Source organism: Protopterus annectens, chromosome 4.part1, assembly GCF_019279795.1.
Source record: "Protopterus annectens isolate FY-2018-M chromosome 4.part1, PAN1.0, whole genome shotgun sequence".
Classification (NCBI taxonomy): Eukaryota; Metazoa; Chordata; order Ceratodontiformes; family Protopteridae; genus Protopterus; species Protopterus annectens.
The window spans coordinates 764876185-765019325 of record NC_056734.1 but is presented as its reverse complement, the minus strand read 5'-3'; the positions used below and the strand labels follow the sequence as shown (position 1 = coordinate 765019325).

At 39.3% G+C, this 143141-nt stretch overlaps 1 protein-coding gene across 1 annotated transcript; it reads right to left on the bottom strand.

Moving 5' to 3' along the window:
• Nucleotides 1-24219: 24219 nt before the first annotated feature.
• LOC122801412 (extracellular calcium-sensing receptor-like) lies at nt 24220-105922 on the bottom strand. The gene is made up of 6 exons (XM_044070927.1): nt 105665-105922; nt 70256-71083; nt 64350-64563; nt 51852-51865; nt 25334-25457; nt 24220-25166 (listed from the first exon to the last, which is right to left on the bottom strand). The coding sequence occupies exons 1-6, from the start codon at nt 105920-105922 to the stop codon at nt 24253-24255; spliced, it is 2352 nt and encodes a 783-aa protein (XP_043926862.1). The 3' UTR covers nt 24220-24252.
• Between the last annotated feature and the right edge of the window lie 37219 nt (nt 105923-143141).

Sequence of the window (143141 nt, the reverse complement as noted above, 5' to 3'; positions counted from 1 at the left end):
CAACTGCAAGCTGTGGACAGATAAGGCTCTAAGATCAATAGGGATCAGGCTGACGACCTGGAAGTTGAATGGAGAGAAAGTACAACAGTTCAAGGAATTAGTCAGGGCTCTAGCACCCCAAGAACAGGAGGAAATAGGTGGAGTTGAAGAAGAATGGCAGTACCTAAAAACAGCATGTGTTAGGATTACAGAAAAGATATGTGGCTGAGCCAGGTATGGAAATAAGATACATAAGGAAAGCTGGTGGTGGAATGCAGACGTCCAGGAAGTCATCAAAAGAAAAAAAGGAGTGCAAGAAGTGGGAGGCAGAAAAGGCTGACCAGGCTAGGGAGGATTACTGGTTGGCTAACAAAGAAGCTAAGAAAGAAGTTGCAATAGCAAAGAATAGGGCATTGGAGGCACTGTATCTACTTCTGGAAAGTGACTCAATAAGGGGCACAAGGAAACTATATCAGGTTGCAAGGCAAAGACAGAAAGATAAAGAAGATAGTCAGACACCCTTCATAAGGGATGCCAGCAACAACCTGCTCACCAGCCCGGAGGACATCAGAGGCAGATGGAAGGAGTATGGTACAGAAACTTGGGCAGTAAAGGCAGAGCAGTTGAAGAAGCCAGAGGTGATGGAAATGAAGTGCCTGAGAAAAGGTGATAGGATATACACTGTGGGACAAACGAAGAAATGAGGACATAAGAGCAGAAGCCAAAGTCGCTCCAATTGCAGAAAAGATCAAAGTGAACAGATTACGGTGGTTTGGACATGTGTCAAAAAGTAGAAGACAATCTGGTGAGGAAGATTTGGGGCAGACAGGAAAAAGGTAAGAGGAAGCGAGGACATCCAGCAAAGAAGTAGATGGATTGTGTGAAAGAAGATCTGCGACAGTCAGGCATGAGTGTTGAAGAAGGCAGGAGTGTGGCACTGAATCGAGAGAGTTGGCGACAGTAACATGATACCCCGACCTCATGTAGAAAAATGGGAAAAGGGGGGCTGATGATGATGATGATGAATGGACAAAAAGTAAGCTATAGGAGGTTACAGTCAGATACTTATATACATTGAATTGTCAGGTGTTATGTAACTGTGGAACTTCATGGAGTAGATCTTTTATAGCTAGTTATGAGAAAAGACTAGGTATTTATTAAATAAGTTAGTTGGGGTCTTGACAGTTACATATCCAGGAACTGGTTAGGTAGGACTTTAGTAGATTTTTAAAGTTAGATTTGTTATTTTGTATTCATTTGCAAGAACATATATATATATATATATATATATATATATATATATATATATATATATTTAAAACGAAAAAAATAATGGTACCAACTGCAGTCCAAGTGTACTTTCTTACAAAATGTCTTTACTTTGTTAGCGCTTTCATGCAGACACTTTCCGCACTTCTTCAGACAAAGTTACAAACTTGTGTTACAGTTTAAATAGTCACACACACAATTAATTCATTAAGTAATTAAAAACAATTGATTTTGTACGAATCAGATTTCACAATTTCAACATACACAATCCTAAAATCCATTTAAGGGAATCAATGTTCAAAAGGTTTTTATGAACAATACTACCATTCTATACAAATTCCAACACCATGTTATAAATTTAAAGTGAATAAAATGTTTATTCTTAAAAATAATTTTTTATTTTGTTTAGTTTTTTTACTTTTTTTACTCTTTTATATATTGTGTATATATGTAAATATTATAAATAACCAACTTGGTATTTCCTGATATTTTTTAAAAAATAAAACAGGTTCAATTATTAGTTACACAATTTGTGCGACAACTAAATGTTTGATCTACCTTGTAATGGCCTTAAGTTTTAGAAGACATTTAATCGAGCAGGTCTCATTGAGACCCGGGTAGACTTGGGCATTAGTTTTAAGTTGCCATAATAGTTCTTGTTCCTCTAGCAACAAGTTCCAAGGGCCCCCTCTCTGATCTTTTTTAATATGCTGGACAACAAGAAATAGAAATTTGTGGTCGGTGTTCGTTACAATATGTCTTGCTAGAGCGTTAAAGGTGTTGTTCTTAGTGATAGCATATAAATGCTCATATATGCGTTGTCTCAATGGCCGCTCAGTTTTGCCAAAATAGAACGCATTACATGATTGACATATTGCTACATAGACTACACCTTCTGTTTGGCAATTGTATTTACCATTAATGTAGTACCTTTCTCCTTTAATGCTAAATGTGGAACCAGTTTGAATATATTTACAGTAGTGGCAGTAGCCACATTTGAACATCCCTTTTGTTATTACATGCTGTTGTAGGGGTCGTTCCAATAAAGTTTTAAGAGATGGTGTTCTTTTAAACACAATTCTTGGTTTCAGACCACAACTTTCACTACATTGTGTGTCCTGTGTAATTAATTCCCAATTTATGTTTAAAATGTTTTTAAATTCAAACATATGTTCATTGAATTGGGTAATCATACAGGTTCTATAATTAATAATGTCTTGGTTGGCAACCACCATACTTGGTTGCTCATCAATGGATAGACTACCTGTATCGTGTGTTAACGTCACTGAATTGTGGTGAGTTAATAATGGTGAAAGTAAACCATTTTGACGTTTTAATTTTATTTCATTAATCAAGTTGTTAATAAGTTTACTTGGGTACCCTCTATTAAGGAACATCTGTTTAAGTAATTCACATTTCTTGTTAAGCAAATAATCTTCTGAGCACATACGAGTAGCCCTCACCAATTGTCCTTTCACAATACCTCTTTTCTGTGTATATGGATGGTTGCTAGTAAAATGTAATAGTGAATTACTATACAGTTTTTTTCTATAAATACTAGTAACAAAACACTTTTTAACAGAATCTTTACAAATTGAAATATCCAGAAAGTTGATTGATTCATTTTCTGAAACAAAAGAAAATTCCAAAAAAGAAGTAAAAGAATTCATGTTGTACATCAATGTATTAATTTGTTCTTCACTTCCTTTTACGATCATAAAAATGTCGTCCTGGTATCGCGTGTACCATACGACTATTTGCTTAAATGTAGTGTCATTGAACAAATGAGTTCGTTCCCAGAACGCCATGACGGAATTGGTGAATGTACCGCCACAGGGGGAGCCCATTGCTACCCCTGTTTTTTGAAAGTAAATCTTGTCTTTAAACAAAAAATAGTTATTATTCAACACCAGTTCTAATAATGCAATGATCAAATCAATCTCTAAACCATTAATATGTTTGAGCAAAAGCAGGTCCCTGACCCATTCAAGACCTATGTCTTGTGGGATAACTGTATACAAATTTGTAACATCGGCTGTTAACAACTTGTAGTCATCATGGAACGGAATTGAGTTAAGGTTTTTTAAGACATGCCATGAATCGATACAAATCTGTGCTTCCGTTTTTAGGATACTTTTTAGTTTGTTATCGACCCATTTGGCGCAGGCATATGTTATCGATTGCCTGCCGTCAATAATGGGTCTAAAAGTTGGATTAGACAAACCTTTATGAAGTTTAGGAACTCCAAACATTATAGGAATACGGGGGGCTACCATGTCTAAATAATGGTATAGGTCTGAGGTGAGGCTCCCATCTATAAACATGTCATTTAGAATGTTCTTAATTTTATAAAAAGCTTGATTAAGCTCGTTTCTAGATATAACTTCATAATTAACAGAAGCTAACATAGATTGCATACGTCTTTCGTACTCTACCTCATACATTAGGACTGCTCCCCCGCCTTTGTCGGGTTTCATAACCCTTATCTGATGACTTTTCACTGTTTGTATCATTTGTTTTAGATGCATGTCGCCTTCCTGAAAGTTTTTATATTTATTATACAATCCCCTGAAATGCATTTCAGAAACTTTTTCAAATGCTGCTATATTACTGTTAAGTGGAGGGTTGTATGTGCTAGGCACCCTTTCATCGTTTAGAATAACAGAATTGCCCCTAAACATAGTGTTTAGATTCAATTTTCTAGTGTAGAGTTTAAGGTCACATAGTACACGTGCTAAGTTTAAATTACTAGGCAAAGCAAAGTTAAAGCCTTTTGCTAAAATGTCAATGAATTCGTTTTCAGGTGAAAAGGCAGTGTAATTGTAAACCTTAAAGTCTCTACTGGTGTTATAAACAATTATTGGCATACCATGTGAAAAGTCTATCATTTCTTGCGGCGGTTGTAAAATCTCCTGTTCTGGGTCTTCTTGTTGTTCTTGAATGAGTTGAATTTCCGATAATTCCGCTGTTGTTGAAAACCCGAAGACGAACCGGAATTATCTCCATTGACGTCATTTCGATTCCGTTGTTGTTGTTTTTCATGGATTCTTTCGCTTCTTCTAGGTCCCGAAAGTGTTTCTCCATTATATGATTGGGAGTCCGCTAAAAGTGGAGGAAACTCGTCAAAAGTCAGTGTCCAAACTTTGGTCATTGTTGTTGTTAGAATTAAAGTTTGAGTTTGAACGTGACGCCGCTTGGGACTGTACCATTGTGTTGTGCAAAAGAGGAGGGTCGGGATATGCCAAATTCTTGTTATAAGCTAATTTATCCCTATGAAGTTTGCGCTTCTTTGTTTCATTAATTTTGTTCAACAATGAATTAATACTGATGAATATACGCCCAAAGTCATATTCATAACTGTGGAAATCTCTATCGTCCTTGATCTCCTTTTCCAGTATCTCGAGTTGTGTCTTCAAATCGACCATTTGATTGTTATATACCCCAATAAGCAGTTCTAAGAAATTAAGTCCTTGCTGGTTAAAGAACTGAATTAACTGCTTATGGAAGTCAGAATCTTTTATGACTCCTGAAGGGTACTTCCACTGCCTGAGTCCCTTCGGTACAATACCATGATTTATGCATTCACGAAAGTATATTGTTTCCACTTGTAATTTCTTATATTTTAAAAGAACCGTGTCAAATTCTTTTAGTCTGGAAACAATATTATTGCCACTAGTAAGTTCATTTTGTTCAACATTACTAATTTGAGAATTGTTATTATGGAACATATTGTCGGGGGCTTTTATAAAGTCGATTAACAAAGGTGTTTTGTTAGTGGACATGCGAGTTCTTGAGCTTGGTAGAACATTGCCTTCATTTAGGTTAGATTCATACCTTATCGGTTGAGCGTTAGGTATGTTGTCCGTTGAGTTGAAGGATACATTCGGTTGCTCTGCAACGTTGTCATCTGGTGTAGACCTCAAAATAAATGGGGTCTGTTGGAAACTGACTCCTGTTCTCGGCCGAACTGCCGGTGTTGCCTCAGGAAACTGGGTATTGAATTGGGTTGCCAAATCGTCCACGCGTTGTGTGAGACATTGTATTAAAGCCGTTAGGTTACCAACTGCTCTGTTATCTTCGTTAATGGGCGACCCAGAGTCGGTGTTGGATAAGAACATTGTCAAGGGCTGCGATGGTTGGATGCCGCTGTTGTTAGCCATAAACTCCAAACAAAGAAATAAAACTGATAAAACGAAAAAAATATTTAATTATTTTTAAGAATAAACATTTTATTCACTTTAAATTTATAACATGGTGTTGGAATTTGTATAGAATGGTAGTATTGTTCATAAAAACCTTTTGAACATTGATTCCCTTAAATGGATTTTAGGATTGTGTATGTTGAAATTGTGAAATCTGATTCGTACAAAATCAATTGTTTTTAATTACTTAATGAATTAATTGTGTGTGTGACTATTTAAACTGTAACACAAGTTTGTAACTTTGTCTGAAGAAGTGCGGAAAGTGTCTGCATGAAAGCGCTAACAAAGTAAAGACATTTTGTAAGAACGTACACTTGGACTGCAGTTGGTACCGTTATTTTTTTCGTTTTATCAGTTTTATTTCTTTGTTTGGAGTTTATATATATATTTATTTATTTTTTTGCATATGCTGCCCAGACAGCTGCAGTTTATGCATCTAATCATATTGCTAAGGTTTACTACACAAGTGAGGGCAGTCTGGTACAATGCTAGTTCTGTATGCAAACACACACACACACACACACACACACACACACACACACACACACACACACACACACACACACACACTCATAAATGCACTTTATGAACTTAAAAGTAACTCTGAAATAATAATTGTGAAGACAGAGAATGATGGGAAACTTATTAATATTGTTGTTTCAGAATACAACAATGAAATGTTTATCTTATTAGGTCCTAAGAATTTCCATGCAAAATTGACTGAGGTGACTTTTATGAATGATTATGCAGTGGTGGAGTCAAGTCAAGTTTAACTGGACTTGATATTGTTAATAACCCAAGAACTGAAACAGTTTTTGATATAAAAAACACAGAGGAATGAAATGAATCAATATCTGTAGTGGGGTGGGTGTTATGAAACTCAACTCAGACCATCTCTTCATGTAAAATGTTGTTTAAAAGATTGCCATTACTTATTTTTGATTATGTAGATTTAATTTCAAAAACTAAGATTTATTTTTAAGTGAAAACAATGTATTCATGACAATGGGTGTTAACTCTTTAAGTACTGATTTACATACTGATATACCATAAACTTTAGGCATAACATGGTTTAGCTTCATAGGTGTATACTAAGCTAATGACCACTAGGACCTTTTAAGCCTAGCTGTGCAACCCAAATTTATCCCACTAATTGTATACTTTAGACATTTATATAGGGGTGATTGTTGGTTATGATAAGATTTACTGACTGCCTGTTTTCATCAAAGATGTGAATACCAGACCATGGATGAATTTTCATTTTTCCATCTTATGGTCCAAGTTACAGTTAAATGGGGGTAAGGGAGGGACTTTGTTTCACATGGATGGGGATTTTACAGAGAAAGGGAATTTTCTGAGATACATACCTGTCTCTCCAAAATGTCTTGTTTATGTAGTTCTGATGTTGTTTGTTTTGCAGATATGCAAAAGGTTCATCAGATGGGGTTCCAGAGATGCCTTGTATGCCAGTCATAGATCATCTCTAGGTAGTCTACAGGAGACCAAGTATAGTGACAGGGCTTTGAAGTGATCCTCATAGCACATTGCATTTATGGCTTGTATTCTTTTTATATGGAACCTTTGAGAACTTTCCAGTTGCTGAATGAGTCTGGTCAAGTACGTACCAAAGGGGGCATTATACTCAATGATGGCCCTAATGATAGGCAAGTATAGTGGTACAATGGCTTCCTTGCACCTAGATGCCATGCTCTTATTTATAAGTTGAGCAACTTAGAAGGATTTCCTTCTGCCTTGGATACATGTTTCTCAAAGACCAGGTTACTGCCTTCATGTGTTCCCAGATTAGTGGTTCAACTCTTAGGGATGTTTAATTGATGAAGTAGTTTCATGAAGTGGCTAACTTCCCCAAAGGTACCACAATGCATTTCTTAGCATTCTGTTTTAATCTGTGACTTTGGCACTAGTCGTTTGTCTGTTTTAGACACTTTTGTAAAATGCTAATGGCATGGAGGGATTCTATGACTGCCCCGAGTTTGTAATCATCTACAAACTTGGTAAGCCAGGGGCATTTGACATTGGACTTGACTTCCAAGACATAGATGGGCCAAGCACAGAGCCTTGAAGGACTCCACTGGTGACTGGTCTCTTTGAAGAAATGGCTTCACCAATCCTAACTTCCTGAGTCCCATCTGTGAGCCAGCTGGCCATCCAGTGTGTGTTATATAAGTCTTTATGTCTAATTCTGTAAGTTTCATAACAATACCCAAGTGGGGTGTTGTATCAAACGCCTTAGCCAGGTCAAGGTAAGCAGTACGCTCTGTTTTACTCTCATCCATTGCCTTGGTGACCTTCTCAAAGAAGTTCACCTGGTTCAGCAGGCATGACCTTCCTTTGGCAAAGTCAAACTGAAAAGGATTCAACGTCTGAAGGTCTCATATATCATTGTTGATCATTTCCATGAGTATTCTTTTCATGGCTGGCATGTAAGAGTAGTCAGACTGATGGGTCTGTGGTTTCCAGGATCTGTTGATGGTATTTCCTTATAAAGAGTGAAGACCATTGCAGTCCTTCATTTTTGTGGCATGAAGCCCATTTTAAGACTATAGTTAGACAGTAACTCCAGTGGCCCCAATAGGTCATATTTTAGACTATTCAGGAGGTATCCCAGGCTATTAGCAGGACCCAATGAGACTGTATTCTTGGGCATAGCAAGCACAGCCAGGACATGCTCTCTATTTATAGTTGGAGGGGTTGTGTTTGAAGGTGTTTCTTAGGAGATGGCTTGGGGGGGGTGAGTTGGGGTTAAAGTTCGAAAATGAATTTGTTAGCCAGCAGATTAACTATATAACCAGACTCAGTGAATGAGGCACCATTAACCACCAGTTCAGGACACTGCTGTGTAATGCCTTTCAGGTGTCTGACACAAATGAAGAAGGCCTTATAGTTGCATTTTGAATGGGAGGCTATCTTGACCTCAAAATTGGCTTTATTGGACTTTATTAGTCTTATCTGCCTTTTTATGTTATTGAGAGAGATCTTATCTTTATGGGAGTTACACTTTCTAATCTTAGCCATGGATGCCAACCACCAGAGTGGTTTGTTTTTTGGAGTTAGTTTTGGGCTTACTTCTAGTAGGTACAGCAGCCTCTAAGCAGCCATTGACATGGATGTACAGAGCTTTTGTGAACAATTATGCAAAGACTGCTGTGTTCTCTGGGTTTGGAGGGGCATTAAATTTTGACAAACTATTGCTTAATAAAAGGTAGCTTGACTTGGAATAGTTCCTGTTACTGGGTTTACTGGGGTTACCAAGCTGATTTTGATTTTGAAGGAAACAGCTTTATAATCAGACATTACCAAAGAGGATGCAACATTGAGGATGGTGCAATATTCTTCCATATTTGTGAGAATGAGATCCAGTATGTTGGAATCTGTAGTGGGCATATGCAATAACTAGTTAAGGAAGTTTGTGTTTAAGAAGTTCAGGAATCTCTGTGACTGCAGATTTGGGGCTGTGCAGGATTCCCAGTCTATACAAAAGTAATTAATGTTCCAAAGATTAAAGTGCTAGGTTGGATGGTGAGTGTCCCCAGTAGGTTTAAGTGTGTGCTATGAGTTCCATGGGACATAGAGAGTGACTTATAACTTGCTAGGATATGGTATAGGATTTTATCTATGGTGACCAGCACATGGAGAAACTCCATTGCATCATCCTGTTTAATCAACCTATAGGTATGCTGATTATTGATGTATTTCAAGACACCTCCACCTTTAGTCCTTGTTTGTGCAGCTAGTGGTCTAAAAGTGTGGAAGACACTGAAACCTTGCACTGCTGGGATACTCTCTGCAGCTTTAAACCAAGTCTCGGTAACTGCAACACATGTCTATAGTCTCCAGGGTGAGGAGGGCTTGGAGGAGTTTAGTTTTTTGTTTAGGCTCCTGACATTAAGCAGTAACACCTTGGGGCTCAGCTGAGTTGATTTTGATGTTGGTAGGTTTGTCAATTTGGCATTACTTAAAAAGGCTGTATGGGGGAGGATAAAGTTTTAATCAATATTTGAATGTCAAGAAGGGGCTGGTGCAAACCACCCCTGGCAAATCAACACAGTTTGTTAACCATGTCTTCCCATGCTGACAAATATTGAATCCCCTTAGAATGACATCACTAACTCAGCTAATTGTTAAAATCAATCATCTTTTGTTGGCACTGTGGTATCATCCTTGGTGAAGGTAATATGCTGCTCAATGCTAGGGTAATGTGCTGCTCAATGCTAGGGTAATGTGCTGCTCAATGCTAGGGTAATGTGCTGCTCAATGCTAGGGTAATATGCTGCTCAATGCTGGGGTAATGTGCTGCTCAGTGCTAGGGTAATGTGTTGCTCAATGCTAGGGTAATGTGCTGCTCAATGCTAGGGTAATGTGCTGCTCAATGCTAGGGTAATGTGCTGCTCAGTGCTAGGGTAATATGCTGCTCAATGCTAGGGTAATGTGCTGCTCAATGCTAGGGTAATGTGCTGCTCAGTGCTAGGGTAATATGCTGCTCAATGCTAGGGTAATGTGCTGCTCAATGCTAGGGTAATATGCTGCTCAAGGTTAGGCTCATAGCAACCTGAGACACATAGTGAGAAAGATCTATAATGTATCTCTTTATATAGTTCAGGGAGGTACATCTCAAGTCATTTAATCTGCATAGACTATGCTTGAATCATACTGGTGACTGTGGTGTAGTTACCCGAGTGTGAGTGAGATAGGCAACTGAACATTATCTTCTCCTTGTTCAGCCTGGTTAGAGGGGCATCGGTATGTCTTACAATAGAGTCCCCAGTGAGGAGAGTCCTGGGAAGTGTGTTTGCTTGCCCCATGGGCTTTGTATTTGGGGGTCTACTGATTGAGGCTGTATGTATGTTAGGTGTTGCTTTTGTTGAGTGATGTTTGGGTTTGCTGAGGATAATCTAAGCTGATGTTTGTTCTGGGTGGTCTTTTTTCTTTAGTAAGATTGCATTTAAGTGCATCGGCATATGTTGGTCTATGTGCGTGTTGTGTGCTCAGTGTGTGGTTTTGACAACCTGATGTGTGCTTTTGTACAAGAGTTTAGCCTTAAGTGATATTGTGCATATACATCTTTCACATACGATACCTGCTATTTTAAGGATTAAGTGATTGCCAGTAAACATGAGACAATTGCTACATCTGGGTGGGATGGGGCATTTGAGGCTGACTAGACTATAAAATACTAAATTTAACAGTATTGTAGGTCAATGTACAAAATAGCTGCTTGAAGCTTGTTGCTGGGGGGGGGGGTGGAGGCAGACTAGGCTATAGTACACTAAATTTAACAGTATTGCCACTCAATGTGCAAAATAGCTGTTCTAAGCTTGTTAGTGTGCAAGGTATTTGTGGTATACTTACTGCTTTACAGTTTACCATTTCATGGTCAGTTCAAGAGGGAAAATTTGCTTCTAGATGATTGCATCTGTATAGGGCACTGGTATCGTGAGCAGCTCCTTGCAAATGCATTGAATTTATACCAGCACTCGCAATATAGAAAACTGACTACTGAGCCTTCTGGCCATTAAAATGACTACACTTAGAGTCCATTTGTGTGCTTCTCAACTCCAATAGTATGAGCAAACACCTACTGCCACTAGATTAATAATCCAAGTCTTCCTAATATAAAAGCACAGTACAGGGTGTCAGAAGTGCTACCACAAACAAACTTAAACTTAAGGAAAGGCACAAGGAAAGGTAATAACTAATTCAAGATATCAAAAGACGCAAATAAAAGTGTGATGATTCAATATAAGTACTTTGCTTTGTTGAAATGAGCCAAGAGCAACTCAATTTATACAGTCACTAAAAACAAGGTAAGCTGATTAATAAGCCCTCCAGCCAATAAAACAACTGCATGCAGAACTCTCTAGTGTATTTCCCCAACCTATATAGACCAGGCTATCAGCCACTGACACTAGATGGAAAGTCCTCAGTCCTCTTTGTATAAAAACAAATAAAAGAACTTGCTAAAGTGCAAAAATGTATTACATTATAAAAAATTTAAAAAACAAAGAACTAGTGGTATTAAAACTTTGTTGATGAGCTCTATCACAATAATTTCCAAAAATCATAAACCCAGATAGTGTTGCAAGTCAACAAGATTTTATTCATCACAGACAATCTATCTTCAGTAACAAAAAATCAGAAACAGCAAAAAAACAACAAGGACCAAGACAGCTAGAACCATAAATTTAATAATTGTAAAGCATAAAAGATAAGCGCTTTTGGACAATTCCTACATCAGATCAAAGAAGAAAGTGTGTCTAACTGTTAACCGATGAAGGAATTGTCTGAAAGTGCTTATCTTTTATGCTTTACAATTAAATTTATGGTTTTAGTTGTCTTGGTTCTTGTTGGTTTTTTGCTGCTTACATTTGTGATTTGTCTGAACCAAGGTGGACTTTTATCCTTTGTTTGCTGGGTTTTCTCCACAAAAAATCAGAAATAGGATTGCTTATCTGTGACGAATAAAGGCTTGTTGCTTTGGGACACTATTATGACTGAGCTCATCAATGAAGTTTTAAGACCACTAGTTTCTTTGTTTTTTATTTTTCTCCTCAACACTCATAGTGATGAGGTTGGAACTAGACAGATTCCTGTGCTTGTTCATTTTTTAACATTTTTTTAACACTACATTATCTAACAGCTAACTAGATCATGAATTCAGAGCAAGTAAATTAGTAGAACAGGTAATGAGAGGCAATTTTTTTTTTCAAAATAAACAGAAGGGAAGGCAAAGAAGTAATTAAAGATATTAATAATGGTGTAGAAAGTAGAACTGGAGGAGCTTGCAAAGCTCAATTTACAGTAAGAGCTGGCAGGCCTTCAGTCTTATCAGAAAAGACAAGGCCAAAGACATACTCTGTGTACTTAAATATCACTCAATAAACAAACTAACCAATGGGGGGATGTGAAATGAGTTGCAAAAAATAGAGGGACATCTTCCATTTTTGTTAAGAAAAAAAAAGTTAAATAAATAGCATTTTGAAATTGCAGCCTTAGTTCAGGTGACCGGTACACTGTCTTCTCAAAAAACTCATCATAGTGAGTTTGTGTTTTCTGGAGCAAGTGTAGGGAAAATCTTAAACAAAGCAATTAGCATTAAAGGACATTTTATAAGCATATACATGAATTTTGTCTGCCTTGCTAAATTTACTTTTTTATTTAGCATTTTGTATAGACGGAAACACTAGAAAGATGGCAAGTTAAATTAAAGAATTCTTTCTATGCCTTAAAGAAGAAAACAGATTCCAATGCCTTACTTAGGTGCAGTAAGGTATCAGGGTTTTTAAAGACCTGTTTTTTTATGAATTATTCTATGTTGAGTTATGTTTTAGAGAACGGTGTTCAGACAAACTTGAATACCAGGAATACTACAGGCAGGTTTTATTACCCGACCTGGAATAAATGACATGGCTAATTACAAAATTGAAAAAAAAACAGTTTTAGCCTAGATAATCCTAACAAACAATGTAGGCAACATATTTATTTATGAGCATCTCATTGTTTTTGTCATTTTTTTTTTAGTAAGTTGTGAATATTTCAGTTTTTACATCATTTTTTTTTTATTTATTTATTGTTTCTTGACCAGGTTAGTCCACTATGCCAATAGCCCTGACCTGAGTGAATAACTGAGGTAGAATGGCCTTTTTTCATACTGAGTAGGGGGAACTTTTAACAGGACACTGGAGAATTTCTCCTATTCTTTTCAATAAGTGCCGTGGTATCTTTTTGTATCCACTTGAGCTAATAACAACTCAGACAGATGGGGCATTGGTTTAATGTCTCCTTTGAAGAAAGGCATACACAGGAATGCAGAAGCCCCCCTTATATTATATTACAGCGTGAGTACTGAAACAGTAGTCCAGCTACTTGGGGTGGGAATAGCACCCACATGTAAGTTATGTAACCTCATGTAAGTTATTTATGTGTTCGTTCTTGATTTAACTGTCCTATTTATTTGATAGATTTCATGTTGCTGGGTCTCTTGATGCTCATGTGCCTAAATGAAGCATCGTTTAACAAAGTTTTCTTGAAATGCTAACAAGGCTGAAGTTCCTGCACAGAAGAGAATACAAGTGCTCATTTTCTTATCACATGTGATACACCTGAATTGCTTCTTAAGAAACAACTTTTTCAGTACATTTTGTTTTCCTTTGTGTTGATTTTAATATCCTTTGTTTATTTTAAAAATAAAATACAATTCTTATTAATACATCTCTGATGCTGTGATTGTCCTCAAAGTACTTGTATAAATGTACACGCACACACACACACACACACACACACACACACACACACACACACACACACACACACACACACACACACACACGCACGCTCACACACGCACACACGCACACACACACACACACACACACACACACACACACACACACACACACACACACACACACACAAACACACACACAGGCATACATAGACAGACATTGCACATAAGCACATATGAGTGTTCAAATCACACCGGGTCTATATTAGAACATCAAAAGTTTAATGGTTCTAATCACTAAAGGTTGACCTTTAATGATCGAACCATTAAAATTTTGAATGTTCAGAAAAAATAAATAAAAAAAAAAAGAAAATCTAAAGGGTGTAGCCAGGGGGGCAAGCCCCCCTGTGCCCCCACATCCCCTGCTACTTAAATATACCAACTCCGAGACCACACTACATTGAAGTAAATGGAAATCTCCCCTTATGGAGATTTCCGTTTACCTGTTCGACATTCTGCACTTTCGCTATTCTTGTGTCGACAATGTTGGATTTGACATTGTCGGCTTTCGAGAATACAATAGGTAACCAATCAAACCACATTGGGGCACTGATTGATTCATATGCAACACACACACACACACATACACACACACACACACACACACACACACACACACACACACACACACACACACACACACACACACACACACACACACACACACACACACACACACACACACACACACACGCATACACATTTTCTTTCACAACATGCTTTTCGATAGTTTTGGAGTTCGATCGTACCCATTCTCCACTCTTGTAGGTCTGTCCAACAGACCCACACACATGTACATGTACAGAAACACACATGAACAGATGTGTGCATATGCAAACAATCACAGAGGAGCAAAGAGATATTTATAGTAAAAGCAACAGAGCTCAAGAAATCTTTAGCACATTTTCAGAGTCTGTCCTTGGAAGTGTTCTTCCAGTGTAAAACCATTTAACAAACATATAGCTGACCTTATGAGTTTATTAATGGCAAAGCCAAAACAAGTAATGGAAATAAAATTGAACTATTACTGAAATGTTCCTCTGCTACTTTGTGTATTTTATCAGTGAAGTGCCTGTTAATGAAAACTATTGACTAATTTGAAAATAATCTGTTGTTCTGTTTCCATAATGAGGTGTTAAATGATTAAATGCAACTCATCCAGGTAAAAAGTAAAGTGACACAAGCTAAACTATTATGCAACCATTATATGTACGAGTAGCAAATTTGGACTGTTAGGGTCAGCCAAAAATGCATTTTAATTTCATATTTGCTTTAAACAATAATTCCAGTTTGATCTTTGTAATGTCTGTATACTTAAACAGAAAAGCAAGGCTTCTTTGATTGGTTAGCAACACTTTGTATGTAAGTATTCTGTATAAGGAAAGAGATGTGATATTGCTTGTATTTAAAATTTAAAAAGGACCGGCTTCAAATATTATATTAATTCAGAAGCACAGGCTGTTGGTGCTGTGTTTCTTTTTTCAGATGTTAAATGCTAAGTTCATTTTGATTTCAGACTTTCTTTCCTTGATAGAATCTTAACTTCTGAAGGATTAGGATGATAAAAAAACATTTATTTTATTGGACTATTCATTGCAGTAGCTTTGATTCAAATTAAAGGCCATTACTTAAATACCTGATTAGATACTATGTAGGTAAATTGTTCATTACATAGGTAACTTTTATTTTTTTTCCTAAAGACATATCAGTGTTTGCTCTTGCCCCTGCTCTCCATCATATTTCTGCTGTGTTCTTCAACCCAGGGGATCTTGGTTTGTCTACCCACTAATATAAATAAACATCACTTACTCTCCCATCCCCACCTTATCACATTGACTTTTTAATGGCAGCAGTAACTGTTATTCTGAGGTGGCATGGTATTTCTGTCAGGAAGGCATTTGTTAATTAACAAGCATTACAATAACCTATCTATCTGCATGTAGACTGATTTGAGTAAACTGGAACATCTGGCTGGTTGTAGACAATAGGGTATTAAGACATATTATGACTGTAAGCAGATCAAAATGTCTACTGGGAATAGAGGGTAGAAAAAGAGAAAGGTGTGAGTATACTGACCCAAGTAAGAACTGATGGTATGGTTAAGGTACCTATGTGTGGAAGAGGGTGGGGGACATTTACAGTGTGCATATTGAAGCAAAGAGACAGAGTGGAGTAAGATATGAGGTAACTCCAGAAGACATCATAGAAGCTGGACTGGTGGCAAGAAAAAGTAGAGGGCAAGAAGATAGGAGACAGACATGAGCCAAGACAGTTAAAAGGAAATCAAGGAGAATTTGGTGGGGGCGGGGGGCAAAAAAGTAAGGGCAGGGAGGTTTGGGCAGGTAGACAAGACCTGACAGAAAAAAGACATCAGGCAGGGAACAGATAGATAAGAACACGCAAGAATCAGTTCCGATAAAGCAGTTAAGAGGCAGATGAGTGAGGGTCAGATACAGGACAGAGGATGAGAGTGGAGGTGTAGTGCAAGAAAAGGATGCTCACTATGGAGACAGAGAAGAAAAGGAGAGGAAAATGGCAAGGGAAGGATACTGGAGAAATGAGAGAGAGAAAGAGAGAGAGATCCAACAGTAAATGCATGTGGATGGTCTTGTAGCAGTAATACAGGAAGTATGGGAAAAGGGAATGGAGTATGACTTAGTATGATGCTGCAGGAATGGGAAGTGGTACAAGTAGAAGGTCTAGTAGTGTGCAGCAGGAAGATATAAAGGAAAGTAGATTCAGTGTGGGGGCAGGAAAGAAACTTTTGTGATTGGAATCATAGTCACCAAAGGGATTAACAACCTTTGCAAGGGAGACAGGAGAAAACCGTTTACAGTGAATTTGGGTCTCTGGGCTTCAGATTGATAAGACATGGGAGGAGGTAATAAAGATGGTCACCAAGGGAAAAGGTGGCTGAATGCTTTGTTATCTATGACATTTGTGAGGACAAATATCAAGTGATAACAGTCCTGACCTGGAAAGTAGCAAATAGATGTTTAAATAATGGACTGGAGTTAACATTCTGAGAAGTGCTAGCTATACCACTAGGCAACACTCTGAGGAAAGAGGTAATTAGGGAATTCAATAACTGACTGTACCAGCCAACTAGAGAAAAGGACATCTAGCTAGTAGAGGGATGAGTGGATACTTTGCAGTAGCCATCAGCTATTTGTCAGAGTCAGAATCCATAGTAGCCCAGAATAGATGGAGATAGTCAAAGCTGGCTGGAACTGTGTGTCTCTGCAATCATAGTTTTAAGCTAAGTTGCAAGGGGGATAGGATGTCATGAAGGCAGAAGAGGAGGTACTCAGGAAGGGTTCATAATCATACATTGACAACGAAATATCTGATTGCAAATATAGCAAAACCATTTCACTGAAAGCCACTCTCGGCACACATTAAAATAAGACCTCTCTTGCACCTCCCCTTGTGGAGGAGAACCTAACCCCCTTCTGCTGTACATATCATAACGACACAGTCCACAAATCACTGGAGAAAAGTATATATGTAATATACTCTTAAAAGTAGCTTTCAGAAAAATAGTGTTGCAGTATTGTCAATGACACTCCACTCTCCAGATGGATCCCTGTCCTTTGATATAGCAGTTGTAGTCAAACAATCCTTCTATACCAAACAATCAGAAAGAGTATTTTGTGTAAAACCAGTTAAGTTATTGTTCCCCTGTACTCTGCCCTGGTTACACCCATTATGAAACATAATGCATCATTGGTATGTATCTCACTAGAAACAGCAACAATTTGAAACCCCACAGAGGTTACTAATAATAAGGATCATAGATCTTGGGCATCAGAAAGCTTAGTTATCAGGAAAGATTGGAGACATTATCCCTAAACTTCATATCATACCATAACCTTGGTGCCCTACTATTAGAGATCTCCTCTTTCTTGACATGTCAAATAGTGTAGCCAACAGCAGAACAAAAGATCTCAATTTACATCAGGTAATAAACAAAACTAAATGAACATATAAATTCATTACCTGGTACCTTTCCTTTGCTCTAAAATAGAGTCTCACTGCATGCCAAGCAATGTGACTTCATGCACGGCTGTCCTAAAATGCACACTGAGATTTAAAGACCTTGCCATCCTTGAAAAGGTTGGCAGAACCTGAGGGTGGGTATTGGCAAGGTATGCATGGGCTCTGGTTGAATAACCTTGTATTTCCTATGATTCTTCTAATAACCACAGGTGATTGCCTGTCTGGCTCCCCTCATATAGTAGGCAAGAGAAAAATGACATGGAACACAGCAGAGCAACAAACAAGGCTTGGTAGTCTAACAGCTCAATACAAAAAACATGAAAAAGAAAATGTGGAGCTTCTAGCAGTGAGTTAGGAGAAAAGAGTGAGCCTTGGTATTACTTCTGGAGTAAAGCCAAGAATAAGAGTGGTAGGAGAAGAAGATGCCATCATTGCTATTGCTTAGGAACTACTGAGAGGGAAGAGATGGAAGTATCAATCCGTATAACAATCAGCATTGTTACTCCTTAAAGGAAGGTAAGAAACAAGCCAGGGTCAGAAACTAAAGTAAGCTGTTATGCAAATTAGGAAGAGAAAGGATAATGCAGTGCTGGTGTAGCTGTACAATGTATTGCTCCCCAGCACACAGACAGTGCTGGAGAATGACAGACTGGGGAAAGGCATAAAGGAGTGGTGTAAGAGAAGTTGGAGGCCTGTGCTCACTACAGAATCTGTACCAGCCAGGAGCAGACTAAGGGATCTCAAACATTAAAAGTGAAGATAAATCAGAGGCCAGTTGAACTATGAGGAGTTCAACTAGCTGATATAGAAGTGCACCAGAAAATACATTATTTTGGATGTGTTTCTAACCAAGGTGGATAAAGTCAATAATGTCCAGCTGAAGTTAAGATTTAAAAGTGATGATGTCACTGTGCAGCTTAGAGTGGGTAGTAGTACAGTAACACATCAAGGACAAAAATGTTCTAGTGTTTCAGGAGGGTGGATTTTACTGAGTTGGAGAGTTGTCCAGAATCAGTTTGTCTCTCAAGGTTCTCAGTAATCTTGAAAGTGTGCTAGCAGATTCAGTGACGGAGCTTTCTAATGGATCACTGGATAGCAGCGTAAAAGTGACCAAGGACTGGACAAGTAACACTCGTGTCAGAAGTGTATTTTGCTTGTTGCTCCTTGCCCATAACATACAAAAGAGTATTTACCTGAATCTATTCATTTTCTTTATCTAGTTTAGCTACAATTGGAAAAAGTAAAAACCTCCACCTCCTTGACCACCACACAACTTACTTTGCAAATTCATCTGGTTCTGGTCAATTGCATTTGGCCATATTCAATAAAAATTCACATTTCTGCATCTGAACGGCATATATTTAGTAAACAACTTATTTTTTTAATTTTTTTTTTATTTTTGGTGTAACCAACTATTTTCTATTAAAAAAAATCTTACCCTGAGCTTGATGGCATTCACCCAACCCACTATCATTTTTTTCTAGTCTGAAATGACTTATTTGTGGTATTTATTTCTAAAAATGATTCCAGTTACACATTCATCTTTGTAGACTGCATAAACAACATCAGGATGCACTAGAATTTGAAGTAAAACAGCAATTTTAATGGCATCACAACAGGAACAATATTAACAGTCTCATCTCTCATCACAAACTCTACTCAGACTGGCAAATCAGATTTAGTGTATTATGGGATGCATCATCTTTTAAAGTTACAGTACTGTTACACATACCTAAAGTATATACACATAAGTAGAAGCTATATGATGTCTCTTATTGTTACAGATCGAGAGATTGATTCAGGATGAAATAACTGTAGCACTGTTTGTTTCTGGAAGATAATCTGCTTCCTTTTCATAAGCAATTTTTGGGGGTCCGCTTATTCCTTTTCATTCAGATAGTTTTTCTCCTTCTTCTTAACTTGCTTGAATTAATCCCCTTCAGAACCCCACATTACTTCATGGGGTTATCATCTAGTTTCCTCACTGGATACTTTTTTTGACAGTCCCTATTCATTTATAGCTTCAAGTACATTGTTATTATCGATATAGGACTAGAGCAGGCTACGTTCATTTAACTTTGGCATATGCTACACTGTACATGAAGAGCTAATGTTCACCATTCTATTGGCCTTCACTTCCATATGTAGATAGATAGATAGATAGATAGATAGATAGATAGATAGATAGATAGATAGGATGATAGATAGATAGATAGATAGATAGATAGATAGATAGATAGATAGATAGATAGATAAGATGATACATAGATACATAGGTAGATAGATAGATAGATAGATAGATAGATAGATAGATAGATAGATAGATAGATTAATGTGTGGATAAGACATAATGATAAATTTGAAGCATAAAAAGATAATTTCTGATAATCAGTTTTACTTGAGAGAGTGCTGTCATCATCTGAGTTTACAGCCTCAAAAGATTCTTTAATATTTGCTTACGGATGACAGAGTTGAATGATTTGGGTTCTCCTGGATTTCTGCAACAAGCGTTTTTTTCCCAGGCTATATCTAAAATGTGGAATGTCTCACTGACCATCTTTAGAATAAAAATATAAATAAGTATCTTTTCTGTCTAACAACTGGACAAGGTAGAATTGATAAGGGGGAACTGAAATCATGCCAGTAGACAATGCAGGTATAACATGTTGCTATATGACTCAATACATAACCCTGAATAGCTGTGTATAATAAAGGCATAAGGAAAACTTGTGCTTCAGAGAAAGCAGATGAGGCAGACCAGAAGTTAAATCATTAAAGTATCCACCTCATGTATTTCCAAATGCATTGTATTTTACAGCAGTACACCATATAGTATTATATTCTAAAAGTATAGTTTTCATATTGGCATAATAGTATAGGAATGTCCCTTATAACTGTGTTGCTGCACTAATATTGCATTGCTTATTTTTTCCTATTTAAATTTGAATCACTCTAATGTTAAGGGCACCCATCACAGGATTTTTACCAAAACTTTCTTTATATATATATATATATATATCTATATCTATATATATATATATATATATATATATATATATATATTGGTGCTATAGTTACACATAGCCAGAAGTCATATATTATTTATTGTACTTTCATGTTCTACCACAAATCGGAGTATTTTTTTTTTCTGAAAGGTTTATAATGGATAAATGGAAATGCAGCAACACTGTCTGGAACCAGACAAAAAGCACCTCCTTTATTAATGTTATCCTTAAAAGGGCTCTGTTGTTGAAAGTTAGTGCCCCCTTCAAGAGCTGTTGTTGTTTTCTTCTAAACTTATTTCTGTGCGTGTGTGTGTGTGTGTGTGTGTGTGTGTGTGTGTGTGTGTGTGTGTGTGTGTGTGTGCGTGTGTGCGTGTGTGGTGTGTGTGTGTGTGTGTGTGTGTGTGTGTGTGTGTGTGTGTGTGTGTATAAATGAGCATGCATGAGTGCTCTAGTACTCTAAGGTCTGTTTTCCCATATTTTGCATTCCTCTTTTGCTTTGCTCCTAGCTAATTTCCAATAAGGTCATTTATATCTAACTGACAAAATCATCCATATCCCATCTCTGTACAGGTACTCCCATAATCCTAAGGATTCAGTCCATCTCCCCATAGCCACTGGTAGCATATGGCCATCTAACATTCCTGTCTTCTTCCTTCCCCAGATCTAGATTCCTAAGAATGAAGTCACATAGCAGCTGTTTTTTATCATTTTCACTGCCTTATGGACCCATGTAGGTCTTGTCTGTGGAAGTTGCTAGCATTCTCCTTAATTCCATTATCAGCCCTTCCAAAGAGGAACCCTTCTGTGGTAGGACAACATGACAACTACAGAGTGATACAGCAGGTGAGGCTACATCCAGTGTCATCTTTGCAGAGACCCACAGTGGTACAACTCTTCTCTTTCCTAACAGTGTCTGGGGCAGTGTTGGTGGCCTTTGTGATTTATGGGCAAATGATATATCTTCCAAATTTTGTCCATCTCCATGAAACCATCGAGGTGTCTGTTAATGCACTGAGTCCAATGTTTCACAGAAGCATGCAGTGCTCTGCCTACACAGCACATGACCACTCAAGTCACTTCTTATTTCTGACATTGTAACTGTTCTCTTATTAGCAAAGGTAGACTGATGACTTCTTTAAATTTATTTATATATTTATTTATTTTATTTTATTTCATCATGTAGACTTTTGTCTACTTCTTTCACATTAATTCCTCTTTCACTCAAAAATTTTGCTGACTCGTCATGATTTAAACTTTCAACTGCGGGGAAAGGGAAGGGGTGGAGGGGTAACCTTATGAAGTATAAAAAAATTGTACATGCTGAAAATAAGAAGTTCTATAAGTTCCTTACTTCTTTTAATTTTGCCAAAACCTAACATTACATCCAGCAGAAGTGGCTTCATTAGTAATGTTTTGACAGGTATGGTACATAATATATTAGTTTGCCTTAAAATAATACCGGCATACATAAAGATAAATAAAGTCGTACACATTACTTTGCTACTTTTACAGTTCAGTATGCTTTTCACATTCATCTTGGGAAGTATGTACCTTTTTAGTCAAGTAATTTTTTATCATTCTGTCTGTAATGATAAAATATACATTGTCATTTTTAAATGAAGAAACTCAATGTGAAAATTTTAAGGCTGATTTCTATATATTTGGTAAACTTATGCTGAATACTTTACTGAGCAGGAAACTGCTCAGCCACAGTCCTGCATAACTTCACAATAAATTCGCCAGGAAGACACAGATTATACAACTGTATTAGGTTTATTATACAAGCATATGTTTCACATAGAAATGAGTAATGTTTTCTTTAAGGTACTACAGAGTTCTCAGTTTCTGTTTTTCCTTCTTCATTTGTTCTAATGTTACTATACACTACAGAACTTTGCATTTTTTTTCAATTTTTCTTCTAAGCAATTATTTTCCAATGTGCTTATGAGGAGCTTGCATTAAATTTTAAGAAGGACAACCAGGACTTTACACTTAGTAAAATATTAATTGGACATTCTATCTTCAACTGTCCATGTATGTAGCTTTTGAGGCAGCTTTTGACAGTCAGGCATATGTGTATATTAAACAAATTAAACTGTTAACATAAGATATTTTTATTCAGTGCAGTCGCCAGCCCCTTCACCACGGCCCAGCTTAAACAACATAAAAAAGAAAATGCATTTACTTTTACTTAAGATGTGTCATGAAGAGTCGCATGGCATCCCTTACAAAGCAGTATAAGCTTGCAGCATCATTGTGTACAATTCACACATCATCTGATGTATGTAGAATCACATTTCATTTCAACCATGCAGGTAACACTCACCATACACCTAATGATCACCTTGTAATCCATCAAGGGAACAAAGCTTATCAGCAGGGATTAACAGTAAATTTCTCATCTCTTTACAAAATGAGTAACAGGAATAAATATATGATACTTAACATGAAACCATAAGATGATTTTATGATATGCACCAGTGTAAATGAGAAACAAATGAATACACCAATGTTTATTTTGTGCAGTATTATTCAGAGATGCTGCATCTGAGGATTTAATGTTACAAAATGAAAAAGGGTATCAGAGAGACAAGCAATAAGGCAAAAGTTAAAGAGATCAAAAATGCATAAAAATCTACCGAAAGTACAGGAAATTAACAACCACTATATACACCTGGTAGTTTCCAAGAACAGTAGAACAAAGCAATTTTGAACTTGTGGGCAGAAAGAAGTAAAAGAAAATAAAGCAAAAATGTGCTGAGTGCAACAAAGTGAGAAAAGGGAGAGCAGGTTGTGCAGCACAGCATTATGGGAACCAGGTCAAAGAAGGAGTAATAGACGTGCTAAAGACAATAAGGTTTGTTGTAACAATGAGGACCTGTGTTAATGATAATAAATCTAGTGATCAGAGGTTTGATCAAATAATTATAACTGTGAATATCTGTCAGAAAGCAAATAGTGCACTGTTATGATATTTCAGCAATGCTGGTATATATATTTAGTACCTAAATGTAGTATCATATCCTGTGGCCAATAAGATGGCTTGTCTGGAACTGATCAAATGCCAGGTGCCTGAAATCTGAAAAGACAACACACAAAGAAAACATGACAGTATCTAGTCTGCCAGGTGAAGAGTGTAATGCATTTACCAGTAGCCACGTACATAAGTGCTTTTAGTGATACTGCTTCCAGGAACTTATAATGCATAATATACTAAGCATTCTTAAATTAGATGGAGATCATAATGAATATGAAAAGACACATACCTCTGCTAATTAAATCCTTTATGTGAGATACTAATCAGTCTAATGTCTTATTGTGTATCACATTTGCTGTATGTTGAAGTCATTCTACAAATGACATCAGGAAACTAGCACAAAATAAGTCAAAATTAAATAAATATGCGCAGTAAGAAATTAAGGTTCTTAATCAAACCAAATGACAAGTTGATTAATTTTTTTGATTATCATAAATGCTTTTAATTTTTCAACTCAACTCAAATTTTTAAAGACATTCTACTGGCCTTAAAGTAATATCTGGTGTTTTTTTCTGGTCTTAGTAGAATAATACGACATTTTGGTCCAAAGATGCAGACAAGAAGTCCAAAACTTGATGAAAGTATTGAGAATATTTCAACAGCTACTGTGTACTTTCCAGACGAACTTATATAGGCAGGTATGAAAGCTAGCCAAACAGTACAAAATATAATCATGCTAAATGTTATATATTTTGCCTCATTGAAGTTGTTTGGTAGTTTTCGAGCAAAAAAAGCTAAAACAAAGCACACACTAGCTAAGAACCCTATGTACCCCAAAACAGACCAAAAAGCTACAACTGAGCCAGCGTTGCATTCTAAGATTATTTTTGTACTTTGATTAGAGGTATTTTTTGAAGAATAGGGAGGCCTAAATACTAACCACATTATGCAAATTACAACTTGAACAAAACTGGTTGAAGCAATCATCATTCTCTGCTGATGTGGTCTAACGTTTCTCAAGACTTTGCTTCCTGGCTGTGCAGTTCTAAACACTGTTATCACCACCACTGTTTTACTAAGGATGCAAGAGATACAAACTGAAAAGCTGATTGCAAAGATTGTATGCCTTGACACACAACTCCAAGTTGTTGGGTGACCCAAAAACAAAACAGAGCTCAAAAAACAAGGTATTAATGAAAACAAAATGTAGAAGCTCATCTTAGAATTGTTTGCTTTAACCACTGGCGTGTTTTGAAATAAGAAGAAAATTGTTGTCACCGCTGCAGTAAGTCCAGCTCCAAATAATGATAATAGTATAATTAAAATTCCCATTAGCTCTTCAAATGAGAGATACTCAATTGTTTTGGGAATGCAGTGATTCCTTTCTTTGTTATTCCAGTAGTCATGGGGACATTTTATACATTCTAATGAATCTGTAAGAAAACAATGGAGCTGTTATTAAAATAACACTGGTACTCAAAACCAAAAATATCAACAAATGAGATAATTTATTTCACAGTACTGATTTCTTCTAAGCTCCTTATATTTCTCTTAGACTGTTAGTAGAGGAAAAGTATATTTTATGTCTGAACATATATACCTGTTTCATTACTAATTTCACCATCAGCACAAGATAAACAGTCAAAGCAGCAAATGTGCTTCCCACTGCGCATTCCTTTCCGTGTACCTGGATGACAACTTTCACTGCACACTGATCTGGGAACCTAAAACAGAAATAAAAAGTTCATTGCCACATTTCAGTTGTTCACTGTAGTGATACTTGCAAATAAATATATTTTGTCTTAGGTGTTTATTAAGATTTGTTTTTACAACCAATGCAAGGCAGGTTTGACTCAAACAAATACATGAATACCACTAATCATTTACATATATCTAAAAACCACAAGCAAATGAGCACTTCTAAATAAAACTGTTAAAGTAAAACTGAAAAAACTGAAAAAAATAAATCAATAAAATAAAAGAACTCGTACATCTCTCTCAATCCAATCACACCCTGCTATAGAACATAGGTTCATAGGTTCATAGATAATACTAGGCTAGCTGCCTTGTGGGCCATTTTAAGTCTAACCAATTTCTGCTCAAAATAACCTATCCTCTTTGGTTACCGACTGGCTTTACAATGATTGATAATTACATGCATCTGCCCATTAGTAATACAGACGGGCAGTCCTAGAGTAAATTTTCTGTTTTTCATGAGTAGATCTAAAGTTGCACTTGAAAATGTGTATGTGGATGGGGAGTCTATTCCACAGCAGCAGTATCCTCTGCGAAATATACCCATCCTTCCAAACCATTATATTGCTGCTGCAGAAGAGGCTTAAATCCCTAGACCAAATGTTTCTGATACCATTTGACTTGCTGATGTGCAGAAAATCCATCAGTAATGGGTCTGAGGATGCCTTGTATGCCAGACCCAGGTCACCTCTTAGCAGTCTGTAGAATACCGAGTATAGTGACAGGACTTTGAGACGGTCCATGTAGGACATATTGTTTAGGCCTTGTATCTTTTTAGTAAGGTATCCCTGTGAGCATTCCAGATTTTGAATGTATCTGGATAGATACATGTCAAAACGGGCATTATATTCAATGACCGGCTTAATGAGGGCTGAGCACAGTGGGACAGTGATATCACTAAATCTAAATATAATTCCTTTGTTTATAAGCTGTGCAATATAGAAGGACTTTTTTATATCAATAGATGGGTCTACTTTTGTTTCTTGATAGCTCATTATTTTGACAAACAAAAGTCCAACCCCATTTACCCGAAAGTGCACTTAAATGAAAGTGCACTTTCGAGAATACCGGTTCACTGAACCGGTAATATAAAACAAAAAGAAAGACTGCAGGATGGAAGCATGCTACAGTGGGGATAAGGGAATATACATCTTTCCCCTCTGTAGTGCAATCTCGGAGTTAGTATATATAAAGTAGTGGGGGTGTGGGAGGCACAACCCCCACATGGGGGGTGCAGGGGATCTTGCCACCCTGCAAAACTGCCTTTCCAGTGTTTTATTTTTTTTTATGTTACCAGTTTGGTGAACTGGATTCACAAAAGTGCACTTTCGTTTAAGTACACTTTCGTATATTTGGAATCATACTTTTGTTTTTCGAAAGAATGAGCTTTCAACAAACAAAAGTAGACCCCAATAGACAGACACATGTTGTTCAGAACTTAATACACTGTCCACATAAGTTCCCAAATATTGAGCAGCTGGGTCAACTCATAGTGGTATTGCCAATGTGGTAGTTCCCTGGGGTAGATGACTTCCAAAGGATACAATAATGTATTTTTTAACATTCAGTTTTGGACCATGATTTGGACACCAGTTATTTATTTGAAACAAGCTTTCCTGTTGGATGGCTAAGTCTTTTGGGGATTCAATGACTGCTCCTAACTTACAGTCATCTGTAAATTTAGTCAGCCAGAACCCTTTGGCATTGACCTTTACTTAAGAAAAGTAGATAGCAAATAGGAGAGGTTCCAGCACAGAGCCCTGGGGGACTCCACTGCTGACTGGCCTCTTTGTGGAGATAACTTCCCCTGTTTTGATTATCTGTGTCCTATCTTTAAGATATTTTGCAATCCAGTAAGTGTCATAAGGGTTTAATCCCAGTTTACGTAGCTTTTCTACTATGCTTGAGTTGGGATTTGTGTCAAAAACTTGGGCCGTGTTGAAGTATGCAGTGTGTACCATTTGGTTTCATCCATTGTTTTGGTGACCTTTACAAAAAATCTAGCAGGTTTGAGTATGCATGACCTGTCCTTGATGAATCCAGGTTGAGACAGGTCCATTGTTTGAAGTTTCCCTATGTTTTCATTGATTAATTCAGTGATAAGTCTTTCCATGGCTTTGTATATGAAGCTGATCAGACTTATGGGTCTGTAACTGCTTGAGTCTGTGAAAGGTCTTCCTTTATGCAAGTGACTGTAGTAATTCCCCATTCTGTCGGTATAAAACCTGTAAGGAGGCTGAGATTTAATGGTAATGTTAAAGTTATGGCTAAATTGTGCTACATGCTTTTAAGATGTATCCAGAGATATTGCCAGGACCCATAGATTAAGTATTTTTAGCTTTTGATAGGACCTTTAGGACTTGGTTTTGTGTGACAGCTGGTGGCATGCCAGTTTCAGGTATATCTTGAGGGACAGACAAATGGAAGAGGGGTAAAGTTAGAGCTACATTTATTGACTAGTAGGTTACCTATATTTTCAGCTTCAGTGTAGGTCACACAGTTCACAATCAGCTCAGTGCATTGCTGCATTATGCCTTTAAGTCTATGAACATAGCTAAAAAATGCCTTGTGATTGTCTTTGGCTTGGGTAGCTATTTTAGCCTCAAACTTGGCTTTGGTGAATTTTATTACGCTCTTGAGTTGGTTTTTTTTTTTTTTTTTTTAGTGACAAGAGCTGTAACATTCTGAGAATTACAATTTTTACTTTTGGTCAAAATTCTTTTCATTTTGTTATAAAGTTTGTTAATATTATGGTTCCACCATGTAGGTTTGTTTCTGGGGTTTGCGCTACACATATTCCTATGGGGTACAGCTGCATCTATGTACCTCTTTACGTTTTGGTATAGTGTGGTGGTGTATATTTCTGAATATTCAGTGGAGAAAACTGTGTTTGGTGGGAATCTTAAGCTTGTAAATGTATCATGTAGGAGTAGGTAGGTTGTCTTAAAGAAATTTATGAAGGTACCTTGGGCGGAGAATATCTCTGGTTTTAGTTTTATTTTGAAGGAGATTACTTTATGTTCAGACTTAACAAATGGTAAAGATATGCAAGGGATGGTACAAGATGGTCCCATATCAATAAGGACAAAATCCAAAATGTTATTCCCCCATTGGGTACTCTGACTTATTGTTCTAGGTCATTTGCATTGACAATGCCCAGGAATCTCTGTGCTTGTACACTTGTGGTGGTATAGGTTTCCCAGTCTATAGTTGGATAGCTTAACTCACCTAGGAACATGGCATTGGGTTTAATATCAAGTGATTTTACTTCCTGTAGATAGGCTTTGTGGTTTTCTTTTGTCTTAGAGGGAGTTTTATAGCTAGGTAATATATGGTACGTGACCTTTCTGATGGTTATTTGGACATGAAGAAGTTCTAGTGCATCATGCTGCTTTACCAGCCTTGATGTTAGTCTCTTCTGAAAGTAGACTGATACACCTCCACCTATTTTCTCATCCTGTATACTAGCTGGTCTAACCATGTGGAAGGTGTTATAGCTCTGCACAGCCAGAGTGATCCCCACTATTTTAAACCGTGTCTCAGTCATTACACAAATGTTAGTGTACTCAGGGGTGAGAAGGGCTTGTAGGGATTACAGCTTCTTGTTTAAGCTCCTAGCAATGATCAGTAACACCTTCATATTTTCCTTTACTTGTTTCATTATTTTGGTAGGATTATCAAGTTGCCATTGTCTAAAAATGGCAATATGGAGGTGGACAATCTCTCGAAGGAACAGCTGCAAGCCATCACTACTGAAGCATCATGGTCTGTCAATCATATTCTCACAGGCTGACAAATATTGGACCCACTTTTATTTACACAAAAAACTAAGCCAATTATTGAAGTCAATTATTTTTTGCTCATATTGTGAAGGCTGCGGTGGTGCAGCGGTTAGTATTGTCGCCCTACAGCAGAAGCTCTCCCGTTCGATTCTTGGCTGGAGCACCTTCTGTGTGGAGTCTGCATGTCCTCCCTGCAGCTGAGTGACATTAAAGACATGCAGGTAGGTGTGTGTGTGAATGGGTGTGCCTTCTTTGAAGGTTGGGCATTGGGTTGGCACCTTGGCACTGTAAATATCCACTGCCAATCATTAGTTGCCCAGAGTTCTGCCATGCTGATCCTTAACTGGGAAAAGCTGAAAGACATTACTTTTATTTTTTGCTCATATTGTGGCATCATTATGGGAGAAAGTTGATTGTTGCTCACTGCTAAGCTCATACTTGGCTTGGACATCTAGTCTGAAAGCTCTGTTATGCCTCTCTTCATATAACCCAAGGAGGTACACTTCAAGCTATTGATACTGGCATGAACAATGACAGAATCATACTGGTCCTTGCTGTTCAAGGACTTGAGTGGATGCATGATCTGATGGATCCTGGCACCAGACAAGCAACTAACCATCACTCTTTCATTGCTCATCCTGGTGAGAGGCACATCTGCATGTCTTAAATTGGAACCACTTATAACAAGAATGCTTGGTTGGGTCAATGTCTGCCTTATGGGCTCAATATCTGTGACTTTTGGACTTCTTGTGCTATGTGAAAAAATAGGTTTAATATGCTGAGTGTGTTTTGTGCATACCTCCCAACCATGCCGAATTACTCATTTTTTACCAAGTTTTGGGGTTCAAATGAAGGAGTGCCATGATTCCTGAGTTACACCCCTTCATTCCCGATTTTTTCTTTTTTAATTTTTGCGCTGTTGGAAAAAGGCTAACATTCAGAGGATGACTGGATGTCATCACATGCACAATGACTAACATTCAGAGGATGTGTGTGCGTGAAAATGCCCCCATTTAAAGGCTCAAACCCTTTACCTTGGGTACAGGGTAAAAAGAGCCTAACATCCCTAGCCACCACCACTTGTAAGCTCTGCCCAGGTTTTTTATGCTAAGAGGTTGAGAGTTATGGTGAGAAGTGAGGATTGAATTTGTATTCCCCCATTATTGCTTTGTTTGTCTAGGTTTTTTTGTGTTAAGCGGTTGAGAGTTATGGTGAGATGAGAAGTAAGAAATGAATTCACTAAATGATAGCCATTAAGTTTAAGTCTTCCTATTTTTCAAGAAGCTGCTGATTTGGCATAGTGGTATGTTGCTCTGACTGTCGTGCATAGGGTCCTGGGTTCAAAACTTGCCAGTGAAATGCATGGTGGTGACACAACATTTTATTCTAGCAAATTTACAAAAATCATACAAGCAATGTTTAAAATGTGTCCCTGGTAAGTCCCTTGCCACCACCACTTGTGAGCTTTGTCCAGATTTTTTGTGCTAAGAGTTTAGAGCTATGGTGAGAAGTGAGAACTGAATTTGTATTCCCCCATTATTAGCTTTGCTTGTCCAGGTTTTCTTTGCTAAGAGTTGAGCGCTATGGTGAGAACGGAATTTGTATTCCCCCATTATTGGCTTTGTTTGTCCAGTTTTTTTGTGCTAAGAGGTTGAAAGCTATGGTGATAAGTGAGAACTGAATTTGTATCCCCCTATTATTGGCTTTGTTTGTCCAGGTTTTTTGTGCTAAGAGGTTGAGAGTTATGGTGAGATGAGAAGTGAGAAATTAATTCACTAAATGATAGCCATTAAGTTTCAGTCTTCCTATTTTTCAGGAAGCTGCTGATTTTGCATAGTGGTATGTTGCTCTAACTGTAATGCATAGGGTCCTGGGTTCAAGTCCTGCCAGTAAAGTGCATGGTGGTAACACATTTTATTCTAGCAACTTTCCAAAATTATACAAGCAATGTTTAAAATGTGTCCTTGGTAAGTCCCTAGCCACCACCACTTGTGACCTTTGTCCAGGTTTTTTTGTGCTAAGAGTTGAGAGCTTTGGTGAAAAGTGAGAACTGAATTTGTATTCCCCCATTATTGGCTTTGTTTGTCTAGTTTTTTGTGCTAAGAGGTTGAAAGCTATGGTGAGAAATAAGAACTGAATTTGTATTCCTCCATTATTGGCTTTGTCCAGGTTTTTTCTGCTAAGAGGTTGACAGCTATGGTGAGAAGTGAGAAATTAATTCACTAAATGATAGCCATTAAGTTTCAGTCTTCCTATTTTTCAGGAAGCTGCTGATTTGGCATAGTGGTATGTTGCTCTGACTGTTGTGCATAGGGTCTGGGGCTCAAGACTTGCCAGTGAAATGCATGGTGGTCATACCTCTCAACTGTATAGATTTCTGCAGAATGTCCAGATTTTTGCCTCATATTTTTGGTCAGTTTTTCATAGAATTGTAGTTTTTCCTGGCAAATCATTAAAGGTTGAGGTCAGAAAATAATGACAGACATTTGAGTTTAGTTTCAGATTTCTTACCCTTCAAAAAATATGTTAATGCAAACCTTATATTATATCAACTTTTTCTAAGTTTGTAAGAAGACAGTAAATGTAACCCTATTTTTGGGCCTTTGTCCCCCCATTATTTAGGGCTATGTCCAGATTTCTTGCTCTAAGAGGTTGAGAGGTATGATGGTGGTAACACAACATTTTATTCTAGCAACTTTACAAAATTATACAAGCAATGTTTAAAATGTGCCCCTGGTAAGTCCCTAGAACCACCACTTGTGAACTTTGTCCAGGTTTTTGTGCTGAGAGTTGAGAGTTATGGTGAGAAATGAGAACTGAATTTGTTTTCCCCCATTATTGGCTTTGTCTAGGTTTTTTGTGCTAAGAGGTTGAGAGCTATGGTGAGAAGTGAGAAATGAATTCACTAAATGATAGTCATTAAGTTTCAGTCTTCCTTTCAGGCTGCTGCTGATTTGGCATAGTGGTATGTTGCTCTGACTATAGTGCATAGGGTCTTGGGTTCAAGACTTGCCAGTGAAATGCATGGTGGTAGTACAATATTTTATTCTAGCAACTTTACAAAATTATACAAGCAATGTTTAAAATGTGTCCCTGGTTTTTGACGTCCCCCCCCAAAAAGGAAATTGAAAATAAGTGTGAGAAGCTGTGCAAGATGCCTATGGCTTACACTATTGTCATTCTATTTATAGTGTGGGTGTGGAAGTAGACTTTTATGATGGAAATGTTCTGAATTGGGCAATTTTGTCATTATTGGTTCATGCATTTTATTTCATTGCCTACAGTACAACCTATTGGAAAAATGTTCAAATAGTAAATTTAAAATGTGCTCTGTCTAACAATTGTGCTGTATTAAACGAGGAATATAATTTAATGAAGTCAGGAAGGTGTATCAAAGAAAATAATACATTTTTGTTTCTTGTTTTGTGTGCAAGGAGACAATGATTTGAAAACACCCCAAAGGTAATATTCATCCAACACTGGCCAGATGCATTTTCTTTGGATGTGGTGTGGGTTTCAGTGCTGTTTCAATGCATGTAAGTTTCAAGGGCAGAGAAGTTTTAATGCCAAGTCTATTTGCATTGTGAGACAGTATTGCTTTGTTTAGCAGATACCTATTCATGTTTGTGTATTGTGCTATAAAATGTAAAAATAAAATCTAAATAATCATTGTAGAAGTAAAGCAGTATGCACACATTAGTGTTTATGATAAATGGGGTGAAACAGCCAGGTAATGGGACATTGGAATGGCTGCAGGGAGACTCTGGTGCCATATTTTTGTTGTCTGTTCTTCAGTTTGTGTTTGAAAGTTGGCATCCCACAATTCTATTGGAATGGGTGGGGTTACGTAATTATGTATGCAAATTAGATTTGTACCTATTTTTCATGGGCCTTGTCCAGATTTTTGATGTTTCCAGGTTGAGAGGTATGGTTTTGTGCCCATATTATATTTTGGAGGTCTTTAAGGTTTAGGTAGGTCAGTCTTTAGAACCTCAGCATATGATGAATTGTGTATTGTGATGGCCTTGAAGAGGTCTGATGTGTGGTGTACTGCTGATTATTTTGGTGTCTGAGTTACTGTGTGTAATATTTTTGACACCAAAGATATTATATATGTACATCTCTCACACACTGTGTTATGCTTTTTGAGTAATAGATGATTGTCAGACAGCATAAGACAGTTTGTACACTGTCTCAAGATACCCATCTCAGTCAGACTGGCTAGAGAAGTTAGGGGGAAATGCCAGTCCATGATACCAACATGAATGACACTGGGACAGGGGTAACAACTGCTTGGAGTTCTGTTTGAGAATAACATTTGGGTGAACTTGCTACTAATTACTTAAATTTCATTATAAAACAACTAGCTTGAAATTTTCTTCTGCCACCAGCAAGAACCAGTAAAGAAATTATTGTAAAAAACTCATCAGTTTGACACTAGGATTAGAGCAAGCAGTATCAGTGCACTCATTTAAGCAATTTTATTAAAGGTATTTTAGCCTGGTGAGTAGTTTAAGGGAAGAGACTTTGCAAAATAATACTTATGTGGTTATTGTCAACCGCCAACAAATGGGGAGAGAGAGAGAGAGAGAGAGGGAAGAAATTATGTTGCAAATTATCATAAAGGACAGGCAACAACAGATACACTATTTAAGAATCCAACTACAACAGGGTGTGCAGCAGAAAAAAATGTAGACCCTTAGCTCTGAGCTAACTGGCCTAAATAGTCTATATAAATACATGGGTCTAAATACTCTGTAATGTCTTGCAGAAATTAAAATAACTTCTTCTAAGAAATTTCACTCAGGGTTTCTAAACTCTAGATGACTCAGAATGAGTAACAACCAACTCAATAATTAACAGACAAGAAAACTGATGTACTTACAATGTACCACATAGCTGTACAGAGCATACAGCCTTCTTTGAGAAGATGGGTGACATGCTCAAGATAGTTCCTTCTACTGAATTTGTTGTATATAAGTCATCAACTGTCCTGTGGAAAATGAGGGAGATTCTTACAACAGAATGACTGGACTTGCCTCCCATCTCTAAACCTGAGTGTGGGGATGCTCATGGACTTTTGTCCAAGTCATAGATTGTCCATAATGTGTACCTTGTTAAACACAAGGAGTCTCAGAAATGTGTTTTGTACCAGAGTAGATTACATCTATGGTCAGTGACTGACTGTGTTCATATCATCACACCTGAGACTATATGTTCTGTATACTGAGAAGAGAAGAGAAGAGAAGAGAAGAGAAGTAAACAATTATCAACTGACTGCCACTTGGTCATAAATAGGATTCATCAGATGGGAGCATCAGCTAGCCAGACTGGAGGTTGGAGCAGTGATGGTTTCTTCCAAGCATCTGGTAGAGACTTCTATGTAAGATGAACTCAGCTCTGCTGCTGAAAAAAATTAAATAATGGCCCATGTGAAGATGGGGACATTAAGTCCAAATGGACCATGTTCGAGACCTTAGTCAGTAAAGTAGCAGTAAGAAGATGTGGCTATGACATAGTCTGAATGACCCCAGGTCCTACTGCTGGGCCTCAACAGCAAGGGAAGATGTCATATGGAAGAAGACAGCCTTACATTCAGGGATTATAGACAACTGTCCTAGTTCCACTAAGAAGTGCTGGAAGACCAATAAGGATGAAATTGCAATCTGCATAAGTAAAAGTAATAATATGAGAGGAGTTTTGAAGAGGCCATGAAAATTGGCTACCAGGTAGATTCACAGATGTACAGGTGAAATAGTCAGTACCTCAGGAGAGGAAGGTAGGACTTTGATCATGTTATGCAAACCACAGACATTGAAGTACTGACCAGTACTGAGAAAACTGTTGAGAAGTAGCTAGGACATTTGACAGATTTCTTAACACAATATAAAAACTTACCTCGTAACGGGCAGTCCGCGTAGTATCTGGATAGATGGAGTTCATTACTGGAACTGATGTCATTGACATGGTGCAGGTAAGGTGGGAACCATAACTTTAGACTGGCACACTAAGGCATTAGTTCCCCATCTCTAAGAAAGAAGATTAGAGTATATATACCAACACGAGAGAAATTCCATATCTCAGCATTCCAGGAAAATCTTTTGCAGGAATACTAGAGTGAAGACTCTGGTCAATGGATGTACAAATGATTCAGAAGCAACAGTTTGGATTGTCTTCAGGCCATGGGTCATGGACCAGCCATTTAGCTGTATGTAGCTGTGATGGCATCACTGGCATTTCTATAGCCTAGACTAATTCAGACTTGTAGAAAACTTGTATCTGCATTTCTTGGCATGTGTTGTGGATGGGCAAGTGGAGACCTGAAGGTGCCATGGACTCTGTCATGCGAATGCAGAGAGATCTGTGTGTGCAATGTGGCACTGTCAAAAGTTTTCAGCTTGGACACTGGGCTCTACAACTGTAATCCTTTTTATCAGATTTGTTCATGATTTTCATAGACAGGTTATGAATATGCTGACTGTATAGTGTGTAGACATAGAGGTGGTGCTTCTTCTGTTTGCACATGATGTTGTCCTTTCAGCCCCATGTAAACAAGTCCTCTGAATTACTCTGACTTACTGTAGAGATTGAAGTGGCTGTGTTTAAACTGAGTACCACTAAATCTCAGCATCAAAAGCCAGTGGAAAGTCATCTTCAAGTGGGATAGCAAAGCTGCCCTTTGCTGCAGGTGTTTGAAGAATTTCAGAGTCGATTTCATGAGAGGTAGTGAAGAAGACAGTAAGACAGATAAGGGACTCGGAACAATGCCTTCACTGCTGAAGTTACTCATTCAGTCTGTAATGGGGAGAAAGAGTTGAGTTCTTGAAGAAATATCTAATTTACCACATCAGCCTTTGTCCCCAGCCTCATATATTAAACAGTTATTGTCACAATTGTACCAACTAAACAGCCAAGTCAATCTTGGGTCTCCTCAGAAAAGTATATTTAGGTGTGTCTGAGCAATTTATTCCAAGAAAAGAAATTACTGATCATAACCATGAAGAAAATGGGTTATTGCTTATAAACTCCATGCTTAATTTTGTTCTGAGCTCTTTTTTACTGCTTTATAAGTAGTTTTTTTTTAGATCTAGAAGAAAAAAATTTATGGATTCTTGTAGTTGAGAAAATAATCCATAGAATGAAAAAGATAAATATGAACAAGGAAAGGCTTAATTAATAATACCACTATTGAAATTTAGATAAAAATCAGGGGGATGCATACGTGGAAGGAAACCCACAGTACAGTATGTTATAGGGGAGAAGAAGAGTAACAACACTGATGAAACCTTGCAGTGTCAATATTGTGCAACTGGAAAGTAATCAGGCAATGTCAGATAATAAACAGGCCTAGTGAAATAAAACAGAAATAGGCTTTATCAACAGAAAGTGAAAAATTACTATCTGCTGGATGGGCAGCTGTGGAGACTTATGTGTATCATGAGAAGCTTTATTAACACGTCCATGTGGACACAAAGACAGTGTGAGAATTCTGAATGATGTAAACTAAAATGATGCGAAGATCGGGATGAAAGGGTATAAAGTTCACAGGAGGTTGAGGAGCTGCTCTTTTAAGAGTATGCATTCCCAATGCATTACTCAAGCAGAAAGCAAATGTTTGATCTTGCTCTGCTGAGAGACACAAATTATTGCAAACTGGCATTCTGTCATTTTGGAGAAGAGAACAGAAGGAAAATTTTGACTTAAGGAGCAGAACCAAGTACTGCATTGCCATTGGCAAGTCATATGCAAGAAGGGCTGCTAAGACTTTATAGGATAATTAGGCAGCCATGGTTCTCTTTTTTTTTTTTTTTTTTTCCAAAACAGGTTTATTGTTTTAACATATAAGAGAAATATCATAACAATTTTATACAAGTAATTAAAAATAGGTATTATTCTAATATTCAACAAAACAACTAAAGTATTTACAAAGACATCCACTACAATCAGATCAATTAATTAAACTAAAATACCATGCTATTGAAATTAAAATTTTTTTAACAAATTTTGTAAATTATCCCATACAATAAAATAAGATGTTTTTCTGTTTGTTCTAGTCCTAATTGTTAAACAGGAACACAACAAACCCACAGCGTTAGCAGGTGCTATAAATCCCAGTCATGTAGTCCAAACAGGCAATAAACAGTGAAGGATTAAACAAACTCTATTTATTCAACGAACGATGTAAAAAAGATAGATAAGCGCCATGCTTCATCAGATCTCAGGCAAACCAACAGAAAATTACCAATTAATATTTAAAGAGGCAACACTCTAATATCAAATAATTCATTCTTTGAATGCACTTTCCGAACCTTAATTAAAACAACAACAATTCTATTAAAAACTAATAAAAACCTTGTGTAGGCATTAAATCATGCACATAAAAATTCATATAGAGGCAAAGGAGAAATGTTAAGTGATATGAAGAACAAATAAGAATGTATACTCTTTATGTTGTTTCTTACATACATACTGTTCAACACCTATATCATATATATATATGCATATATATATTCATATCACAACTTTATGTTAGAGAGAGATAAAATATAATTTTATATCTTATGTATTCATTTTAACACTGGTACTGATTTTAATATATATATATTTGTCATATATTTGTCATGTATTCCTATGAATTTTTATGTGCATGATTTAATGCCTACACAAGGTTTTTATTAGTTTTTAATAGAATTGTTGTTGTTTTAATTAAGGTTCGGAAAGTGCATTCAAAGAATGAATTATTTGATATTAGAGTGTTGCCTCTTTAAATATTAATTGATTTTATACTGTCAATTAACTCTCAGAGCATTTAATGATGGTAATTTTCTGTTGGTTTGCCTGAGATCTGATGAAGCAGCAATGCGAAAGCGCTTATCTGGAGTTTACATGTTCGTTTTTGAATAAATAGAGTTTGTTTAATCCTTCACTGTTTATTGCCTGTTTGGACTACATGACTGGGATTTATAGCACCTGCTAACGCTGTGGGTTTGTTGTGTTCCTGTTTAACAATTTTGCTGTTTGATAACCCCAGCGCTGACCTGCAGCAAGACTAGCGTTTTTGTTTATCTAGTCCTAATTGCGTTTATTTCCATATGGCACACTATAATCATAACATTTTTAAATTCATTGAACGAAGGAGGTGTATCTGAAATCCAATTTCTAGTTATTATTTTCCTAGCCACTGCTAGAATAGACCATAACAAGGGAAGCTTAACCTTTTTAACACTTTGAGGTACAGGTGTGTTGAATAATATAAGAGATTTAGAAATAATGAAATTATCTGTAAAAAGAGCCTGCAAAAATTCATTAATTGACTTCCAGTATTCTTTCAATTTTATACAGTCATAAAACATATGAGCCCAGTCAGCATTAATTTCTACATTACATCTCTTACATCGATTATCTTTATTATTTATTTTATTCATCATCAAAGGTGTATAAAAAGATCTATGTAAAAATTTCCATGTATAAAGTCTCCAGACAAATGGAAGACGTAGTTCTATAAGCAGATTCCAATATATATTGTTTATCTTGTTGATTTGGTGGGTCCCCATTAATAGAAGTGAAATAATTCCAGTATGAATCTACACTGTAAAAAGTTTCTTGTCTGATAACTTTATGTATGTATGAAAGTTTACCTTTATCAGAAACTTTATGTTGTAAATTTAATATCAAGTAATCAATCAGTGTTGGAATAGATTCTTTAACAGTTATAGACATTAAATCTATTTTATTAATGAGATGTTGTCTAAAGGTCTGAACCTCTAACCAGCAAGTTTCTCTTAGATCAAATTCTTGTTTTAAGAAATCTAGACTTTTAACTTTATTATCAGATATCAACTGATACCAGTACTTTAGATCATTATCTATAGCTAAATGAGTTCCTTCAGAAGTAGATGACAAAAGCATACCCTGAGTATACATTATAGGAAATACAATAAAATTCCATTCCCTATACTTAGGGTGCATGAATATAAAGTTACGATAACTAATAATAATATTTAATGGGTAACAAACCATATGTTTAGGTGTAATAGGTGAAGTACAAAATTCCTTTAGTAACCATAACATGGAGTTATTTACAATCATATTTTTATGCTAAGGAGATTTTCATGAAGTGTATACTAATTAGCTCCCAATAATCTTTCCATTTTGTGACATATGACTGATCTATTAATAAAGTAATAACTTTTACAATAGAAGAGATAGTATATAAATTAAAGTCTGGAAAAGAAATACCCCTTGAGACCAGCTATTAGTATGTTTCTTTAATGCAATCCTAGGTCTATTAGGTGCCCATAAGAAATTTAACATTAGTGTGTTCAGTTTCTTGATAATTATTTTTGTAGGTGGAAGTATTATTGATTGTATTAAGTATAAAATCTTGGGGAATATTATCATTTTAATAATTGTAAGTCTCTCCTCCATAGTAAAACATATTATTCCAGGTATTAAAAAGATTTTGTATATTAAGAAAACAGGTATTATAATTATTATATATAATAGATTTAATATCTTTAGATAGTATTATACCTAAATAAGTTATCTGACCTGAATTGGGTACATATTTAGTAAAATCACTAATGAGAATATTTTTTCGTGTATATATAGGTAGTATTTTAGTTTTTCTTCATTGAATATTAAACCAGAAATACTTTTAAAATTCATCATGTTATCAAATAGAGACTGTATAGAAGAATTAGATCCTGCTGATGTAATTAGAACATCATCTGCAAAAGTTGAATTTTGATGTTGTATTTTCATCTATTTCAAAACCCTCTATTTCAGTACTGTTTATGATCAAATTAGCCCAAGGCTCCATTACTAAAGTGAATAATAGTGGAGAAAGTGGACATCCTTGTTTTGTACCTTTAAGAATGGGTATTTTTGTGAAACATATGTTCCTACCTTAATATAAGCCAACGTTCCTTTGTATAAATGTTCAATTAGATTTACAAATGCATCCGAGAAGTTTGTGCACTTCATTAAGGTAAACAGATAGTCCCAACTTACTCAATCAAATGCTGAACTTATATCAAGACTAATAAGTGTTAAATCTTTCTTTTCCTATTTGCAAAATCTATTAATGTTAAAGTTCTTCTTATATTATCAAAAGTATTTCTATTTACAATGAAGCCTGTCTGATCTATATCTATAACGCCGGGAATGATTGTCTTCAATCTATCAGCAAAGATATTCATAAACATTTTATAATCAACATTAAGTAATGAGATGGGCCGATATGAAGAACATCTAGTTGGATCTTTATTAGGTTTTAAAATTGGCGAAATAAATGTATATTGCCAAGATGGGGGGGGGGTTATTAACTCAGTTTGGGCCAAAATAAAAACCTTATGTATTAATGAATATGTATTTTTAGAAAGGATTTTATATATCTCTGGTATAATACCATAATTACCTGGTGCTTTGTTTGATTTAAGCTTATTTATTTGTGTAATAACTTCTGTATATGAAATACTCTTGTCCAATAGTTTAATCTGTTGTTTATTAAGCTTTTATTCATATTTGTGGTTATAAACTCCTTTATTTTATCTTTAGGTTCCATGTTAATATTATTATGGTTAATTTTGTGAAAGTGATTTCTAAATTCATCTAGTATTTCTGGTATACTAGAAACATTTTTCTTTTTCCTTAGAGAAAAGATTTCTTTGATATGGTTTTGTTTATTCAACCTCTTTGTTTTATTTTTAAGTCTATGTAAGTATTTGGGGCTTATTGAATAAGACAAAAACTTGTATTTCTCTAAAGTTATTTTAACTTTATGAGTTAAAATTTCTTTGTATTTCTCATTTAGTTTGTTTATTTCTTCAATAACTTTCTTGTCCATAATATTTTCTTTATTATTATGTTTATACGAGTCTAATTTACTTTGAATATCTAACAATTCCTTATCCCAAGATTTCCTTTTATTATTATACCATCTGATACTTTGTCCATATAGATATGATTTTAAGGCATCCCAAACATAAACAATGGAGACTTCAGGAGTGTTATTTATGTCTAAAAATGTTTTACTTCTGAAAGTATATATTCTTTATAGTCTTTTAGTTGAGTTAAGTATGCTGGTATCCTTTTGATCTGAACATTATGAGTGTTTTTTATCATGAATTCAAAAACAATTGAATTATGATCAGATATAGGACATGAAATGATTTTGGAATTAATTAAATCTGTTACCATTTGGTTAGAAATAAAGACCCTATCTATTTTTGAATAAGTTTTGTATCTGTTAGAAAAAAGGTGTATGGTAATGATTTTGAATCTATCTGATTATTAACATCATTCAAATGATAAGAATTAGCAAAATCCTTTAAATGTTTTGCATTAGATGTAATTCTTCTTCCTATAGTGGTAGTATCACTTTCATGTAGTATACAATTAAAGTCACCAGCTAAAATAATATCTCCTATAGAGAATGATATGATCTTATCAAGATGATGTTTCACTGTATTTATACCAATTCCAGGTATCCAATATACATTAATTAAAGTGTAAGTCTTCCCATTAATTTGTATTGTAACCATACAAAACATTCCTTTGTCATCCTGATAAGACTTAATGGTTTTAGGAATGGGCATACTTTTATTCCATAAAATAGCCACTCCTCTTTTTTCTGAGTGTGCTCTGAACTAACCAATACTGTATATTTGTTTGTGGCTAGTTTATCAATATCTTTTTCAAGAGATGGGTTTTTGTAGGAAGACTAAGTTGGCCTTATGTAAATTAATGTATCTTATTAGGTTTACATGGATTATTCAATCCATTAATGTTTAAAGAAATTCCTTTTAAAGATGTCATTTGGCATTTTTAAAACTTAAGAATCTTATGATCAAAATAACAAATAACAAGATAAGTAATGTTACATCTCCTCCTTTAGGTGTACCTTTAAATATAGCTGTATTTATTGAATCTCTTATGGGATTTCGATTCAATTTTGTTTGTAGTGACAATGAATGTACAAAATATATTGTGGATGTCAAAACTATATACAAATAACAATGAACAAGTGAAAATAATGTAAGGATTAAACCTTGCATCCAGCCTGGAGTTATAAACTCCAACTTAGAGTAGTATTTACCACTCAAGTTAACCCCCTACCCTAAGCAGCAGTATGTCAGCTACCACCTTATCAATTTAATACTAGTTATATTTAACTGAAGTTAACAGTTTTCAATTCAATTATCTAGCAAGACAAGACTACACATTTGGTAAAACAGCATCATATAAACTAAAATAAACCTTTTTTTTTATTTTGTTTTTTTAAAAACTATTCATACTACTATATACAGCCAAGTAATATAAAACACTTGTATGCAAATAACATTCAAATAATCTTGATGTTAGAAATCAAGAGGAGAGAAAAATAAGTTCTAACATTCATTTAAATCAAAAACTTTGGCTAATATGATTCAGACATTACATATATTAGGATGCATCTATTTTCTGTCATGTAAATACAGTTAACAGCTTCCAAAAAAACCTTGAATTGCTTGTATATGAGCATTTACTCAAACTCATTATTGCCAATAGAATAAAATATTGTATTCATAGAAATTGTTATAAATCATACTTCACAGTTAAGCAGATTCTCAGAAACATTTATATACATATCTACACACACACACACACACACACACACACACATATATATATATATATATATATATATATATATATATATATATATATATATATATATATATATACATACACATACACACACATATACATATATATACATATATATATATATATATATATATATACACACACACACACACACACACACACACACACACACACACACACACACACACACACACACACACACACACACACACACACACACACATACACACACACACACACACACACACACACACACACACACACACACACACACATATATATATATATATATCTGATCTCACTGAGTTGTATCTTTACTGAGCACCATCTTACATTGTTGTCCCTTCAATAAATCTGTCTGCTTTATACAAAATAATGCACAGCAAACACATTTTAGTAACCAGATTTTACAAACATGCTATACTACTGCTTTAAAATATATCACATGACAATTTCTTCCAGTATAGAGTTATAAAATTATTTATGCTTGTCAATCAGATGAATTAAATGAGTTATAGTAATGTATATGTTTGGGACATAGGTTTTTAACACATATTATTAATCTGCTATTCCTGTATCTGTGATGTGTCAGTGTGATATCTAGGTCAAAGGTGAGACCAGCTGCTTTCAGCTTCTCTGTGAGAATTCTGAGAGTTGAAGTTTTGAAGTAGCTCATGGACACTGTGCATGAGACAGCCCACATCCCAGATTGTCTCTCTTAACATTTTGGCGGAAACTTATTAAAACTAGTGACAAACATTCATTTAGCAGTGTAAATGCATCTAAACATGACAAAACCTTCACAATGCATTCTACAGGTTATTACAGACTCTATGTAAGTGAAATCAAGCCCAAAATTATTAATAAGTAACAAAACTCAACATTTTTGTCCCAACTCAACTCCTATGCAAATCGTATTATTTACTGTGTCTATATGATCAAAAGCATTTCTATATATTAATAAAGAAAAGAAAAGAAAGTAGAAAGTAAAAGGGTGTAAGGCAGAAATAAAAAAAATGTAAGAGAAAGCTATAAGAAGTATATACAATAGAATGTTACTTACTGTTTATATTAATAGAGTTAAAAATAAAACATATTATTTACTATTATTTAGTTCTAATTATTATTGGTTAAAGCATGACAGATTATTTACAAACAAGCATATGCTGTGTAATCAAGAAAGTATAATTAGGAATAGCATTTGAAGAACATATAAACTTTTAAAGGAAAAAAATGTATCAAATTACTGACCTTATTTTCCTCTTCAGAAAGAGAAACAAGTTAAATCACAGCTTGCCATTAAATCTCCAGATATTTTGACTAGTTATGAAACAAAACATTTCTTTGCACACAGAGAATAACTTTGATTAAATCTTTTCAAAATATTTGTTGCTTCTGGAAATGCAGGAACTATATTTAAAAAGATTAATAATAAAATAAAATGATGAGAGAGAAAAAAACATAGTACAAATCATTTGTTTTTAGTCTCTTCTTCTTCTCTGAAGTCTTTAGTTTCAGTTGCCAGTCTCTTTAACGAGGGACTAGCCCATTCCATTTCTTCTATTTTTCCAAAATCTTATTTTTTGATAAACAGTAAAGCAGAGTCTAAGTCATTGAAAATTTTAGGACCATCAGGAAGGAAGATTTTAAGCTTGGCAGGAAACAGAAGGTATGTTTTAAACTGTGCTTTTTAAGCTCCCTTATTAGTGGCAGAAAAACTTTTCTTTTAGCTAATACCATGGAAGAATAGTCATTGTCAAAACGCACAGTTGTTTCATTAATCTTAACAGGAGCTTTAGCCCAAGCAGATTTAAGAACCATCTCTTTATCAAAAGATGATAGAAATCTAACTATAACTGATCTAGGATAGTTTTTGTTAGAGTTAGTATTAGCTATAGATCTATGTGCTCTTCGATACCAAAAGAGAATGCTTCTGGTAAATCTAAAGTTTTAGGGAGCCATGTTGTTAAAAAGAAGTAATATTGTTACCTTCAATATTTTCTGGCAGTCCAAAATCCTAATGTTATTGCGCCTAGATCTATTTTCCAGGTCATCCAGCTTTGTTTGTAAATGTGTATTTTGTTTCAGCAGAAACTCAATGTTGATTTCCTCTTCTTGTATTCTATTTTCCTTGTCATTCACAGCTTCTTCTATGCCTGTCATCTGGATCTTCTGTTGTTGCAGGTCCATATGTAACAAGTCTATTTGTTTTGTAGTTTTTTCTATGAAAGTGTCTATTTTAGTATCCATTTTATCCATCTTAGCAGTAAGTTGCTGGACTATAATTATCAGAGACTGAAGTTCTTTCTTGATGCTGGAGTCTTGAGAATTTGTCTTACTGGAACTCATTTCAGACTGATAAACTGACAGGAAAATTTCCAAAGTAATTTCTGACAGGAATATTATTAAGATTTCCTTTCTTTTTTAGATATAGTTCAAGAACTATATAAAACAAACATATTTAGAAAGAAAATTACTACAAGAATTAATTTTTTAAGTAATTAATTCCTGTCAATGTAATGAAATTGGTGGAGCTGAAGAAATCTGCTGCTATCCTGTGTTCATCCTTGGCCACACCCCCCCATGGTTCTCTTCTTGAAAGCCCAGGTTATAATGTATATGGCTTACATAGTCTTACAAAGTTGATCTCTGTCCATCATCATTATGATCCCCCCCTTTTTCCCATTTTATACATGGGATCGAAGTGTTGTGTCAGCTGTCATCCTCCTTCTCAATTCAGTGCCAATCTACTATCTTCTTCAACAGTCAAGCCTGACTGTCACAGGTCTTCCTTCACACAATTTGTCTAATTTGGTATAATTACTTATACTGTGCTAGTTTTTTGCATTATTTTTAAAGAATGTAAAATTATTATTCTCAAAATTTTTTATAATACTTTGTAGCTTTTCTTCCTGAGCCTTTGCTGAAAATGGACTCTTATTCAGTTGGACTCTCCTGATAAAATGTCAATAACTATTAAATAAATAAAATCCATCAAGCTCTAAGTTGGATGTCCTCATTTCCTTTTGCCTTCTTCCTGTCTTTCCCAAATCATCTTCACCAGATTGTCTTCTACTTTCCTGCACTGTAATCTGTTCTCTTTGAGATTCTCTGCAATTGCAGCTACTTTGGCTTCTGCTTTGACGTCATTTCCTCATTTGTCCAGTAGTTTGCATTCTACCACCCATCTGAGGTCCTTCGTCTCCATCACCTCTAACCTCCTCAAGGTCCTTCATCTCCATCACCTCTAACCTCCTCAAGGTCCTTCATCTCCATCACCTCTAACTTCCTCAGATACTCTGCTTTCACTGCCCAGGTTTCTGCACCAAACATTAGTAGTGGTTCAACCAGCTTTGTACACCTTGTTTTTCAGCTTCCCTCAGCATTCTTCTGTCATACACTACCCCCTGACAATTTGTGCCATTTTGGCTGCAGCCCCTCAGATTCTAGATTTGACCTTCTCATTCAGACTTCTCTTCTCCTCATTCAACCCTCCCAAATACTTAAAATTGTTAATCTGCTCCACTAATTTCCTTTCTATTTCAATTCTCAGCTTTTCCTGATTTCCCCACTTGCTGCCATTACAGCTGTCTTATCTGTACTCCATTTCATCCATGTACCTTCAATTTTGCATTCCAGTATCCTATCCTTTACTAAAGTTCTTGCTGGAGTCTGTTTATGATGCCGCACTGTCTGCATACAACAACTTTGTTGATTTGTCTCTATGACTTGTTTGCTAATGTAGTCCATCAACAGTATGGACAGCAGCTGAACCCTGATGCACAATCACTACCACTGGGAACCCTCTGTGAGTCTGAACACTGTTCGTACTTGAGTCATTGAGTCCTTTTACATAGCTTACACTAATTCTACCAATGTTTCTGGGACTTCAAACCAGCACAGGACTGTCACAATCTGCTTTCTTGGGACTTTTTCATATGCTTTCTCCAAGCCTAAGAATGCCCATTTGGACTCTTTTCTTATCTCTAGCTCCTTCTCAGTTATCTGTCTGACTGCAAATATCAGGTCATTTGTGCTGCATCCTGATTTGAATCCAAACAGCTCATCTCCCTTCTTTCTTTCTACTACTTTGCACATTCTTTTATCAGTCCCCCTCTCCAGAAATTTTGCGCAATATGACAGGAGTTTGATACCTCTGACTGATGTCCTCCTTGTTCTTGTACACTGGCACTGAAAACTTATTCTGCAATTATTTGGGATGCAGCTCTCTTTACATACTACTGTGAACAATCTCAGGAACCATTTCCTTCCAATCTCAGCCTACACCTTCATCATATCTGCTGTGATCTCATCTGAGCCTGCTGCTTTCCCTGACTTCATCTCCTGTTCTTACTTCTTCTAGGATTTGCTGCTGTTCTTCTTTCATTGTAGACTGTGTCTGGGGAAGTACAGCTTCCACTGAATGGTTCTGAGGATGTTAGTAGATGACGAAAGCACTTAACTGTAGTTTTTAACTTTGACAATAAAGTTTTTTTGCACGTTTTCGGCTACCTGGTCATTTTTACTATTATTTAACTGTATTCAATTAAAATGTAAATTCTGAAGACTTTTGTAAAGTACATTGCACATTAAAATTTTTGTATTCATGCTCTGTGAGCTAGGATCATAGCTGAAAACGATCTTTGAATCACTCACTCAACCTGTCAAATAAATAAACAAATAAATATTATATTCGGTATATTGATTAACAAAATGGTCTAGTATCTTCTTCTTTCAGCTGTTCCCATTAGGGGTCACCACAGTGGATCATCTGTTTCCATTTCTTCCTGTCCTCTGCATCTTTCTCTATCACACCAACTACCTGCATGTCTTCTCTCACCACATCCATAAACCTTAACTTAGGCCATCCTCTTTTCCTCTTACCTGGCAGCTTCATCCTTAGCATACTTTTTCCAATATACCAAGCATCCCTCCTCAGCACATATCCAAACCAACATAATCTCATGTCTCTGGGTTTGTCTCCAAACCATCCAACCTGGGCTGACCCTCTAATATACTTATTCCTAATCCTGTCCACCCTTGTCACACCCAGTGCAAATCTTAACATCTTTAACTCTGCCACATCCAGCTCTGACTCCTGCCTTTTTGTCAATGCCATTGTTTCCAACACATATATAGCTGGTCTCACTACCCTCTTGTAGACCTTCCCTTTCACTCTTACTGGTACTTGTCTGTCACAAATCACTCCTGACACTCTTCTCCACCCACTTCATCCTGCCTGTACTCTCTTCTTCACCTCTCTTCCACACTCGCCATTACTCTGAACTGTTGATCCTAAATATTTAAACTTATCCACCCTCACCAACTCTACTCCTTGCATCCTCACCATTCCTCTATCCTCTGTCTCATTCACACACATATATTCTGTCTTAGTGCTGTTGACCTTCATTCCTCTCCTCTCTAGAGCATATCTCCACCTGTCAAGGGTCTTCTCAACCTGCTCCCTACTCTCACTACAGATCACAATGTCATCTGCAAACATCATAGTCCATGGGGACTCCTGTCTGATCTTGTCTGTCAACCTGCCCATCACCATTGCAAATAAGAAAGGGCTTAGAGCTGATCCTTGATGTAATCCCACCTCCGCCTTAAACACATCCATCACTCCCACTGTAGACCTCACCACTCTCACACTACCCTCATACATATCCTCTACCACTCTTACATACTTCTTTGCCATTCCTGATTTCCTCATACAATACCACAACTCCTCTCTGGGCACCCTGTCATATGCTTTATCTAAGTCCACAAAGACACAATGCAACTCCTTCTGACCTTCTCTGTACTTCTCCATCAACACTCTCAGAGCAAACATCACATCTGTAGTGCTCTTTCCTGGCATGTAACCATACTGCTGATCACTAATCATCACCTCCCTTCTTAACCTAGCTTCCACTATTCTTTCCCATAACTTCATGCTGTGACTGATCAATTTAATCCCTCTGTAGTTACTACAGCTCTGCATGTCACCCTTATTCTTAAAAATTGGTACCAAAACACTTTTTCTCCACTCTTCAGGCATAATCTCACTTTTCAAAATTTCATTAAACACTCTGGTTAAAAACTCCACTGCCCTTTCTCCTAAACACCTCCATGCTTCCACAGGTATGTCATCTGGACCAACAGCCTATCCATTCTTCATCCTCTTCATAGCTATCCTTACTTCCTCCTTGCTAATCTGTTTCACTTCCTGATTCACTATCCCTACATCATCCAACCTTCTCTCTCTCTCTCATTCTCTTCATTCATCAGCCCCTCAAAGTACTCTTTCCATCTGCTCAACACACTCTCCTCACTTGTGAGTACATTTCCCTCATTATCCTTTATCACCCTTACCTGCTGCACATCTTTCCTAGCTTGATCCCTCTGTCTAGCCAATCAGTACATGTCCTTTTCTCCCTCCTTAGTGTCCAACCCTTCATACAACTCTTCATATGCCTTATCCTTAGCCTTCACCACCTCTCTCTTTGCCATGCACCTCATCTCCTTATACTCCTGTCTACTTTCTTCATCTCTCTGACAATCTCACTTCTTCTTCGCCAACCTCTTTCTCTGTATACTCTCCTGTACTTCTTCATTCCACCACCAGGTCTTTTTGTCCTCCTTCCTCTGTCCAGATGTCACACCAAGCACCTTTCTAGCTGTTTCCCTTACTAGCTCTGCTGTAGTTACCCAGCTATTTGGTAACTCTTCACTCCCACCTAGTGCCTGTCTTAACTCTTCCCTGAACTCCACCTCACAATCACCCTTTTTCAGTTTCCACCATTTGATCCTTGGTGCTGCTCTCACACTTCTCCTCCTCTTCTTGATCACCAACATCATCCTACAGACCACCATTCTGTGCTGCCTAACTACACTTTCCCCGTCACCACTTTACAGTCCCCAATCTCCTTCAAACTGGCCCTCCTGCATAGGATATAATCAACCTGTGTGCATCTTCCTCCACTCTTGTATGTCACCCTATGCTTCTCCCTCTTGTTAAAATATGTATTCACCACAGTCATGTCCATCCTTTTCGCAAAATCCACTACCATCTGACCTTCTGCATTCCTTTGCTTAACACCATACCTACCCATCACTTCTTCACCCCCTCTATTCCCTTCACCAACATGCCCATTGAAATCTGCTCCAATCACCACTCTCTCACCCTTGAGTACAGTCATCACCACTTCATCCAACTCACTCCAAAATTTTTCTTTCTCATCCATCGCACACCCAACTTGCGGAGCATATGCACTAACAACATTCATCATTATATCCAGCTTCATAGACATCACTCTATCCGACACTCGTTTCACCTCCAAAACACTCTTGGCATGCTGTACCTTCAGGATCACACCTGCCCCATTTCTCCTACCATCCACACCATGATAGAACAATTTGAACCCACCTTCAATACACCTAGCCTTACTCCCCTTCCATCTGGTCTTTTGCACACACAATATATCAACCTTCCTTCTGTCCATCATATCAGCTAGCTCTCTCCCTATACCAGTCATACTGCCAACATTCAAAGTTCCTATCCTCACTACCACACTCCTAACCTTTCTCCTCTATTTCTGCCTTCGGGCATGCCTTCCTCCTCTTCATCTCCTTCTCCTTCAGCCAACAGTAGCACAATTTCCACCAGCACCCAGTTGGCTAACAGTACTGGTGACGGTCATTGTTAACCCAGGCCTCGACTGATCTGATATGTAAATCTGTACTGTCATCCACATATATCATTTGGCAAACTTTTATGCCAGATGCCCTTCCTGATGCAACCCTCCCCATTTATCCGGGCTTAGGACCGGCACAAAGAAATGCACTGGCTTGTGCATCCCTAGTGGCTGGGTTACAAAATGGTCTAGTATAACAATGTAAAAAAAGTTTTTTGATACTGAAGTGTTTATATCCTTTCATACTGGTACCTTAAGTAAAGTTTAACTTAGTCAATATCACTTCTATAATTGCTTCTCTTTTTCTGCAATTTAAAGATTACAGAGTTATTAATTCAATAAGGGAAGCAGTTTTAAGAGACAGTCAATGCTTTTCTATGAGCTGTTTAAGGGGAAATTGTTCATTTTTAAAAAAATATCATTTACTGCTGATGTGGAAGAAATATTGGCATTTACTGATTTTGAAATGAATAATCTAAAATTAAATAAATTAAGGTAAGCACTATTCTTGGATCAGCAGATTATTAAATGAAATTTTGGGTTTTAGAAAACAAGAAACAATTGTATTAAAACACATAAGAGCAAGTAAGGTATTTTGCACAAAGGCTTACTTCATAGTCTTGTGCCTGAAATATTCTGATTCAGTATAAAGGACTGGAAGCAATGGTTCATGCTTCCAACAGATTATACATGATGGGGTTCCTATGTAATAATAAATACTGCCAATTTAAGAGTCAAGATGTCAACATAACACGCTGCCAGTGAGCCTGAGTATTGGAGTAAAATATTGTGGAAAAAAGCAGCAACAGTGATAAGAAATATTTTGGATAAGCTCACACTGTTTGCAGCCCTAGTTTGCTATTTTAATGATTATTAAATTGAAAATTATTGGACAGAAGAAGATCAAAGCACAATAACCATAAATACAATAGTAACAAAGATATTGCTACTTCAACACTGGAAAGCACATATATGACCCTGTTCCTCTATATTCTATTTTTCTTTAGTACTTTGAATTTGTTAAATAAAATGAAATGAATATCTTATACCTTGTTTCTTTATAATGCCGTTACAAACTCGGCTTCCCTAAGATGTTTTGCTAGTGCATGACAAAGGTTAAAATAAGAATTAAGAAGTATAGTGCACTTGTTTCTGGACTGTATGTCGTTGTATCGCTTTCCTTTCCATTTTTTCTGATTATTTTCTTAGTGTGTCTTCACTTTTTCCTTTTCTTTTATCCTTATGTTTTCACCTGACCATTTTCTCCTAGATTTTAACCACAGTATGTTAGCAATATTCGATTAATTTGTATATAGGTTCATAGGTTCATACTAGGCTATCTGCCCTAGGGCATTTATAAGCCTAGCCAGAGTGTGTTTGGCTTTTGCCACCCATTTTAAATTAATTTTGCTATGCCCTTTTTCGAGGTTAGTATACTGTGCCTTTGTCTAACAGTCACAGAAGTGATACCGAAGTGATACCTACGATCTCCCATCCACTCATCAAGATTCCTCTTGAAGAGAGTCAATGAGGGACTCTGCCTAACCTGGACTGGGATTTTATTCCAGAGTGAAGGGAGCCTCTGGGTTATGAATCTGTCCCTCCAGCATGTCCTATTTATTTCAGTGCTGAGGTTCAAGTCTCTCGAGCGCGTAGCTCGATGTGATTTGGATTTTCTGAGGTGCAGCATGTCCATTAATTCCGTGTTGGACATGGCTTTATACGTCAGGCACAGATCGCCTCTGAGCAGGCGGTATGCCACTGAGTAGAGCTGGAGTTTCTTTAACCGGGCAGCATATGGCATCTGTTTGAGCCCTTTGATCCTCTTGGTGAGGTACTTTGGGGTCTTTCCAGTTGCTGCAGGTGTCTGGTAAGGTACATCCCAAAAGGGGCATTGTACTGAATTATGGGCCTGATGAGGGATGAGTAAAGAGGCACGATGACCTCCCCTGATCTAGATGGGAATCCCTTCATGATTAGGTGGGCTATATAAAATGTTTTTCTAACCACTTTGGCCATGTGGTTGTCAAATGAGAGATTGCTATCAACTTGGGTCCCCAGGTCCCTAATTACTTCTTCTGTACTTAATGGATTACCACTTATGTGGTAATTTGTGGCACTTTGTTTTGTCAAAGGGATGACTATACACTTTTTGGCATTTAGCTTGAGGCCGTGGCTCTGGCACCTGTTGTCTGTTTCTATGAGGCCCTTTTGGAGGATGCTTGTGTCAGCTGGAGAGTCGATTATGGCACCCAGTTTGCAGTCGCTCATGACCTTGGTCAGCTACAGTCCTTCCGTGTTGGCCTGTACCTCCGAGAAATATATACCGAACAAGAGAGGTCCCAGGACTGAGCCCTGTGGGATGCCACTTGTAACTGGTTTGGAGTCTGACATGGCTCCAGCAATTCTAACCATGTGGGTTCTGTCCTTGAGCCAGTTTGAAACCCATCTAGTGACATAGGGGTTTATATTTAAGCTGGTGAGTTTATCTATAATGCCCAAGTGGGGTATTGTATCAAAGGCTTTTGCGAGGTTCAGGTAGGCTGTGTGGACCACCTTCCCCTCATCAATGGCCTTGGTGACTGTTTCAAAGAAATCAACCAGGTTTAAGAGGCAGGATCTGCCCAACAAAGCCGAACTGGGTAGGATCCAGTGTCTGTAGGTCCCCAATATCTTTATTTATGAGGTCCATGATGATCCTTTCCATAGCTTTGCAGACCAAGCTAGTCAGGCTTATGGGGCGATAGTTTCCAGGATCCGTTGAGGCACCACCTTTGTGGAGAGGGACCACAGTTGCTGTACGCCACTCTTTGGGTACATATCCTGTAGTAAGGCTGAGATTGAACAGTAGATTTATGTTTGGGTTTAGCTCTTCTTGGAGTTCATGTAGGATGCAGCCCGGGACACAGTCTGGTCCCATTGATGCTGTGTTTTTTGCTTTGGAGAGGGCAGCTCTTACCTGAGCATCTGAGATTTCAGGGGGGCAGCACTCTGCTGGGATAGATATTTGCTCTTTTGGTGGGGAGGGGGGGGGTTTGCACTGAACCTGTCAGCTAGGATGTTGGCAATGTCTGTGGGTTCGGTGTATTTTTTGTCATTTTGGACTAATTCTGAGCATATCTGGGAATTCCCACCCAGGTTCCTAACATAGGTTCATAGGTTCATAGGTAGATACTAGGCTGTCTGCCCTAGGGCATTTATAAGCCTAGCCAGAGTGTATTTGGCTTCCGCCTCCCTATTAGATTAGCCTACTGTGCCTCTGTAAAGTAGGTCACAGAAGGTACCCTTTTAAAATTAGTTTACTGTGCCTCTGTCTAGCAGGGACACAGGAGCGATCCCAGGGGTGAATTTGTGAATTCCCATCCACGCGTCCAAATTTCGCTTGAAGAGGGTCAGTGAGGGGCTATGTCTAACATGAATTGGGATTCTATTCCAGAGTGAGGGGAGCCTGTGGGAAATGAATCTGTCCCTCCAGCATGTCCTATTTATTTTTGTGCTGAGGTTTAGGTCCCTGGAGCGTGTAGCTCTAAGGGACTTGGATTTTTTTGAGGTGGAGCATGTCCATTAATTCTGGGTTTGACATGGCTTTGTACGTCAGGCATAGATCGCCTCTGAGTAGGCGGTAAGCAACTGAGTAGAGCTGGAGTTTCTTTAGTCGAGCTGCATAGGACATCTGTTTGTAGCCCATGATCCCCTTGGTGAGGTACTTTTGGGGTCTCTTCAGTTGCTGCAGGTGTCAGGTAAGGTACATCCCAAAAGGGGCATTGTATTCAATTATGGGCCTGATGAGTGATGAGTAGAGGGGCACAATGACCTCTTTTGATCTAGATGCGAACCCTTTCGTGATAAGGTGGGCTATATAGAAGGTCTTTCTAACCACTTTGGCAATGTGATTATCAAAGGAGAGATTACTATCTATGTTGGTCCCCAAATCTCTAATTACTTCTTCTGTACTTAATGGATTATCACCTATGTGGTAATTTGTGGGCACCTTGTTTTTCCCAAAGGGGATGACTATGCACTTTTTAGCATTTAGCTTGAGGTCATGGCTCTGGCACCAAGCATCCATCTCTGTTTGACCCTTTTGGGGGATGCTTGTGTCAGCTGGAGATTCGATTATGGCCCCCAGTTTGCAGTCATCTGCGAACTTTGTCAGTCATAATCCCCCCATGTTAGCCTGAACTCCAGAGAAGTATATACCGAACGAGAGGTCCCAGAACTGAGCCCTGTGGGATGCCACTTGTAACTGATTTGGATTCGGACCTGGCACCTATGATTCTGACCATGTGGGTTCTATCTCTGAGCCAGTTTGCAACCCATCTTGTGATATAGGGGTTGATATCTAAGCTGTTAAGCTTATTTATGATGCCTGAGTGGGGTATTGTGTCGAAGGCTTTTGTGAGGTCCAGGTAAGCTGTGTGGACAACCTTGCCCTCATCTATGGCTTTGGTAACTGTTTCAAAGAAATCAACTAGGTTTAAGAGGCAAGATTTGCCCTTAACAAAGCCGAATTGGGTAGGGTCCAGTGTCTGGAGGTTCCCAATGTCTTTGTTTATGAGTTCCATGATAATACGCTCCATAGCTTTACAGACCAGACTAGACAGGCTTATGGGGCGATAGTTCCCGGGGTCCGTTGTGGCACCACCTTTGTGGAGTGGGACCACTGTAGCTGTACGCCATTCTTTGGGTACATATCCTGTAGTAAGGCTAAGTTTGAACAGTGACTTAATGTGAGGGTTCAGTTCTTCTTGGAGCTCGTGTAAGACACAGCCTGGGACACCGTCTGGTCCCATAGATGCTGTATTTTTTGCTTTGGAGAGGGCAGCTTTCACCTGTGCATCTGTGATGTCAGGGAGGTTACATTCAGTTGGGATAAGCATTTGCTCCTTTGGGGGGGAAGGGGGGGAGAAGTTTGTGCTGAATCTGTCTGCCAGGATGTTGGCTATGTCTGTAGGTTTGGTATATTTTGTACCGTTATGCAACAATTCAGAGCATATCTGGGAGTTTCCACCCATGTTTCTGACATAACTAAAGAAGGCCTTGTGATTATCTTTAGTGTCTAGGGAAATTTTTCTTTTGAAACTGGCCTTTGATAATTTTATGAGGGATCATAGTTTCTTGCTAATACTGATCCCTTTTTGGGATTTTGCTCTGTCATGTAGTAGCTTCCTCCTTCTGTTGTATAGCTTACTTATGGCCGGGGTCCACCAGACCAGTCTCCTGTTTTTGGAGGAGTGAGTCTTGGTTTTATTTGGGATAGCACGATCCATGCATTCCTGCAGGTGCTCATAGAATGCATTTGTAAAGGATTCTGCGGATTGGGCTGTATTATCCTCTGGCCCAGTGGCTTTGAAGGATTCCACCTCAGTCTTGAGAAGTGCAAAGTTGGCTTTTGAGAAATTCTTTACAGTGATTTCCTTGGCTGGGGGTGGGGACGGGATATGGATGTCCAGAGAAATTTGTTTATGGTTTGATCTTACCAATGAGGGGTTTACCTCTGGTGTGAAACATAGAGTCCCCATGTTGGTGATGACCAGGTCCAATATGTTGTTCCCTCTTGTGGGGGTGGTGACCAGTTGTTCCATTGCGTTAGAGTTTATAAATTCAAGGAACCGTTGGGTGAGGGTGTTTGGGCTTGAGTAGTTTTCCCAGTCAATGTTTAGATAGTTGAAGTCACCCAATAACATAGTGTTTGGAGAGACCTTCATATTCTCCAGTGTTCTCAGGAATGCCAAGTGGGGTTCCTGTAATAGGGAGTGTGTTCTGTAGCAGGCTACAAACTGAAAGGCAGTTTTGCCCGCTGTTAGTTGCACATGGATGGTTTACGATGCTTCATGCAGTGCTACTTACCTGGAGGTGTAGGTATCTTTGATGAATATAGATACTCCCCCTCCTTTTGTGCTTTGGTCCGAGTTTTGGGGCAGAAACGCATGGTATGAGTTATAACCTGGTAGTACTGGAGTGCTCTCATGAGCCTTGAACCAGGTTTCTGTTACTGCACAGACATTGATTTTCTCCATACTGAGGAGAGTCTGCAAAGGCGAAAAGGCATCTTGAGGTTTAGACTTCTGGCATTGAGTAGCATTACCTTTAGTTTTTTTATCTTTGGGTTGTCTATGAAGGTGGGCTTGTCCTTTGAGCCGTGCCTAAAAAAGGCACTATGGGGGTGGCAAGAGCCTTGGCCAGTATACGAAAGCCTAAGGGTGACAGGTGCAAGCCGTCCATAGCAAAGCAATGTGGCTTGTCGAGCATGTCATCCCAGGCTGACAGACACTGGATCCCCTTTGAATGACACCAATACTTCAGCCAATTATTGAAACTGATCATTTTGTCTTTATACTGTGGCATCATTCTTGGTGATGGCAAGATGCTACTCAAGGTCAGGGACATACCAGCCTGGGCTACATGGTCAGAGAGCTCCTCTATGCCTCTTTTCATGTAGTCCAGGGAGGTACGTCTCATGTCATTCACGCCAGCATGGACAATGACGGAGTCATACTTGTACTTGCTTTGGAGTGACCTGAGTGCTAGCATTATGTGGCAGATCCTGGCATCCAACAGGCAGCTTACAGTGACCTTCTCCTTGTTCAGTCTGGTGAGTGGGATGTCAGTGTGCCGGACAATAGAGTCCCCTATAACAAGTGTATTTGGTGTGTTGTTTGGCCTTATGGGCTGTGACTGTGAGGCACACTGATTTTGTGAGATATGTGATTTGTGAGTATTGCTGAGGGGTGGCTGTTGCTTGGATATCTGCTTAGGAGGTCTTTGCTGTTTAGGCAGATTTTTATTTAGAGCCTCCGAGTATGTTTTTGTGTGTTTATGTGTTGGGTATGCAGATGCAATAGGTCTGTGTGAGACTGGATTTGTGGTGTGGGTGGTTACCGTTTCCTCCTGACTGACTGTGCCAGTCTTGGGTTGAAAGAGTTCTGCCTCCAGTTTGGCTGTGTAACTGCATCTCTCACATGTATTAGAGTTTGTTGGAAGGAGGAGAGGGTTGTCTGTGTACATAATGCAATTGTAACATTGCCTCAAAATTCCCAGATTCACCAGCTGGACTGGAGAGTAACCTTGAAACTGACCCTTGGATATACCAGATTAGTATAGGGAACTGTTTTTTTTACTGATCAGATTAGGGAAGGGAACTGATTTTTCACTTGATCAGGAAGGACCAATCGGGAGTCTAATACTTATGAGAAGTCAAGGAGGGTGTAGTGCTTTAGTTAGTTAGTGTTTCCTTATAAGAGCTGAGCAAGTGCAGGGCTTTAGAAAGAGAATAGAGCGATTACTTTGAGAGTTTGAACAGTTCTAAGGGAAAAAGTGAAGAGCAGACTTTGTGGAGCCTGGAATAGTTTAAACCTGTTTAGGCGGCGCTGCCGACGCTGCTCAGTGCAAAACCGCAAAAAGAGAGTTGTAGGGTTTTAAGAGAGAGAGATCAAGGAGTTTAGAATTGACCCAAAATGGCCAATAAAACTACAGCTTCTAGGTAGTAACCACTCCTCCAGTGACAGGCAGGCTGTTCAGTGTTAACCACTCCCACTGGTGAACACAGAGACTTCCCTTTAGCCCAAGCAAGCACTGGCCTTCTAGAAACTTCCAAACAGTTCAGAACAGCAAATCTGTAACTGAACTTTCTTAACTTTCAGAAAGTGGGAAAAAAGCAAGACTTTTTGTTTTTTTTTTCTTTTTGTTGTAGTTTAAAGGTAGCAGAGATACACAAGCAGCAAAATAATCACAACAGTGCAATAAATGACCCCACACTTGAGTGCTAGGCCAAAATCAGGTAAAATGCAGTTTTTAGAGAAAAAAACGATTTTAAATTAATTGCAACACAGGAAATGCAGTAAAAAGGCTCTAGATGTGTTCCAAGTACTGTTACTGTTACAGATATAAAATTTAGCAAGCCGGAAAATGCCAAAAAGTAGGCGGTAAAGCAGTAAAACTTAACAAAAAAATCAGAAGAAAATACTTAAAATCACAGAAGTGGCTCCTTTTCTTCTCTCAGCGTTTTCTCCTCTTGGTAGGTGCTTCAGCAACAACTAGCAAGCCTGAAAAGATGACAAAACCACGAGGGAGCCTGGTTTTAAGAGAGAGAGAGAGAGAGATCAAGGAGTTTAGAACTGACCCAAAATGGCCAATACAATTACAGCTTCTAGGTAGTAACCACTCCTCCAGGGACAGGCAGGCTGTTCAGTGTTAACCATTCCCACTGGTGAACACAGAGACTTCCCTTTAGCCCAAGCAAGCACTGGCCTTCTCGAAACTTCCAAACAGTTCAGAACAGCAAATCTGTAACTGAACTTTCTTAACTTTCAGAAAGTGGGAAAAAAGCAAGATTTTTTTGTTTTCTTTTTCTTTTTGTTGTAGTTTAAAGGTAGCAGAGATACACAAGCAGCAAAATAATCACAACAGTGCAATAAATGTCCCCACACTTGAGTGCTAGGCCAAAATCAGGTAAAATGCAGTTTTTAGAGAAAAAAACTATTTTAAATTAAGTGCAACAAATAAACAGCCTTTGCAGGTCATGAACCCAGGACACTGTACACTATAGTCACAGTAGTTAACCACTACGCCATCCCAGCAGTGACATCATCAACTAAAGAAAGCCTTGTGATTATCCTTAGTGTCCTGTGCAATTTTTCTTTCGAAGCTGGCCTTAGACAATTTTATCAGTGGCCGTAGTTTTTTGCTAATACTGATCAGAGATGCCTTCCCTTTTTGGGAATTTGCTCTATCATGTAGTAGCTTCCTCCTTCTATTGTATAGTTTGCTTATGGCTGGGGTCTACCAGACAGGATGTCTGGCTTTAGAGGATTGGGTCTTGGTTTTATTTGGGATTGCATGATCCATGCATTCCTGAAGGTGTTCATAGAATGCGTTTATAAAGGATTTTGAGGTGTGGACCGTATTTTCCACAGGCCCAGGGGCTTTGAAGTATTCCACCTCGGTTTTGAGGAGTGTGAAATTTGCTTTAGAGAAGTTTTCACTGTGGTTTTCAGGGCAGGGGGTGGAGTCGGGATGTGAATATCCAGTGAGATTAGTTTATGGTCTGATCTTACCAGTTAGGGATACACTTCTGGTCTGGAGCATAGAGTCCCCATGTTGGTGATGATCAGGTCCAGTATGTTTTCCCCTCTTGTGGGAGTGGTAACAAGTTGTTCCATAGCATTTGAGTTTATAAATTCTAGGAACCTTTGGGCTAGGGTGTTGGAGCTAGAGTAATGCTCCCAGTCTATGTTTGGGTAGTTGAAGTCGCCCAATATAATGGTGTTTGGAGAGACCTTCATATTTTCCAGTGTTCTCAGGAAGGCCGAGTGGGGTTCCTGGGTTTGGGAGGGTGGTCTGTAGCAGGCTATAAACTGGAGGCAGTTTTACCCACTGTTAGTTGCAGATGGATAGTCTCTGATGCTTCGTGCTGTGCCACCAACCTGGAGGTGTGGGTATCTTTGATGAATATTGATACTCCCCCTCGTTTTGTGGTTCAGTCCAAGTTTTGGGGCTGAAAAGCATGGTATGAGGTGTAACCTGGTAGTGCTGGGGTGCTCTCAGGAGCCTTGAACCAGGTTTCTGTTACTGCACAGATATCGATGTTCTCCATGCTAAGGAGAGTTTCGAGTGCATGCATCTTGAGGTTTAGACTTCTGGCATTGAGCAGCATTACTCTTAGTTTCTTATCCCTTTTGATACCTATGGAGGTGGGTTTGTCTTTTGAGCCTTGCCTAAAAAAGGCACTATGAGGGTAGCAAGAGCCTTTGCCAATATCCGAAAGCCCAGGGGTGACAGGTGCAAGCCGTCCCTTGCAAAGCATCGTGGCTTGTCGAGCATGTCATCCCAGGCTGACAGGCATTGGATCCCCTTTGAATGACACCAATACTTAAGCCAATTGTTGAAATTGATCATCTTGTCTTCATATTGTGGCATCATTCTTGGTGAGGGTAAGATGCTACTCAAGGTCAGGGTCATACCGGCCTGGGCTACATGCTCAGAGAGCTCCTCTATGGCTCTTTTCATGTAGTCCAGGGTGGTACGTCTCAGGTCATTCACACCAGCATGGACAATGACTGAGTCATATTTGTACTTGCCTTGGAGTGACTTGAGTGCTTGTGTTATGTGGCGGATCCTAGCACCCGACAGGCAGCTCACCATGACCTTCTCCTTGTTCAGCCTGGTGAGCCGGACATCAGTGTGCCTGACGATAGAGTCACCTATTACAAGTGTATCAGGTGTGTTGTTTAGCCTTAAGGGCTGTGACTGTTCGGCACACTGGCTTTGTGAGCTATGTGTTGCACATGTTTTGTTTTGGGGTAGCGGTTGCTTGGGTGTCTGCTTTGGAGGTCTCTGCTGCTTAGGCAGATTTTTATTTAGAGCCTCTGAGTATGTTTTTGTGTGTTTATGTGTTTGGTTTGCTGTCGTGGTAGGTCTATGTGAGACTGGAATTGTAGTGAGTGTGGTTTCCTTCTCCTCCTGACTGGTTACGCCAGTACTGAGTTGAGAGAGCTTAGCCTCCATTATGGCTATATGGTTGCATCTCTCACATGTGTTGGAATTTATTGGGAGGAGGAGAGGGTTGTCTGTGTACATGAGGCAGTTGTAACATTGCCTCAAGATTCCCAGATTCACCAGCTGGATCGGAGAGGAGATTGACAACTGACCTTTGGACATGCTAGAATAGTATTGGGAATTCCTTTATAATTGAAAAAAAGGGCCAATGGGGAACAAGGTACTCAAGGGGAGTTTGTGAGGGTGTAGTGCTTTTAATTTTTTAGTGCTGACTTATATAATTGCTTTAGTGAGCAAGTGCCAGGTAACTTAAATGCAATGTGTTACAGGTAACTTAAATGTAAAAATGACAAATAGTAACTTTCTTTCAAGTGAAACAAGGAAATAAGTACAGTAAGCAATGCAGATATCACTAGGGATCAACGGAAGCACTGAAAAGCCACATTTTAGGTGGAATTAGCGTTTCAGGGAAATAACAAGCAAACAAACAACAAGCATACAAACAAAGCTAGATTCAGCAGGCCTGGATCTAGTCTATGCTACAGCAAACAAGGTGTACCAATTTCAGTCAGAAACAGTTCAAATATGCAGGCACTATAAGCCTTTAACCAGAAATTCCCAGCTCAGAAGGGCAGAGTCCAGCCTCTCCTCCCACAAGAGTGCAGACCCCAAACCCTTTTAATGTAAAATAACTGGCCTGAAGACCAAGTGCTTAAACCAGAATTAATACACTTTTAGAATAGCAGACACTGAGCCCTCAATCAGCAGTTCCCAACTTAGAAGGATGTAAGCTACCTGTTCTGCCACTACAATGCAGACCACAAACCTTCTTAATGTAAAACAACTGGCCTGAAGCCCAAGTGCTTAAACCAGAATTAATACACTTTTAGAATAACAGACACTGAGCCCTCAATCAGCAGTTCCCAACTTAGAAGGATGTAAGCTACCTGTCCTGCCACCACAGTGCAGGCCACAAACCTTCCTAATGTAGAACAACTGGTCTGAAGCCCTAGTGCTCAATACAAAAGACTTAGAATGATAGCTACACTTTAATCAAGTTACTACCAAGTAGTAATAAATACAATTGAATACTCTAAAGAATGCCTGGATTAGTGCTCAAGTTATACAAACAAAGATAGATTCAGCAGGCCTGGATCTAGTCTATGCTACAGCAAACAAGGTGTACCAATTTCAGTAAGAAGCAGTTTAAATATGCAGGCACTATAAGCCTTTAACCAGAAATTCCCAGCTCAGAAAGGCAGAGTCCAGCCTCTCCTCCCACAAGAGTGCAGACCACAAACCCTTTTAATGTAAAATAACTGGCCTGAAGCCCAAGTGGTTAAACCAGAATTAATACACTTTTAGAATAACAGACACTGAGCCCTCAATCAACAGTTCCCAACTTAGAAGGACGTAAGCTACCTGTTCTGCCACTACAGTGCAGACCACAAACCTTCTTAATGTAAAACAACTGGTCTGAAGCCCAAGTGCTTAAACTAAAAGGCTTAGAATGAGTTACACCAAGCAGTAATAAATACAATTGAGTACTTTTAAGATGATGCAAAAGCAAAATAAAGTAGGAAGAAACACAAATACAGTAAAAGCAGATACATTTTTTTTTTTTGAGTGAGCAAATGAGATGGGCCCAGGAGTTACAGGACAGAAACAAGTGCAAATGCAGGCCTTCAAATCAGAAAGTTGAGAGAGATGGAAGACCACCCAAATGGCCAATAACTACAAATTCTGGGCTAGAACCACTCCTTATGTGGTAGACAGGTTACCTAGTGCTTACCACTCCCACTGATAAACTAGAAGGCTTCCCTCCGACACAGAAAGGCTTGGGGGGCTCAGAAGCTTACAAATAGTCCTGGATACAGCAAATCTGTATCTGGAACACTAATTACAGGAAAGGTAGGAAACAGGCTTACATTTTTTTTTCAGAAAAGTAGCAAAAACAGTAGTAAAAACAATTCACATGCAGTGCAAGCTGGCACACTTGAGTATGTAGCAATATTAGTCCACGCACAGTTTGAAAAAATGTAATCAAATTAAAAAGGACTAAAAGCAAGTGCAGAAAGGGTTTATTAGGTAGAATGCGGTAAAGAGATGGGACTGGGGGAGTGTCCTAGATCAAATCTACAGTGGGGTGGGCACTGCAAAAGCCACCAAATTTAAACTACAACCAAGAACAGGGAGCGGGTGGGGAAAACTGTTTCAACGGAGATGTGAGGAATCACAGTGCAAATTATAAAACCAAAAAAATATATACTGATCTCTGTATATTTGCAGAACAGTAAGACAACAGATATCTAAGCAACAAATATTGGGCGGCACAGTGGTGCAGTGGTTAACATTGTCACCTCACAGCAAGAGGTTCTCCGGTTCGATTCTCGGCTGGGGTGCCTTCTGTGTGGAGTTTGCATGTTCTTCCTGTGTTCGCGTGGGTTTCCTCCGGGTACTCCGGTTTCCTCCCACATTCCAAAGACATGCATCTGGAGCATTTCTCCCCGGGCCTCCGCTGAAAACAGGCTCTGTGGAACCTAGTCGGACATTCCCGGTCAACAAATGATAAATAAAAATAAAATAAACAATTTAGCTCTATAATACAGAATAATACAGAAAAATATACTCAGCTCTATATAGCTTTATATAGCTATATAAGATCTATCTTGAATTATCAGTGTGCACTACATCAGTGATTTAATACAGGGAATGTGAAAGCATCAAAAACACACTACCTATAGGACACATAAAACCTAGTAGCAAATAAAACGGTGTTTTAAAGACAAACTATTCCCACAGCCCCATACCCTCACAACTTTATATATATCAACTCTAAGATCATACAGGCAGAGAAAGGAAGAGTCACATTCCTTTATTCCACTTTCTGCTGATCTTGCAGAAAACACATATCACTCAGTCTGTTAGCAGTGTAATGAACAGGACATGTTGTTTCACTTACTCTGCAGTTTACACGCACAGACATACACACACATGCACACAAATGTGCACATGCTCACACACGCTCATACTGATTGGGAAAAGAATAAGTAGCTTAGGGAAGTAGCCTTAGCAGCTTAATTCACATACCAAAAATAAGGGAGATTAAGTTGATCATTTTGTCCCCAGTTGCTATCACAGTTAGCATTTTGATATTAGTTGAAATTGTGATACATTGACACTATGTCTTATACCAAACTATCTTATGAAGCAAATAGTGCATGCATACTAGACCTTGCCTTTGTTTGATCACCACTCCATATCACATCTTCTTGCTTTATCATAAGCTGCTGTCTCTGCGTGTCTGCTGCACTGAAGTATCCAATCGTTACAAATTGAATAGAGCCATCATCCTTGTGTTGCCAGTTGATTATATCATATGATGCAAAAGAATCCCCATCCTTAGTGAAAGTCACTTCCTCCCCCAAGCTACTGATAAACGAAACCTTTTGCATGTAATGCTGAAGCTTTAAAGGGAAATAAATGATATTGTTACAATGCACAGTAAATGAAAAGCATTTATAATTTGTCATGTGCTGTTCTTGTAGTCTCTCCTTTATAGTATATGATGTATGCGGAATTATTTCAATCCTTCACAGATCTGCTGTAACCATTACATTGATGCTCTCAGACTGTATCAAATCTAATGAAAACTATATGTAATAATTCAGACTGGAAGCTAAATATACATTCATGAAGCATTATAAACCAGGACTGACATCTATGAGCAGACTAGGTGAACCAGGACTGACATCTATGAGCAGACTAGGTGAACCAGGACTGACATCTATGAGCAGACTAGGTGAACCAGGACTGACATCTATGAGCAGACTAGGTGAGGAGTAAGGGTTTGTATGTAACTTAATAACTGTGCAGTGAAAGACTAATAATTGTGTCTAACATGATAATTGTAGGACTAATAGATGTGTCTAACATGATGAATAATTGAGACATATTTGAAGTGTATATGTCAGGATAATGCATACAAAATGAATGCAAACAGTACATGGTGTATTGCAAATGAAAATGTCACAATTCTGCATTTATCTATTTATTTATTTGTGTTTGTTTTCCAGGGCAGAGCACTGATCTTCATTGACCTTCTTCAGATTCAGCCCAGAAAAGGTGTCTGGTTAAGTGACTTTCACAGAGGCAAACATGTAGGCATTGGAATCATGCATTATGAAAACACTATTATACATTATTAAAACACTGTCATGCATTAGAAAACACCTACAGAATGATAGTGAACTAGATGTGGAGAATGCATGCAAATTAGCATGCATTAGGAAGATAAATTAAATAATGAGGAACGTGTAATCTATTTGGCTTGGCTGGTTATTGTATAATGCAAGCTGTTGCTAGACAGAAGTATAAAACATCCAGTTTAGGGTTAGCACTACAAATGTTTCTCCAGAACGAAAAATCCTGTTAGCCTGCAGATCATTAAGCAGAGTAGAGTGGACAGAGATGATGTATACCAGAGCCAAGACTGGTGCTGTACAGAACAGACTTCCATTCTAAAGTGAAGGTGTTCTGGTTTACTAGAAAAGAAAGAGTAGGTAGCTTTCTGCTTTCCTTGTAGCAATCAGCTGCAGGTAGAACAGGCATTTCCTAGCTATCAGTGAGTAATACATGCTGAATCAACCTATGCGTTATGGCACCTTAATAAGCATAAGAAGTACCCTAACATTCCATAGGAATGGTGTTCTGCTATGAGACAGTCTTCAGAATCACAGGTCTTGTGCTCAATGATTTGACAGACACATAAGCCTAATCTCAAAGACTGAGAGAAGAATAAAGCACATGGGCAGCAAGTGGTGCCACCATATAAAATGGTACGTGTATGCAGTGCAGACGACATCACTTTGAATGTAAGAATAAGATACTCTGGAGTGCTGTGTGTTTTCTTGATGCACACAAGACAGAGTAAGCACCTGTGCCAGGTGTTCACATAAGGGGCAGTCTCACATGGAAACCTTGTTAATAAGGATCATGAAAGTGCAGACAGCAGGACTACAGTATGAGATGCATATTGCCATGTACAGTAGATCACATACACATTATAAGGTTCAGAGCTCAGTCATAACTTCAAACATTGTTCAGCAGCTTGTATATAGTGACCCACAGCACAGGTTATAGGTGCACACTTAAAGCACTGAATGTGTGGATTAGAAATTAACTTCAGATCAAGGAAATACAACTTGACTATGCAAATCATTTGACAATGCAAATCACCAAATCTTCTGGCTCAGCTAGCCTGTACTGAGCCAGGCCACATCCAAACCTCCAAGCATTTAAAACCCTATTTTGAGTTTGGGATTCATAACAGGCAGTTTCTGAGATCAGCTATATTTGGCTGAGACGTCAGCCATCATCGTGGGGCTAGCAAGTTTTTGCTTACCTGTGTTCTGCTGTACAATATGGTGAAATGACTACTTATCGAACCAGCAGGGCCCCTTGACAGATCTGTATGCCACAGAATGAGGCAGTTGTGGCAAGAAGAGTGAAGATGATGCATTTCACACAGTACGTTTATCACAGACACTATTGAATATTTGTGTGGTGGCATTACAGGAAATGTGTGGTGGACAAACATACAGTTTGAGGTGTCGCAAACAGGCTACTCATATGTGTTATCATGTATCTAAGGAATCAGACACTGCAAAGAGGAAATCACACCTACATATATGCTGACACATTCACATACAGGTACACACAACAAATACTGCTACTTTGTTGTACACAGTCAATAATGTAGCTGTACTTGCTACACACAACAAACACAACCTACTGCACCCCCTGCCCCTGTGCCCCTTGTGCACAGACACATACACACACACACACACACACACACACACACACACACACACACACACACACACACACACACACACACACACACACACACATAAGGCTGAACAATTAGTGATCAAAATATATATTTTTATATTTTTTTCTGGCTGGTCATTAACTGAGATGCAAAATTTTGTCAAAAATATATACTTATTGCTTTAATTATCCTTTTTTGGCCAGGTTGGTGCCACCAGGCTAGCAGCCTTTTTTCAGGGGATGTCATTGGTGGTATTTATACTACTAGGAGAAATTTGTTGAGGACATCATGGGACCTTCCCATAATATTTTGATAGCTGCTGTGGGATCTTTTATATCCATCTGAGTTACCATCAGTTCAATCGGATAACAATTCATAAGATGAGAAATAATTTCAATAGTAAAAGATGAAAACAAAACAAAAGCAGTCACTACAGGACAGCTTACATACATATATGCACGGGCGCGCATTCACACACACACACACACACACACACACACACACACACACACACACACACACACGCACTCATGCATGCATAAATGTATTTGATTGCGTCTAATAACAGGACTACATTCTAGACTTATCTAGTTTTAGTAAATGAATAAGCTTTTTAAAAAAGCATCAGAATGAAGCAAGAAATATGCTGTTTAAAAATATTTATCCTATCTAACTGAACCTGCAATAGCAACAACATAGTTAGTGAACATTATTGATCTAAAATGCAAGATCTGCATTATCTGATGGTCTACACTCATGCGTGTGCCAGTGTGTTTGTGTGTGTGCGTGTGTGTCTGTTTGTGTGCGTGTGTGTGCGTGTGTGTGTGTGTGTGTGTGTTTGCTAGTACATATTGATCAACTGTTGCGTAATTCATTGTCATGCTGTTTTCTACAGTTACTGTACACTGGTGTTATAGAATACAATGCACATCATTCTATCAAATGCTGATTAATAGTATATCCACAAAGATCATATTTTTCAAAATTATGTAAGCTTTCATATGATACTATGAATTACCATATATACTATGTCTGGATCAATTTATTAACAAATTATTAATATGGCACATATTCATCATTTGGCATAAAAAAATAAAATTTTTCACTCACTGACCACTGTATTTGGGTCAGTAACATTCAAAACCTGTGTTTTGAGAAGTCCTGTGAAATGCTGTTCCACCATGATGCAATGATTACAACTGGATCAATAGTAAACTTGCAGCCCACTGATAGTTTTGCACAGCTCAAGCTATTTTGAATCTCACCAAGGGCTGTTGCAAGACATTAAGTTCCTTTACTTTCAGGCATTGTGACCTCAGTTCAAAATAAGTGGAGGTGGTGCTCTGAAACGGAGATGTGCAGGGATTTGCAACCGAAAGTTATCATTTTTTACAGTTTTGATAAAAAGGTTCTTGGTTTTACTAAAACTGCTTTCATTTTTGAGGAGTTGCAATTTTGCTCATTTTCCATCAGCATGTTTATGGGAATGTCTTGATCAGAAATATAACCTTTACTGTTGTTATATGTAATCTAACATATTAAATCTTCATCCTATTGCCACCGCTGATTATGGCTGCACCCTGGGAATCCTAATGAGTCTAATACCAGTTTTCAAACTCACACTAGAAAACTGTCCCAAATTCATTGTCTTTCAGTCTGACATACCACTGAGAAATGCATATAGGATGTACTGTTAAAAGTGCTTTACTACCATTCCCTTAACAAATAAATTTACTAATTACACAGTTGCTCTAACCTAGAATAAAGAGACATGTAATACTCATTTTACTCTGAGTTAATGTAACCCCAGAGTGTCTATATTTTGTAATTGGCATTGGGAAAGATGACCTCCTATTGGAGTGTGCACATGAGAACAACTTGGTAATTGTATTTGTTCTTTGACTCCCATTCTATAAATAAACCATTTCATCATGTCCAACAAACTTCCTGGACATTGTACAATCTTGAACGATGTTATATTAAATAAGTGGATGCAAGAGCATAGGGTTTGGGGGCGGTTGTCCCCACATCAAATATGGCTGCTAAATCACTATTTTCCATCAAATTTGAAGAAATGTCCCAAAGATAGAGCAGGATCCAAAGACAGGTACCATATGTATACAGTCCAACTGTAAACACGCTTTTAACAGTTTTATATCTTCTGCATGTTGACCATCGATATAGAGGGTGTCAAGGTTCATGTGAGTTCAAGCAGTTTGTCAATAGGAAGTCTACAAGCAAAGACGACCCCTGGAAGTGTATGTGCTCCTGTTTTCCATGCTCTTTACACATTCTACATGGTCAGGTGTATTTATAATGTTCTGTGGTGCTGTTCTATTGAATGCTATGATCCTAGGCAATTATTGTTCCTGTTTCGCATACATATGAACTTAACTGGCATTAGATGTGGTACTGTAATCTACACATAACAGCTGTGATTGGCTACTCTTCTTAACTGCTTACCAGGACTCTACTATGGACTTTGGTTGCTGTTTTATGTACTCATTTGTTGTTTTACTTGTTAGATTGCTCTTCTACTGTCCTTATTCATGGCTGTACATTCTTGACATTGTACTTCTCACCAAGTTTATATGTGGAGCACCTTCTTATATTCCATGGGCGAAATTCTCCTTAAAGGTGGTTAAATGGGATGCAAATTTATTTTCCAAAGTTAGAATGCATGAAGCAGGATTCATGTAACTTGTCTTGCAAATTAATTGGACAAAAACATCTTGGATCTCTACCTTATCTGCTAAATCTAACCCTCTCCAATGTTCTATAACTTTGGAGTTGGTTATATTTAGTTTGGTGGTATAGAGGTTCCCCCAGCAAAAACAGGTAGTGTTGGGATTGTCATCAGAAAGGATTTTGTAAAACCTTTTTCATTAATAATTGAATTATTATAATCTACTGCTGCCCAAGTTCTTGCATATTATCATATTTGTATGGATTTCAGTGAATGTTGCATTCTATTAAGGTCTAGTTAATTCATTCATCTTTTTGAGCTCTGGGAATACCATTCTTTCTTGCCATTCGTTAGCTTGGAGTTATTGCTGTGTTTGGATTTAAACTAAAATTTTATACTTTTGGCTTAATTAAAATAGGAAACTGCAATGTATTGCCTGATGTTTCTATATCCATTACTGTACTGTTAATGCAACACTAAAGACACTATTATTTTCTCATAGTTTTAAAATGAATGAGTTTGAGCATTTATCATAAATTGCTTTGTTTACTTTGAAAGTGTCCTGAGAATATAAACTTCCAGAAGCCACAATTAGTACATTAATTGGAGATATGATAACAATAAGTTAATTTATAGTTACCTGCCAAGGTGCAAAGTCTGAAGTACTTGCACATGTGGCATTTATAAATGGTCCTCTTTCAGATTTACAGAGTACTAAATCGTTTAATGAATGAGCAATAGCATATACAGCCTTATAAACATTAAATGAGATTCTGAGTTGCGTAACATCAGTGTATATGCTAACTTTCTCTGTGAGAGTTTCTTGCCCAGAGCATCTTGACACTAAATCATTCTTACTGCTGGTGTCATTAGAAAATGTAAGAACGCAGGCAAACAGTGTTTCCCAAAACTCTCTCACTATGTCATTATTAGGGTATAAGGAAGGGTGAACAATCAACAGGTAATCTTTGAATCCAGGAATTTCTCCTCTGTGCACTGCAAATCCTATTGTACCAACCAGTGATGAGTAATATTTCTCATCTGAAAGTAGTGATGCTGTAATCCAGGCCTCACTTGCTATCCACTGTATAGTAGTAATATTTTGGGCTGTAATTTCCTCAAAAAGAGGACGAAGTTCTCCCTCTGCAGAAAAAACAACCACCACCTTGGCTGAAGATTGTTTTATTACATCTACAATCTCATGTATCCACAGTTTATTGTACATTTTTGGGATGACTTCATAGTAGGCCATGCAGATGCCCAATGGTTTAATTTCTTCAGCCAATGACATTATCCCATATTTGCCATAGTCACTACTTTCTGAAACTGCACCAATCCAGGACCAACTGAAATACTTCAGCAACTGAGCTATAGCCTTCACCTGTAAGCTGTCACTAGGTATTGTACGAAGGAATGTTGGAAACTCCCATTTGTTTGACAAACAGGCACAAGTAGAAAAATAACTAACCTGGAAGGGATGATTATAAAAATAATGCAAATATTTAGTATTGTCTGAAATGAACATTTCTTCTGATACTTCCATGCAAAAGAGCAGGTATAATGCAATCACATCAATGTTTCCATTTTTCTATGACCAGTCAAGCATGTAACCCATTCATCAATTATTTGGTTTTATTAAAATGAAGTATCTTACCCATTCTGTCAAAATTAGTATCAGTTAGAACTTGTTGAGTAGTAACTGCCTTAATGCTGTTAGCATGATAGTCTGATACACATAATGATAACATTAAGGAGATGTTTTCAAAGTTGAGAGACATATATTACATACCTGGAAACTCAAGACTATGTTACTCATAGAAACTGGACCTCATACCTGGAAACTATGAGACAAAGATTTTCTTTTCACTAATTCATAACCTAACATTTTAATTTGCTAGCTGAAAGCATATTATTTTCACAAGCTGATCATTTTAAGCAAGGACAGTAGATGCACAGACAACATCCTGAGTAGCAAGTATTTACAACAAGAAATAAAAAAACTTGAAATAGACAGGTGTGCAAGCCTTTAAAGATACAACTATATGAAATATTTCTGTTGAAGTTAAAAATCTTCACCATGTGTTCATCTTTACTGCCCATTTAGAGGGGTTATGTTTACTGCAGTGCAAGAGTCAAACCTTTACATGATGCTATTAAAGTTGTAGTTCATAGGTTCATAGGTATGTACTAGGCTATTGGCCCTAGGGCCTATATAAGCCTAGCCAAAAATGTACCCTGGCTTTCTCCACCCAAGAAAATTATTTTCCTGTGCCCCTGTAGAGCAGAGCCGCAGTGGTGATCCCCGGGGTGACTTTTCTATTTCCCATCCAATCATCAAGATTTTTCTTGAAGAGTGCTAATGAGGAGCTTTGTTTGATATAGATAGATAGTTTGTTCCAGATTATGGGAAGTCTCTGGGACAGGAATCTATCCTTCCAGCATGTTTTGTTTATTGTGGTGACATGGTTTAGGTCCCTAGAGCATGTAGCTTGGATTGGGATTTCTTGGGATTTCTTTAAGTGGACCATGTCCAATAGCTCTGGGTTTGACATAGCTTTGTATGTTAGGCAGAGATTGCTTCTGAGTAGGAGATATGTGACGGAGTAAAGCTGGAGTTTTTTGAGACGGTCTGCATAGGGCATCTGTCTGAGGCCGGTAATCCTCTTTGTGAGGTATTTCTAAGGCCTTTCCAGTTGTTGTAGATGTCTTGTGAGGTACATACCAAAAGGGACATTGTACTCTATAATGGTTCTAATGAGTGACGAGTAGAGGGGAACAATGACCTCTTTTTTCTGGGATGAAAAACCTTTTGTGATGAGGTGTGCCACATAGAAAGATTTCCTGACTACTGTGGCGATGTGATTATCAAAGGAGAGACTACTGTCCACCTGTGTCTCAAGGTCTCTTATCACACTTTCAGTATTAAGTAGACTACCACATATGTGGTAGCTCATGGGTGCAGAGTTTTTACCAAAGTGGATGACAATGCATTTTTTGGCATTAAGCTTGAGGCCATGGCTTTGACATCAGACATCTATCTCAGTGAGGCCCTTTTGTAGAATGTCCACATCATTAGGAGTTTCGATTATGGCTCCTAGTTTGCAGTTATCTGTGAACTTCATTAGCCAAAGACCTTCTGTGCTAACCTGTACTTCCGAAAAGTAGATACCAAACAGGAGAGGACCCAGAACTGAACCCTGTGGTACTCCACTTGTCACTGGCCTGAAGTCGGATTTGGAGTCTGCTACTTTCACAGTGTGGGTTCTGTCAGTGAACATAGTAAGGTGCATATCCAGATGAAAAGTTCCCCATATCAACACCACACAAATCACTTTGAAACTGATGAAGATAATGCTGAGAAAAGGATGAATAACCCAAAGAAATGCCCCACTTTGCTTGCATCCCATAGCCTTCCAAACTGCAAAGATGCATCCTCAGTACTTCTTCACTGCATCAGTGCCAACAACAACAGAGCACAAAAAAGTCCTTAAGGACATTGTTGATGCCACATATCTAGACAATGTGCAGCTGTCCCTCGTAGCAGTGAGCTTGTCTAATCATTAGTACAAGCTTCCAGTACATTAGATTCTGTTAAATGGTGACCTATGTTTACAGTTCCATTACTGCTCCTGAAATTTAGTTAAGTACTCCTGATATAATGTTTTGCTTGTTTGAAAAGGCTGGAACAATTACTGAAATGTATACCTCATTCTGCACTGCCACAGTCGGCCTGTTTGCATTGCAGTCATACAAACTGTCTGGTTAATGCAGCATGTGTCAGGGATTATGACTAGTATATATTGGTCATAAAAGGCAGACCTAGACCTTTGAAATCTTGTCTTTTTAGGTAGCATGTTCAAAATACGTGTGTAGGTCTGTGAACCAGCATGGTTTCATTGTTTTAGTCTCAGTGAAATATCTTTATACATTTTGTTGTTTTAGGAATGCAGAACACCGATATTATTTCATAACTATAAGACGATGCTGATGGTGCATACTTTGCTATGACAAATGAACAGAAATATTACAGAAGGGGTTTATGATGTCTATTAAATCTGATAGAATGATACAACTAAACAGAAAATATCATAGTCTATTACCAATGCTACATTCAAATCCCCCATACCGTGCAGTCCAAGTGCACTTAAAATATTCTGTAGAATTTGTTTCTAGCAAACAGTCAAGGAATGTACATGATCATGTAACAACCTTTCCATAAAATAATCTATTCTTGCAGTAATTCCGTCTGTTTTTTCTTATAGGCAAAGAAATCTCTAAAAGTCATATAATTCCTAATTTAAAAAATATAATATCTGCTAACTCACACTCTAACAGTATTTTCTTTTGTTATATATTATATTATATCATATATTATTATATTATATTATATTATATTATATTATATTATATTATATTATAATCAGTTGTTTTTCTCCCTAGCAGGCACAAAATATCTTTTGTTGTGTGCCACACCATTTAAGACCATACCCAAGAATTAAGCTCATGTGACCCAGTTCTACAGTGATCTAACTTACTGTTTGTTGAAATTATTCATTTCTAATGAGAAAAGCATCACTTTTCCCCTAGTACTTGGAACTTTCTTGTATGGAGAATGTGACCTCAAGCATGCACTTTCCTCATCTAATGGTCTTGCTGTCCATCCCTTTACTGGACCTGTTAATGTTCAGCCATGCATGCCAAATAATCAAAAAATGTGACCTTCCATTCTCCACCATTTCTCCCACCAGTGATCCACAAAGTGGGACTTGTAGTATCATCTCTTCTTCCTGCTCTGTTGTTGATATAGCTTAGCTCGGTCACAAAAAAAAGGGGACCAATCTGTTAATTAAGTTCCACACCCTTACAATGCATGAATACATAATTGTTTCTCTTTTCGGCTTTTCCCGGTTAGGGGTTGCCACAGCGGAACTCCGGTCTGCTAATGATTGGCAGTAGATTTTCATGAATGCCGAGGTTCCAGCTCGACGTTCAACCTTCAACAAAGGCATGCCCATTTACGCATGTCTTTTGAATTCCCACCCAACCACAGGGAGGACATGCAGACTCCACACAGACGGCACTCCCCTCTCAAACTCTACTTCATCATTCAGCATCATGCCTCTTGTGACATTTTAAAGCTAAAATGTTTTGAAATAGCTGAAGTATGTATTGGAGAAACAGTGGTTTGTCTGTTTCTTATGAGCTTCCCTTAACCTAGATGAAGTAAGAAGCCTTTCTGGCTCCAAATTAGTGCAGAGGGTACATATATACAGACATACATACATACATACATCAAATATTTCAGACACCAGCAATAATGCATTTCTACCCTGCCGATATTCCAAAATAATCATTCCCATAATAAGTGTCCAAGTCATTCTTAAAAATATCTAAAGTACTGCGTGCTTTTAAATAATTTGTTAGTCTATTCCATGCATCAGTTACTGTCTTATAGAACCAATTATTACAGCAATCATTCCTATATAATGTCCTACTCAAGTTGTCTGATGCTTCTCTACTTTGATAACCTCAAACATTTCCAGAGGCAGGTGTCTCTATATTCCCTACATAGTACTTGAATAATGTCTCCTCTTAAATATCTATAAGACATACTGTGCATACTCAAGAATTTAAATTTTTCATAGTAACGAACATTGACATCCATGAATGTCCTTGGTATATTTCTGCCGTCCATGGCAGTACTGTCCATCTAAGCTATCTGCTTTTTGGATAGATCTGTGATGTGTGAGTTTTTCAGTGAAGTGCTACATGGCCTAAAAGGTCAATACCTTTTATTTACCCCTCCAACACTCACTCATGAAAACTGCTTGAGCTGGTAGATCTAATGACTTTAAGCAAAAATATTTTTTCATATTGACTTTGAGATATTTTGCCATCTGACATTTTTGGAACTCAACAGGTAAATACAGATCTTTGTAAGTAAATAAATGATGCTAACCTACATCAGACTGAGAATAATACCCCTTGTTCTTCCAATAGGAGCTCATTGTATTGTTAAGCCTTTTGGTGCCAGAATAAGAAAAGGCCCTTAAAAAAGCACATAAGCAGGCTCAGCTGAAGCAGGCGGCTCAAATTTCTTTACCTCATTTTATTGTTGAGATGCCTGTGTACCAAAACTCTATTCTTCTAAACTCATCTGATTTGTGACTTCACAATTTTCCCGAGAGAAGGGCCCACCCATTGTCTGCAGGGTGTATTTCAATAATTTAGTACACCTGTAACCTTGTGTGTGTTGTCATACCATTAAAGATATGTTGTATTCATACTCTTACCCTTGGAAGTTCAGCTGTCTACTATCACGAAGCCCCAAAAGCTCTGAAGTACCTCTTAAGAGACCTATCGCTTTTGTCAGACCACACCTTTTAGGACATGATCCAACTTGTCTCATAAAATGTTTCAGAAGTCATCACAATCATCAGGTTACTTTTTCTGCAAGCTATGCTTCATTTATGGAACTGCTCAGATGGTAGACTATAAGCAAGAGAACACATTGCTGTATTTCCAGTATGTGTGCTTAACTACAGTTTCATATCTATGGCACTAACAAATATCACTCATGGTGATACCATAAACTTATACTTCAATATGGCTTATACTTTTGTTATCAGTGCATAATATTTATCTTCTGTTCTTTAGAGAGATATGAGGGGATACAAACCAAATCCAAACACCAAAAAAAAAAAAAAAAACACGAATGACAGACTGCTGTACTGGTAAACCCTCATAGGTCTTTCATGATTTCCATCTAATTTCCCACCATTGCCTGCAACTGCCTTTAAATAACTGACCTGTTGAATGTAATGTATTAGAAGAAAAACACTTGTCCAGCTACCCGAATAAACAACTGGAAACTTCAACAAGGTGTCTTTATTCCTTCCACAGGGAGTGTATCAGAGAGAGAGTCTCCTAGATCTGCTAGCTAAAGTGATTTTATCTGCACTAATCCTTTATACTCTGTTTCTAATTTCAGGAGAGGTGGATAGTTTGGCTTAAAGTAAACTCAGATAACACTTCAGGCATAAAAGGATTAGTTCTCAAGGAAACTGTCATTATCCCTGTGGAAAATGAGATAGGGTGGACTCATCAAAAGAGCTTACAACTTAGATGCACTTCTAGCAGAGGTCAGAGCAATCAGAAATCAGAAAACTGATCTCTACGTTAAGAACCTCAAGTCAGCCTGGTTAGCTGGTTCAAATGGAGCAGGTAATAACTTCTCTAACACAAAATTAAGATCCCAATGAGCAGCTACCTTTATTCTTTGAGGCCTCTTATGCAAAGCCCCTATCAAAATATTTTGACATGAGAATGCATTGAAAGAGGAGGACCCATCCATGCTGAAATGGCTGATAAATTAACCTTAATAGAGAAGAAAGAAATGCAGCAGGATAGTAAATCACACAACTATTGTAAAACCAGAGATAAACTAGCCCTGAATGAGTGCTGGTTGTGTTGTTAGCACCAACTAGAAAACATTTTCTATTTGCTAATATATGATTTTCTAGTAGCAGACTTCCTTGACTCCATTGACTACATAAGCATGTGTAGCATGTCCAAAGTAAACAAGTGTCTAAAAAAAACTAAGATTGTATAATCTAGGCAGACAATTGAAGTTGATTGATGCTGAAGTGCATCAAACATCCCTTTTCTTCTATGAGTAGATCCTGTCTTGAAGAAGGTTGTGGCAATTGCCCCTGACTATTTCCCAAAGAAGTGAGAAACATAGTTGCCAGGGCCAGAAGGTAGTCAGCACAGTGCTCTTGGGGGATTCCTTTTGAATCTTCAGCAGAACCCTGGATGTTAGTGGAAAGGGTGGAAAAGCATACAGAAACATTCCTGTCCAAAGAAAAGAAAAAGCATCTGTCTTCCAGGCCTTCTTGCATCTACACATGAAGCAGACTTTTGCCAGATTATTGTTCAGAGAACAGGCAAAGAGGTCTGCTTGAGGAACCCCAACCGATAGATCAAATCTTGGAGGACCCCCTGTTCTAGTTTCCATTCATGAGGGTCTGCTCAGCTTTTCTGTAACATAATTTGGCTCTGATGGAATACAGAATGCCTATATAGTGAGATTGTGCTGTGAAGCTATATCTCAAGTTAACATGGCTAGCCTGCAGAGGTAGTATAACCTGGTTTTCCCTTGGTTGTTGATGTACCATATGACTGTGGTACAGTCTGTAACAGCCTGAAGAGGTCCCAAGGACCAAAGATAATTTAGATAGTTTAGTGCCTTGATCAGGACAGGCATATCTTTAATATTTATGTGTTTATATCTGTCCTTGCTGTCCCACACACCTAGCACTATCCTCCCTGAAACTGTACCCCAAAGAAAGTCTGAGGCATTTGTGGTTACTGGCCACTTTGGAACAGGGAGGAAGAAAGGGAGACCTGGATTTGGGGATATCTGTTGTCGCCATCAAGTGATTTCCCTTTTGGCAAACCCCAGCACTGGGATCTGAAAAGACAATGGCTGTTGGTGCTGGAACCAAGAAGACTTCAAATACCTCTGTATCTTTCACATGTGGAATCTTGCCTGAGGTATCATGAGAATCATAGAAGCCATGAGATTCAAAATCCTAAGATATTCCCCTAGAAGTGACCAAAGTCTGAGTGTAAAACCCCAGAACTAGATCTAGGTATATATCTATTTTTTTTCCTGTGTAAGAAAAGTTCTTTGAACTGTGGTGTCCAGTTAACATCCCCAAAACACAATCCTGTAACAAGGGGTCAAGAAAGACTTCTGAATGTACTCTTGAAATCCCATGTTGTGTAAGAGATCTCTCACACAAGAGAAACATATAAATTCTTGACACTTTAAAAAAGACTTTGCAAAGATAAGAAAGTCATGTAAGCATGGAAAAATATGGATTCCCTTTAGTCTGCAATGACCTATAACTGTAGAGATGTAGACACTTTGTAAACAGTCTTAGTGCAATGGATGATCCAAAGGGTAGGGCAGAGAACTGATAATGTGATCCAGATACACAAAACCTTAAGAAACACCTGAAGGTTGGATGAATAGGAACATGATGATAAAATATTTTAAATCTGGTGCTACCTGGAAACTTGAATGAGGAAGAAGAGGTAACAGGTTATGAAGCGACATCATTCTGAATATGGGCACTATCACAAACAGGTTTATGAAAGAAAGATCCAGAATAGGTCTCCAAGCATTTTCTTTATTGACGCTAAAAACTTTGAATAAAACCTCTTCCCCACCAGGGAAGGGGGAACTGCTTCTGTCACTCCCTGGGATGGCATGTGATGAGGAACAGGTGGAAACAAGAGTCTGGTCTGGAGGATGAGGAATTATCCACTGGAAAGGAAGAATTCCCTCCTATTGCCATCTGTAACCTTGATGGATTATCTTTAATACTCATTTGTCTGAAATTGTCTGCTGCCAAAGACAATAGAAACATGGGCTGCTAGGGTAGGACAGGGGAACAAAGCCTCTTGAATAGTTATTCTGACTTTCTGGACTGTCCTTGGTTTGGGGAGTTTCCAGAATTCTTCTTGGAACCCTCTTGCCATTTCTTCTTAAACGTCTATTCACCTACATTTTATTGAAACTGTTTATTTTCTTTATTACCAAAATTAGATGAGGGGTTAGAGAATCCCTTGGAAATTTGGAAAAGGAGGGCTGAAAAATCTTAGAGATTCCCTGTATCAGCTCTCATCACATGTTTTGATCACCTCTGTAGCAGACTATCTAAAAATTAAATTTCTAACCAAAGGATGATTTAAAATCTCATTTTTAACATTATCTGAGAGGATCTGAGAATGTAGCTTTATAAACTTCCTCAAAACAGCATCAGTTGCCATAGCCCTTGAAGGATAAATTCAATTATTTAAAGCAGATTTTTCATAGAAGAAGGAACTGAAGACAAAACATTCCTCATATGTTCACAATTACTCAGGACAGACCTTAACATATGAGCCTGACAATTCAAAATTCTGAAAATCAGAGTTGCAGAAGAATACATTTTTCCCATTCATATCAGAAATAGTAGGATTGTAATTAACTAAGTGTTTATCAGCAGAAGGAATAACTAAAGCTATAGCTGCTAGATCAGGTCTGGAAAGAGTGTATAAAAACTTAAAAAAATTAAGGAACTCTGTACATCCTATGTGCCTTTCCAGGGGCAGCTGGTTGATTAGCAGAAACATTGCTGGCAGTAAACAAACACATCCTCCAAAGATGACAGAACTGGAGGAATGGGTGCAGGTTCTGAAAATTCCTTCTGTAACAGCTCATAGCATTTTGTAAGGGACTTAGAAACCTAAGTGTTCTCACATTGAAAACACTGATGCATTCTAAAAATAGTCTCATAGAAAGACAAGCCCCTACAAGGAGAGTCAGAAATTGAGCTCTCCTCCTAGCCTGAATCAGAAATCTGAAGAGAAAACCTTGTATCTGTCTCTTCATCTTCCTGTTCAGATTCAGAATCTTGAATCTTTTCAGGAAAGGAGATATCCCTCTTTCTTTTACCAGAAAGTACTTTACAAGAACAGTCAGAATTAAACCCTGAGTCACCCCGGTTAATTACTCCTGTCTAAGCAAATATTCAGGAGGAGCAGATACATGGTTAGTTTTCTGTTTCTTTGTGATAGGAAAATGGGACCAGTAATGTTATTAATGGCAGCAGCAGCTTCCCCAGGGATAGACACAACATTCTGACAAGAGGGAAGCTTTCCCTGTTCCCTCTCCCAGGACCAACAAGAGTGTCTCTCCCTTGCCCACTGTCGGGATCTCAACAGCTGCAGAGGATGTGGCTAACCCCCCCTGCCCATATTGGGTGTACGTGCTATACCGTAATTATCTGGGGTAAAAGATGAGTAGATTGAGGTATAACTAATGCCCAGAGTAGAGTCACTCACCTACAGATCAGGCAAGTTGCTAGCCTGCTGTGGTGACAAAACGTTTTCTTTTTGTGGCTAGAAGAAGGACCAATTCTAGGAATGACAGTTTGTTACATGGTCAAGCCAAAAAGTGTGCTTCTTTCCTATGGAAAAAAAAACAGTAAATGGCAATAAAAACAAAAAGTCTCTAAAAGTCACTTTTTTCATAGACAAGCACAGTAAAAAGCATGTTAAACCACTTTGTCAGCCCTACAAAGTAAAATAAACACAATTTCTTCACAGAAATAAAGTGGTTTTCAGTTACTCTAAGCAGTGTTTAAACTGACAGGGAAAAAGAGCAGTCCCATTTAAAAAAAAGCACAGTGCAGTCTCATGACAGTCCATTAAAACACAAACTCCTAGCTTTAATATAACTTTTTTGAAGAGGAAAGTATCAATAATAAACAAAATTACCAAATGGATTTTTTTCTCCAAAGGGAACTTATCTGCCCAGCAAAGGAAGAGCACAAGCCAACTATCGATCCTCGAAAGGCTAAGAGGGATGAACTCTTCTGTGGCAGTAAAGCCCTGAAGGGCCTGGCATCCAAATGTCTTCAATCAGCTTAGCTTGAGCTGCTTGACAATTTGGGCATGTGCAAGGTGCCCTGAAGCTTTGGAACTGACCGGCTGTTACATCCTTGGCAGGCTATACCCCATAATGCTAATCAGCATACATTTGGTGAATAAGAAGTATAAACCTGCATTGCCTGGCATTATTGACTGATTGTAGTATTCAGTGATTTACCAAAGAATCATATGTTTATGAAGACAGGGCAAAATATTATGCAAAAATCAGGAACATTCCACAAAATCGGGAACACATGAAAAGCATGATTTATATAGCAAAATCATCCCATCATTAAGCCGTGACAGAATTGACTTCATAATCATAAATTATTTTCACTGGAAAAGTAACATACCTTGCTCAGCTCTTTCATAAAAGCTTTTCTTAAGGCCTCAATGACCTGCAAAAAACCCGGTACACCTAAGGTAATATGAGACTCCTTAGCCTAAGATCACTTAATTTTGACCATCAACCAGATATCAGCAGTATTTGATTTCTCACGTTTATTGACAAACAATGTTTCTGTCACATTCAATTTACTTTCTAAAAAAAAAAAAATGGCTGCTAAACCCTCCTGTCTAGAGTTTTGCAAAGGTAAGCTCCACTTTGATATAGAAAACTACAAAGATATCAGCTGTCTCATTTATCTCATTTTTCCTGTATCTCACAAGAACACATTCATTCATGTAGCACATTTTTTTGAAAATCCTACATGCTCATGGAAAATCTATTTTATGGATACTTTTAGAGCTGAAAAGCTTAAACACAAGACATTCTACTTTACAACAATGTCTCTTCCCATGGCCTTGCTGAAACAGGAGAGAAGGCTTTGAAAATGTAACCATTGCACATTACTGGGTGAATTAAAAGTAGGTAAAAATCACCTCAGTATCCACCTTTACTTGACAATGGTTGGAATTATTCTTGACAAGATCATCAGTATGTTAAATGTTGTGGATGGTCATATCTGTTTAATTCTAACATTTTAAGTTATTAATAAACTGTCTATAAAAAATAAAGTAAAAATATAAGGAGAAATTGACCTCTTACACTTTGGGGTACAAGATCTAAAAATAACATAATAAATATGCTGAAGAGGACATTATGAAATGGCCACCATATTCATCAGTAATGTAACAAACGAAGGATTATTACATACATTAATGGGGCATGAACAGTGGTTCACAAGCCTTTTAGGTATTACTTGGGCTATAGGCAAGGCAATATACACACAGAGTAAGTAATTAAACATTGTAAAACTAAACAAATATGTAAGGCATGGGTATTTTTTTCCTTACAGGCACTTCGAGTTGGTTGGTTTCTGACTGAATTTGTGTATCTTAAATTGTGTTTTAACATCACTTTATTCCTCTTGCAGGGCGTTCTTCCTTTATGAAGTATTTCAGATGGGAAGGCTTTGTTCAATACTGGCCATAAATCTGGGCTCATTCCTACCTGATAGCCATAATTCCTGCATAACCAGTTGTGACGTATATATATATAGTTTTTTGAGAGATAGCGAAAACCTGCTTCCTACCATTAAGGAGATTGGTTTATTGCATGGCATTATGACACACTGAATCAATTCATCTGTCAGCATTATTTTTTTGACTGCCTGCATATTCACTTATCTGAATAAAAAAGACACACCCCCAGATTTACTAAACTTCCGTGCAGGACTAGCTTAGTCCTGCATGGAAGCGACCATGTAGGAGCAGGATGACAGTGCACCAAGCATATTAATAAGGTGCACTGCCAGAGCTCCTAGGCTTACACAGAGCATGTAAGAGTGCAGGGGGCGTGTCTGAGAGCAGAGCTCTCAGAATAAAAACACCCCTGCAATGTAGAACAGTAGAAAGGGGTATGCAGTGAGCTAGACCACTCACAGGTGGCCGCATATCCCCACCAACAGTCCCCCTTGTGAGAACAGCAACAGAATGTAGTAATAAAATGAAGACACCCCATTTTTTATTTATTAAATCAGACTGAAGCTAACTGTAGGTATGTGTGTGTGCCCATCGCTTAGCTACTGTTAAAACAGCTTAAAAGGCTGAAGAGGATAACAAGGAAGATATAAATAAATGAAGCAGTACAGCAATAGTGTAGTGGGCAGAGCATTCACCTAATGAGCAGGCATTCCCGGTTCGAGTCCCACTGCAGCACATTCTATTTTACATGGCAAAGCATATTATGACCAATATTGTTGTTGCATAACCCACTAAATAACATATATTTATGAACTGGAGTACTGCAGTAAATGCACATGTGAGGTGTCAGTGTTATAATGAATAAGGCACTAGTAAGCAGTTCTAAGCACAAATAAGCAGTAATAAGCATATGTAAGCACTGGTAAGCGGCTTTAAGCCCATTTACATGGCAGCAAGCAATGCCTACACTGGCTAAGCAATTCTAAAGCTCACTCTCTGTAAGCAGATGTAACTGCAGGTAAGCAGTGCTTACCATCATGCAAACCAGCTTACAACTGCTCAAAAGTGCCTTAATCACTCTGCATCCAACGGCCCTTGTTCTGCCTATCAACAAAACAAATAGCTATGCAGGTCTCAAACACAGGACTCTATACACCATAGTCCCAGTAGTTATCCACCAAGCCATCACAGAAATACAGAAGAATGAGGTAGTAGTAAACATGTCCTCACCATAGTATAACCAAACTGAACCTGTGAAAGGTATCAGTATACAGTCATATGTGCCATAACCCACTACATAACATAAATATGTGAACTGGAGTACAGCAGTAAGCCCAGACGTGAAGTGTAATTATAATAGAGTGTTGAAGTCCCCAATAAAACACAAGGACCCCACAGAGTGTACGTACACATCAATCAGGGATACCAGGCATACATATAAGGTGTAATGAATAATAACACAATGCCAAAAAGGTGTTATAATGAAGGTCTAATGTAAGCAATGCTAAGCATTGCACAAGCCAGCTTTGGAGGTGTGAGCAATGTGTAGACCAGCTAACTCTTTGTGCCCAGTGGTATACCCCTTTAAACAATGCCAACCTTAGGTAATCAGGTTTGCCCATAATTTAGCCTTTTCAAAACTGGCCGATCATGGAAAAGTGCGGGAAATCGGCCCTACTTAAACCCAAGAGGTGGGAATACATCTCATAATTGGTTGTAGCTTCCTCTTGCAGCCACTATGGCAGTAAGAGGAGAAGGAGTGCACCTCCAGGCACAGTGCTGGTGCATCCAGGAGTCCAGAGTCATGGCTGGACTCCTAGTTAAAGACCATGCACAGAAACTGCTGCAGGGCCAGTACCAGGGCTCCCAATATAAGGCAGAGACCTGGGACTGTCTCGCCCGTGACCTCACCAGTGCCACTGCCATACCCCGAACTGGTGAGCAGGTCAGGCACCACTATGCCGACCTGAAGCGATAGAAGGGGGACCTCCTGGAGGAGTGGCTTCAAGAGGCTAGAGCATCAGAGGATGTTCCAGACGTGTGTAAGTATCACCCCAGTATGCGTGTAATAAGTGGCAGCTCAGGTATATCATGGATAGGTATGGCTAAATATACCTCTTATGTCTCCCACAGCTGCAACGGAGTGGGCCGCGAACCAGGAGTCCCACATCTGCCACCTGGCATGGGTGTGATGTGAGGCAGGTCAGTAATACTCATGCTTTTACTGTCATAGGAAATAAAACTAAAAGTAGTAGTAAATTAACTGCCTGTATAAAACCTGTATTGTTCAAGGCAAGTACTGCATACACTAGAGAGTATGGCAGAAAGAGTCTCATATTGTTTGTATGGCAATAAAAATGTAATATCGTGACAAAACAGGTCTAACTACTGGACTGCATGTGTATATTCTGGTATCGTATGGTAATGTAGATTTGCAATCATGTAATAGTACTGTAGTATTAAGTACTGTTACCCATACCATGCACCATAAATTGAATGTGTAGGAATGCCTGTATATGGCAAGTGTAATCCCCAGAGGCCATTTAGTACAACTGAGAGACACATAGACAGTAAACAGGGAAAATGCAGATAACAAAAACCAAATGGCAAGTGCAACTGAGATGTGAACTGTTGTCCTTTTAACACACACAGCCATGGTTCGAATCCTGCCAGTGGTAGTAGTCTGCATACAGAATCATACCACACAACTGTAAAGATATGTCCAGAATGTCTATTAAAGTGGCCCATATCTATTGCCTATCAACCTGTCCCCCTGGAAAATCAGTGGGATGATTCCAGACATATAGGCAGCAAACAGGAAATACAACTGATTGACACACACCTATGACAACAAACCTGACACACTAGCAACTCCCCAATACCTTATGTGACTGTGAAGCCACATATGTCCCATTTACACCCCAAATTGTTAAGCTGTGGAACCTGGTACTGTGTGCGGGAACATTCAGGTAGTGCTAATAAACATTCCTCCCACAGGTCTGTCAGATACCAACACTGTGCCCAGAAATACAAGAATGATATGCAGTTGCTCTGAATAATGAGGTATTACACATCACTGTCACCCATACTGTCCTACAACATATAACGGTCTAGGAAATCTGCATAAGAGTGTTGTTATACACCAAATGTGCATAAGCACAGGGGATTAATAAGACAGAAAGCAGATTGGAGATATACAGCAATATCAATATAGCAGACACAACTGTGATGGACAGTGTTTAAGTTGTAGCAGACACAGCCATGATTTGAATCCTGGGAGTGGAAGTAGACTGCATACAGATTCATACGTCACAACCGCACACATGAGGCCAGAATGTCCAGTATATGTGCCCATATCTGCTGCTTGTCCCCCGTCTACCTGGTAAGTCTGTAGGATGATCCCAGATGTGTAGCCAACAAACAGGGAATACAAGTGATTGACAACCATCTTGAGAACACACCTGTCACTGTAGCAACCCTCAAGTATGTCCTATCTACACTCCCATGTTGTCAAGCTGTGACCAGAGTGTGTACAGTAACAGAGTGAGATGTATGTGCATAATACTAATGTGTAATCCGGAACTTTGTGTAGCAACAGTCAGGTAGTGCTAACAAACATTGCTCCCACAGGTGTGTTGGATATGAACACTGTGCTCATAAATACAGACCAATATAACCTGTATTGGTACTGTCCACCCTGGTATTGTAGGGGATTGTGAGTCTTGCAGTTTCTCCCAATAATAAAGTATCACTGGTCACTGTTGCCCACACTGTGCTACAGAATATAACTGTGTAGGAAAGCATGTATATGTGTGTGTCAGGTCACTAAAGGTGGAAGAGGGCAATATTCTAGATGTGTCCAGGCACATCAGCATGTGGTCAACACATGGCCAGTGTGTCCAGAAAGAGTTGGATAGCATAGTGCAAAACATCAACCCAGAATTAGGGCATATGTGTACAAACAGTTAGTCAGTGTTAACAAACATTCCTCTGCAGGTATACCAGGTAAGAGGTGCATACTACAGGTAAAACTGATTCATGTGTAATGACGACAGCCATATCACTGTCCATAATAAGGCTACAGGGTAGTGTAGTAAGACTTGTAAGGTACAGATAACAGCTCTGACTAGGAAAGTAATGTGGACTCCAGGAATATACTACTTGTTAATTGACATCTCCCCCCCCCACCTTATCTCCAACAATAATTACCATACCCACCCCAACTGGTATGTACTGACTCTGATAATGTCCAATTGTTTGATAAATATTATAATGGTTCCCATGCATGTGCCATATTGAATTATTCCAACATTGTTGGCATGATGTCATCAATGTACCTGCATGCTGTTCTTATTACCACCATGGTCCCATATATGCATGTGTTTTGTTTGCTATGCAACTGTTCCATATCTGGTGTCTGGGTTAATGGGAATATCTATGCATGCTGTTATACCTAACCCTGGAATGTGTTGACTATTACTAACCCATATATGATGATGAAATCTAAACACTATAGCACGCTTGGGAAGGCCGGTCCCAACGGACCCACCTGTCCCACCTCAGCTGGCTGCTGGTGCCCAACCCCGGACCTCCCTGTCAGTTGGTCCTGCACCATCTTTGGCTGGAACCACCTCAGGGGATGGGGCTCACCCCCCCTAGGATTGGGCATGGACATGCACCTGTCACCCATCACCAGGTTGGGTTGTGGTGCGTAGAGCGATCAACAACCAGGTCAGTGATCTTCTACACAAGCTCAAGAGCCGCGTGCCACAATTAGAGAGTCAGCCTGGCACTGCGGCTCAGCACCCAGCACAGCCACCTTAGGGGCTTTGAAGGTGCAGTGGTGACTGCCCATGGGTGGGGATCTCAGTCCCACTGTTACCACTAGGGGGCTTGTGGGCTTCCGATATCCCAACACCCCTCCCCATCAATGTGTTTACGCCCCACATGTGTCATATATACCACCCCTGTATGCATCTTTTGCATCTTGTCTGTTAACCTACCCAACCTACCTCCCAAAATATACATACTACCCCTCCCCAACATCCCACTCTCACCTGAAAAAAAAATAAAAAAGGGCAATCTGTTCCCGCAAAAAAATCTCGCCCCATAGATAGCTGTCCATTTTACACACATGTCCACTGGACACATGTAATCCAGTCTAATTGGTATCACAACTTATTAGTGTTGTCCTCACCCCTCTCCCAGGGGTTTGAGTATCCAAATCTACCTCCAAATTCAGTGTATAAGCACAACTGTTGCTGTAGAAGAAATGAGGAGCTATGAATCTTCCCTACACCCTTCCTGCACATCCCTAGCTGTATTCCCTACTGCCTTTCCCTCTTTGTGCCCCTTTTAAACCACTTTCCTAGCAACCCTTTTTTCTTTTCTTTTAAAGAAATTAGCACGGGGTTAAGCGGGTGTAAGCACTTTTAAGCAGCAGTAAGCAGGTCTAAGCCTGTTTGCATGGGGTTAAGCACTGCCTACACAGATTAAGTAATGTAAAAGCTAACTGAGTATAAGAAAGTGCAACCAGATGTTAGCAGTACTTACCTCCACGCAAACACATGCAAACCTGCTTACAACTGCTTTAAAGTACCTTATTCACTCTGTATCCAATGGCCCGTGTTCTGCCCAGCAACAAAATAAACAGCCTCTACAAGGCTCGAACCCAGGACCCTGCACACTGTAGACAAAACAATTTATCACTACGCCATGCCAAATTTACACAAATCTGATGTTTTCAGAAACATATCCTCCAGCCCAGTCATGCAACAGTACAGAAAATGTATACCAACATTTAGATGTATGTGTGTGTGTAAATATATTAATATCTAAACAGATACAACATATCTATATATGTAGATATATATATATATATATATATATATATATATATATATATATATATATATATATATAAATATATACATATATATAAATATATATGAACATATATACATGCAAATGCCTACATCGACAGATATATATGTCTACACTATATGTCTACATATACACAGCAAGTTACATATATGCATGCAGATATATATATATATATATATATATATATATATATATATATATATGTAGGTATATACAGACATAGTTACATATATGTAAGTATATATATATATATATATATATATATATATATATATATATATATATATATATATAGGTATATGTGGCCATACATCTGTAGATAGTAATGGTATATTAACAAAAACAAATATGTCCACATGCACCATTAATGAAGTTGAGGGACCCCAAACAATATACGTCTTGTACAAATAGGCATACCCCCCCCCGACAGCCAAACACGTTTACCCTGCAATACACTACCAAGTGTTGCAGATTCCATAACCAGGACCTGACACGACATGGGCACAAGATGTTAACAGTACTATATCCCACCTGTATGATGTCAGGCTGGTATTGGTAACATATCATGCAGCACAGTCTGGCTCCCACAGGAAATGTAAAATGTGGAAGCTATCAACATCCATAGGATGCATGTACATAGACACATATATGCAGATACAGCTATACATATATATATTTATAGACATATATATATATATATATATATATATATATATATATATATATATATATATATATATATATATATATATATATATATATATATATATATATATATATATATATATATATATATATATATATATATATATATATATATATATATATATAGATATACATGTGACTACACATACAAACACAGAGATATGTACAGTAAGATACTTGTGTAGTAGGCGCACACAAGATGGAAAAGCCACTATGCCTACAGTTAACACCCTAACAACTGGACACTGAATGAGCCACACATACAAATGACAATCATTGCCTGCAACATATACCCACAGAGAGGTCATAGGATACAACACCACACAAAGGCTTGCAGAAATGGCATACCTTTATTTGTGTACTATTACAGATTTATATGCCATGTCATGTAGCTGTTCAAACGTTGACATCCATATCAGCAGAATAATGCAACTGTAAAACAGTTATACTAATACGTTAGTCTGGAAAGGTCCGCAACTGTTGCTGTCCAGACCAAGCCCTTCAAATCATACATTAGTAAAGACAGACTGGGCCACAGGATACCACACAATCAACATTACATGATGCAGGTGTATAGTCCAGCAGCCTCTATCTACACTCTGTACATAATCACTGGGTGGTAAAGACTTCAGTTGACCAAATGGGATGTAACTGTTACATAACAATGCATAACTGACACCATCACAGGCACACTGGTAAACAGTACAGTCTATATGGCAGGAGGCAGTAGACCTGCAGTAACCCACTTTATGTAAGTGATGTCAACATTACATGTGGACCAAGCCTGACAATATGGATGTTAACAGCCATGTTGATGGGTATAACACATAACGACTGATTTACATTTGCCCCCATAGGTTATGCATTCACACACCCCTGTCTGTCCTGACACATAATAACTGCTGGTACAGAGGTGCCATGGCCACATACTTCCCACTAGATAATGACATCCATCTGTACAGCATCCCACCACTCTGTCTAACATACATGACTGTTAAGGGAGGCCCGGCAGCAGTACATCTGGCAAGTATCTGGACATTGCATCTCACTGGGTAGGTACACTAAGCTGCTAGGCATGTAACAAAAGCACTGTGCAGGCTACAGGCAGACTGGCTCAACACTGGCCTACATCTCCTATGGGGGAATGCACATGTACCTGCATATATAGCAGGCTCTACAGGCATGTCACAGCACAGGGTATGATACACCTGTGTGAAAGTGCATGACCACAACCAATGTGAACACAGCCACAGCCACATATGGTAAGCTAGCATAATATTTCAGCATATGGACTATCTGTTCAACACCATCTTCATATGTGCCACTCACACACTAACCCTATACATATACTGAGCCGCTACACAGTGTGGTCTGATGCCTGTCTGTGGTATGGGACATGTGTGTGTGTATGGCCCTACAAACTTGTAAGCCGATACCATAACATACAGTGGAGCAGCATGCAACATCAGATAGGATGGGACTTAGGACGATGACAGCTACCACAGTCTGTACACAGGCCAAGGTACATATTAACAATACACATACTGTTGACATTCACCATAAGTACACAGACCTCAGTACTGTACAAACAACCACAGAATGTCCAGGTTATGTCATCAAATATAACCTCTACTGTACATAACATGTGTAGCAGTCTGATATCTTACTGGCTTGTTATCAGATATGATGACACTAATTATGGTGTACAGCACATATGCCCATCTTAATGCATGACATATGTACAAAGATTGACAGAGTTGTGGCTGGAAGCACACACAGGGCCAAGTGACACATTGCTGTGATATCCTCATACATTAACTGTTGTAACAGGGTTTGTCACAACATATGTCCTATGAGGGATATGAAGTCAGTAACTGTCATGGCTTGCACCATCTACAGACTGCAATCCTCACACTACCTTCTGCAGTCCACAGATAGGTGTTCCATGGGTAACACATGAAACAAAAGGCACCACACACTGCCCAGTCTGCAGATGACCCTATAGATGGGGATTCCTCATAAACATAGAACTGACATGGCAGGTATGAAAACATGTAGGACAGCCATATCCGCACACACCCTGTTAAACTAACATTACTCTGAATGCAGTATAACAGCACTTACAGTCTGTAGTCAGGTCAGGCACATCCCTCTTCTGTGTGTTGGCCTGTTTCCACAGTGTATGTTGTCAATGGTAAATCCCCAATCCATCTGAGATGCTATTTGCCAAACAACAGATTGAGTTCCTGTTCACAGTGAATGAAAAGGCCCAACACCAACATGATATTCCTAGATACTGGAGTGTGTTTCCATGCAATTGGCTATGGGAATGTTACCACAGTTGTTCCACATTCAATCAGCTAGGGGAGGGCTGCAATTTGTGCAGAGGCCATCAGCTGATCATGAGCATTACCTAAAATACACATGCTGCTGCCTAAGCAAAGCAGGTGTAAGTCTCCACATCCACCAGTGAGGGAGTGAGACAGAGGCAAAGACAAGTCAAGGAGGGGTGGGAGAGTAAAACCTAAATATGTTTGTGTCACACACCTACCAGCACAGGGTATTGAACCCCTGGCAACTATGCAATGCTAACACAGTTCTATGCAGTTATTGGATGTGCCACATAGGTTACCTGTTGTGGAGCCCTTAGAACATATATGTGATGATGAGTGACATCTGCAACAGGGAAATGGTAGCTATACAGTAGGTGAAGTACACATGCCTGTCCAAATGACCAGGTGCTAGCATTAACACAGCCACACTCACACAGGGACTCACACACATTGACACACTTGGCACCAGGATTACAACTCATCACTAGTGAGACTGCCACAACACATTACTGTGCAGGTATCACATGCACCGCATGGGTCATATGGAGGTTATATGGGCAAAGGGTATAAGGAGGTGTCTGACATCAGACAGCATGCTTCAGTATGCCGATGGGGGTTGTAATGAGTGTGGATGTGATTATGCGCATCATACAACTCACATACAAACACACAGGGTGCCAGTACTGACGTACATGGGTGCATTTCTGCATGGGTGTGTGGTGGTCGACTGTGCCAGATGGCTATACAAGGCTAGGTGATGGGTATACCTTGGCATCAGGCCACATGACAATGGCCTGCATTGTGGCTCAGGGCTGTAGTTTCTGCATTTGCCCACACAGGTGGGTACTGTATCCACCATCCAGTCACCTGGGTGACTATTGCATATGGCCAATGCTGTACATCGCTTGCCATGTATGTGTCCTTAGTCCATGACATGGACAGTGTCTGGGGTGTGCACACCTCCCACATGCATGTACAGTGACATGTGGAACTGTACCTGGGCTGTCTGGCCCATGTTGTGTACACAGATTATCATCAGATGTGCCAGTCTTGGCCACCTGTGGCAGGGACTGGTAATGGACAGCAGGTTTACCCTGCACCTACATTGATAGCATGCTAATGGCATTCCCTGGTGTCAGTGGTATCTGTCCATACAGGGCATGTTTTCAGGCATGGTATTTCCTTTGTGGGTCACATGTGATGGCACCACAGGTGCTGCAGGTGTTCGGTGGGGAACATGGGGAAGGTGCACTGTCTGCATGTACGTGCCTATTGAACAGGGTGCCATGCCCTCTGTTGCCCACTGCAATCACTCCATAGTTACTATCAGTGGCCAATATGCAGTGTACTACCCACATATTGGTTGTTGCCTAAGCATGTGTGTGTGTGTGTGTGTGTGTGTGTGTGTGTGTGTGTGTGTGTGTGTGTGTGTGTGTGTGTGTGTGTGTGTATGAGACATGGGTTGAGAGGGTGCTCTGGGTAATACTGGGGTTGCTAAATGTGATTGCCTGGCCTTGATGTCACATGTATGGGTATGGATTTGTATCCCAGCCTCCCAGCTATTTCACATCTGTTATCCCTGTTTACGTGGACATTGTGATATATACTAGGCCACCATATAAGAATTCTGCAAAATCCACTCCTCATTGGGGCCAGGTTTCACACACACTCACAGGATACGAGTTACAAACACACACACACCTGTCATGTCTGGGAGTAGAACCCCTATCTAACTAGTTTATTATATTACAGCACTATGCAGTTATAGTACATGCCACAGAGATTATTGGAGTATTTCTTCCCCAAAGGTGTATATCATAATGAATGACATCAGCAGGATTACCAAAGTAGGGCATTTGAAATGTACCGAGTGTGACTAGCCTAAAATGCATTGCTCCCTACACAGGCAGCGACACACTCATGAAACATCCGCAACCGACATGTGGGGGTATAGAACCCCTAACAGAGGTCTATATCACAGTACAACATGAAGTTGATATGCAACACACCACAGGGATGACTGGAGAGCTACTTCCCCAAAGTTGTATTTCACAATGAATGACATCAGCAAGATTGCCAAAGTAGGGCATTTGAAATGTACTGAGTGTGACTAGCCTAAAATGCATTGCTCCCTAGTATTCATAGGCCTACACATACCTTGGTATCCACTGGGATGGGTTCCCCTCTGTTAGTTCTGTGTGTGAAGGGTGGCCGTCATAGCTCAACAATTTGCTGTAGAAGGTCCCTCTCTACCCTATAGTGCTTCACTATCTCCAGCTCATGTAGCCACTGGTAGGTTACCCTGGGTCTGTACACTCTTCTCTGTCTCCTCACTGTGGATTGGTCGACAGCATTCACATCCTCATCACCCTCAGTCTATTCCACAAGTTGTTGTATTATAGCTATTGCAGCCCCTATCATTTTGTTATTGTGAGTGTTAAAAGTTCCCTGCTTGTTTACACTGGTGGTGTAGAGTGTGGGAAAAACCAGAGGGGAAGGTGTTTGCATAGTTTATAGAAGTGATTTGGGCTGGGCTGGTATGCTGCCTGGGTAATTGGCTGATTCTGATGCATTTCACCTGCCAGCTATGCTAGTTCTCCTAGATTACCTTCCTACTGCTGTTTTCCCTTCCCATTGCCTTCCTGTTTAAGCCTGGGGTGAACCGCACAAACACAGTGCTCAAATGTACACACTGCTGCTATTTTCTGGTTTAACTTTTGTTTTCTGCCTTTAAAACCTGTTTTGCTGTTTAGGCATTGTAAAGAGTGCTAGGCAGGTTTAGACATACCCCCTAGCTTAGCTGTGCTAGGCTAGGAGCAAACCATAGCCACAGGGCTCCAATCCACTTATAGTATGCCTGACACACACCTCCATGATGTCACCTAACTCCTAGGCTTGCACTAGGCTATTCCTACTCTTACACTGTTGGGACCTAACTCACATGCTGGGGAAAACTGGGATTCATTATCATTCCCCTCATTTGCGTAGGATTGCCTGCTAATGCATAGCTACATGTCTCACACTGAGCCTCCCCCCTTAGCAACCACTACTTACTGGCCATGTTGTCTTCTTCCTGCCATTGACTTGCATGGCAGAATACTGATTTTAGTTAGAATGCTTACTTTAGGTTTATTTTGCTATTTCCCTCCCATCCAGTTTGCGTGCCACTGTCCTACGCTTAAACAGCCGAGATTGGCTAAAAAAAATAAAAGTTGATTTTTGTATTTTTTTACGGTTTGCAATGCCAGTGGCCTTATACTTGGCCATTAACATGCTTACTACATGATATACAGTTTTTATTTGGAGCTGTCACAGCTCCGTTTTGGATTTTGCAGGAATGTACTCGGTTACTAACCGAGTACATTTCTGCAGATTGCATTAGTCCTGCATGGACGGTTGCAAGCTTCCTGGATTGCAAAATCACCTAATTTGCATAAATTTCTCCTGCCAATGGGGTGATTTGCACACAAGGGCTTAGTCCGTGCAGGATTAGTATAGGAGCACTCATACACGTCCTTGCAGGCTGTTCCTGGATCACATGGCAGACATATTGCCTGCTTGAGCTCCTGCACATCTTACACACCATACAAGCTACAGAGAATCCAGGGGACAGTGTCAGAAGTAAAGATACATAGTGCTGGAAAAAAATTGTGTACCAGCTGCTGTATTTTCATTTTGCTCTGAGTTTAGATCTGTTTAAACAATTTCCTGTATTTTATGAATTTGGGATGCCTCGATTTTGTCACATCTGTGTGCAATAAAAGCACAGTCATGTCTTCATTATTGATGAAAAGTTCCATCTTGTTTTCTCATTTTCAAAAAAAGTCTTGATTACAGTTTCACTATCCTTTTCTAAGATTATACCATAAACATTAGTTCTGTCAAATTAAGTGATAAATCTTGCAAATATTATTTTGCTTTGTCATTTTTTACTGTACCACCAATGTTTCAGCTGTTTTTCTTTACATTTCGTTAATTTTTGGCTCAAAATGTCTACACTACAGTCATCAGCATTTTGAAGCTTCATGGAAATTTGTCAGAGAACTAGAAATCCTGGATGAAAATATTACTCCTGTATCTCACTGCAAGTGTTGTGACCAGAAGACCGAAAGAATAGCAAGCACTACATTCTTTCATATTGCAGGTGAGGAAACAATCACAGTATTTAACACTTATAACTTTAAGGATGAGCAGATAAAATTTTTATCTTAAAAGATGAGTTTCAAGCTCATTCTGAACCAAGGAAGAATCTGTTCTATATAAGGTGTTTATTTTCACTAGAAATCATGTGTTGCAGGACAAATTTGATGTTTATGTGACTGATCTGAGCCACATTGCAAAGCTATGAGTTAGCCATTGTGCATGATTCACTAAATGGGGATAGAAAATATGGAATCAGAAATGATCAGCAAGGATCAGACGATAAGAAATAAAGACCTGCTATCTGATAAACCTGTAGGTCAATGCAAAGCAAATTTAGTTTGCAGCATTTGTCTTAAATGTATAAGTGGGGAGTTAGAAGTGTGTGAAATAAAGACTATTCATGAATATGAGAGCAAAACAAAGACCTGAGCTGTTAAAAATATTAAAAATAAACATGAGAATATTGGTAGCTTCATAATTTTTAAAATGCATTTTGGCAAAAAACAGGCAAAAATCATAGCGTGTGTAAGCAAAGTGGGTGCAGGCATGGGATGTCATATTTTAAAGCAATTAATTTAGTCTGTATACTACGTGTTAGTGATGCCTGTTAGTCAGACATACATAAAACCTTAAATAATGTGTTACAACAATACATGCATGTATTAGAAACAAAGGAATATGGTAAAGCAGGGATATCTGTGGACCCCATTATCATTATCATCCCCATCACATCTTAATGACCTTCATCTTCATTGTCATTATACCATCTTTATCTTCTTCACCATCATGATCATCTTCATTGAATTCTCGTCACATGTTTGCAGATGTACAGCTTATCCAAAATGTTTTTAATCCAGCACTAATTCAGTCAATATAAAACACACACAAACGCACTTTCCTGTATGGCTATTACTGAAGTGATTCACATGTGCACCAGTTTTTTTCTTAATAGACATCATCCCATGCTACACATTTATTTATTTCGTACAATGTTAATTGTTATTGCAATAAGGTCAAAGCAATATACACTTTACTAGGAATCTTACCTTGTTCCATTTTGTTTTGTTCCATTTTTCTTGAAAATAACTGCATGTAGTTATTTAATGATTCATAGGGTGGTATTCATAGTTGGTACATGAACACAGTAGACGTATTTGCGATGCTTGTTAGTGAGTGTAGGTAGCTTGAAATTCATAGAGGGCATTTATGGTAATGCTGTGTGTTTTGTATCTATTTTGCAATCCATGAGCCATGTATGCACAATCACTTATATAACCCAAACTGAATTATTTTTCCTAGTGATCCTTTCAGTAGTTTGTCCAAGTATGCACAATCACCAGAATGAAACATTCCTCCAGCAGTCCCTTCAGTTGTTTATCCAAGTATGATAAACAGTTTCCCAGTGATCCCTTTGATAGTTTGTTCAAATATGCACAAGCACAAAAATTAAACATTTCCCCCAGTGATCCCTTCAGTAATTTTACCAAGTATGCACAAGTGCCATAATAAAACATCTCTCCCCAGTGATCCCTTCAGTAGTTTTTCAAAGTGCAAGCTCCAAAATGAATTATTTTCCCCAGTGATCCTTTCAGTAGTTTGTTCAAGTATGCACAAACACCAAATGAAACAAATCCCCCAGAAATCCATTCAATGGTTTGTCCAAATATGCACAAGCATCTATATGAAATATTTCTCCACTGGTCCTCTCAGTAGTTTTTCCAAGTATGCACAAACACCAAAATGAAAACAATTCCCCCTGCAATCCGCTAGGTATTGTCTAAGTATGCACAGGCAATAAATTAAACAATTCCCCAGCAATCCCTTCAGTAGTTTGTCCAAGTATGCATAAGCACAAAAATAAATCATTTCCCCAGTGATCACCACAGTAATTTGAGTAAGTTTGCACAAGCACAAAATGTTACTAATAATACAAACATTTCCAACTTACTTCACCCTAACTCCATTATTCTTCAAGTAAACTGGTGTTTATTCACGTAAGTTCAGGGTCATTTACATGTTCTGTATGCAAATGAGGCCCTTGCACACTCATCTCTATGAATCATAGTCATATGCCAATGTGTAAGGTACCTTATCCTCCCAAAAGCTCTCCCACTAATGGCTATGCCTTAAGCACATAGCACTTTTACATCTGAAAGTGTGTTTATCCAAATGCCTCAATGTTTCCATAGCATGAAAGACCACAGTGACCTTATTTACATGATGATGTGATGCCACTCTTCATGGATCAACATTACGCAAATTCAGAGGGCTGGATTATGAATATCGCCTGTAGTCTGATTGAGTGACTGACGGTGCTGGATTCTGTGTCACTTTAAGTGTTGAACTCCAATGCCCTATTTACATGCTAAGAGCATAATTACACCAAAAAAGGAACAGTAAAATGATTCTGCATATAATTGTTTCCTCATCTGTGATTTGAAGAAATGTTGCACATTATATTTTTTCCGCATTACCTACTTACTTATAGTGAGATACAGTTTAAATCTTTGAATCCAGAACTTGCATTTCTCTGATGTTAATGATTGTAGCACAGAAATGTCTGATCTGAATATTAAAAAATGCTGCCTAAGAATTTGTACTTTGGTGGATAAGAAAACAAGAAATATTTATTTTTATGGCAGTAAGATTCATAACTAAGTAATTATTTGCTGATATATTAGTATATGAAACAAAACTGGAATAAAGTTATTATGTGCAGGAAACCAGACTGAATTTACTGCCTTTGTTGATTAGACTTTTCCATTTATAACAATGAAAAATATTTTTCTTCTATTGTACATGGCTGGGCATCCTAGATAAGAAGTTACTTTCTGAAACTCAGTTAGAGCAAATCAGAAACGCTCCAACTGGTGTGGACAGAAAACAAAAGAGAGTCCTATTAGTTTTGTCAGCATGTCATATAGGTATGCAAATAAGGATATAAACAATCAAGATGGCTGAGGGAAGAGGCTTAAGACATGAAATATATACTCTTTTGCTGAGTTGTCTTATAGTCAACATCACATGATAATCTGGTTTCTGAAATGTTAACACCATTTAAAGATATACTCACATACTACTAACATATGTAAAATACCCAATAGGCCATATTTCATTTTTAGCCTAAAAATAATACTGTTATAGGTGATTGCATTGTCAGACATATGGATGTGACTCTTACCAAGTTGAGCAAGGAAAGCCTGACAGTTAGTTGCCTGTCTAGTGTCAGAATCAATCGGATCACGCATGCACTCAAGTCCTTGAACAACATCTACTAGTATGACTGTCATAGTTCATGCTGTTGTCAATGACTTGAGATGTACCTCCCTAGATTATATGCAGAGATACATGATGGAGTTCTTAGACTGTGGATCTACGGCAGGTATGAGCACAGCATTGAGCAGCTTTCTACCAAGTCCAATGATGATGTCGCAATACGAGCAAAAATAACAGACCTCAATAATTGGATTAGTGTTTTGTGTCATTCAAAGGGGAGCCAATATCTGTTAGCCTGAGAGGACATGATTGGCAGACCGCACTGCTCCACTGGGGATGGTCTGCATCTGTCCCTCTAAGGTTTTGATGATTGGCAAAGACATTGTCCACCCCCCATAGTGCCATTTAGGCAATGCCAACCAACCAACCAACCAACCAACCAACCAACCAACCAACCAACCAACCGACCAACCAACCAACCAACCAACATAATGTTATTGATCAACGCTAGGAGCCTTAACAAGAAACTCCATTCCTTATAGGCACTTGTCATCCTGGAGGACATTGAAATCTATGTAGTGACTGAGACATGGTTTAACATAGCAGAGAGCACTTCAGATGTGCAGGGCTATAATGCCTTCTCCATGTTTAGACCAGCTACTGTGCAGGAGGGGAAAAATATGGAGGTGTCTCAATCTACATCCAGAAGAGACTCACATCAAGGCTGGTAAAACAGCATAATGCATAAGAGCTTCTTCATGTCCAAATAACTATCAGAAAGGTCTTGTACCATTTATTAGCTAGTATCCGCTCTATGACACAAGAAAACCACAACACCCATTTGCAGAAACTAGAACACCACAACTAGTGCACAAGCACAAAGATTCATGGACTTTGTCAATACAAATGCCCTGGAACAATTAGCCAGAGTACCCACTAGGGGAGATAAGAGCTTGGATCTTGCCTTATGGGAGCATATTGCATATACCTCTCAACTGCCAAGATTTTTGCCTCATATTTTGGGTGTATTCCTCATAAAATTTGTGGTTTTCTGTCATATCACTGGAATGATCTGAAGATTGAAGTTACTAAATAATGATATACATTTGAGTTTCAGACTTCAAATCCTTCAGAAAATGTATGTTAACACAAAAATGGTTAGTCTTACAACTTTCTAAGTTTGTAAGAGCAATATTTAAAATCTGTCCCTATTTTTGGGCCTTTGACCCCAATTTAATCAGGCTTTGTCCATATTTTTTGCAGTAAGATGTTGAGAGGTGTCATCTTGCACTATCCCTTGCATAACCTTATCACTTGTTAGGTCTGACCATAAAGCATTTTTTCTTAATAAAATTGAAACCTAAGATCCTTTCACCCAAGTTAACTTTAGAAATTTCTTTAAAACAAGCTACCTACTACTAAGTGACACATTGGCAAAGTTAATCCCCATCAAATGCAGTTAACTCCACTGAATACACAGAAATGTACACAACTACATTATAACAACATGTTAACACTGGCATAGATACAGCTGTACCCCAGATGGACAAGTGCAGGACAAACCCCATAAACAAACCTACATAAAAGGAAAATAATTTTTACTCCAAAAAAAGAAGAGTAACTCCCAGAATGTTAGAGCCCTTATTCCTGAAATAAAAGACTCAGGAACTTATTAAAATCCACCAAAGCCATGTATGAGGCTAAAATTGCTACTCAACCCAAAACAATAACAGGACATTTTTTAACAATGTGTGTAATCTCAAAAGGACAACTCAGCAATGTGCTGAGCTGATTTGTGAATGACATTACCTACACTGAAGTTGAAGAAATAGTGAACCTAATGGATGTTAAATTTAGCTCTAACTTTACCCCTCTCTCCCCTCTGTCAACATGTACCAAAACTGTCTCACCTCCAACTATCACACAAGACCAGGTCCTAAAAGTGCTATCAAAAGCTAAAAATACTGAATCAATGAGTTTGACAATATCCCTGGGTGCATCTTAAATGGCATGAATCATGATGTAGCCATAGCCCTAACAACAATGTTTACTCACAGCCTCCATAAAGATTTTGTAACAAGTGAAAGGGGAACAGCTACAGTCATTCCCATGCATAAGGGAGGACCTTCCACAGACCCAAACAATTACAGACCCATAAATCTGACCAACCTAAAATGCAAAGCCATGGAAAAACTTATCATGGAATTAGTCAATCAGGACATAGGGAACCTCCAAACTTTGGATCTGTCTCAAGTTTTGGATTCATGAAGGGCAAGTCATGTTTACTCAGTGAGTGGATTTTTTTGAAAAGGTCACCAAAGCAAAGGCAAAATGGTACACACAGCACACCTCAACTTGATCAAAGCGTTTGACACAGTTCCACACTCAGGCATGGTAAAAATCTAAATAAACTGGGAACGAACCCCTATGTCATCCACAGGATTACCAAATGACTCACACATAGGAAGCAGGAAATCAAAATAGGGGAAGTTGCCTCCACAAAGAGCTCAATCACCAGTGGAGTCCCCCATGGTTCTAGGCTGAGACCTCTCCTGTTTAGAATCTACTTTTCTGAAGTAAAAGCCAATACCAAAGGATTCTGGATGACTAAATTTGTAGATGACTGCAAGCCAGCAGCAGTTACTGAATCCCAATATGAATTATCCATCCTGTAGGAAAGTTTCTCCTAAATAAATAAATGGTGACAAAATTATAGACTTAAGGTACATACCCAAACATGTGTTATTGTATCTTTTAGGAAGTCATCTGGCCCAGGGAACTACCACATTAAGAATATGCCCCAAGACTTGATCCAGTTGTCCAGGATTTGGGAACTTAGGTGAATAGTGACATAACTTTTGACCAACATGTGTCCATTGTTGTAAGAAAGTCTTTATATATTGCACACATTATAAACAAAGAGATACTATCTAGATCTAGCGATGTCATTGTCCCCCTTTACTCATCCCTCACTAGGCTAATTATTGAATATAATGTCTCTGGCATGTATCTGTCCAGACACATGCAACAACTATAATGCCCATGGAAATACCTTACTAAAAGAATACAAGGCCTAAACAACATGTCCTACATGGACTGATTCAAAGCCCTGTCACTATATTCAGTATCCTACTGACTGCTAAGAAGAGACCTGTGTCTGGCATACAAGGCATTCTCTGACCCAATATTGATGGATTTGCTGCACATCAACACATCAAATGGCACCAGAAATACCTAGTCTAGGGATCTAAACCTCTTTTGTAGCATCAATAGAATGGTTTAGAAGGACAGGTATTTCTCACAGAGGATACCACTGCTCTGGAACAGACCACCCATCCCCATAAAACAAAGTTCATCCCTGTTCATATTCAAGTGCAACTTAGATCTATGGAAGGGAAATAGAAAACGTACCCCAAGACTGCCTCTTGTATGACTAATGGCAGCTCCTAAATGCTTTGTCCCATGAATGAATCCCTTCAAATTATCTATGGTATGATCTCAGTACTGTCATTAGGAATAATATGTAATTACTGACCATGGGATAGGCAAGGACAATGTATAACCAAATGGGATAGTTTAATTTGCACACAAAAAGGGAAAATGGCTAAGTTTAAAATGACCCACAAGGGCAGCCAGCCTAGTCCTTAGTAATGAACATATGAACCTAGAATAATATACCTACATGTGTGAACAGTTAGCCGGAAGCAGTTTGTTAGAAGCATATACCATACTCACATTTGTTCCAAACTCCCTAAGAATGTTTCTGTGCTTGTGGTGATTACAGTGTAAGAAGAACATATGTGAATGTTTAGTGTGATCCCAAACACGGGGGTCCTGAATCTTCTGCAAGGATCACTTTTGATTCAGCGAATATGAATTTTACTATGAAACTCAATCTCAGTGGTTCTCAAAAAGAATCTTCCTGCCACTATAATTTTTTTAGAGAAAGGTTTGATACATTGGTGATTCAACAGTCAGAAGTACACACAAAGATTATTTATTTTAACACCTGTATTGAATTATCACTTAAGACACTGGCAAACATACATTTATGTAAAAAAAAATAAAACATATTGACATAGTTCCAGTTACAAACATTATTCATCACATATATTCTTTTCTATATTTATTATCAATTTAGCATTACATAAATTATCAATTCCTGCCTTCCCTTAAACCTCACTCCTCCTACAAAACAGTATTTTGCATGTATTCATCCCACAATTTTCATTATTTCTATGTAAATGGCCCCTACCTTTTTCTACAGATTCCCACCTCCAATTATTTTATCACTGTTACAATATTCAGTACTTCAAGTACAGTTGGTTTAGACTTTGATTAGCATTTTCTAGTAATTTCCTTTTTGACACCTGAATTAAAGTTAACTTAAGCCTTACTATTTCTAGGGAATTTGGATCGTGTATCCAAGCTTAAAAAAATAATTTTCTTAGTTACACTCAGTTGCTCACCCAATATTTCTGACAAAGTTCTCAACAGGGGATTTTTAAAGTATGTCAAGTTATTATAGTCCCAAAACAAATGTTACCAGTTACCTCCTTCTTCCATATCACACCTCCAACATTTTCATCTTCCTGAGGAAAAACACTTTGGAGTTTTCTTGGGGCATAAAAATACATATGCAAATACTTCCAAGCAAAATTCCTAAATCTTCTAGACTTTGTTACATAATTGGGAGCCATGCATATGTTTTTTCATTGTTTCTTTGTGAATTGCTTATCCAATCTCTCTTCCCAATCTTTTTCTAACCTCTTCTGATTTATTCATATAGTTATTATGTAGTATTTTACTTGTCCAACTAATTTTCCTTTCCTTTTAACAGCAACTTCAGTTCTAGATTCAATTAAAAGCTCTACCAGAGCAGGTATTTCACTTAGGATTCCCCTATCCCTTTATCTTTGACTATACACTGATATCAGTCCCTGAGAGGAGATTGCTGGATGGCACAGTGGTGCAGCGGTAGTGTGGTCACCTCACAGCAAGAGGTTCTCTGGTTTGATTCTCAGCTGGGTACCTTCTGTGCAGAGTCTGCATGTCCTTCCTGTGTTTGTGTGGGTTTCCGCTGGGTGCTCTACATTCTTCCTATGTTTAAAAACATGCATCCTGAGCATTTCTCCCCAGGCCTCTGCTGGAAATTGGCTTTGTTCCATGTCGGACTTTCCTGGTTAAATAAATAGGGATGGCAATCTCTAACCTGCATCTGAAATGGCTTCTTCCCATTTTACTTCTATTCCCCCTCTAGATATTCAGCCACAATGCCTTGGTTCCTTTGACAGTTTTCTGAAGTAAATTCCAACCCTCTCTTGGCTATTCCCTGTATCCCTAATTTATGTCATTCTATTAACAATATCTCTCTTCTCCATCTTCACACTAGCTTAGTTCTTAGAATAGTTTCTGCTACTTTATATGCAAACACTGATTATTGCACTGACAGTGAAACAGTGATTTTTCCAATTCACTATTTCACTCAAAGCAGTTTTGCAGGTACCTGCTGTACACTTATACTCTTTCTATCTTTAATTTACCAGTTCCAAGATTGCTGTATCCTAAAAAATTGAACTCTTCAAATGCAACATTCTGCATCATTAAGCAAAAACAAAACAAATTCCATATTTGTGATTGCACACAAGTGTTGATTACTAGTAGTTCACTATTAGACTTGGTACCCAAACACCACATAGATGCCAGGATATGTGTCCTTTAACACAAGCTCATTTCTCACAGCTGAAAATCTTTATACTTTCAAAAGTACTTTGGATGAACAACATATAAAATGAATTTAACTAGTAGACATTTTATATGGGAGAAAGCAGTCTCTCAGTAGCTGCACTCCTTGGAACCCATTACAAATTTATAGGAAGCTATAACATGATACCACAGTTCTAAAATGTGACAAACATGAGCAGTTTTAAGTAAACTAGACAGAATTTAATAACTTCCAATGTCTCATGACAGGCTTAAAAAGAAATGTCAGATGGATGTATTATATAAATAAGAGAAAGGCTAGGCAAATCAATGTCCAGCTATCCCCTCCTACAAGAAATTGTGACATACTAATACAGTTATACATTGGAAAGAATTTGGTGGGGAAAGATATATGATCAGTTCAGTAGACAGAGTAACAGGGTAGAAGCATGGATATGTACAGAAGAAAATAAGAAAAGTCGCTTTACATTTGAATACACTGTTACTGTATGACTGACATTTTTGATTTGTCTCTATTGCTAGGATAGGAATGAAAGCCAGTTCTGGACATGTTAGCTATTATTCTGAGAAATTAATGTACACCTCTGATGTTGTACACTAAAAATGGCACACAACCACTGCTATGCATTACAATCGTCTGAAATAAAAGATTGCTTATTATTTGATTGGAGAGTTGAATACTCTGAGTAAGAGTAATCCATCAGGTACAAGCTGGGCTAATGTAAATTAAGGTTGAAGAGTTCATGGGGCCACTGTGTCCCCAGCCACTCTACTTATACAGATAGAGGAGTGATGGATGCTCTGTGGGGTACATTCATATAGTTACATATCAGAGATGTGCATATACTATCTCCCAGGTTCCTGCTTTTAGACACATGTGGTCTGTGTAAGTGTAGTCATTCTTTAGTCACCTGGAAGTTGATGAAGCTTAATTTTGTTTAAATATTAATCTAGTTATCAAAGATGCTTATTGTCTATTTTGGAGAAGCATTCATTACATTCATTTAGATTTAACTGGAAAATACTATTGTGTAGCCACCCTTATTATTTAAATGATGATATTGCTGGTTATTTAAAACCTATATGTATATCCTTTAATTTAGCACACTAGTATTCGTGCTACCTTGAGCACTTACCATAGGAATTTTGAGAGGACCAAGAATTCTGGATACTGCGATGGAAGGCGTAGAGCTGGAATCTCCAACAATTGCCTGTACACGTTTAGCCCCCTTGCATAATGCAGTGGAAAGTATACCTTGAGTTCCACTAAGCATTACAGTCGTTGCTCTCAGGGCTGCAAGTGGTAAATCACAGGAATCATAGATCTTGTACCCCAAAGTAAGGTTAGGAAGCAAATGAATGTCTTCATTTATTTCTTTTACTGCAAATCGCATAGCCTGCACCCAACGGAAAGCTCTGAAATCAAAACTACAAATGAAACAAAAGTCAGAGGATATTCTGAAACTTAAAGTACATGGTCACGCACCTCTAGGTTTACCTAAAATAAAATGAAATTCAATAGTATGTGGAGTTGAAAGTGATTTTACTTATATTAGGATAGGAAGAGCACACCAGTATTGTTACATGCAGCATAATGCATACAGTGCAATGCTGAAAAGGTAATGTTTAGCCTGTTGAACACACCTAAATTGTAGCAAACTGCTCAGTCATGTATAGCTTATACAGTTAATGTGCTAAATCCAATTTTTAATGTTATGTAATTACTTTTTCTAGTAGCTTATTGTTCAAGTTTTGAATATGGTATTACTTGTGCAGGTCGATTATTAGTTAATATTTGGGAAATTAAGACTCAGGGAAATACTATAAAAAATGCAAATGATAATTTACAATAATCAGTGTTTCCATGATGATGGTGTACATAATTATATAATTAATATTTATACAGTCTGAGAAATGTAATGATCATTAACTAAGAAAAGTAGTAAGTGTCGAAAACTTGTTTTTACAATTTAATTTGTAAGAATTTTAGTGAAAAAGTTATTATGCAGAGATGTATCTTACTTACACAGAGGGTTGTGGGAGTTGGTCTTGCAGTGATACTGTGAGGTCTCAGATGTAGAAACTTCACAACAGTCAGAATCTGGAATTTTCTCTGTTTTTTGCATGTAGTAAAGATACATTTAGAAGGCCATTTCAAAACAAAAGTAGCATTTGTGTTTTTTTGCCTTTTTCAGACAGTGAACTTTTTTTTGTCAAATAAACAAAAAGTATTGGGAGAGGACTACAGCTTATCTGCAAGATAGCCTCATTAAATGAAATTGTGTTAGTCCTACTGAAGAGGCAGCCATATCTAGTTGAACAGATGAAACACAATTTGTGTTAATATTTCCTGCTCTCTGTACTACAAAATAATATAGTTCAGACTCATGATTAGACCACTTAGAGATGACTAATAAACCAGGAGCTGAAGGAACTAGCTTAGGGGCATAGAAGTAAGTGGTTGATGTCCCTTTTGAGGGAAGACTGTACTGCTGACTCCCAAAAATGGTAGAAAACCAAAATGGGCAGCATGTAGGTACACAATATATGAATATCCAAGAAGCAATCTGATCATTCTATAGCTGGGAACTGCACATGCAGGGAAGTGTACATGCAGTACTGCAGATGCAATGACCAGACTCTTCTGGGAACAGGATCTACTGGTATAAATATAACCTAGGTTTCTCCTGCAACCACATCTCACCTAAGGAGGAATGAAGGAGTCAGTCAAGTCACAGAAAGAGTGATTTGTGGAGAAAAGGAATTTAATAAATAATTAGATGGAAAAACTTGGTTATTTTTTTCCTTTTTCCCCCAACATTTCTAAATGTCATATTTCTTTCACATAAGTGTGCTGTAGGAGTTGTTCTTTTGGTGGGAGCATCCTAAATTCTGGAGCTGTTGTAGACTGAGAATTTAAGAAGCAAACTATCAAATATTTAAAATCAACCTTCAACTAACAACTTAATGGAAATATTCAAATTGTATTACTAGTTTATTTGCATAATTATTGCTTGTTCATTTCTTACCATTTTATGAGTTTTGTTTTTCATACTTGTCTTCTATGAGTTTTGTTTTTCATACTTCTAGCAGCACACATAAAAATTAGCAAATAAGGCTGAAGTACTATTTATTAATATTGGTTTGATAGGTTGTCTTATATAATGTCACTAACGCAATAAGATGAATAACACTTACATAAAGATGGATTCATATTAAGTGTCCAAAATGGCTAGCACATTCAGAGAGTTACATTCCTCTAGGAAACAGACAACACTGTTGTTAAACAGCAATTATATTTTTCTACACCTGGACTCTTCTTTCTAAGCCAAGCTTTGTGATGCCAGAAGAATAATTTGTACACCATACTAAAGGTATTTTACTGCATGTTGTATGTCTAGCTTTTTAGCACGAGAATGTGTACTTAATAAATGAGTATTCATGTATTTACTGAACCTCTAATCAGGAAAATAAAACAGTTATGCTTGAAAATGGATTATGGTGCCAGAAATGCAGTAACATGCAGAACTGAATGGTAGGGCTCACCACTGTAAAGGCTCCTTTTGTACTATTGTGAAGACTGGGGAAAGATGGGTGAAGGCTGCCAGCCTAGTCAAATAGAATCTGATACATAATTCTACCATTTGTATATATAAATGTAAAATACAGGCTTGTGTTCTTCAATGAAAGAAAACACTGTAAAATGTGAACTTCAAGATTGTTGCAACATTGCCATCTGCTGTAAGGAAAACCAAGCCAAGCATTTCAAATGTTCTTTGAAGTTACAATTATCTAAATGGTGGTGCTGAAGTGGCTAGCTGAACACATTTTTTATATTGTCTTAACTTAAGGAATAATTGTTAGAGTATACATGCGAAATGTCTTTTATTGTTGCAGTTTCCTGAACAGTTGTTAGATGGCTAAATAATGCAGTTTGTTGGCCTGGGAACTCCAGACTAAGTGTCAAAATGATGTAATGTGTATACTGGGAAAACCTAAGTGTCAAAATGATGTAATCTGGGAGGGCCTTAGTGAGTTTAAAAACTATTGTTGAGCGAGAGAGACTGCAAGCATTTTGTCTTGGACCATCAACTCCAGCACTGCTTATGCTCTATATGTCTGTAAGTAGGATTGTAGCTCTGTGTCTTCTCTTAAAAATAGCTAAAGATTAGAAAGTTAGATTGTGTTTTTCTTTGACATCAGACCTGTCCAACTGTATTATTTTAAGTTTCTGTGTGATCTCTGAACTCTTAGATATCTCTGTGGTGTAGTAGTATTGTCTTGTGTTTTTAATTATTTATTATTAAATATTTTAATATCTTTACCTGTGGCTGGCTTGTATAGAGACAAAGTAGGCTCTAGAGTACATTGCATATTTATAGAGTTCATTGTAATAAGCCACTCTAAAAAGCCTTAGACTGAATAGTCACATTACTAATTGGATAATAATATTGCAGAGAAATAATTGGACACCCTTTTAAGGGCCTTTGGATAGCTGATAGCATTAGCTGTTGGTGGCAGAAATTACTACCGTATAGTCTGGGTAAAGAGGCACAGCTGGAGAATCTGTGTCAGCCTTTCCCAGGAATGTCTGTGAAGTTGTATAAATACGTATCTCAAAGTGTGGGTGTGTGTCAGCTACCTGGGCAGGTACACGAAGCACTGATTGGACAGAGAGGGTACTGGAGGTTAGCTTGCCAGCTAGGCTGAGATCTGGACCCCATAGCTGTGCCAGTGGGGAGTCTTATTGGGGACATGGAGAGCAAGGGAGCAACCAGCCCCAGACTGACTGTGATCTCTGTGTGCACTTAAGGGAAATTGTACTTTGCTGTGTGCATTTGTTATCCTTTCCTCTTCTATGAGACAACCTCCCTGGTGTTAGTGGTGAGGATTGAGGCTCCTTGATTGCTGGGCCAGGGCACGGTCTTCACATATCTGGTGATAGAGGTTGGGATAAGATATCCTCACATATCTGTTTGGCAGTGGTTGGGATAAGATATCCTCACATATCTGTTTGGCAGTTGTTGGGATAAGATATCCTCACTTGTGGTTTGCAGTGGTGTGGGTAGAGTGAATCCTGTAGCTTATGTACAGTAATCTCTGAAGGTGTTTTGTATTCTAAATCAGCCACACATTGTACACTCAGAGTTTAGATCACAATTGTTTTATTTCTTTTGTTAGCTTAGTTAGTCAGGGTGAGCAGGCAGTATGTCAGCATAGGAGTATGGAAAGCTGACAAGGAGCCAGCTGGTGGAGATGTGCCAGACTAGGGGACTGGTTCATGGAAACCTGACTAAGGCAGACCTGATTGCAGCCTTGGTTACAGCTGCATCAGAAAACAGCATCCAGCAGGACAATCAGACTGGCATTGCAGATACAATATCCTCAGAGAATGGACAGCTCAACCTTTCTGCGAAGGACAATCAGACTGGCAGTGGAGATACAATATCCTCGGAGAAAGGACAGCTCAACTTTTCTGCAGTGGACTTAAAAATCCTGCTGGAGCTAAAGAGACTTGAGTTGGAGGCCAGGCATTTGGAGATAAAAGTCGACAGTGCTGAGCCGCCAGAGGAAGCATGAGGGTAAATGCTGACTCTTCCGCCAGAGTCATGGAGGTAATGGGGAAGGGAGTAAACTGAACTCCCCAGAAGCACAACAGGTCAGTAAATCCTTCCACACAATTCTAAAGAGGGGATAATTTTGATAGTTTCATTTTACATGTTTGAAAGAATTATGCAAACAGTACCAGTGCTGGACCAAAGGCTCTGGCAGTGCGGTTCACCGACCCCTTAGTCCAAGGGGAAAGTTGTAACTTGTATATCACAAATGCCTGACTCTGTTTTGATTATACCGCTGTAAAAAAATGTCTGTTTACAATGTTTTAAGCTAACACCTTGAAATGTATAGAAAAAGTTTCAGGAGCACATAGACACAAGGCAGATGAAAAGTATGTGAATATGTTGTTGAACTGAGCATTTATTTTCATAGCTGGGTGAGTGGATGGGCTCCAGATTATAACATCGAAGTCTTGCCAACTTCAGATATTTATAATATCGAAACTCAGTGAGAGAAAGCAGCTGGAAATAGCGAAGGTGCCAGAAAGAACACCTAATAACCTTCCTCAGGGAAAGTTTTCAGTTAGCTGAAGCCGCAGCTTCGCCATTTCGACTCACTGTGGAGCCAACTGACCACGGACCTGGGTTAAGGTAAGTAAAAGCTTAACGAGGGTGAGTGTGCAATTGGGCATGGGTTGGGTTAGGTGTGTTAGGTTAGGGCATGGGTCAGGTAAATGTGTGATTGTGTGTGGACATGAGTGGTTAAAGTGGGTAGGTGGAGTTAGGGTTGAGGGAGTGGAGCAAGGTGAGTGTGCCATAATGATGGACCCTTGGGTTTAGGGGCTGGGTTAAGAGTAGAAGTGGATAGCTAGTGGTCTTAATGTATGTGGTTTAGTGTAGGTTTTGGTGAAGTGTGTGTGTGTGTGGATTTCATTTATCTTGGTCTGTTTGTGCTGTGTGTATGTTTGTAGCCGGAACAGCAAATTTTTTCCTGGGAAAATATTACGCCATTCTGACTGTTCGATTTTTCTAGTGTCTTCATTTACTGGGTTCGATATTATAACATTCAAAGTTGTAAGACTTTAATGTTATAATATAGACCTAAGTGGATGTCAGGTCACCCCTTTTGAAGGGCTAGCAGACCTTTTGGTGTGGAAATAAGCCCTTAGCACTTTGCCTGAGGACATGAGGATCTGGTTAGTTGATAGACAATGTGCTACTTCAAATGAGTTGGGGAAGAAGCAAGGTCTATACCTGGCCAGCAGGGCAGCCCTGCACAGGAAAAGCAACCCCCAGTACCGTTTTGCTCTCAGGGTCTAAGTGGAACTTTATGGTAGGCGGCACAGACTGCTCCAAACATAATCCGGCCAGTAGCAGGGGGAAGCCACCAGTCCAGGTACACATCCAGGAGCTAGGTTAAATTTTTTGAATGCAACTAGTGGGGCCAAATGGCACAAGCAGGTGTCCAAGGAGGCAAGGTGGGGAACCAAAGGTGAGGGAGCTGGTAAGTGGGAAAGACAAATGTCAATAGGGGGATTTGTCTTGGAGGCAACAGGGCATGGAACCGCCTATCCTGCGAGATGTCCTGAGGAGGGAAGGATTTGGATGAGGGCAGTCACTCATGTACTTATTCAGTTACACTAGGTGAGGGCTAGGAGACAAGCATGTGGGTCTGGTCACCTGGGGGAGACCCAGACAGACTGCATACATGCAGCCAGGACTGATGAGGTGGTCACTTCAGGGAGTGAGCTATGCTGTAGCAGTGAAACTGAATGTGAGCCACAGCTGCTTGTGGGTGCCTGATGTTCCCCTTGGACAGAGTGACTGCAAAGGTAGAGGTGAGTAGCCGGTACCCAGGTTGACAGTGAGGCACCACTGTTGGATGATGCCAGACTTCCTGCTGGAAGGGGTAGCTGGAAAGGGTTACAAGGAGAGAGTTGAGACAGGCTCAGCTCTCCTGACCCTACACTGCAAGGCCTGAGGCAGGTAGCTGTGGGGAGTCACCCTGATTCTCAAGGGAAGGGGGAATCTGTGTACTGGGACAAAGGGTTACTATACAGAAGGAAAGTGGACCCCTGAGGGAGGGCTAGAAGGTGAGAGAGAGTTCAGCAGCAGTTGGTGGTGCCTAGAGCCCACCATCTGGTGCTTCTAGCCATAGTGCATGATATTACCTTTGTAGGTCACATGGGCATAAAACAGTACAAAAGAGTATGATTCTGCAAAACTTCTATTGGTCTGGAATTTCTAGAGATGTAACAGGGTACCTCGTAGACCTGTGAGCAGTGCCAAAAGGTGTAGGAAAGGCAGGGAGACAAGGTGAGGAGGCTCCTTTGATGCCTTTGCCTGTGATTGAGGAGCCATTTCAGGGTGGTAGCCTTATGGATATTGTGGGTCCTTTGAGTACCCCAAGTTCCACAGGGAAAAAGTATATCCTAGTGACGATGGATTATGCTACATGATACCCACTGAGGCAGTGGCTTTGTCCTCCATTGAGCCAGAAAAGGTGGCAAATAACTTTGTTAGAGATTTTCAGCAGGGCAATTTTCCCAGAAGAAATACACAAAGGCCAAGCAGTCAGACTCGTTTGAAACCTAGGGAAGCACATAAACCACTTTCATCCCAGCAGCTTGAGAGGAAAAATTCACAGCACTACAGCATTAGATCATTTAAGGTGTGGAACAATGTTGCAACTTCCATAATGCTGCGATCCAAAATCAAAAATATCGTACCCATATGAATCTAGAAATTCAGTGAAGGTTAGCTCAAGATCCTGCCATAATCCAAATAGGCAGCCAGGCCAGCAGAGTGCCCCCTGACATCTCAGTTGCTCAGGTAAGGGGCGCCCTCTCCAAAGCAAAAAACACAGCATCAATGGGACCAGACGGTGTCACGGGCTGCATCCTACATGAACGCCAAGAAGAGCTAAACCCAAACATAAAACTACTGTTCAATCTCAGCCTTACTACAGGATATGTGCCCAAAGAGTGGCGTACAGCAACAGTGGTCCCTCTCCATAAAGGTGGTGCCTCAACGGATCCTGGAAACTATCACCCCATAAGCCTGACTAGCTTGGTCTGCAAAGCTATGGAAAGGATCATCATGGACCTCATAAATAAAGATATTGGGGACCTACAAACACTGGATCCTACCCAGTACGGCTTTGTTAAGGGCAGATCCTGCCTCTTAAACCTGTTTGATTTTTTTGAAACAGTCACTAAGGCCATTGACGAGGGGAAGGTGGTCCACACAGCCTACCTGGACCTCACAAAAGCCTTCGATACAACACCCACTCGGGGAGTATAGATAAGCTCACCAGCTTAAATATAAACCCCTATGTCACTAGATGGATTGCAAACTGGCTCAAGGACAGAACCCACATGGTTAGAATTGCTGGAGCCATGTCAGACTCCAAACCAGTTACAAGTGGTGTCCCACAAGGTTCAGTCCTGGGACCTCTCTTGTCCGGTAAATATTTCTCGGAGCTACAGGCCAACACGGAAGGACTGTGGCTGACCAAGTTCGCAGATGACTGCAAACTGGGCGCCATAATCGACTCTCCAGCCGACACAAGCATCCCCCAAAAGGGCCTCATAGAAACAGACAACTGGTGCCAGAGCCATGGCCTCAAGCTAAATGCCAAAAATTGTATAGTCATCCCCTTTGGCAAAAACAAAGTGCCCACAAATTACCACATAGGTGGCAATCCATTAAGTACAGAAGAAGTAATTAAGGGCCTGGGGACCCAAGTTGATAGCAATCTCTCATTTGACAACCACGTAGCCAAAGTGGTTAGAAAAACATTTTATATAGCCCACCTAATCATGAAGGGATTCACATCTAGATCAGGGGCGTCATCGCCTCTTTACTCATCCCTCATCAGGCCCATAATTGAGTACAATGCCCTTTTGGGATGTACCTTACCAGACACCTACAGCAACTGGAAAGACCCCAAAAGTACCTCACCAAGAGGATCAAAGGGCTCAAACAGATGCCATATGCTGCCCGGTTAAAGAAACTCCAGCTCTACTCAGTGGCATACTGCCTGTTCAGAGGCGATCTGTGCCTGGACGTATAAAGCCATGTCCAACCCGGAATTAATGGACATGCTGCACCTCAGAAAATCCAAATCCCATCGAGCTATGCTCGAGACTTGAACCTTAGCACTGAAATAAATAGGACATGCTGGAGGGACAGATTCATAACCCAGAGGCACCCTTCACTCTGGAATAAAATCCCAGTCCAGGTTAGGCAGAGTCCCTCATTGACTCTCTTCAAGAGGAATCTTGATGAGTGGATGGGAGATCATAGGTTTACCCCGGGTATCACTTCTGTGTCACTGTTAGACAGAGGCACAGTATATTAACCTCGAAAAAGGGCATAGCAAAATAAATTTAAAATGGGTGGTGAAAGCCAAACACATTCTGGCTAGGCTTATAAATGCCCTAGGGCAGATAGCCTAGTATGAACCTATGAACCTATAATGAACAGCTCAACCTTTCTGCGAAGGACAGTCAGACTGGCAGTGAAGATACAATATCCTCGGAGAATGGACAGCTCAACCTTTCTGCAGTGGACTTAAAAATTCAGCTGGAGCTAAAGAGACTTGAGTTGGAGGCCAGGCATTTGGAGATAAAAGCCGAAGAAAAGGAGCATCAGAGGTGGAATGAGAGGGAAATGCTGTCTCTTCTCCAGAGTTATGGAGGTAATGGAGATGGGTGTAACTGGACCCCAGAAGCACAACAGGTCAGTAAATTTCTTCCGCAATTTAAAGAGGGGGATAATTTTGATAGTTTCATTCACATGTTTGAAAGGGTATGCAAACAGTATAGTGTTGATCAAAGGCTCTGGGTACGGTTCTTGACCCCCTTACTAGATGGGAAAGCTGTAACTTGTATATCACAAATGCCTGACTCTGTCTGTTTTGATTATACTGCTGTAAAAAAATGTCTGTTACAATGTTTTAAGCTACACAATGTATAGAAAAAAGTTTTGTGAGCATAGATGCAAGAAAGATGAAAATGTATGTGAATATGTTGTTGAACTGAGCACATATTTTCATAGCTGGGTGAGTGGATGAGGTCTATATTATAACATCGAAGTCTTACAACTTTGAATGTTATAATATTGAACCCAGTAGAGCAAATGCTGAAAATAGCGATGCTGCAGAACACCGAATACTTTCCTAGGGAAAGTATTCGGTGGGCTGTTTCTGCAGCTTCGCTATTTCCTCGACTGTGGAGGGAAGGTTATGGACTGGGTTAAGGTAAGTGTGCGAATGAAGGTGAGTGTGCAATTGGGTGCAAGTTAGGTGAGTTGGGGTTAGGGCGCAGATCAGGTGTGCGATTGTGTGGACATGAGGGTTAGGGTGAGGTAGATGAGTTAGAGTTAGGGAGTGGGTAAGGTGAGTGTGCGATAGTGACAGACCTTAGGGTTAGGGGTGAGTTAAGGTAAGTGGATAGCTAGTGGTGTATGTATGGTTTAGTGTAGGGTTTTGTGAAGTGTGTGTGTGTGGATTATTTATTTTGGTGTGCTTGTGTTGTGTGTATGTTTGTTGGAACAGGAAATCTTTTCCCTGGGAAAAAAAATTGCTATTCTGACTGTTCGATTTTCTGGTGTTTCACTCTACTGGGTTCGATATTATAACATTCAAAGTTGTAATACTTCAATGTTATAATATAGACCCAAGTGGATGTCAGGTCACTACTTTTGAAGGGCTGGAAGACCTTTTGGTGAGGGAACAAGCCCTTAGCACTTTGCCTGAGGACATAAGGATCTGGTTAGCTGATAGACAATGTGCTACTTCAGATGAGTTGGGGAAGAAGGGAGATGAATACCTGGCCAGCAGGGCAGCCCTGCACAGGAAGGGGACCCTCAGTACTGCTCATGGGTCTAAAGGAACCCATGGTGGGCAGCACAGACTGCCCCAACAGAATCTGCCAGTAGGAGGAGAAGCCACTAGTCCAGGTATACATCCAGGAGCTAGGGTTAAATGTTTTGGATGCAACCAATGGGGCCATGTGGCATACAGGTGTCCACAGAGGCAAGGTGGGGAACCAAAGGTGAGGGAGCCAGTAAGTGGGAAAGACAAAATGCCAATTGTGGGTTGTCTTGAGACAACAGGGGTGTGGAACTACCATCCTGCAGATGTCCTGAGAGGGAAGGATTTGCATGAGGCAGTACTATGTACTGATGCAGTTACATTCAGTGAGGCTAGGAGACAAGCATGTGGGTCTGGTAGCCTGGGGAGACCCAGACAGACTGCATACTTGCAGCCAGGACTGGTGAGGTGGTCACTTCAGGGAGTGAGCTATGCTGTAGCAGTGAAACTGAATGTGAGCCACAGCTGTTTGTGGGTACTGATGTTCCCTTGGACAGAGTGACTGCAAAGGTAGAGGTGAGTAGTAGTACCCAGGCTGACAACGAGGCACCACTGTCAGAGGATGCCAGACTTCCTGTGGAGGGGGAGCTGGGAAAGGTTACAAGGAGAGAGTTGAGACAGGCTCAGCTCTCAGACCCTACACTGCAAGGCCTGAGGCAGGTAGCTAGGGAGGCACCTGATTCTCAAGGGAAGGGGGAATCTGTGTACTGGGACAAAGGGTTACTATACAGAGAGTGGACCCCTGAGGGAGGGCTAGAAGGTGAGAGAGTACAGCAGTTGGTAGTGCCTAGAGCCTACCATCTGGCACTTCTAGCCATAGCCCATGATATTCCATTTGCAGGTCATATGGGCATAAAATGTACAAAGAGATGTATTATGCAAAACTTATATTAGCCTGGAATTTTCAGAGATGTAACAGGGTACTGCAGGACCTGTGAGCAGTGCCAAAATGTAGGCAAGGCAGGAGACAAGGTGAGAGCTCCTTTGATGCCTTTGCCTGTGATTGAGGAGCCATTTCAGAGGGTAGCTATGGATATTGTGGGTCCTTTGAGGACCCCAAGTGACACAAGGAAAAGGTATATCCTAGTGATAGTGGATTATGCTACACGATACCCTGAGGCAGTGGCTTTGTCCTCGATTGAGGCAGAGAAGGTGGCAAATGCTTTGTTAGAGATTTTCAGCAGGGTAGGTTTCCCAAAAGAAATACTGACTGACCGAGGTGCCAATTTCATGTCAGACCTGCTGGCTTGTCTGTGGATGTCCTGTGGGGTGAAGACATGAAGACCACCCTCTACCATCCCCAGACTAATGGTCTGGTTGAGAGGTTAAACTCTACAATCAAGTCCATGCTATGGACATTTGCAGATCAGTTTAAGAGGGAGAGGGACAAATATTTGCCCCATCTGTTGTTTGCTTACAGAGAGGTTCCCCAGGAATCCATAGGTTTTTCACCCTTTGAGTTGTATGGGCATAGGGTGAGGGGATCTCTAGATTTAATTCAAGATGAGTGGGAAGGTGAGTGTGAGTCTCCCAAGGAGTCTGTTGTGGCATACATCCTAAACCTCAGGACAAGGCTCAGGGAACTCATGGGCCTGGCCCAGGAGAACCTTGCAGAAGCCCAACAATAGAAAAAGGTGTGGCATGACAGGAATGCTTAAGCTAGGGAATATGCTGTGGGGCAGCAGATAATGGTTCTCATTCCTGTCAGACGCAACAAGCTGCAAGCAGCTTGGGAGGGACCCTACAAGGTGGTAAGAAAGTTAAGTGATGTTAATTACATGGTGGAAGTGCTAGGCAGATGGCAGGGGCACAAATTGTACCATGTTAACATGATGAGACCTTACCATGATAGGGAGGCCCTTGTGCTGAGCATTTGCAGTGGATTTCAGGAGGAGTCTGAGGGAGATCTGGGGACTGATCTCCTCAGTGGGGCTCAGGCTGACACCTCAGTGGAAGGGGTAACAATATCCTAGCAGCTATCTCCTACCCAGATTTGAGAAATCCGAGCAGTGTTGCAAGAATTTGTGGACGTGTTCACTGGGAAACCAGGGTGCACACACCTGGTGCAGCACCAGGTAGATACACAGCCCCAAAGGCCTATTAGGCAGGCCCCTTATATGGTGCCTGAGGGAGTCAAACAGACTCTGAGGGAAGAGGTACAGGAGATGTTGGAACTAGGGGTGATTCAAGAGTCCAACAGTCCCTGGGCCTCACCAGTAGTGTTGGTGCCAAAGAAGGATGGCAGTACCAGGTTCTGTGCGGATTACAGGAAATTAAATAGTTACACAGAGTCAGTTGCTTACCCCATGCCTAGGATAAATGAGGTCCTAGAGCAGCTGGGTGGGGCTAAGTATATTACAACCATTTATCTTACCAAGGGTTACTGGCAGGTGCCCTTGACTCCCAGTGCTAGAGGGAAGTCAGCCTTTGTAACTCCTTTTGGTTTGTATGAGTTCACCAAGATGCACTTTGGGATGAAGAATGCTGCAGCGACTTTCCAGAGGCTGGTGGATAATATCCTAGCAGGAGCAGGAGGATTTGCCCTTGCTTACCTAGATGAGATTGCCATCTACATCCATTCCTGGACAGAGCACCTTCAGCATGTCAGGGAGCTGCTGGGCAGACTACAGAGGGCAGGATGACCATTAAGCCGAGCAAATGTCAAGTGAGTATGGCAGAGGTCTCCTACCTAGGACATAGAGTAGGGAATGGTAAGATAAGGGCAAAACCTGCCAAAGTGGAAGCTATTCAGGCATGGCCTGCACCTGTTACCAAAAAGCAGGTGAGGGCATTCTTAGGGACAGCAGGGTACTACAGAAAGCTTGTCCCTAGTTAAAGTATGATAGCTGTTCCCCCTCACAGACCTGACAAGGAAGAACAGGCCAGATAAGGTAGTGTGGACCCCAGCATGTGAGCAGGCATTTCAGAAGCTTAAAGAAGCTTTGGAAGGACCCCCTGTGTTAGCCAGTCCAGATTACAGCAAAGTATCAGTTGCGCAAGTGAATGCTTTGAACCATGGGGTGGGGGCTGTACTTAGCCAGATTTCATCAGAGGGGGAAGAGCACCCAGTGGTTTATCTCAGTCATAGGCTCCAACCCAGGGAGGAATGCTATGCAGCTGTAGAAAAGGAATGTCTAGCTATAGTGTGGGCATTGCAGAAATTTCAGCCTTATCTGTATGGAAGAAAATTCACTGTAATGACAGATCACAACCCTCTAATATGGTTACAGAACCAGTCAGCAAAATGCCAAATTGCTAAGAAGGAGCCTGGGGTTGCAAGCATATATGTCAGTGCAGCACCACAGTGGGAGTAGCAATGCCAATGCAGATGGGCTCTCAAGACAGGAAATGGGGTAAGGTACCCTCACATAGACCTATCCCTCTCAAGCAGCATTTCTCAAGGTTCACTTGAAAAACTAGTTTGTGTTCTCCAGGGGGGAAGAGATGTGAAGATTGAAGAAAGATGGGCAAAAGCTGCCAGCCTAGTCAAATAGAATTTAATACATAATCCTATCATTTGTATATAAATGTAAAATACAGGCTTGTGTTCATAAATGAAAAAAAAAACACTGTAAAATGTGAGCTTCAGGATTGTTGCAACATTGGCATCTGCTGTAAGGAAAACCAAGCCAAGCATTTCAAATGCTCTTTGAAGTTACAATTATCTAAATGGTGGTGCTGAAGTGGTTAGCTGAACACATTCTTTCTATTGTCTTAACTTAAGGAATATGTGTTAGAGTGTACATGTGAAATGTCTTTTATTGTTGCAGTTTCCTGAGCAGGTGTTAGATGGCTAAATAATGCGTTTTTTTGGCCTGGGAACTCCAGACTAAGTGTCAAAATGATGTAATGTGTATACTGGGAAAACCTAAGTGTCAAAATGAAGTAATCTGGGAGGGCCTTAGCAGAGCTGTTTGTTAGTGACTTTAAAAACTATTGTTGAGAGAGAGACTGCAAGCATTTTGTCTTGGACTATCAACCACAGCACTGCTTATGCTCTATATTTCTGTAAGTAGGATTGTAGCACTGTGTTTTCTCTTAAGAATAGCTAAAGATTAGAAAGTTAGATTGTTTTTTTCTTTGACATCAGACATGTCCTACTGTATTATTTTAAGTTTCTGTGTGATCTCTGAACTCAGATATCTCTGTGGTGTAGTAGTATTGTCTTGTGTTTTTAATTATTTATTATTAAATATTTTTAAAACCTTTACCTGTGGTTGGTTTGTGTAGAGACAAAGTAGGCTCTAGAGTACATTGCATATTTACAGAGTTCATTGTAATAAGCCACTCTAAAAAGCCTTAGACTGAATAGTCACATTACCAATTGGATAATAATATTGCACAGTAATAATTGGACACCCTTTTAAGGGCCTTTGGGTAGCTGATAGTATTAGCTGGTGGTGGCAGAAACTACTACCATATAGTCTGGGTAAAGGGACACAGCTGGAGAATCTGTGTCAGCCTTTCCCAGGAGTGTCTGTGAAGTTGTATAAATACTTATCTCAAAGTGTGGGTGTGTGTCAGCTACCTGGGCAGGGACACGAAGCACTGGTTGGACAGAGAGGGTACTGGATGTTAGCTTGCCAGCTAGGCTGAGATCTGGACCCTATAGCTGTGCCAGTGGGGAGTCTTATTGGGGACCTGGAGAGCAAGGGAGCAACCAGCCCCAGACTGACTGTGATCTCTGTGTGCACTTAAGGGAAATTGTACTTTAATGTGTGTATTTGTTATCCTTTCCTCTTCTACGAGATGACCTCCCTGGTGTTAGTGGTGAGGACTGAGGCTCCTTGATTGCTGGGCCAGGGCACGATCATCACAACTATTATGAGGTATCAATTAGTTTGCATTCAGTGCAAAACACACACATTTCTGTAAGGCATGTTTTGTATAATAACAACTTAAGTTAAATGAAGTAAATGTTATATTGTTTTATGAGAAATGGCATAAAACTGCCATCATGATTAAATAAATTATGCAAGAGTGCCTCCCTCTCTCTGTCCTTCTCTTTTGTAATCTTGTGTTTCTTCCAGATATATTAATATAACACTCACACTATTCACTACCTGGGGAACATATAAAGAATTTGAGGAGATGTTTTTGTTTCAAACGGCCTAATGTGTGATTTACAGACCTCTAAATGACACATATGTTGAGTTGAAGCCATTTGTCCTGGACCCTTTTAATAATACACACTGACACCAACAGACATTTGATGACCTTTATTAAAATCTAACAGAAAACCAATAACTTTATTCAAGAACTGCAATGAAATAACGAAACATAACACTCTGCTTAGCATCCATCAGGGCAGTGTACCCACACACCCTGTCTGAATAAGCATCATTCATATTCCACTCACTTATTCTTATCAAGCAGCATCCTACAGCTCACTTGATCCTAAATTCAGTAACATCAACACCATCACCAAGAGGGGGAAAGAAGAGGACAATCCCATCCCTCTTCTCCACCCACCAGCCTGACCACAGGCTGTTCCCCCCTTCTACCCATAAACTTTCACCATACCTTCTAAAAATAATCTGAAGTGTAAATTAAATAAATCAGGACCAATGTCACTCAAATGTATGCCATCAACTTTAAACCAAACAAATTCCCTGTCATCAAAATCCCAATGTTCTATAGTGTACATGCCCAATGCTCGTAACTGTAGAGCCAACCTATGATTACCAGACCTCTGAGTCCTCTCCAAAGCCTGAAAACTAACAGTATGTCACCAATACAAATGTGGCACTATCTCTGACCATACTATACACATGCCTGGATATACTGCTTACAACATACACAAATCCTCCTTTATCTGATCTACCAACTGCTTCTTTGAAATTATTCCCAAGTCATTCCCACCTGGATCTATCACCAATACTCAGGGAAAACCTGCTCACAACTTTATCACTTAAAATTCATGCATAAGGTGAGTCCACCTAAGACCTCAAATTCCATGCCACCTTACTGACTACCCTAAATGAGACAGTCCCAAAATCTTTCTGTCTGTCCTAACCGCTGCCAGTGGATATAGGAATGAACCAAGATGAGAATCTGATTGCCTGAAAGACAAAAAAAAATTTGTGCAATTGAATTCATTATCTAATGTGAGATAAAAAGGCATTGGAAGACCACCTCCCCACTCTTCTAATAACCCCAATGGATCTGCCTTCCCTTGCCACAGAAGAAGCCCTCCCAATCCAGAAAAAATGAGCCGCAAACCTCTCAGCTAGGAAACCCATACACCATAGAGCCCTTCTTATAACATGAACAAAGCGATTGATTGTTACCATCCTCCCAGTTCTCAAATGAAAAACCACATCATGAGAACCTCTTACCTCACACCGCATGAGCTCTGCAACCCAACCTACAGGAAAAAGCCCTGCATTCCTATCTTTTCTTAATACTATCAGTGCTCCTTTCCCCAACTGATCTGTTTTAGACCTTCATAATACAATGTGAACTGCTCATGTACATATCATTGCATCCCTGCAAAGTAATGACCCCAACAACTCTGACAGCCAAAATGCATCCACACACTCAACGTAGCCCACATAACATAATCAACTGGATCCCTCCCACTAGTGCCAAACGCTTCAATAAAAATTTCAAAATCAGCCTCGTTAACAGCCATCTCCATGTTCCCTCCAGACACTGTACCCCATCCTCTGAACATAAGACCCACTGTCCAAGACTTTGTAAAGTCATGCAACCTTGTCACCTGCATAAACATACTAATTGCCACCAAGTCCACCCTAACTGTTTGTACAGGTGAATGGGTTGCATAACTTTATAAAGTCATGAACCCAGTCACCTGCATAAACATACTAATTGCCACCAAGTCCACCCTAACTGTTTGCACAGGTGAATGGATTGCAGGACTTTATAAAGTCATGAACCCAGTCACCTGTATGAACATACTAATTGCCACCAAGTCCACCCTAACTGTTTGCACAGGTGAATGGGTTGCATAACTTTGCAAAGTCATGCAACCCAGTCACCTTCATAAACATACTAATTGCCACCAAGTCCGCCCTAACTATTTGCACAGGTGAATGGGTTGCATGACTTTATAAAGTCATGAACCCAGTCACCTGTATAAACATACTAATTGCCACCAAGTCCACCCTAACTGTTTGCATAGGTGAATGAGTTGCATAACTTTGTAAAGTCATGCAACCCAGTCACCTTCATAAACATACTAATTGCTACCAAGTCCACCCTAACTGTTTGCACAGGTGAATGGGTTGCATGACTTTATAAAGTCATGAACACAGTCATCTGCATAAACATAATTGCCACCTAGTCCGCCCTAACTGCTTGCACTGCATTACCTTACTCCCAAAGTTGAATCAAGTAGTGGAGCAGCAACTCCTCCAACCAAACCCCTTATTCCTCAGGTTACTGCAAAACAAATTTGGCAAAATCATAAAGTACTCTACCATATGCCTTCCTGGTGGTCACCACCGATGACTGCTGCACCAGCCTCCTGAATATGTCAACCCAAGATGCCACACTTCATCTGGCAAAACCACCAGTCCCTCATCCACCCCTGTAGCCAACTGTTGAATCTGGAAACTGAAATTGGGACAAACTGTCAGCACTCACATGCCATACCCCAGCCACATGCACCCCTGTGAAAGAAAAATTAATTATCAAACTCTGCAAGACTAACTTACGTAAGACTAACAGCAGCATTTCAGATATAGCGGTCTTTGCCTGCAAAATCCACACCACTGCCATGTTGTATGTATGGAAAATTACCCTCTTTCCCTTCAATTTCTCCTTTCCAGACTATTGACACTTCCCAGATTGGTATTAACTCAAAAAATGCAACATCCATTTTCCACTTTTCCTTCCAATCCAAAGGCCATTGAGCTGCAAACCATTCCCCTCCAAAAAAATGCCCCCATTCCTATACCTCCCACAGCATCTGTAAACAATTGCAATTCCTCCTGCCCCACCCAATCAGACTGCCAAAAAGAAACCCTATTAAACTGCTCCAAAAAAAGATAACAAAGACTTGAATCAGCCCGCAACAATTTGGTCATCCTAACTCAATGGTGTTTACTCATCCCCCTTTTAAATAAAAAGGCCACTGACCTGCAAAAAGTATGCCCTGGATGAACAGCCCAGCATGCAGAATTTAAAAGCCCTAAATGTTCTATGACCATCTGAATGCACACCTTAACCTTACACATAACTGCCCCAATCTTCTCTTAGTCTATTTATCTTGTCCATGGGCAAGCAAAACAGCCCTCACTTTGAATCCACTAACAGTCCCAAAAAATCCAAACCTTTAGCCAGGCTTTTTCAACTTATGCCCAGCCAATAGAACCCCTAACTCATTACATGTTCCCAAGAAGTGTTGCAATCCTTCATATGCTCCCTCAAAACCCTCCCCCACTGACAAAAAAAGCATCCAAATAATGAACAGCCATCTGTGTGTCCACCCTCTGCCACCATATCTAATGAAGAACTGTACTGAACTTCTCAAAAGTAGTGATGAGAAACCCATTGGCATAGTCTTATCAAAATAAAATTTGCTCCCTACTACCATTCCCAGTAATGGCCACTCCTCCTCTCTTACTGGCAACAGGTGAAAAGTAGATTCAATATCCACCTTCACTAACCATGGATTCCTAAACCCCTGGATAATGCATACTGCATCATCCAAAGATGCATAGCTAACTTTTGCATCCTCCACTGAAATGAAGTCATTCACACAACTCCCATCTGGTTACAACAAATGATGAATCAACCTAAATTCACCCTCCACTTTTTTCAGAACTAAACCCAATGGGGAGACCTTAAAACTCTGAAAGGGAGGGCTGTCGAAGGGCCCTAACAACCTACCTGCCTGTCCTTCTTTCTCTATCAAATGCAGTAAAATATCCTCCTTACCCCTTAGAGATGGCAAATTCCTACGAACCACCCCATCCCCCACCACCCCCAGTTTAGTAGAAAAACCCTAGAAAAACCTTTATCTCCTCTTTAAGAGAAGCAATGGGAAATCGCTGAAACATACCCTACAAAGCCACCACCTTAATGGGAGAATGTGTCACCCACCCTTCCTCTAGCCCCCGTAAAGGGGACCCCACCCCATAACCCTCAAAAATTGTGTCTACCCCTAGAGTTCTGAAACCCTTGAGAGGGAGAAGCACCCTTCAGCTGCAATTGAACTTGGAATCATCATATTAACCTCTTGTCACCCATACTGAACCACTGAATGACTCTCACTACACTTCGAACAGTCATGTGAAAACTTACACCCCACCCATAAACAACTTCCCACATTAAAAGGCCAGCAGACTCCACCTTCTCTACATACCTTTCTCCCTCTAACAGTCCCAGCAAAACTATCTATCAGAGTAGCCAGCCAAATATCTGGAAGACGAACCTTCCAGCGAAGAGAATGATCCACTGCTTTCTGCTTCCAAAACCTCTGGTTATACCATAATCAGGCATTCCCAGGACTCAAACGCTGACCCTCCCATATTGTAAGAAAGTAACCCAATAATGGCAAGGCCAAGGATGTATCCTTCTCCAACAGAACTGCTATATAGTAAACAAACCCTAATACTCAGTTATCCCATGTCCTAGGTCACAGCCAACAGATCTTTGCTGCTTGCCAACTCCAGCTCCATCAACTGCTGAAGCTCTTCTTCATCTATCATTCAATAGCATCGACATACACTCCTTTCCAAATATTCACCTTAACTGTAGATGGAATGTGTGAAGTTGAGAAATCGCCCCTGGCCCTTGCCCCAACATCTGCATAGCTAACCAGCTGCCTGGCCATATGCCAAAATTAGAACCCACTTCTGAAAATGAAACAAGACTGCCACCAACCTAACAGTGTCAGGCCTCAATGATTCTTCCCCACTTATCTCCTGACTCTCCTGTGGATCCTCCATAGTCCTCCCTGCATCCCCTACTCCATAACAAAAGGCAGCTCCTGATGTCTCTCCATCCTCCTCAATGCACACTAAACCTGACCACCCTAACTGCATACCCGCTGTCAGATTGTTACCTGTTGGTCCATCTGTAGTTACTCCAGCCACTGATGAATCAACTGTAGCCACCTCTCTGGGTAGTCATTGCCTCTTTCCATGAGTCACCAACCTGGTCCTCACCCCTGAACATCTCTTTTAGCCAATTTCCCCTGTCTGGTCCACAGTCCCAGAATTGGCGTTAGGCACCTCTTGGAACAACTCTTCAGCCGGCACCACAACGGCCTTCTACCATCACCATAAACTCTACATGTTCGCCATCTGTAACAAAATAAAAGCCCATTAAGACAGTGGCAATGTAAGTACATAGTCCTATTAAGAATGCAAGGAAACAGAACAACCACAGAGCAACATGTGAACTTTCCCTGCAGCCATACAAATTGCCCACTTCCCTTATGTCAAAGACCTTGATCCAAGCATGCAGTCAACAACCAACTTAAACCAATGACACAGGAATAAGCCTCCCACAACAAGCCCTAAAAGCTGACTTGGGCTGTCCTGCACAGTTTGAAGCCCCAGAAACACTGGTACAATTAATAAAAGCTACTTAGAAGGACCCAATGACTTAGCATAACCAAATTTTGGTTTCGTAAAAAGGGGGGATCCCAGGGGAAGAGGGTGTGTATCAGGGTTCATCCCTGACCCAGCTGCTGTTCATATTGAATATAGGGCTAAGGTCTTACAAACATGTAGTGCTATGATCCATCCCTACTCATTTTAAAAGCATTTTCATTTAAATGGATTATATCAATATATAAATATTTTCTTACAAGAAGGGGGAAAAAAAAGAAACCCCAACAACCGCAACAATAAACGTCTAACATTGCTTGACTAGTATTCCTTCTCATAAGTTTGCATAAGCTAGCTCTGGACATTACAAATGTAAAGCATAACCGGTGGCAAAGCTAAGCCACTCCAACAGAACCACCCTAATGTCTGGTGGTAAACTCTTCCAAAAACAGCCAGAGTTTCAGCTTGGTAACTTAAATCTGAGCGTAGAAGCAGGATAGCTTGCTGACGCATTGTCCATTTACTATGCCAGCCCTATTTCATCAAGGATATACAGTAACTACAGGGAAGCAAACCATTCCCTCTGTGCAATTTATTGTACACGTACAGAGCCCGCTATTGCATTATGTGGTAGGACAGAGATGTGCCAGCAAGGCTGATAAAACCAACTGCTCTCCTCACACCCTCCTTTCCGGTCTACCTCACCCTCCCTTCCTTTACTCTCATTTTTTTATATATATTTTTGTGTTTTCTCAAACTTGCTATAGCTAAACCTGTAAGACACACTGACTTTAGGGACGTCATGGCAGCATGCTTCCCGACCGTTGCTGGTGTAACCACTCCCAGATGAACTGCACATGCTCCGCAGAAATCTAAATTTCTGTACCTCAAGTTCTATTCACGCTAACCAATTTTCACTGTAACCTCTTTCTATGAATAACTTTTTGAGTAAAGTTACTTCTTCAGCAAATACTCCATTATCTGAAGTCAATCTACTTAACCAAATGAGCTGACCCTTGACCATGTTCCTTTTCATGTGGTGTGGATGGAGACTGTCATGACGCAAATATTAATTTTGAAAGTTTTACTAACTCTATCCCTGACAATTTTGTGGATTTTACTCATAATTTGACATCTACTATTGCTGCAGCCATTTGAGAAGGATTTAAGCATGGTAATAACCAAGCATTGGGCAAGTGTACTTCACAGAGACTCACGACAACTGCAGTAGTGAAACCAAACGAACCTGTGAATGGACTTGTGAATAGTTTTTCCATACCAAACAACAACATTTTGGCTTATGTTTGCAAAGACATAGTTAATCCCTTCTCTACCTGTTGTGAAGCTGAAACAGAGCACAGTAAGTACTGACCCCAACACATCCCTTACAAGTGAATATAACAATTGTAAAGCCAATATATATATATATATATATATATATATATATATATATATATATATATATAATATATATATATATATAAACTTGAACATTTGTCAACAAAATATGTCAATTTGCAACTGCACTCACTCGAGGCACTCCTTAAAATGGAGAACATTGACATCTGTGCAGGGACAGAGACCTGGTTCAAAGCTCCAGAGAGCACCCCTGCATTACCAGGCTATAATTCATACCACACCTTTCAGCCACCAAACTCGGATCGAAACACTAAAGGTGGAGGCATGTCCATATTCATTAAGGATATCCACACCTCCAAGCTAGTTGCTCAGCATAATGCATCCGAGATTATCCAAGTTCAACTAACTCTGGGCAAAACCGCAGTCCAGATTGTAGCTTGCTACAGACCCCCCACCATGCCCCAGGATTCCCACTCCTCTTTTCTTGATACACTGGAAAATATTAAGGTATAACCCAACACTCTAATAATGGGTGATTTCAACTACCCTACCATTAACTGGGAAAACTACTCATGTGCCAGATCTTTTGCTCAACGCTTTCTGGAAATCATCAACTCCAACGCCTTGGATCAACTTATCCACAACCCACCAGAGGCAGCAATATCCTAGACCTGGTCATCACCAACATGGGTGACTGGTGTTCCACACCAGAGGTCAGCTCCTCGTTGGTCAGATCTGACCACAAGCTGATCACCCTAGATATCCACATCCCGCTCCCACCCCCCATTAGGAAAACAACTGTAAAAATTTTCTCCAAAGACAACTTCACGCTTCTTAAGACAGAAGTGGCAAACGTCACGACACCCATGCAGATGGACAATAGAGGTACGACTGCTGAATCCTACACAAATGCACTTTATAAGTACTTACACGAGTGCATGAATCATGCTATCCCTAACAGAACCAAGATGCTATCCTCCAAAAAAAAGAAGCCAATCTGGTGGTCTTCTGCCATAAACAAACTCTACAACAGAAGAAAGAAACTGTTGCAAAAAAAGAGTAAAATTCCACGCTGGTCAGCCTCAGTAAGAAGCTGAGATCCCTCATAAAATCCTCCAAAGCTAGTTATGAAAACAAAATTGCCACTGATTCTAAACACAACCACAAAGCGTTCTATAGCTATGTCAAGAATCTCAGTGGCAACACTCAAATCTGTTCTGAGTTGCAGCACAATGGCACTAAATATACAGAACCAACTGATATTGCCAACATCCTGGCAGATAGGTTCAGTGCTAACTTTAACCCCCCTCTCACCCCCTAAAGGGCCCATCTTTATACCGGAAGAATGCAAAGTTCCTGTAATCACGGCTGCTAAGGTAAAAACCTCACTCTCCAAAGCCAAGAACACAGCATCCATGGGACCTGACAACATCCCAGGCTGCCTTCTACATGAACTACTGAATGAACTGGCACCCCACCTAAATACCATATTCAATCATAGCCTCACTTCAGGCTTTGTGCCCACTGAATGGTGCACTGTGACAGTTATCCCACTCCACAAAGGGGGGGCCACAACAGACCCCGGGAACTACAGCCCCATTAGCCTGATGAGCCTGGTCTGCAAGGCCATGGAACGCATCATCATGGAACTCATAAGCAAAGACATTGGAGATCTCCAAACTCTGGACCCCACACAGTTTGGGTTTGTAAAAGGCAGATCATGTCTCCTAAACCTGATAGACTTCTTTGAAGTAGTCACCAAAGCCATAGATGAGGGTAAGGTGGTTCACACGGCCTATCTAGATCTCACCAAGGTGTTCAACACCATCCCCCACTCTGGAATTATAGATAAACTCACTAAACTAGGTATAAATCCCTATGTCACAAGATGGGTTGCCAACTGGCTTACTGACAGAACCCACACTGTGAAAGTAGCAGACTCCAAATCAGACTTCAGACCAGTGACAAGTGGAGTACCACAGGGTTCAGTCCAGGGTCCTCTCCTGTTTGGTATCTACTTCTCTGAAGTACAGGCTAACACAGAAGGTCTTTGGCTAACTAAATTCACAGATGACTGCAAACTAGGAGCCATAATCGAAACTCCTAACGATGTGGACATCCAACAAAAGGGCCTCACTGAGACAGATGCTTGGTGTCAAAGACATGGTCTCAAGCTCAATGCCAAAATGTGCATTGTCATCCCCTTTGGTAAAAACTCTGTACCCATGAACTACCACATAGGTGGTAGTCTACTTAACACTGAAAGTATGATAAGAGACCTTGGGACACAGGTGGACAGAAGTCTCTCCTTTGATAATCACATTGCCACAGTGGTCAGGAAATCCTTCTACGTGGCTCACCTCATCACAAATGGTTTCTCATCCAGAAAAAAAGAGGTCATTGTTCCCCTCTACTCATCACTCATTAGACCCATTATAGAGTACAATGCCCCTTTTGGTATGTACCTCACAAGACATCTACAACAACTGGAAAGGCCACAAAAATACCTCACAAGGAGAATTACTGGCCTCAAACAGATGCCTTACGCAGACTGTCTCAAAAAAACTCCAGCTTTACTCTTTCGCATATCGCCTACTCAGAGGCGATCTCTGCCTAATATACAAAGCTTTGTCAAACCTAGAGCTGTTGGACATGCTCCTCTTAAAGAAATCCCAAACAACCAAACCAAAAACCACTCCAGAGGAAGCCTTAATAGGCAAAAATAGTAAAATGAAAAAAAAGTTTTTTTAACTGAAAGCACTTATCCTGTTTGACCTGCAACCTGAATAGCACAATTTGTGCTTTTTATTTCTTCGTTTTATTAAAGCTTACATTTTAACAGAATTTCTCAGTGAACTTTTCGTTGTGGTGAAAGCCTTTTTTTCATTTTACTACTTAAAGAAATCCCAGTCCTTCCGAGCTACACGCTCTAGGGACCTAAACCTTGTCACCACAATAAACAGAACATGCTGGAGGGATAGATTTAAGTCCCAGAGACTTCCCATACTCTGGAACAGACTACCTATCTATGTCAAACAGAGCTCCTCATTAGCACTCTTCAAGAAAAATCTTGATGATTGGATGGGTAATAGGAAATTCACCTCGGGGATCACTTCTGTGGTTCTGCTTGACAGGGGAACAGGAAAATAATTTTCTTGGGTGGCGAAACCAGGGTACCTTTTTGGCTAGGCTTGTATAGGCCCTAGAGCCAATAGCCTAGTACTTACCTATGAACCTATGAACCTGTAGAGGTTTTATACCTCACAGAATACATTACTCAAAGTTGTGTTCCACAGGGATTAAGGGTATACAAGTTTCCAAATGGGGTGCGATATTGTTTTTAGAACTGGTGAAAATATTTAATGACACCAGGATAGCTGTGATGAAAATGTTATGTAACAGTTACAGAAATACATTAAAGAAAATTAAACTTCACATGACTACCTTGGATCAGACCATTAAGGCCAGTAGTGTTTTTTTTTCGTTTATTACATTTTATTCTGGAATTGGTGCCAAGGTGGACAGAGTTAAAGCTAGTATAATTTCTAGGAAAGGAAGGTAAATTAAGAAGGGACATTGCTTCATATTCTGCAGGACTGGCTTATCCTATACATAAATTGAATATATCTGATAATAATACACCAATTGAGAAAGGTGACAAAGGTAACAATTCAGGTGCAACAGTTGATGTTAATATTATAAACACTGCCAAACAGACTGCATTTAGCACCAATCCAGGTCTTGTAGATATAGACAAATTGCCACCTTTGCCTATAACACCAACTGGGCCTTTCTTAGTGAATCCAGCAGGCGTGATATGGACACCGAAGTGGCAGGCAAGTGCGAACAACAAAAGGAAAGGGAAAGGCAAGAACTGGAAAAATCACTAGAGCATGTGTTTGATATTTTAAACCTAACTGATGAATTTTTGTCACCTAAATTGATTTCAGTTCTTAAAAAAGGTTTTAATGTTATCGCTAGCAATTCAGTTAATATTCTAAGATTTATTGTAGACTTCAAGTTGTATGTTAGGAAACGCAATTTGAGTTTTGTGATGGCACAGGTAATCTGTATTGCAAGAGTGGGGTAATTGTTGAGAAAAAGAAGCACTTTTAACCCTCCCTTAAACAGCACTCTTCAAGTTTTCAGTAGTCTTTGTGAAAGTGGCTTTAGGAAGCAGCTCAATAGGCGACAAGTGAGAGACCATTTGACTATACCAGGAAGAGAGGCTTTACAAGATTTTATTGGGAAGGAAACATTTAAGACTAATGATGGAGGTATGCTTGTGATTATGACTAATGCAGATTATCAGCAAGCCATCATGGAATTGTTGAGTGATGAGAGAAATTATGTCAATGTGTCCAACAATATGATTAAAGAGAGCTATCATAACATGGATTTGGCACTCTTAGACTTATTCACTCAAGGAAATTTGGATCAAAGCACTTACAATTTTTTACAGGTTGATCAGGGGCGAGCTGACTATTATCCCCTTTGCAGTGTCTAGTCAATATTGCCTAAACACATATTGAAGCAAAAGTGTGACTACAACAGCATGCAGATCTTTCTCCATGCAGTAGCACATCGCTACATGGTGTACTTACTTAAATATGTACTGTACACCAAGCATGGAGCACATCACTTCCTTGGCCTCATGTACTTGGTTATTAAAACTGTAGGATTTTGCTCTGTGCTTTTCCGACCCTGCAGTAAATCTGTAACACCCATATGTCATTTCAGCCATGCATCCCCAACCAAATGAACCTTCAGGGAAATGTCTTGTTACCAAGCAGCCTGAATCCAATTACTTTCATGTGGGTAGGTGGATAAGAATAATTCTGCACTCACTTTTAATAATGTTAAAAACTGTACTTCTAATTTTTCATTCAATACACTAGCATTTTGGTACTTTAATAAGAACCGTCCTGCAGTGGATTTGAAACATAATGCAGTTGTGAACCTTTATATTTTGGTAGTAGTATCTAGTTTTGCAACTCCGTAATTTAAGTAAAAAGTATATCACACACACACACACACACACATATATATATATATATATATATATATATATATATATATATATACACACACACACACACACACACACACACACACACACATATATATATATGTATATATACACACACACACACACACACACACACACACACACACACACACACACACACACACACACACACACACATATATGTATGTATATATATATATATATATATATATGTATATACACACACACACACACACACACACACACACACACACACACACACACACACATATATGTATATATGTATGTATATATAATGACAGTGGACCCCAGAGGAACCAGAAGATTGCTTGAAGGTATTGCAATCTTTCATATTTATTTTGCTCGCTTAAAACTAAAGGTTTGCACACCACATAAACATATAAATCATTGACATAACATAATGTGAAAAAAAATCGCATTGAAAATAACCTTTGAATTCATATCCCCAGTAGTTCAACAAAAAAGTAAAATAAAGTAAAATAAAATAAAGAATAAGCTAAAACATAGAATGCAGTTCTCATTCTCTTCTAGGTAAAAATGTAACTTAGCATACATGTACAAGATATAGACAATATGACTATTCCATAAAACACCCTAACCCGCCAAAAAGATAACCTCCTGAACCCAAATCTATACCTAATTTAACAAACAGTAAATTAAAATAAATAACTAATTAAACTGAAATATGGACCACTTTGCACATTTATTTATTTATTCTTTGACATTTGTTTACTGGGAAAGTCCGGCTTGGTCACAAGAGCCGATTTACAGAGGAGGCCTGCAGAGAAAAGCTCCATTTAACAGAGAAAATAAAGGAAACAAAATAAAGACATTACAGGAAAACAGTTGAAAGTTATACATTTCAAAAATAATCAATAATATTGTAAGGCGTGAAGATATACCAAAAATATGTTAAAAGAGAACAATGAGAAAAAGCAAAGTAGAACATTATACACAATTCTGGAGAGTTTCCTTTAGGAAATTCACAGTAGTAATAAAAAGTCATGCATTTAGTTCAATTGTAAATATAAATGGGAGACAGATTAGAACAGATCAGTATAAATGGAGATGAGGTGATAGGAAGAGGTTATGTAAAGTGGCAGGGACGGTAGGATAGCCAAGTGACATGAGGAAGTGGTGATGGTTAGCGAGGAATCTGTACAAACAGGGGTGGAGAAAAGAAGAAAAATAACAAGTAAGTAATTAGAAAAGTCCAGGAATGTAGCATGAGCAGAGCCATGAGTCTGATAGGTGACCTTTCAGAGGATGCTTGAAGTTAGGAAGGTAAGTCAGAGTTCTACTAGACTGTGGAAAAGAATTCCAATTTTGGCAAAAGCCTAGCGGTAAGGCTATTTCCAATTGCTTTTTGAGGTTTATAGATGGTAAGAAGTTGTTTATCATTAGAACAAAGGTGTCTGGATGGTAGGAAGGAAGAGCACAGCTTAATGCAGGACAGGCATGGGGTTTATAAATGATGTTGTGGGCAGTAGCTAGTTGTACGAAATACAGCTACTGGGGTAGTTCAAGCCAGCTCAAACTTTTAAGGACCTTGCAGTGATATAGTATTGTTTATTGGCAGCAAATTTAGCAACTTTATTGTAGCATGTTTCAAGTTTATTTTTAACAGATACCTGCTAGTTGGTAAGGATAAGGGCACCATATAAGTGTGAAGAAAGGAGGCAAGTGGTTGCTAGGGTGATTTTAGCAAAGTTAGTAAGAAAGGATACACACTGAGCAGAGTGGATGAGAGGTGTTGACTCCAACTCTTAGCTGAGTATATAAGTATCCTGTTTTTTTTTTTATTATTTGTACAGTTTATTGTTTCTAGCAATTTATATATAGCACTTTTATTTTAATCTGCACGGGTAACTGATTTGTTTGCAGTTAAAGCATTCTGTATCTTTACAAATCTTTGTTTAAAAACTTTCATTTTGTGGCTTTCTCTAGTGCTTTGTAGGCTAATAGCTGCAGGCTAGTGGGGGCTGGTTCTTTTGTGTTTTTGTAAAAAAAAAAAAAAAAAAGTTGTTCTTCTGGTATTTAAGCCCTAACTTTGAGAGAGTTTCTGTTTATACACACTGAGCAGAGTGGATGAGAGGTGTTGACTCCAACTCTTAGCTGAGATATATAAGTATCCTTTTTTTCAATTATTTATACAGTTTATTGTTTCTAGCAATTTATATATAGCACTTTTATTGTAATCTGGATGGGTAACTGATTTGTTTGCAGTTAAAGCATTCTGTATCTTTACAAATCTTTATCTGTTTAAAAACTTTCATTTTGTGGCTTTCTCTGGTGCTTTGTAGGCTAATAGCTTTAGTGTCCCCACCCACCGTCCCTGTTGGTGTCTTGTGTTATACTTGGTGGCTTTGCAGTTGCCCACCCCTACTGTAAATCTGATCTGGGACACTCCTCCCAGTCTAGTGTCATTAGCTCATTCTACCTAATACAGAGAGAACATTTGATAAGGCCTTCTGTTTCTCCTTTTTTCCCTTAAAAAAACATTTTTTTTGCCTGAATTTCCTTATGTTCTGACTGTGCTTCTCAAACATTTTGGAAATATAGAGTATATTTTAGAGCATTTATTATAACTGTAATTGCCTTAATATTGTTACAACTCAAGTGCTCTAGGTTGCACTGCATCTGAATTGTTTGTGTGTTTTAGCTGCTTTTCTTTATATATAGACTTCTCTGTATATGTAGACTAGCTACTTATTCTGCTGTATTACTGCCACTTAAATCGTTTTTTCAGTTGTGCACTTGCCTTGCTTCATTTAAAAAGTTTTAAAGTGCTAATTTTGTAGAGTTTTAATTGCATTTACTGTTTAGGACTACACACTCAAGTATGTTAGACTTTTCTGTGTTTATTTACTGTATTATTGCATTGCTTAGCCTGTTTCAACAACAACAAAAAAATACTATCTTGTTTGCTAGTTTCCCACCTTTTCTAGCCAGTCCATATCCCAGGCCTTGCTTGTCTCAGGACTTTATTTTCTGTGCTCAGAGCTATCCAGACTTTGCTGTGGCAGAGGGAAGTCCTACTGCCTACCAATGGGACTGGTGAGCATTGTACTGCCTATCTAACGCTAGAGGAGTGGTTTCCAGCTCTGAAATTGTAATTTTATTAGCCTTTTTGGGCTGATTTCTATCCCTTTCACCTTTCTGGATTAAAAACGCATATGTTTGCACATTTTTCACATCGTGCAGCACTACAAGGCTACAGTTAAACTATTCCAAGTGCCAGAAAGTCTGGTCTTCAAATTATCCCTTAAAACTAGCTGGTTTCTCAGTAGTAGCACTAAAATCTGAACCCCTGTGACTGGCACTTGCTCTAGAACCTGCTGTAAAGCACTAGGAAGCCTGAAACTGATACAAGCACTCTCCTTGTCAATAAGGAGAAATTAATCATCGGCACTAAACAACCTACAATTGCAAAGTACCTTGCAAAGGTAAGGAAAAACAGCTCTTAAACCTTACAAAAAAGCACCTAAACAGGCATGTCCAAGGGTCAGCTTCCGGTGGTTTCTCCTGTCCACCTGGTGAATCTGGGCATACTGGGGCAATGCGGCAACTGCCTCATGTACACAGACAATCCTCTCCTCCTACCACCCAACACTACAACCTGCAAGAGATGCACTTACAGAGCTAAACTGGAAGCAAAGCTCTCTCTGGTCAAGACTGTGCTAGACAGTCAAGAGGAGAAGGCTAACACTCGCATTACACATCTAGCAACTCATAGCCCTTCAAAACCCACACCATCAACTCCCACACATAGCAACACTAAACCCACATATGTGGAGACCCTTAACATTAACCTGCCCAAGCAACAAGAACCTCCGAAGCCGAAACGCAAACACCAGTCACAACCAAAGTGACACATAGCTCACAACACCAGTGTGCCACCCAACAACAGCCCCTAAGGCAAGACAATGTACCCAACACTTTAGTCATAGGTGACTCTATAGTCAGGCACACTAATGTCCCACTCACCAGGCTGAACAAGGAGAAAATTACAGTCAGCTGCCTGTCGGGTGCCAGGATCTGCCACATAATGCATGCACTCAAGTCACTCCACAATAAGTACAAATACGACTCTGTCATTGTCCATGCTGGAGTAAATGACTTGAGACGTACCTCCCTGGACTACATGAAAAGAGACATGGAAGAGCTCTTGGATCATGTGACCCAAGCAGTTATGACCCTAGCCCTGAGAAGCATCCTGCCTTCGCCTAGAATGATACCACAGTATAAGGACAAAATGATTGACTTCAACAATTGGCTAAGCTTCTGGTGTCATTCAAAGGGGATCCAGTATTTGTCTGCCTTGGAAGACATGATCGACAAACCACGATGCTTTGCCAGAGATGGTCTGCACCTGTCACCCCTGGGATTCAGGTTACTGGCTAAAGCTCTTGCCACCCCTATAGTGCCTTTTTTAGGCAAGGTTCAAAGGATAAAACCACCACCGTAACAGATACAAGCATGCAAAATCTGAAGGTAATGCTACTCAATGCTAGAAGTCTAAACCTCAAAATGCACTCTCTCGAGGCACTCCTAAAATGGAGAACATCGATATCTGTGCAGTGACTGAGACCTGGTTCAAGGCTCCAGAGAGCACCCCTGCAATACCAGGCTACAATTCTTACCACACTTTTCGACCACAAAACCAAGACCGAAACACTAAAGGTGGAGGAGTGTCCATATTCACCAAGGATATTCACACCTCCAGGCTAGTTGCCCAACACAATGCATCTGAAATTCTCCAGGTGCAACTAACACTAGGTAAGACTGCAATCCAAACTGTAGTTTGCTACAGATCCCCCACCATACCCCAAGATTCTCACTACACCTTCCTAAACATACTGGAAAATATTAAGATACAACCAAACACCCTAATACTAGGTGATTTCAACTACCCTGCCATTAATTGGGAAAACTACTTTGGTACCAACTCCTTTTCTCAACGGTTCTTGGAATTCATAAATTCCAACACCCTGGATCAACTAATCCATTGTCCCACCAGGGGCTCCAATATCCTAGACCTGGTCATTACCAACATGGGAGATAGATGCTCCACACCAGTGGTCACCCCCTCATTGGTCAGGTCTGACCATAAGCAAATCACCCTTGACATCCACATCCCACCCCCACCCCCAGTAAGGAAACCTCCTTAAAAACTTCTCCAAAGCCAACTTCATGCTACTGAAGTCAGAAGTGACAAACTTCACAACACCCACGCAGATGGGATCTGGAAGTTCGACTACAGAATACTACACTAAGGCACTGTATGAGAACATGCACTCGTGCATGAATCGTGCCATCCAAAATGGAACCAAGATGCTCTTCTCCAAAAAAAGGAAGCCAATCTGGTGGTCCCCTGCTATAAACAAACTATACAACAGAAGGAAGAAACTGTTGCAGAAAAGAGGAAAATCCCAGGATGCAAAAAACTCTCACCAGCCTCAGTAAGAAGCTGAGATCCCTCATAAAATCCTCAAAAGCTAGTTACGAAAATAAAATTGTCAAAGATTCCAAAGACAACCACAAGGCATTCTATAGTTATGTCAAGAATCTAAATGGCAATGCTCAGATCTGCTCTGAGCTACAACAGAATGGCATTAAATATACTGATCCCAAGGATATTGCCAATATCCTGGCAGATCGATTTAGTGCCAACTTCACTCCCATCTCACCCCCTAAAGGGCCCATCTCAATACCAAAAGATTGCCAAATTCCGATAATCACAGCCACACAGGTAGAAACAGCACTCTCTAAAGCTAAGAATACAGCATCCATGGGACCAGATGACATCCCAGGCTGTGTACTACATGAACTACAAAATGAACTGGCACCCCACCTAAGTGTCATGTTTAATCATAGCCTCACCTCAGGCTTCGTGCCCACTGAGTGGCACACAGCTACAGTTATCCCGCTCCACAAGGGAGGATCCACCTTGTATCCCAGGAACTACCGTCCCATCAGTCTGACAAGCCTGATCTGCAAGGGCATGGAACGCATTATCATGGAACTTATAAACAAAGACATTGGCAACCTCAAGACACTGGATCCCACCCAGTTTGGGTTTGTGAAGGGCCGATCTTGTCTCCTGAATCTGATTGACTTCTTTGAATCAGTCTCCAGAGCTGTGGATGAGGATAAGGAGGTCCACACAGCCTATCTGGACCTCGCCAAGGCCTTCGACACCACCCCCCACTCTGGAATCATAGATAAACTTACTAAGCTGGGCATAAATCACTGTTACTCAATGGGTTGCCAAATGGCTTACTGACAGAACCCAGACTGTAAAAGTAGCCAACTCCAAATCCAGCTCCAGACAAGTGACAAGTGGAGAACCTCAGGGTTCAGTCCTGTGACCACTCTTGTTTGGCATCTACTTCTCTAACTCTGGCTAACAAAGTTTGCAGATGACTGCAAACTGGGAGCCATTATTGAATCCCCAAATGATGTGGATATTCTACAAAAGGGCCTTACAGAAACAGATGCTGGTGCCAGAGTCATGGGCTCAAGCTTAATGCCAAGAAATCTATAGTCATCCCCTTTGGAAAAAAAAACATGTACCCATGAACTACCACATAGGTGGCAGGACACTAAACATCGAAAGAGTCATGAGAGACTTAGGGACACAAGTGGACAGTGGTCTCACTTTTGATAACCACATCGCCACAACAGTCAGGAAATCCTTTTACATGGCACACCTCATCACTAAGAGCTTTTCATCCAGAAAAAAGGAGGTCATTGTCCCACTGTACTCATCCCTCATTAGACCCATTATAGAGTATAATGCCCCATTTGGCATGTACCTCACAAGACATCTGCAACAGCTGGAAAGGCCACAGAAATACCTCACTAAAAGAATCACAGGCCTAAAGCAGATGCCATATGCTGACCATCTAAAACAACTCCAACTATACTCTGTGGAATATCGTCTACTCAGAGGTGATCTCTGCTTAACATACAAGGCCATGTCAAACCCTGAGCTGTTGGACATGCTCCACTTAAAGAAATCCCAATCCCTCAGAACCACATGCTCCAGGGATCTAAACCTTATCATCAGAATGAACAAAACATGCTGGAGGGATAGGTTCCTGACCCAGAGACTCTGCATACTCTAGAATAGACTGCCCATACATGCCAAGCAGAGTACCTTATTGGCCCTCTTCAAAAGGAACCTTGATGATTGGATGGGAGATAGGAAATTCACCCCGGGGATCATGTCAGCCGCTCTGTTAGACAGGGGCCCAGAGAAGTAAATATTGTGGGAAAAAATTTCCAGGGAATTGTTATGGCTAGGCTTGCATAGGCCTTAGGGCCGATAGCCTAGTACCAACCTATGAACCTATGAACCTAAGTGTTTATATCTATAAAGCACACCAAGTTTCTGATGAGTTTTTTATACATTATTTTCAATATGAAGTTCAAATCTGAGATTGTCATCAATTGTCCCACTTAGTAGGTTTATATGAGATATTATTCCTATCTCTGTATTCTTAAATGAGAAGATTTTGTAGCTGGATTTGTCCTTTGGATGTCCTTTGGGAGGAATAGGAGTAGGTTTGCTTTTATTTGGGGTTGAGTAATAAATAGGTGAAGACGTCTTGTGTGATTTCAAGAAGACATGCAGAGTGTCAGATGAACTTATTAGTGTTGAATCATTAGCATATTGTATAAGTGATGCTTGTCTAGAATAGGTATAGATGTCATTAATGAAAATGTTAAAGATAAATGGACCAAGAATTAAGCCTTGAGGTACTCCAATGGTAATGGGAAGGTAAGGAGAGAAAGTATGTAGTCATCTAACAGTTTGCAGTCTGTTATATAAGTAGCTTTTAAACCACTGAAGTGAAGGAAGGCATAGGCCACGATAGTGCAGTTTTTGAAGGAGTTTGCTGTATGAGGCGGTATCAAAGTCTTTAGACAGAGCCAGAAACAGGGAAGAGATAAGTTTACCAGAGTCCCTTTTCTTGTTGATATTATCTAAAAAGGATAGTAATGCAGTAGTTGTACTAAGGCCAGAGTGGAATTTATGTTGAGTAGTGGTTAAGAGCTGTTCTGAGAGGAGATGGAGAAGTTAAGTGTGGATGATTTTCTAGGAGGAGGGGAGAGAATTGCAATGGGCAGAAGGTTAGAGACTTCTGTAGAGTTTCCTCTCTTGTGCAGTGTGGGGTGACATATGATCTTTTCCAAATAGCTGGGACAGAAGATACCTGAATGGATCTATTGATTAAGATAGCTGCTGCTTCTGCTGCCATCTTGAGGTATTCAGGTAGGAGGTTGTCAGCAGCTGTGGAGCAAGGTTTAAGTTTAAGTAGCAGCTTTTTATAATAGATATTGTTACATGTGTTAAGATAAAGCTGATAGCATTTGTGGCTAAGGATTGTTTGGATTCATATTTTTCAGAGGTTAATATGGTAGTAGAGGGGGCAGATGGTAATATGCTATGGGTTTGTGTAGGGGAGGGTGATGTGCTGCTTGTGAGGGCTGCAGTGCTGTCTAAAAAGTATTTATTAAATGTAGTCAGGGGGGAGCAGATTTGATAGGGATAGAGATCTTTTTTTAACTAAGATTAAAGTAGTGTGTGAATAGAGGACCAAAATTTTGGGGACCATTTTTATGATTAAATTGTACTTGGTCATAGCATTGTTTATTATCTTTGTATATTATATAATATACTGTCATTTCGTTTTATACATTATTGTATATGACATTCTCTGTATATTGAAAAATAAACAAAATCTTTTCAAAACAATATCCAAAGGGCAAGTAATTATTACTGTGGTAGATCAGAGCATTAAAATTAATTTACTAATTCATAAGTTAAAATCATAATAGCAGGTTAAGGTAAAACTGATACATACACATTACATTCTACATATACAGAATCCGCACAACTACCTGTATAAATCAGCCTAGTCTTTGACAGTTAGTGCAGGGGGTAAAAGCTCTGATTGTTAACGAGTCACCTCCTGGGTTTAGTTCCTTGCCCATGGTATGTTAACGAGTCACCTCCTGGGTTTAGTTCCTTGCCCATGGTATGTTAACGAGTCACCTCCTGGGTTTAGTTCCTTGCCCATGGTATGTTAACGAGTCACCTCCTGGGTTTAGTTCCTTGCCCATGGTATGTTAACGAGTCACCTCCTGGGTTTAGTTCCTTGCCCATGGTATGTTAACGAGTCACCTCCTGGGTTTAGTTCCTTGCCCATGGTATGTTAACGAGTCACCTCCTGGGTTTAGTTCTTGCCCATGGTATGTTAACGAATCACCTCCTGGGTTTAGTTCCTTGCCCATGGTATGTTAACGAGTCACTTCCTGGGTTTAGTTCCTTGCCCATGGTATGTTAACGAGTCACCTCCTGGGTTTAGTTCCTTGCCCATGGTATGTTAACGAGTCACCTCCTGGGTTTAGTTCCTTGCCCATGGTATGTTAAGTCACCTCCTGGGTTTAGTTCCTTGCCCATGGTATGTTAACGAGTCACCTCCTGGGTTTAGTTCCTTGCCCATGGTATGTTAACGAGTCACCTCCTGGGTTTAGTTCCTTGCCCATGGTATGTTAACGAGTCACCTCCTGGGTTTAGTTCCTTGCCCATGGTATGTTAACGAGTCACCTCCTGGGTTTAGTTCCCTTGCCCATGGTATGTTAACGAGTCACCTCCTGGGTTTAGTTCCTTGCCCATGGTATGTTAACGAGTCACCTCCTGGGTTTAGTTCCTTGCCCATGGTATGTTAACGAGTCACCTCCTGGTTTAGTTCCTTGCCCATGGTATGTTAACGAGTCACCTCCTGGGTTTAGTTCCTTGCCCATGGTATGTTAACGAGTCACCTCCTGGGTTTAGTTCCTTGCCTATGGTATGTTAACGAGTCACCTCCTGGGTTTAGTTCCTTGCCCATGGTATGTTAACGAGTCACCTCCTGGGTTTAGTTCCTTGCCCACGGTATAAAATTTGATTCTTTCTTCCTTCATGACTGACTATGTAAATCTGCTCATGTCACTTAGCCAGGCAGTGCTTTTGGGATACCCCTAAATATTTGCCCCATGGGATTCCAAGGTCAACAGATAAATAAAAAAAAAAAAATAATTCCTTTTAAAATTATATAATTAAAATAATAAAAATATGCATGGTAAAAAAATAAAATAAAATAAAACAAATAAATTGTGACCAGATTCATATACACAAAATAAAAAGCTGATTGAACTGCTAACACGTTTTCTAAAACAGATGAATGCATTTTAACT

What these genes read in the sequence shown, in the direction of transcription:
- LOC122801412 (XM_044070927.1), bottom strand. Translation starts at nt 105,922, where the DNA reads ATGCGATTTGCAGTAAAAGAAATAAATGAAGACATTCATTTGCTTCCT. An exon ending in GTCCTCTCAAAATTCCTATG is followed by an intron (nt 71,084 to 105,664) that starts GTAAGTGCTCAA and finishes CATCCCTTCCAG; the next exon opens with GTTAGTTATTTTTCTACTTG. An exon ending in CAGACTTTGCACCTTGGCAG is followed by an intron (nt 64,564 to 70,255) that starts GTAACTATAAAT and finishes TTCCCTTTAAAG; the next exon opens with CTTCAGCATTACATGCAAAA.